This window comes from Pempheris klunzingeri, chromosome 23 (genome assembly GCF_042242105.1).
Source record: "Pempheris klunzingeri isolate RE-2024b chromosome 23, fPemKlu1.hap1, whole genome shotgun sequence".
In the NCBI taxonomy this organism is placed as follows: domain Eukaryota; kingdom Metazoa; phylum Chordata; class Actinopteri; order Acropomatiformes; family Pempheridae; genus Pempheris; species Pempheris klunzingeri.
The window spans coordinates 4,579,315-4,719,109 of NC_092034.1; the positions used below are offsets into that span (position 1 = coordinate 4,579,315).

General features: G+C 41.4%; 11 protein-coding genes across 17 annotated transcripts in view; 10 read left to right on the top strand and 1 right to left on the bottom strand.

Annotated features, from left to right (window-relative positions):
• The first annotated feature begins 2,636 nt into the window (after positions 1-2,636).
• On the top strand, positions 2,637-7,251 carry LOC139222670 (E3 ubiquitin-protein ligase TRIM39-like). Its single transcript, XM_070854512.1, has 10 exons — positions 2,637-2,694; positions 2,861-3,095; positions 3,208-3,583; positions 3,883-3,978; positions 4,310-4,543; positions 4,692-4,839; positions 4,953-4,979; positions 5,123-5,187; positions 5,761-5,883; positions 6,067-7,251. Exons 2-10 carry the CDS (start codon positions 2,869-2,871, stop codon positions 6,439-6,441), a joined length of 1,671 nt encoding a protein of 556 aa, XP_070710613.1. The 5' UTR covers positions 2,637-2,694; positions 2,861-2,868; the 3' UTR covers positions 6,442-7,251.
• A 2,061-nt stretch (positions 7,252-9,312) lies between these two features.
• On the top strand, positions 9,313-12,844 carry LOC139222675 (E3 ubiquitin-protein ligase TRIM39-like). The gene is made up of 10 exons (XM_070854517.1): positions 9,313-9,333; positions 9,753-9,987; positions 10,089-10,446; positions 10,656-10,751; positions 10,852-11,085; positions 11,174-11,321; positions 11,418-11,444; positions 11,561-11,625; positions 12,039-12,161; positions 12,431-12,844. The coding sequence occupies exons 2-10, from the start codon at positions 9,761-9,763 to the stop codon at positions 12,788-12,790; spliced, it is 1,638 nt and encodes a 545-aa protein (XP_070710618.1). The 5' UTR covers positions 9,313-9,333; positions 9,753-9,760; the 3' UTR covers positions 12,791-12,844.
• Positions 12,845-16,255: 3,411 nt separating this feature from the next.
• LOC139222680 (cerebellin-1) lies at positions 16,256-18,050 on the top strand. Its single transcript, XM_070854523.1, has 3 exons — positions 16,256-16,561; positions 16,977-17,096; positions 17,853-18,050. Exons 1-3 carry the CDS (start codon positions 16,256-16,258, stop codon positions 18,048-18,050), a joined length of 624 nt encoding a protein of 207 aa, XP_070710624.1.
• Positions 18,051-20,239: 2,189 nt separating this feature from the next.
• Positions 20,240-28,492, bottom strand: ripk3 (receptor-interacting serine-threonine kinase 3). Its single transcript, XM_070854518.1, has 13 exons — positions 28,413-28,492; positions 27,406-27,569; positions 27,154-27,322; positions 26,402-26,557; positions 25,712-25,860; positions 25,005-25,054; positions 24,737-24,898; positions 24,252-24,334; positions 24,079-24,118; positions 23,629-23,693; positions 22,492-22,543; positions 22,166-22,362; positions 20,240-21,392 (listed from the first exon to the last, which is right to left on the bottom strand). The coding sequence occupies exons 2-13, from the start codon at positions 27,561-27,563 to the stop codon at positions 21,210-21,212; spliced, it is 1,464 nt and encodes a 487-aa protein (XP_070710619.1). The 5' UTR covers positions 27,564-27,569; positions 28,413-28,492; the 3' UTR covers positions 20,240-21,209.
• Positions 28,493-31,693: 3,201 nt separating this feature from the next.
• On the top strand, positions 31,694-43,407 carry khnyn (KH and NYN domain containing). The gene is made up of 9 exons (XM_070854506.1): positions 31,694-31,773; positions 33,399-33,654; positions 35,315-35,449; positions 37,210-39,026; positions 39,332-39,462; positions 40,001-40,097; positions 40,360-40,467; positions 41,219-41,320; positions 41,397-43,407. The coding sequence occupies exons 2-9, from the start codon at positions 33,436-33,438 to the stop codon at positions 41,749-41,751; spliced, it is 2,964 nt and encodes a 987-aa protein (XP_070710607.1). The 5' UTR covers positions 31,694-31,773; positions 33,399-33,435; the 3' UTR covers positions 41,752-43,407.
• A 4,722-nt stretch (positions 43,408-48,129) lies between these two features.
• On the top strand, positions 48,130-64,899 carry LOC139222684 (adenylate cyclase type 4-like). Its single transcript, XM_070854527.1, has 25 exons — positions 48,130-49,413; positions 50,892-51,089; positions 51,196-51,357; positions 52,058-52,207; positions 52,958-53,112; positions 54,477-54,588; positions 54,712-54,839; positions 55,340-55,498; positions 56,038-56,197; positions 56,492-56,668; positions 56,929-56,960; positions 57,220-57,273; positions 57,481-57,544; positions 57,667-57,764; positions 57,919-58,003; positions 58,165-58,302; positions 58,393-58,470; positions 59,022-59,197; positions 60,523-60,607; positions 60,759-60,917; positions 62,015-62,161; positions 62,252-62,359; positions 62,490-62,604; positions 62,932-63,056; positions 63,646-64,899. Exons 1-25 carry the CDS (start codon positions 48,481-48,483, stop codon positions 63,778-63,780), a joined length of 3,933 nt encoding a protein of 1,310 aa, XP_070710628.1. The 5' UTR covers positions 48,130-48,480; the 3' UTR covers positions 63,781-64,899.
• A 207-nt stretch (positions 64,900-65,106) lies between these two features.
• cyld3 (cylindromatosis (turban tumor syndrome) 3) lies at positions 65,107-74,548 on the top strand. Its single transcript, XM_070854507.1, has 17 exons — positions 65,107-65,172; positions 65,395-65,620; positions 66,461-66,578; positions 67,115-67,272; positions 68,056-68,565; positions 68,814-68,919; positions 69,337-69,773; positions 70,475-70,640; positions 70,741-70,882; positions 71,094-71,216; positions 71,338-71,429; positions 71,559-71,622; positions 71,918-72,128; positions 72,231-72,339; positions 72,510-72,628; positions 73,040-73,247; positions 73,344-74,548. The coding sequence occupies exons 2-17, from the start codon at positions 65,450-65,452 to the stop codon at positions 73,526-73,528; spliced, it is 2,919 nt and encodes a 972-aa protein (XP_070710608.1). The 5' UTR covers positions 65,107-65,172; positions 65,395-65,449; the 3' UTR covers positions 73,529-74,548.
• A 516-nt stretch (positions 74,549-75,064) lies between these two features.
• Positions 75,065-78,679, top strand: emc4 (ER membrane protein complex subunit 4). The gene is made up of 6 exons (XM_070854524.1): positions 75,065-75,183; positions 75,764-75,908; positions 76,441-76,555; positions 77,069-77,222; positions 77,314-77,474; positions 77,988-78,679. Exons 2-6 carry the CDS (start codon positions 75,805-75,807, stop codon positions 78,021-78,023), a joined length of 570 nt encoding a protein of 189 aa, XP_070710625.1. The 5' UTR covers positions 75,065-75,183; positions 75,764-75,804; the 3' UTR covers positions 78,024-78,679.
• A 2,733-nt stretch (positions 78,680-81,412) lies between these two features.
• On the top strand, positions 81,413-90,682 carry lpcat4 (lysophosphatidylcholine acyltransferase 4). Its single transcript, XM_070854516.1, has 13 exons — positions 81,413-81,525; positions 82,238-82,601; positions 83,749-83,861; positions 84,248-84,308; positions 84,493-84,551; positions 85,830-85,864; positions 86,828-86,882; positions 87,126-87,208; positions 87,487-87,612; positions 87,725-87,881; positions 88,538-88,630; positions 88,784-88,919; positions 90,083-90,682. The coding sequence occupies exons 1-13, from the start codon at positions 81,436-81,438 to the stop codon at positions 90,250-90,252; spliced, it is 1,542 nt and encodes a 513-aa protein (XP_070710617.1). The 5' UTR covers positions 81,413-81,435; the 3' UTR covers positions 90,253-90,682.
• A 9,229-nt stretch (positions 90,683-99,911) lies between these two features.
• LOC139222664 (solute carrier family 12 member 6-like) lies at positions 99,912-128,367 on the top strand. 4 transcript variants are annotated; one of them, XM_070854500.1, is made up of 27 exons: positions 99,912-100,035; positions 102,701-103,469; positions 108,622-108,716; positions 109,411-109,539; positions 110,937-111,083; positions 111,178-111,232; positions 115,295-115,425; positions 115,884-116,125; positions 116,215-116,336; positions 116,414-116,599; positions 116,695-116,859; positions 117,705-117,803; positions 118,077-118,134; positions 118,266-118,440; positions 118,870-118,988; positions 119,099-119,197; positions 119,346-119,465; positions 119,701-119,805; positions 120,161-120,329; positions 120,464-120,659; positions 120,802-120,971; positions 121,080-121,211; positions 122,221-122,328; positions 122,582-122,638; positions 124,728-125,002; positions 125,098-125,231; positions 126,010-128,367. In XM_070854500.1, exons 2-27 carry the CDS (start codon positions 103,247-103,249, stop codon positions 126,099-126,101), a joined length of 3,603 nt encoding a protein of 1,200 aa, XP_070710601.1. In that variant the 5' UTR covers positions 99,912-100,035; positions 102,701-103,246; the 3' UTR covers positions 126,102-128,367. The 4 variants fall into 4 exon arrangements, with proteins under 4 accessions (XP_070710601.1, XP_070710602.1, XP_070710603.1 ...); XM_070854501.1 differs by having other exon boundaries at positions 102,704-103,469; XM_070854502.1 differs by lacking the exon at positions 122,582-122,638.
• A 910-nt stretch (positions 128,368-129,277) lies between these two features.
• Positions 129,278-139,795, top strand: part of tox4b (TOX high mobility group box family member 4 b) — a 13,834-nt gene continuing 3,316 nt past the window's right edge. Inside the window, exons 1-8 of one of the 4 annotated variants that reach the window (XM_070854510.1) lie at positions 129,278-129,378; positions 132,497-132,565; positions 133,952-134,002; positions 136,720-137,007; positions 137,088-137,348; positions 138,137-138,457; positions 138,966-139,046; positions 139,637-139,795. The exon at positions 139,637-139,795 is cut by the window's right edge and continues 477 nt beyond it. In XM_070854510.1, the coding sequence (XP_070710611.1) occupies positions 129,373-129,378; positions 132,497-132,565; positions 133,952-134,002; positions 136,720-137,007; positions 137,088-137,348; positions 138,137-138,457; positions 138,966-139,046; positions 139,637-139,795 (1,236 nt within the window). In that variant the 5' untranslated portion in view covers positions 129,278-129,372. Of the gene's footprint in view, positions 129,379-132,054; positions 132,263-132,496; positions 132,566-133,951; positions 134,003-136,719; positions 137,008-137,087; positions 137,349-138,136; positions 138,458-138,965; positions 139,047-139,636 lie in introns of those variants that run through there. The other 3 variants (XM_070854508.1, XM_070854511.1, XM_070854509.1) reach the window with 3 other exon arrangements.

The following is a 139,795-nucleotide window of genomic DNA, read 5'->3' on the forward strand; positions in this document are numbered from 1 at the left end:
GGGGTGGAACTATTTACAGTGGATCCTGAGACTCTGAGGTTAGTGAGAGTTCATCAGGGTGACGGCCTGGGGGAAGAAACTGTCTCTGTGAGGGGTCTGCAGAGATGTTACCTGCCCTCCTCCAGACCCTGGACAGGTAGAGGTTATCAAAGGTTTAAAATATATTTATAAGCTATCTTGCTATTCAATAAGCTTTTAAGGTTTGAATAATAATCAGTATAAACTAAACAGAAATAATAGTAGTATATATCAGATTTACAGGACTTATTTGATTTAACCTCACCAATATGGCTTTTAGATATTAAAGTCTCTGTTGTACACGTGCCTTGGTTGTTAAATATCATTTTAAAGTCAAATCTATGTGTCTGTGTCAGGGTGTCTCAACAGTTTTTACTGGAGGTATTCAAATCCCTTTTCTGAGGGCGACTATTTATTCATGAGGCTGTTTTAAGATCATAGTTAATGTCAGTTAAATAAAAAATAACTCTCAGATGTCACTGATTACCGTTCTGTAATGACTTATCATATTTGACAGTTTCCTGATGAAATTCAAAACATGTTGTGAAATATTCTGAATAAGCCTGGTCTGACGATGTTGCTCAGTTTAAGCATTTGAATTCACAGCACATTAATTTTTAATTTGTGCATAATCTATAATACATAGAAATTATATAGGACGCCACAATTACATGTACAAACTTGGAGTGATACATTACAACCTGCAAGTGCACATTTTATATGTAAGAATAATAACACAAGTCATTTAGAACCACAGGGGATCTTTAATGGCATTTTATTTGGTGGTCTGATGGTATAGAAAGCATTTCCTGCAATGTCCTGACTGCTCCACTCGGTGGCATTAAGGTATAAGGGAGGCAGCTGCCTGTCAACATAAAAACCCAAAGTTTATACGTTAGTTGAAAAGGGACACCAGAAACCACACAGCAGTGACTAACATCCTCTAAACAGATTTGTTTTTTTTGTTTTTCATTGTGTTCTGCTTCACCACTTATCTTAAGTAAACGTGATAATGTACAGCGGCGCAGCATAGTGGTGGCGACTCTCACAGCAAGATTGTAAAAAGGTGCAGCTTTAGTGTTGCACAAAAAGATGGACAAAGCACACGCTCTTACAACAAATACTTACTAATAGATACATGACCACACTCAAACAACTCTAATCACATCTCACTGTGTCAGATTAAAAAGTTGATCGTAGCAGTTTAGAAGCAGCCTGGTTGATAGTGGGATGTTTCCTCCATCGTTACATTTTCCCTTTCTTGTGTGAGTGACTAGATGACCTTCTGCTACCTATTTTTCTTCTGCATGAGCTGGAAAGTTAGTTCCAGGTTCAGCACAGGGTGTGGCACTGTAGAGACCTGCAGGCTGCCAATCTGCAAGCTGTCTGTTGAAGGTGTTAATGTTATTATAAGAGAGTGGCACTGGGGTGTGTTTGGACTGATGTGCCAACATCTAATTCACTGCTATCAACTGTCTCACTGTCTCAAGTGTTTCAAACACCCCGTACACTCATTGGGCTGGTGGACATTCCTCCATATTCCCAGCTGTCCGCAGCACATTATATGACCCCCCGTGGTTCAGAGTACCTGTGCTCAGCCGTCCGTTTGTTGATTTATGAGAAGCGTGACTCGTCTGTGTTTCTGAGACTGATAACAGACAAAGACAAAGAGGAGAACCAGAATTACCTGTTAAACAAATGTGAGTGTGGGAGGACCTTTTTAAACGAAGTGTTCTGACATATGTTCTGACTCTGTTTTGATCACGTTCATACAAGTGCTGTCAAGACATCTGTCAAGGAGTATCTGTCTGTCAACCCACACAGGTAAGATATATTATTTATACTAGTCTTATTTATGTATTAGTGATAAAAACAATGGATGGCACAAAAATGGAAAACCAACATGCAACAGTGCTGTGTCAAGTACATTAATTGGCATCAACATGAGCCAGCTGCACGAGTAAGACAGTCCGACTCTTCGTCAATTTGTTCTTATTTAACAGAGGATCTTCTTCTCTGTTTGCACCTGTGCAGCAACATTATTTCACTTTACAACAGATCGTAGCTCAATAGATTAAATGTTAATATCAAATGTTGTGCTGGATCCTGACCGACCATTTAAAACACCAAAATCACTCAATAGCACAAACAAACTAAGTGACTGAGACAGTGACAGAGCAGCAACTCACAATAGTACAAAGCCAAGACTCAAAAGGAGAAATCAAGAAATATCAGTAACACCATCGCTGTGTCTTTCGTTCCTACAGGGCTGATGTGAGGATAGTACCACAGAAATAACATCAAGTTACTGGAACACGTTGGACAGCGTGAGTTACAGTGAGTAATACATGTTCTAATTCCTTTTATAAGAGCAGTACCTGTTGTTCTCGTCCAAAGATCAGTCACTGTTTGAGTGAAGGACTTACTCATCTTAAGGGTGTCCAAATATTTTTATGATGACCATAAATGTTGCTAATTAATGTATATATGTATCAGTATGACTAAGACTCACATTGTTTACTTACAAACGGATGAGGATGAAGCCTGGCTTTGTACAAATTTGTTGTTTTAAGCCAACTTTAACTTTGTCAAGGGAGGGTTGGATTTGATCCTTTTTTCGCTGCTGTATTACACTGGATAGTACAACCCTGGTGAAGTCTCAACAATTAAGCAAATGTAAGTTATATATTCATTTATATGCTCAAAAGTTATATGTTCAAATCCGACAAAAGCAAGGAGTTGAGTAAATTCTTCTCAAGGGCATTTTTACATTATAATATGTAAAAGAAATCCACAACACGTTTGCATATGCATGTATAAGTAAAACAATTGTGTTTTTCAGTTAGAAACATGGCGTCTGCATTATCTGAGGATCAGTTTCAGTGCAGCATCTGTCTGGACATCTTCAACAACCCTGTGTCCACCCCATGTGGGCACAATTTCTGCCAGGGATGCATCAAAGGTTTCTGGGATACAAAAGATAAGTACGAGTGTCCGCTCTGTAAAGATGCCTTCAAACCCCGTCCAGAACTCAGGATCAACGTTGGCCTGAGAGACATCACTGAGCAATTTAGGCGGTCAGTTGATATTGTAATTTTTCCGTGCATACACACAAACAATATCCTACAAAATCAAGTTATTTGGTTGTATGTTTGACTTAAATTAACCTGATCTACATTAAATCGGAAGGTCTATGAAGAGCAAGCAGCCATACAAGCCGATCCCAAAGAGACGTTCCTTAAAACAACCTTCTAAGTCTGATAACGTTCCCTGTGCCATCTGCCAGCTGCCAGACAAGTTAACAGCGGTCAAGTCGTGCCTCGTCTGCCAAAGGTCTTACTGTGAAACTCATCTGATGCCTCATCTGGAGGATCCAGTGATGAGGCAGCACAGGCTAACAGATCCAGACACGTTCGCCACCAGTCACATCTGCAGAGATCACAACAAGCCCCTGGAGATGTTTTGCAAGAGAGACCGGGCACCCGTTTGTACTGAATGCACAGAGAGGGACCACAAACATCATGATATCGTCCGGATGGAGAAGATGGGGACGATGAAGACTAAGGTGAGGAAGAGAGGTGTATTTAATCTATGTTCAGTCATTTTATGTTTATTTTATCATATAATACCACTGAAAATGCACAATGATACACAATTTCTGCCTGCTTGACTCAATACAGTTTGGGAACCACAATGGAAAACAAATCATGATTTTCTTTTATTTTGTTACTGTAATGGGTGCATTGTGGTCTTTATTATGCACAATTTCATTCTTAACTATATAAAACAATGCATTGCTTCTCTTATAAAGCATATCTAAGTGATTCAAATTGAAGTGAATGTCTTCACCTTCAAACTTTACAGGCTCAAATGAAGAAAACTGAAGCAGAGTTCCAACAGATGATCCATGTCAGACTCAGAAAGATTGAGGAGATCAAAGACTCTGTGGAGATGAGCAAAGTAAGATTTATATCTCCCTGCTTTCCGACTATAAGTATTATTTAAAAAAAAAGATAAAAGTATATGTGACTGAAACTTGGAGTGATTTTCCTGGAAGCTGCTCGGCCAAATTGCTCGCTGCTGAAGGGAACAAACTGTCCTGTCTTTCCTCTTTAATCCTCCATTTACATTATTTGTGTTATACCTGGACAACAAATTTCCTAAATTGTGGTTCTATTTGTGCAAGGATCCTAAATACGAGTAGTCCTCTTGTGTTTTGAAAGAAGGAGTAGGACAACTTTGTAATTATGATCCAGGACAAAAACTAGATTTTTCATATGGATATCTGCAGATGAATAAAAACAGACAGATACAAACGAGCAGCCAGGTCTTCTCCACGTTGGTGAGCGTCATTGAGAGAAACCGGGCTCTGCTCGTCGAGGAGATCGAGCAGAAGCAGGAAGCAGCTGAGAGGAGAGCAGAGGAGCTTCTCAAAGAGCTCGAGCAGGAAGTCGCTGAACTGCAGAGGAGACAGAGTGAGCTGCAGCACCTGCAGCACACCGAAGACACTCTTTATCTCCTACAGGTTAGAGAGTCCTGTACATACCAAAATCCCTCTTAATATCTTCTTCCACACTCTATTATTCATGCCAAAGATTTCTTACACAATTTTACTGGGTAAGTACAAGCATCCCTGAAGAAATATGTGTCGCTGTCGTCTTGTTTTACTGTAGGGTTTCCCCTCTCTTAGTGCTCCACTGGCCACCAGGAGCTGGTCCAATGTCAACATCGACTCAGACAACCACATAGGGACAGTGAGGAGAGCTTTCTCCAAGCTGCTGGACATCTGCCATGAACTTGAAAAAAAATTGTCTACAGGAGGTCAGTAACTTCTGTCTTGATAATATTGTTGTCACCATTTTATTACCTGTACCTGTAGGATTAGTACCAAGACTTAATAGAAACAAAATTAACATTTTTCTTTTGTTTTGTAGAAGTGAGCAAGCTCAGTCAATATGCAGGTATGTATATGGATATAAACATAAAACTCTTGTGTGTTTTGAGTGATAAAAGGGCAGAGAGACTGCAGTATTTCATTTTGGATGGATTACTCCTCAAAATATGTGAATTCATTCACATATTCACTTATTCTTTTCCTCTCCAGTGAGCGTCACTCTGGATCCTGCGACTGCTGCAGGCTGGCTGGTTCTGTCCCCAGACGGAAAAAAGGTAAAGTAGCTCTGGTCATAGTACAATAACTACTGAGATTTGATGATTCTGCTTACAGCTGGTTCAAATCATATAAACGGATGGTTCAAAGGCCGAAAATGGTTAATAAACATGTCTCTCAATGGTCAATATTAGGCCCACCTCACTGTAATATCCATTTTTATGCTGATGATGCCATCTTGTACGCCAATGTTCATTTCATGTTCCCAAACCTATCCAGGCTCTAAAAAAGAGATCCATTATGGAGATATTCTGTATGCTCATGCTGCTGCCACTGCCACTTAAACCACTGAGTGCTTTCTACAAGCTATCACGCTCACCACTGTCATATACCATATACCATATACCAACTCTGAACTGGGGAAGATTTATTTTTCGTATCAGGCACCTTGCCATTCGAAGAAACGACAACACAGTTTGAAAATAGAGCCGTCCAGGTGGTGTGGTGAACAAACAAGCAAAAAAAACTGATTATGAAGTGGCTGACTGATGATGACACGACTTCTTCTGTGACATGTTCTCTGTACTGATAATGTCCATATTGTTGTTGACGGCAATGGTGATGATCCACAGGTGAGTGTTGGCTGCCAGCAGAGGAAACTCTCTCTCCCTGATGACCCCCGCAGGTTCGACTCCTGCCTCTCCCTTCTTGGAAAACAAAGCTTTCAATCTGGAAGACACTTCTGGATGGTTCAGGTAAGAAATCAGACCTATTCCTGAACTCTATGGCCGCTGGTCCATCCTCACAAACTTGTGCTGTGCTTTACACGCATTATTGAAACCTTAAAAAGTCAGGAAAATGAAAAAATTCTCAAAGAGATCCAAAATGTCATACTGAATCACAAGCAATATTACTTTGCTCTGTGCGCTGAGTTTCAGGTTGGAGACAAAACAGACTGGGATCTTGGCATAGCTAGAGAGTCCATCAACAGGAAGGGAGCCATCACAGTGCGGCCTGACAGCGGTTACTGGGCGATCTGCCGGCGGAAAGGCGGCAGCCTGAGCGCCTGCGCCGGCCCCTCCGTCACCCTCCACCTCCAGGACACCCCCAAGAAAGTTGGTGTCTTCCTGGACTATGAGGAAGGGTCGGTGACCTTCTACAACACAGCAGCAAAGACTCACATCTATACTTACAGTGGATGTACCTTCACAGAGCCTCTATATCCGTACTTCAACCCCTGTCTTCATGATAATGGGAGGAACACTGCCCCGTTGATTATCTGCCCTGTTGAGTTCACAGAAGAAACTACATAACTTTGAATTTGGGACACTCATTTTGTTATCTGTTATGAGAAAGTTTACTAATAGATTCAGCCTACAGCCAGTCTCTACAGTGACAGTGGCAGAATATTGGTAATGCAGCTGTGTCTAAGTGTCACTCAAGTACCTTCCTACTCTGATTACCTTTAAACAGGAGTGCCCTGTTTTCTTCATTTGCTTGTTCTTTGTTCACTTTGCATGTGTTTACTCAAGCTGCTTTAAAGAAACACAAGAGGGGCACAAGAGGGTGCTGTAACATAATCTAGGAGAGTAGTTCTAACAAGATTTTTAATACCTGTTTGTATATCTTAATGCTAATATATGTCGTGTTTATAGTTGTTTACACTGTAAGAGGGTTAGGGTTTTTAATTTTAATGCACTATAAATGTTTGCCATGAGTTTTTATCATTTTGCTCACTGTTTTTTTTTTTCTTTTTGACCAAACGCATCTGGAGGTTTGAGATGCTTTCGATGCTGTTAGTCGTCCGCTTTTACAGCTGACAAACGTTGCTAAATAGCCGCCATCTTAACATAAAACAGCTGATTGTTTGTCTTTGTGGTAAAGTTATTTACTTAAGTTAATATCCATGAGGTGTTTTTGCCAACCCCTCGTGTATGAAAATGTGTGAATGTGTACTGTGTGGGTCTATTTATTATTTGAAGGTACTGCTTTGTAGAGTCAGGATATCTCTTGTTTTTTAGTTGTTTTATTTTCTGAAAATTTTTTTTTTCTTATCTCAAGTGTACTAAATTGATTTATGTTTGCTTACATTTGTGAAGAATCAATAAATTACCACAAGATTATGTCTTTTTCTGAGGATGAATGCTTTAAATATACAAAACAATGATATAATTTTGATTGAATGATATAATGATATAATTATTAATTTTAAATTATTTAGTTTTACTGGCTCATAGAGCTCTGGGCTGCAGGTCTTGGTGGCTGTGGTGTTGTCCTAGATGATGCTGTAGACATTGTAGGAGCAGTAGACACACTGGCACCTTCATTAACAGCAGCTTCCCTTGCTTGTCTTTCCTCCTCTAACTGAATTAATGGTGAACAGTACACACATGCCTGTGCAGGTTGTTTGTGGAGCCTGATGTGAAATTTTAATTTTGCAAAGTCTGCACTCTGCCCTCGAACTATCAATTATATTAAAATTTGTCCAAATTTTGCTACGTTTTCTGTTGCTCATGTTTCTCACCTGTCCTGCCTGCAGTCTGACTATGTAGCAGTGCTCTCTCACTCTCTTGTCTCTCCATCTCCACACACATGGAGACAAACAAATCGGCTCCCGTCGTTCACTTCACAGAGCCGGCTATAAGAACCGGATCGTTCGCAACCGACACATCACTACTAATCAGGCAATCACACGAGGGCAGGAAGTGAAGTATCTGAGAGGAGAGGAGAAGAGAGTAAGTCAAAGTAAAACAGACAAAAGAATGAAAGAAGCAATGACAAACACTGCTGTGTCACCATGACAGGATCAAATTGCACAATAGTGAATATGATATATTTCGAGATGTGACAACAACTAAAGGTCATTTCTCTACCAGTTTACTTTTTCAAGTTTTTTCTGAAGATGTTGTTGCCCTATTGACAAATATGGTCAGATTAGCTAAGAACAACCAGAAGGAGGTTTCTGGTTCTTTTAAAAGCAACAAAAAAGGATCTGAAAGTCTGTTTAAAGGATCTGCAGATTGTTCCATATTTTTCCAAAACCCCAAGAGTCAATCTCAACAACAACACGTCACAAAAAAGCCATGAATCTCAGATCTTTTGAAATCCTGTAAATCCTGTAGATTTAAAATTAAATCCCACTGTTTATTTTTACAGGCACGTGTGTTTATGATGATACATAGGACTATTTCCAACTGGATGTGTGCAGATACGCTTCAACTGAGATGAGATCAAGGAAGATGTACTGAGTGATTTAATGTTATCATTTAAATAATAACTCATTTGCTTGAGTATTTCCACTTTATGATGCTTTCTACAGTATTTACTTAGACATTGATGTGTCCTCTAATATATCATAGTGTAACACTCACAGGTGTCTGAAAAACAATTACTTTTACTTTTTATGCTTTCTGTACATTTTTATAATATTTCTAACTTGAATGTCATTTCCAATCCACAACCTCTACTTTGAATTTAGTGTTTTTATATAGTAGTATTGCTGCTTTTGCTTAAATAAAGGATCTAAGTACTTCCACTACTAGAGAGTCAGCTGAGAGCAACATGTTTCTAATACAAACAGGTATCTGTGCCGTGTGACTGTTCTTCGTGTGAGGTGTTTTTCTGTTTATTCTTCTGAGAGAAAAGGTGGAACTTTGCAAAACAGGTTTGTCTTGGAAAGAGTCCAGATACACAGAGCTAATAGTCTTCTGCAGGGAAAATGTACATTTAAATCTTATCTGTTAACATCGCTCTTAATAAAGCAGTCCACACCAAATTTGCTCCTGAATACCAAGAAGGAGACGTATTCTGCTCATTTTCAGGTTCATACATATTTGTATATGTTTACATGCTCATACTACTGTGCATACTATATATACTGTGCAAACTTGGATGAGTTAAGAGTTCATCTTCCACAAAATGGCAAAAAGCTGAAATATTCCTGTGTACAGATGATGGAAAATGTCAAACTCTGCATGAGTTCAACTGCGTGGCGTCAGGCTAAAAAGACAGCAGTCAGAGCTGAAAGACCAGAAATACCAGAATGACTGATGGGTGATGTGGAGAAATTAATCTAACCCCTTCAGGGAGGAGCCAAACAGGAACGAGACAGAGCGACCGATCCCGGAGTGTGAACCAGGAGGGACTGCGAGGAGTATTGAAACTATTCTGCACAATTAGGACACTCGACGTGACAACCAAAACAGGTAAGAGGGTTTTGATAGTACTACTGCAGCAACAAAACAAACTGTGAGGTCAAGGCAGCTTCTCAGGCGACTTTAACTAACACAGTTTGGGATATTTGACACATTTAGAACAGATTTCATGAATGAAAGAAAACTTTGATTTAGAAAAAATGTCCTAAAATGAATCCTACTACAGTAGTTTACCTATAATTCATTACATTAATGGTACTGATTAGAAATAATTGATTGAATTTATGACATTAGCACGACTGGCAATTAAATATGAGTACAGTGTTTAGTCTATATTTTGGGAATTTTGTTAGACACCAAGATTTAAAAATCTGATTATGACAATTATATGGTTTTTTTTTTATTGATGTTTGGTGTTTTATGTGTGCAAGAATATGTGTGTTTTACTAATTTAATGTGCTTTTTTCCAGCCAGAAACATGGCCTCAGTGCCATCTGACACACAGTTCAGGTGCTGCATCTGTCTGGACACCTACACCGACCCCGTCTCCACCCCTTGCGGACACAACTTTTGCCTGGACTGCATCGAAGGCTTTTGGGATACGAAGGACAAGTCGGAGTGTCCCTTATGCAAAGAGACATTCAGAAAGCGTCCAGAACTCAGGATTAACCGAGATTTTGCAGAAATCATTGAATTCTTTAAAAGGTTTGTTTTGAATAGTCTTTCATGTGACCGCAAACCATATTTGAAAGAGCAACATATTTGAATTTGTTTGAGATTTAACAGGATTTAATTCAAATCAAAAGGTCTCTGCCACCCACACCTGGAAGCAGGAATCAGTCCCAAAACCCACGTGTTAAGGCTGACGAAGTTCCCTGTGATGTCTGCCACGGAGACAAGTCCCCGTCTGTCAAGTCATGCCTCATGTGCCAGACGTCTTACTGTGAACTACACCTCACACCACACGGGAGGGATCCGGCGCTGCAGAGACACCGGCTGACAGATCCGGCCACCTTTGCCACCAGTCACCTCTGCAGAAACCACAACAGGCCGCTGACGATGTTCTGCAAGTCGGACCAGATGCCCGTGTGTGTCAAATGTACAGAGAAGGACCACAAACACCATGAGTCCATCGTAATAGAGAAGGAAAGCAAGAGGACCAAGGTGGGGAAATGTTTACTTTGTTGATCAACTTCCTTTAAACTCGCTCTGTTGTGCAAATATAGAAATGTATTAATGTATTTTCCATTTCTTAAGTAAGCCAATGAACCCAATCAATCAGTCAACATCCTTAATTATTAAACATTTTCTCTCAGTTCCTGCTTTTTGGGGCATTTTCCAGCAAGCTGTATTGAAAATGTGCTCTTTTTCAGGCTCAGTTGAGGAGCATAAAGGCCGACATTCAGCAGATGATCCAGGCCAGACTGAGAAAAATGGAGCAGATAAAAAATTCAGTGGATCTGAGCAAAGTAAGTAGTTGGTAAGCACTGTTGTATGGATGCATGTTCAAATAGAGTCAACTGGACTGTTTTTGTTTTCTCTAAATTGACATTTTCTGTGGTCTTTCAGAAAATCACAGAGAGAGAGATACAAAGCAGCGCTCAGGTCTGCAGCATGCTGTTAGCCGCCGTTGAGAGACAGCAGGCCCGGCTGGTCGAGGAGTTCCAGGAGAGGCAACAAGACGCTGAGACGAGAGCCGAGGAGCTGCTGGACGAGCTGGAGCAGGAAATCAACGAGCTGCAGACGAGGAGCAGCGAGCTGCAGCACCTGGAGCTCACTCAGAGCGCTCTTCACCTCCTACAGGTTAGACACCTCAACTGCATTTCAACAGTTCTGGGCCGTCTCAACATTTCAAGAGCTGTGCTCATGAAAAAAATCTTCCTTGTTTCAGAGTTTCCCGTCTCTAAGTAAACTCCCATCCACTAAAGAGTGGTCTGAGGTTGCGGTCCACTCAGATCACTGCATGGGGACTGTGAGGAGAGCCGTCTCTGAGCTTGTGGACGTCTGCCAGGAACTTGCAGACAAACTGTCTGCAGAAGGTCAGTAATTCTTTGGCAGATAAATGACCAAAGATTCAATAGATTATTGTGAAAATCAGTGCATGAAAATAACCTTTATCTTCTCCTTTTTTGCAGAAGCAGACCAGATGGAACAATATGCAGGTATGTTCACAATCCCACATCCAGTGCTTATTTCAGTAACAGTTTAATCGTAATCTCCAATCTCTCTGCTCCTTTTTATTACCTGACTCACTGTTTTCCTTCTTTTTTTCATACAGTTGATGTGACTTTGGATCCTGCGACTGCTTCAGGCTGGCTCGTCCTGTCTCCAGACAGAAAGAAGGTGTCGTCCGATCGTATGAACATTGACTTAAATGTATGGGGAGCACAGTCTTCCTAGGCAACTATAAGTTATCCAAAGTGGTTAGAGCTTCTCACATTTAAAATTGTGAAGACAGTGACAAGGACGTGTGAAGCAGGAGCTAAAATTGGTTGAACTTTTGTGATAGAATGTGACCTGCTGTGGTGCATTTCACTGTGGAAGTAATGTGTCATATTCTCACATGAAAACTGAGGAGAGTTTGTGTGAGAATTAGGTGCTGGGCTGAAAATAAAGAGCCAGCTGCTTTTATTTTGAAGAGGATAAAGCTATTAATTACTACCAATGACAACAGCAGTGATGCTAATCGGGCTCATGTTTAATGTGATGAAGACGAAGATGATGTTAATAACAACAATCGCACGCTTGATCCACAGGTTGGCGTTAGTGGCCAGATGAAGGAGGCCTCACTCCCAGACAATCCTCAGCGATTTGACTCCTGCGTCTGCGTTTTAGGGAAACAAAGCTTCACATCTGGAAGATGTTGCTGGGTCGTTCAGGTAGGAGCTCAGAAACAAGAAAATGTGCTTCAGGCCAGCAGAAGACTTAAACAAATGAAATTTAATGTATCAGATAAGGCTGTCAAGCTACAGCAGCAGCTTTAGACACCATACTTAACATGATAGCATCATAATTCTATCAACCTAATTGTGATGCTTGAAAAGTGAATCTGGAAGTATTGATTAGTTTAAAGGGCAGATGCAAGTCTTTTCTTTTTCTCTCATTGTGTCGTTGTCTGTTTAACTCTCTGCTGTGTGCTGAGTTTCAGGTTGGAGATAAATCAGACTGGGATCTTGGCATAGCCAGAGAGTCCATCAACAGGAAGGGGCCCATCACAGTGCGGCCTGACAGCGGTTTCTGGGCGATCTGCCGGCGGAAAGGCGGCAGCCTGAGCGCCTGCGCCGGCCCTTCCGTCCGCCTCAAACTCCAGGAAACCCCCCAGAAAGTTGGTGTATTCCTGGACTATGACGAAGGGTCGGTGACCTTCTACAATGCAGAAGCAAAGACTCACATCTACACTTACAGCGGGTGTACCTTCACTGAGCCGATCCACCCGTTCTTTAATCCCTGTGGTCATGATAACGGGAGGAACACGGCCCCGATGATTATCTGTGCTCTGGAGGGATGAGTCAGGGAAGCACAGGACATCATCCCTGAGTCAGATGTGTGATGTGTCAAAAGAACAGATGATGTGAAAAACATTTTTGAGCCTATTTTGGTTTAAAGACATCTATTGTACTGTAATAGTATTTGTTCAACACTGGCCTGCAACAGGCTGAAATTCATTTATTATTTCTGTTTCTACCTAGAAGATTGCAGTAAGGTTTTCATGAACTCCAGTTTTATTGTTCAAATTCGTCAGAATGATACCAGACTACAATCATCTACTGTATGTAAATGCATATAAAGTGCTTTAAATGTAGCTGCAGGCAGTGTGCAACTTTATTCTGTAGCCTAAATGGGTTAAAAAGATGCAAATTGTGATACAAATAAATAAAATTCATGTTTTAAAACCCATTAAGCCATTTTCAGTGAAATTCATACATAGCTTTTGCATGTATTTAAATGTGTCCATGAATATGAATTCTGCTTAAACATTGTTTGCATGAGCTGCACCACACGCACCAAGCAGACATATTACACATCAAGGGCTGTTTTTTCTCTTTAACTTTGACCTTATGGTTTAAACACTGCACAAGAGGAAAGAGAAAGTTTACCCTTATCATAACTGTATGTAAGTATTTTATCTCAACCTTGAATCCATGAAGGCAGGAATGAAAACTAAAGGTACACATAAGTCAAAGGGCTTTTGTAAGGCATGAAATAAACATTTCCAAGTGTTCTTTCAGGACGTACAAAATGGACTAATTGGTCATGAGGATCCTGATGTTACAGTTGTATGTAACAACAGTTAGTGGTGCTTGTGCCGTGCCCTGACCTTCATCAGATTAACCCTTTAACATTTAACAACACACCTTTGTGCTTTTTAGGTCAAACAATTAAACAAAGCACACAACTGAAGACTCACCTATTAGGTATTACCCACCAAACCTGAGAGCGTTGTCAGGCCGGCTAAACCTGCTGAACAAACTAAACTGTCGCAATGAAGTAAAAGTTAAATCAACAATTACCATAAACAAAATTGCCATTGCCAACGCTTGCCTCTCGTTGCAAAAAGTTTTTCCCCCACGGAAACGATGAAAAGCAGTTTGTGAGGGTGCCTTTCAGATCTGCCGTCCGTTGTGTGATATCTGAGGTGAAAGAGATGGAGGTGGAGGGAGGGGAAACAGGTCCAGTAGGGGGGCGAGGAGCCGTGGGAACAGAAGGGCCGCAATGCTCGTGATGTGATTAAACGTCTGCTTGAACACAGGGGTTCCCTGGAACAGAGAGATGGTTAGAGAGAGATGGGGAAAAGAGAGGGAGAGGAGCAGAGATAAAGCTGAAGGTAACGGGGGAACTGGGCTCTTGGGATGCTCCAAATTTACTGAGGGTGGCTGGTTTCTGTGTGTCACTGTAGATCCAACGCTTACTGTGAGAGGTGGGTGTTTTTCCAACACTATTTTTGAAGAAAACATCATTTGTGTATGTGTTTGTGAAAATGCTTGTACTTTTCATGGTTGGGTGTGTTGTTTAGGCTCTAATTATTTGCATTCATCTAAATTTCTTTAATAATTTCTACTTAACTCCTCTTATTTCACTGTAAGAAATGTGTTTTTTGCATATATGTAATGTTTTCCTACTGAGCATGAAGAGTCTGCTGTGTGAGTTGTGGTCATTTTTGTGTTCACCGATCTGCCACTGACATAATGCCTGAGCAAATATCTGTACTTGTAGTGTGTGTTCATGTGTGTCCGTGTGAAGGAATGTAAGTGCAGACACAGGGATTCAATTGGAAACGTGCAGGGGGAGAAAAAGTGGGAGTGTTTACCCACAGATGGCCTCTCAGTGGTGGGACTGTGATAGTGCACTGCCCCCCCTCCTGAGTGCACCTGGCATTGCTCACGCAGGACTCCTCTTAGCCAAAACATTACCTCATCTCTTCGTCTTCTACTTATTTCCCTCTTCAACATAATCATTTTCCTCTTAATATTCATTTATTCATTTTCATTCCCTCTCTCATCTTGGACCCAACAATGTTTAACCAAATACATTGTTGTGATATAGTGTTAGAATATACAGACAGGTTAATAAAAGGTAAAATTGTGATGCAGGTTGCCGCAGAAATACTGTTTGTCCTTTCGCATGCAATTTGATCGATGGACCGTCTACTTGTATGTGGGTGCAAACAGATAGGTATGGATATGGGAGAGGTTGCTGAATGGATTTCGGAATCTGCAGACATTGTGAACTTATAGCTTATTTTAACTTTAACTTATTTTATTATTATCATTTTTCAGGTTTAAGTGCCAAAAGTACTTTAGGAAAAGATCATAGTTTGGCTTAAAGTAATAAGTCAAGCACAAATATAACAGATCAGGTACATTAAACACAAAATAAATTCTTTCCAACACACACCTGGGTATAAAGAGCCATATTGGCTGTGCAAACAGAATCTGCCTTTCATCAAACACAGTGGAGGACTGAGATAAAAGATCTAGCTCAGATTTTTATTTTAAAAAATTGGGCTCTTGTGTGACTTTGATGTTTTAAAATGTGAGTTGGGATCCAACACATTATTTATACAACACTCAATAAGACCTAGACAAGCCACTCTGGTGTTGTGGTATAAGGTATGATTACTGTTTTTGTCAATGGAGTCTGGTTAGTTTGAATAGCACAATACAACGGCTGTTTCTGGTTAAACAAAGATGATCTTGACTGGGTGCATTTGCTGGATTTCTGGAGCCATTACAACCTGTTCACCTCCCGTTGTTGGCTGTCAGCTCAGGAGATCTACAGGACCGATTACACAAAGTACTCACCAGTCACGTCGAACACAAAATATAGAAAAAAATATGGCCCCGGTCTAAAAATACATGTATAGCATATGTATAATATAAAGGAGTTATCCTTTAAAGTAGCCATGCTTCAATCATGTCATTGATTTCATAAACAGAAAATATAGAGGTTTTATGCATTTTTTTCATTTGCAGTGTATTTTATATACATTTGCATACATCTTGCATATATTTTGTTCTGTGGTCTATTTTTTCACACAGGCCTGACACCTTGACTGCCTCCAAACCAGTTTGGATTTGTGTGTCAGCACCCAGCTGGCTGATAGCCATTCTGGCTATGGTGTGAGGAACTGGATAACCTCCACCAATACTGTCCGTATAAGGACTTCCTGTCTGCTGTTATAGGAAGCCGCCATCTTGGTGCCAACTATTACTCCTTCTCCTCTCCAGAGAAACTCCATCTCCACTCAGTGCTGGAAGAAGTGTTAGTTAAGGATTACCTGAAACATTTAATGTCCCAGGGGATGCAACAAAACCTCAGTTGAAGTATTCTGTGCGGGTGAAATTATGATCCTTTTGCTAAAGTGAGAAGACACCTTCCCGCTGAAGATTTGTTGTGGCAATCCTGTCACTGTGCTGGGAGTAAAAACACCACCAAAGCCCAAAACCACTCTTGTTTGCTCTCATTTGGAACTATGCCCTCTGCATCTCCTCCCACTTTGCCCTTCCTTGTTCCCCGCTCAGTCTTTTTCGTTGGACTGTTGCTTCTGGTCCTTTTGGGGCCGAAAGGGGTCAGTTGCCAGAATGACACAGAGCCAATCGTGTTGGAGGGAAAGTGTCTGGTGGTGTGCGACTCCACCCCATCTGCGGAGCCATCGGGTAACGCTCTGGGCATGTCGGTGAGGTCGGGAACCGGACGCGTGGCGTTTTCAGCAATCCGCAACACCAACCACGAACCCTCGGAGATGAGCAACCGCACCATGACCATCTACTTCGACCAGGTGGGTTTCAGGAGCACATGTGTGTGGATGACTCCAAACTTGGTCACACAACCATTTAAGAAGCAAAAAGCACCAGATGGTTTGTTACACAGGATCATCTGGGAAGTCACATGTAGAAGTTGTTTGTAAATGTGCAGGCAGTCGATTGGATGAACCAACTATCTATCACCATTTAACACAGGCTAACTTGGCTGCACACTAAACAGCTGAGGCTGAATTCATCCTGTCTGGTTTGTGGCCTGCAGTTTGCCAGCTATATATTATATCAAATGACCTTCCAGGACACTTAGTTCACACCTTCTTTGTCCCATTTTTTTTTTCTAAAAAAGAGTCTCAGATCATAATTAGTCAAAAATGAGTATATTGATTGTATGGGGCAATTCAGTCTCTCTCTTCATCCATGTTTTCCTCTTAGATCTTGGTAAACGTTGGAAGTCATTTTGATCCAGCGAGGAGTATCTTCGTGGCACCTAGAAAAGGAGTCTACAGTTTCAGCTTTCATGTTGTCAAAGTTTACAACCGGCAGACGATACAAGTAAGAGCAACAGCACTTTGGGAACATTTTGGGAAATATTCTTATTCGCTTTCTTTGCCGAAAGTTAGTCAGAGCATCAATACCAATAAACAAGATATAACTTGTTGATTACTGAGTTGCTGCTAGCTGGATTTTGTTACAGAGGTAGGCCAGCTGTTCCCTAGTCTGTGTCTAGCCTTTATGCTAAGCTAAGCTAAAAAGAAGCCCACAGTAGCTTCATATACTGCTCAGACATGAGCATGGAATCGATCTTCTATTCTAGCTATTAAACATATCTCTCAAAATGTCAGACTATTACTTTAAAAAGGAGTTTGACTAACTTGGCATGTGTTGAAAGTTAAATTTTGCTGATTTTCAACTGAGAGTGTTGAGCTGTCTGTGTAGGCAACATGGAGGGATGTTAAACAATTGGTAAAGTATCCCTTTAACTGTAGTTGCTTACTAACCCACAAAGCTGTAATGCAGCTGCTTGACATTAATTGTTACCATTGATTGAATGAATCCATTGTGTGTTAAAACAAAATCTCCAGCAAACATGCAAACAAAACCTTTCAACAACTACAGTTATGTAGATAAACTAAAATATACCTGGTTGTCAAGCTGAAAACTTCCTGAAAAGATGACATTTTTTGGAAAATCAAGGCTTTTACCAGCAATAATATTGATATAATTCACATCCTCTGGCCATCATTTCCTTGCAAATGTCCTCTTAAATTTCACTCTACCTTCCTCTACCCTCTCACCCATCGTTCCCAGGTGAGTTTGGTTCTCAACGGCTGGCCGGTGATTTCAGCCTTCGCAGGTGATCAGGACGTGACCAGGGAAGCTGCCACCAACGCCGGGCTGGTGATGATGGAGAGAGGGGACAAGGCATACCTCAAACTGGAGAGGGGGAACCTGATGGGAGGGTGGAAGTACTCCACTTTCTCTGGGTTTCTGGTGTTCCCCCTCTAGATTAGGATGAGGTACGGTGGGAGATCATGTTCTTGTCATAGTCAAGGGTGTGGAGGGTGTAAGGAAGCATCAGTGGATACACTTTGAAATCCACTGAGAAATTGGGAACCGCATTAAACTGCGTTGGTGAACAGATGAATGGGTGAATTCACTCACTAATACTGAATGTAATTTCCATTTCCATTGCATATTTTTGCGTTACTGTTGTCTGACTACTGTAATGTGTCGTCTATGCTCGATTGCTGTCAGAGGTCAGTGATTTTCCTTTACTGCATGAAATAGAGAACCAAATCTTTGTGTCAATAAAGAAAATTATTGTGTCTATTTTCTTTCTCCTACTAAATCTCTATCTATCTATCTATCTATCTATCTATCTATCTATCTATCTATCTATCTTAAAATTATGAAACTACATTTCCCATAATTCAAAGGCACAGAAAGGGAAGCTGAACTTGTTAAGCATACGTCATTTAGTTTACATTTTGGCAAAATGCCTCCATTTAAAGTTTGCCAAATTAGCTATTTGCTGTTCCTGTTTACAGTGCACCCACTGATGAGCAGTTAAATGTCACTGGATTACATTAATACCTAAGATATCTTAAAAAGATTATATTCTTAGGCAAGTTCTGTTTTACAATTTCTCTCACAGTCTTGCACCTTTAGCTCTCAAGGACATGCACCACATGTTCTTGGTTAACGCTGACTCTATCATGGCCTTGAAGCCACCTCTAATACACTTTACATGCACTCTATAAATCACTTTATATGCAGACAGACGGCTGTTCTGAAAATAATGTGCATCCCTGCTGTGTGTCCCAGGAACTGTATTACAGAAAGATTTTGCCCAAAAACATGTCCGCACTCCACTGCTCACACCTTCCTCCCATACGTGACGTTACCAGCATCATATGCAAACATCAGTAAAGCATCAGATTTGTTGCTTTATTGTAAAAACCTTAAACTTAAACTAAACAGCGACCATGCATCTCTCTGCAGTGGATCAGGTGGCAGATGGAGGATTGGCAGTAAACGAAGGGATCCGGTGCCAGAAGCATGCCGAGTTCACACTGGACCGTCACAACCGATTAGTCTCAACGCCCCAGTGCACAGCAGAGGCTTGTGTTAGCACTTCGGAGATTTGTGTCTGGAGTACAAAACAATGTGAAGACTTTGGTTCCATACTACTTAAACCATGCAACAGATTTGGCTCTTTGAAGTCAAAATTAGTGACAGGAAATATCAAACACAACAGAGTGAGTGAAGTTCAGTCATAATCTGTGACATTTTTCATCTAAATTAATGTATATTTTGTTCTGTTTTTGCTGCGATACATAAGATGATACATTAACTACATTTTTACAACCCAACACAAACAAAGTTAACGCCCACTCTGACTTAATTTCACGTTCCATTCAATCTCTAACCATTTTGTTATGTATTGAATTCATCACGTGAACAATAAAATGCAGTGAAAGCAGTGAAAAATGCTTTTAATTGCATAGTTTTGTTTGACCAAGTGTCTAAAGACATTCAGGAAACAAAGATTTTAAAACAGAGAAAAATGTTGCTGATTGATATTTGATTGAATAATTAGTCGATGTATTGTTGCAGCGCTGGGATTTTTACCAGATGAAATATGAAAACTGAGCTATGACGCTAAGAGGAGAGAGAGAGAGAGAGAGAGTGTGGCTGAGCAGGCATGAATTAGCATCAGAGTGGCTTTTAATGGTTGGCAGGACAACGACAAAATAAAAGGGAAGAGAAACGTCAAGCTGACCTTTGTGCTTCCTCCCTTCCAAGAGGCTTCTTCCTGAAGAAGCCTCAGTCATATTTGTGTAAAATCCTCTACTCCACTCTCTTGCTGCACCCCGTCTTCGGTTTCTTCGGTGCTGGACCTCTTCTTTGCTGGTGGGAAATGCGAGTGGGAAATTTTGTTGAAAGACCAATCATTTGTGCGTCAAAAACTTGCTGCTCTAAGTACTTATCAGAGCACCAAATGTGTGTTAATTCACTGCTGAGAATACTCCCCAAAAATGCACAATTTACGAAGATTACAGTGCCCGACCGTTTTAGGAACTCTTCCCTGTATATTTTCCAATATTCATGCCTTCAGTAGGAACCAATGGCCTGAGGAGTGAGAGTCACAGACAAGGAAAACTGAAACCATTGAGAGACGGACCAACACAGTGTTGATTTTAGGAGTTTTTATGGGATTTACTGACAATAATAATAATATAGATCAATGCCAGAGTCATCCAATAAAATAAAGCAATTATTTTTGTATTATACAAAACATTATCACATAAATATTCCATACATGTTCATTCCAACTCTTCACTGAAGCTACATAATGCTTCTACTGAGTGACGTACACCAACTTTTTATGGCATTTAATACGTATGTCTGTTAAAATTCCATCTTATTTTCAAAAAAAACAATTAAAAAAGTATAAAAAATTTATAAAAAGAATAAAAGAAACTGAGTTAATGAAATAAGTACAAAAAACACGTGCATTTGTATTCAAATGTATATGTATGTATATATGTATTTACAGTATACTTTGATGATCCAATTCGATATTTCAGTTAAGTGAAGGTAGACAAGCCCGGATCAAAACAACACTTGCAAATAATTCTTTGTGCGTGCTTTGACCTCTATGACATACCAAACTATAAAGAGTATATATCTGTTTTGATTAATAGTCAATCTGTTGTTTAGCCCCTGATGGTGAGCTGGCACTACAACTGTGGATATGTGTTGACCACAGTTGGTGGAAAAGCAAAACCATATGACCAGATTTGGCTCGTATTTATACTGCTGACAAGGCAAAAGGGAGGTGTGAAGCTTTGCTCACTGGTATAAAATGTTCTAATAAAAGAGGCACAATAAATAAAGACTGTTAAAAAATACCAAAACATCATTTTAAAAGCCTGAATTCTACTGAAACGACATCTGAATCCCGTTCAGACTTGAAAAGCAAACAAAAAAGATTCAAATAGTGCAGCTACCATTTCAGACAGGAAGCTTCTCTTACAGATTATGACCTGCCTGTTGTGCAAGAAGGGATAAACCAAGCGTAGAGAGATGTAAAATAAAATTAGAGAACTTAATGAGAACTCAGCCGACGACTCCTGTCTTGTCTTTCCAGCTTCCTCATTGTCATGGACGGAGGTTGACGTTTGGAGCTGTTGGGTGCCGTTTCCTGTCTGAGGGGTTTGCGGCGTAGATGTGCATGGTGTTGTTGTCGCCGCACTGCAATCCAGTCACATTGCTGAGGACGATGTTGACATCCCCTTGAGGAGGTGGAGGATGGCTGCAGAAGTCAGGGCTGGAAAGCCAACGCTGCAGATACAAAAACAGAGAAGGAGAATGTATGTCTGTTCGTCTTCTTTTATGACAACAAAGTTAACGATAAATGCTGTGTTGATGTGGACTGATTATCTAAGACATTAAGTACTACATTGTTCTGCATAAATTCTTCATTCTTTTGAAAAATAGTGCTTCAATTTAGATGAATATGCAGTAATTATGCAACAAATGCAGCTTTTGCATCAGCAATACTTTGCAGAATGGTTCGCCAATACATAGTAAAAATCATTACAATATGTTTTTCCAAATATCTCTCATTTATACTGTATTCTAAAGAAAAATTCAGGTATTTTTCATGGTTCTTGGGCATCAGTAAGCTCAAACTGCTTTCACAAACTCTCTTTAATTAAGCTGTTCTTCTAATTACCCTTCTTACCCTTGTTATCCGTGCCCAGCACCATGAATGTCTTGCATGTCAGCCGTAAACGTGTCCTGTCCTAATTTTATAAATTAGTCATCCCAAAGAAGATACAAAGTTTAGACAGCCAGCAAGTTGGCTAAGAAATAGATTCCTATCCTCACTTTTTTGGCTAGACCAGAGTTTGAAATAATTTTTGTAAAATGTAAAAGTTTGTTTATAAAGCTTGTGCCGTTTGTCCCTGCTTTGTCTGAGTAACGTTTCCTGAATCACTACAGCAGAGGTGGCAAGTGCAACATTTACATGACCCCAGTTAGAGTGGAAATAATTATGAAAATGACTCCTAGGTTGGAAAGAACAATCCTGAAGCAGAGCAGTAAACACCCACGTGGAACTGTGGACACAGGTTTCGCATAAAGGCCTGCTGGGAAGTTTGTGGTGTTTTGCCTTGAGGTGACTTCCTGGTCGACGGAGGCGGTGGTGACGGTTGAATGGGGCAAACAGAGGACATGTTCAGTTTATAGTCCACCGATGAGCAGCCTAGGTCCACGTTACACACATTTGCAGGTCGAGGTAAAGGCGGATCTGAAATGGACAACATTAATCTAAAGAAATTCAGCCATGATAGATATTTTGTTTCACTGATTTGTGATCTGAAACAAATGATTGAACACTGCTTTAGTGGTTTCTATGCAACTAAAGCACCTAAAGCACCTTCGACTCTTTCTTTATCTCGTTGATTTGCAGTCGCACCACCAGCCATTTCCTGCAACAAAAAGGAAATTCAGTCTGTTGGTTGCTTGTGACATATCGGTGACCTAGATGATATGAGAACCCTCACTGGTGTGGGTTTTAACCTCTAAATCAAAGATAACAGACACTTCATCACTTATGTGAGGAGTGTTTCATGTCCATATTGTAGATGATCCACACTCTCGTGACACAATAAAAACATTCATTTTGCTCATTTGCTTTTTAGCCAAGAGTTAGTAGACTGATACTAAATGACACTAGTGAAAGTAAAGTAAAACTTAGTAAAACTGGAAACAGGAATTGCTCAATCCCTGTTCAAACGGCCCGTTATTCTGAAACCTCAATAGTCCAAAACATCCCATCCCAGTGGACCTTTCTATACATTGCTCCTCAGCTGACTGCTTGGTAGTGAGACTGAAACACCCAAGCTGTCCTACAAGAGATGGGGTCTCCATGTTGACTCTCTTTGCCCTTTGCAGTGTTTCTGTCCACTGGCATTCAGATGGGTTTCGCATCAATGGGACATTTTTCAGACTTTTGGAGTTTCGGAATAATGGGCACTCTGAGCAATAACATGGTACCCTGGAAACAGAGGGAAACCGCTGTCCCACTTCAGCTCTGCTCTCTAAGTGACCCCCCAAGCGCAGCGTACGCTGTTACGTAATACCAAGTGAATGAGAGGAAGTGGAGCTACTAATGAAACACAGCCTTTAAAAAAACCTGAACAGTAGATTTTTGGGGAAATTGCTTTTCCAGTATCAGAAATGTGCATAATTTCATTGTGTACAACACAGTTTCCTGTGAAAATTCCCCCAGGGTGGCAAAAAATGACGAATTTCATAATTCACTGCAACAGCAAAAAAAGTAACATCACAGTATTGAGCAATTTGTGTCTCACAGACCACATTGTGAGCTGATGTTCCTCTTACCTTAAAAGAATAGTTTGATGATATATTGATATAATATATATTATAATTTTCATCAACATTGTGCTTGAATGATAGAGGATGATGAACCCGGAGTTTTAAAGACAAGAGGTGAATGATTCTATAATAGTCACAGCAGGGTGCAGCACCATCCAAATCACCTAAATCTCACCTGAACTGGCAGCCGTCCTGTTGGCACATCATTGCATCTGCACATGTTTTCAATTCTTCTGCCCCCTGCAGCCAAAAAACAACAACAACAACTCTTAAAACTATTGCTGTATAATCACATTTATGCTGTTTTGTAACAGAAATTTCTAACCTGGCTCAACCAAACTTTTCCAATTCATAATAGTGTTATCTCAAGACGCTTTACATAAAGAGAGTGGCAGGAAAAACTCGAAACCTCGAACAGACCCAGGCTCAGATCCTGGTTCCTGTTAATAGTTCATGAAAAGCGTGAGATGCACTGTGAAAATGATGATTAGCTGTTTATTCTCTTTTTTTCTCAACTTAACACAAAACATATAACAAACACCACACAAATAAATAAAAGGGAGTTAAAGCAAATAACTGAGTTACCATCAAAAAATATTGTTTTTGATACATTAAAAAAAGAGACCTGAAGCCTGCTGTATTAATTCTTCTTCTTCCTTTTGGTCCTGGAAAGAGGAAGAGAAAGAGCGAATCAGGTAGTGACACACAAAAAATAGGAATAGCCATTTGCTGTGTCATGTCAAACTTTTACAGCATCTCAGAATGACTCGAGCGTTAACGAGGAGATTTGTTCCTTACCAGTTTCGTCAGCACTTGATAAACAGCATCAGTAACAGCATGTTTGTGTATCTTATACAGCTCTTCTGTCTCGATCGTGCACTCTGAGAACGATGGAAAGATGTAACATTAAGACCGAGCGTCACAAAATATTAAAGGAGTTTTAGCTTGACTGTTCTCAGCTGCGATCCATGTCGTCAGTGACAAAAGATGGCAGTCAGATTTCAGTTCAGCAGCAAATGTCTATCCAATGGTTGCTTAGACACAAAAAAACAAAAATATTAACATCATTGTGGTGCTAGAAGAAAAGTCAGTAGGGTTCATCCTGTGGGAGCCAGGAATGTCTGTACAACATTTCACAACAATAGATATTTACATTTAAGGTATTTCTAACTGGAGTAAAGTGCCAAAAGCACCAGCCCATAATTATCAAGTTATTCTATTCTACGTTTAACAACTCAGTTCCAGCATGGGGAATTTCGTGGTAAATGAAGGAGTTTTCTCACCAAAAGAGGAGGGCCTTTGGCAGCGTTTTGCCTCCCAGCATCTCTTCATGAGCTCCATCAGTCCCGTCAGACCTGCAATCCCGGCATCCTGGTCCCTGATCTCATCCAGAGATGGACGGTCTCCCTGCGGGATGCGAAAGCGCACCATGCTGGGCATGGCATCTACAGTAGAGGAAGGATCAAAAAGGGCATCAGAGTGGCACCGAATAGCAAACAAAACTCTGCGAGTAGCTAGCAAATATAGCAAAAAGACACAATAGTCACTTACGTGCATATGGTTGTTTCCCTGTGACTATGGACCATAAGAGTATACCATAACTGAAAGAGAGAACGAGAGAGTTGTTTGTCAGGTTTACTAATTATGTCTTGTTTTTGTAGGCCAACACCAAAGTTAACATCGCTGTGGTTCCCTCAACAAAAAGCCAATGGGGTTTTTTCATTGGATTTTGGATTATCTTAAAGTTTGGAAGTTTGCGGTAGAATAGTTTGCAACAATAAACACAACTAGAGGCTGTAAACACGGACTAGTGAGTAGATGAGTTTCCATGTTTGGCATAACGTCCTTGACAACCTGTGTAGTCTCATTTAGATACACAAAAGCTTCAAAACGTGAAAATCCCCTAAGCTTTTGGTAACCACAGATCAAAAACCTGCTCAAAAGACCCACGGACTTCAAGACTTCAAGACAAATGGAGTCTGATGGGAGTGATTAAATCACTTCCAGACTATCTGGAGTTCACAGGAAGGCGCTGAGAGGTGTGTTGGGTACAGTTTGTCGGATGAGAAAGTCACCTGGAAGTTTGATTGATTAAGTGTCCTATCTTTATTTTCCCTATGAGTCAAGTCTTTAAGAAACGTCAAAATGTCATCAGGGTTTTCATATAAAGCTTGTCACTCTAAAATTAGATGTCATTATTCTGTATTATATGACCCATAAATCATTACTATCTAAGGGCTGGTTCAGTGCTCTTGTACCTGTAGATATCAGAGGCCTTGGTAGGGCTGTACGATAAGTCAAACGCCTCTGGTGGCATGTAGCTGATCGTTCCCCCCTCCCCCTCGCTGTCTTTCTTGGAAACCTGCGTGATGCTGTGGTAAAACCGAGCGAGGCCAAAGTCTGTAAGCTGGAGATAAAGGGGAAGAAAATGAGCACAAAGAGGAAGGAAGCGGAGAGCACACAGGACAGTGATGCCACAGAACAACAAATGTGTTTTACGATGATCCCAAATGCATAACAAAACAAAATCTACACAAATGGAAATATTTATTCATATGTGCAAGATATGTATAGATCATATATAGATCATGAATATTTTTTAGGCTTAGGGTAGAGTAATGGAGCTGTTAAGTTAGTTAGTAGAGCTGAAATCATAGTCAGTTACAGAAAAATATCCATTTGATAATTTATTATCAACAACTGAGGCAAAAATATCAAATATTCTCTGGTTCCAGCTTCTCAGATATGAGTAATAGTAAAGTGTATCTCTAACAAAACAAGACAAATGAAGCTTATATGAAGCTTATTATCATGTTACAACATTTACATATGCACCCATGTCTGTGTATTTTGGGCTTACTGAGACTGAGCCACAGAGTGTGAACGTCTGTATAAGAGGAGCGTGCAGCAGGCTGAGGCCTGGCTTCCCCTGACAGACTGGGACTCACCTTGACAGTGAGACAGGAGTCCAGCAGCACGTTGCTGGGCTTCAGGTCGAGGTGGAGCAGGGGGGGCGACAGACTGTGGAGGAAGTTAATACCCAGAGCCACTTGGTGAGCCAGTCTGAAGACCAGCGGCCAGGGTGGAACTCCACGTAAGGTGTCCTGATAGAGAAATGTATGTCTGTTACAGATGCACGTATAGTGGTGATCGTGCTGGTGTGTATATAGAGAGAAGTACTATACTTATGTACAGTTGAATATGAATACTGGATATTTCCATTTTGTGCTGCTTTATCCCTCTACTAATTTCAGAGGATAATTATTGTCATTGTTGTTGTCGACTTTGCACATTATAATTTTACCATCATTTTACAGAGATCAAGATAAAAACAGTGTATAAACAGCTGGTTTAAGTAAAAGTAGCAACAGCACAGTGTGGAAATACTGTTACAATTAAATGTCCTGCAATATACTCAAGGTACTAAAAGTAAAATCATTTATTATGCAGAATGGCCAATAAATAAAATGATATCACTGGATAAAATAAAATAAAACTAAGAGAGAAATAAATGTAGTTGAGTTAAAAAGTACATTTCCCTCAGAGACAAGAACTTTGATATAACAACATTTTTCAAGCAAGTTCATAGACTTTTGATACTTTAACTTCATTTTGCTGATGATACATTTTGCTGATGATACTCTTCTGTTCTTTCACACGAATGAGAAATATGAGTACTTCTTCCACCTCTGGTTATTACCTGCAGGGCGGACAGTGACCCTCTCTCCATGAGCTCCATGACCAGACCAAGCTGTGTGGACAGGCTGCAGGAGGGCACTCGACCCTTGAAGACCCCGAGGACCTGAATAACATACGGGCTGCTTCCTTGACGCATCATGTCGATCTCACGCAGTAAAGATCCACTGGTCCTGTGTGAGGTTGTTTTGCGTTATGAGCAGTCCTCATTTTGTTTTTTTATTACAGTAGACAGAAACTCTTTGTAACCACTCACCCATCGTCATGGTGGAGCAGTTTGATGGCCACATCGCAGGCCAGCTGACGATGCCTGGCTTTGTAGATTTGTCCAAATCCCCCCGAGCCAATCACCTCCCATTTCTCCAGACTGGAGTCTAGAATCAACTTTGTAGCTTGAAAGCTGGACAGCGCCATAGTTCACTGCAGGAGGAAGTATTTATGACAATTAAGCCGTTACAGGTCTACGGACTTTGTTCCTCAGAAACAAAGAGGATCTTACCAGTGACATTGCTATCAAAAAGATTCCTATTTCATTTTAATGTTGCGCTTTGTGCTCATTCAGGTTAAACATGATGTTTTTAAGGCTAACTGATATTTTGTGACTAAACATCTTCAAGTTTGGCATTTGGCCACAAGGAGGCAACAGAAAGATTAATTCAAATTCAAATACAATCAAAGCATTTCGTGTTTCTTGACCTAGAATTACATCCTGGCATTTAAGGAGACAAATTTACGTCAGTCTGTGTGACAGCGTCTTTGCACGTTACTGCTACTTTTGTGACAAATAACGTTCTGGGTTAATTCTGATTCAGTTTTGTAAAATAAAGATAAAAAATGATGAGTTGTTTTAGTTTACAGTCATAACTATATTGCTTGCTTTTATTCCTGAAGGAGTGGTAATGTAAAATCCTAACAAGTCACAGTCATAAAAATGCATCTGTATAGTTTTTATATCAAGTTATATGTATATGTACTATAATTTATATTCATTCTTTAAAAAACATTTCTGATTTTAGTTTTTTGTGTTAAATTAAGAGTGCCTTGATACAGGAAATCCATTGTACAGAGCCATGGTTCCTGTACAAATAACAATTAACTTACCGAACCTGAAATCTATCGATTATTTTTTCAATAAATCAGTTATTTGGTAAGAAAGTGATGAAAATGCCTTTGGTAATGTCTTCGAATTGCTAATTTTGTGACCAACATTAAAAAAAAGAACAAGATATTCCCTTTATGTACAGTAAAACAGCAAATACTCACATTCTTTGCCTTCCTTCTTCAACTTAAAGTTTAAAAATCCTTTCTTCGGCCTCTCCCCTCTTAGATTTGATGCTATCTCTCTTTCTATCTTGCCAAACAGGAAGTAAATAAAAAGCATAAGTTATTAGTGGCAGGGTCTGCTGTAATATATAATATAATATTACAATATAATATGATATTTTCCCTGCCTTTTCTGGCTCTTAACTCATCAAAGAAAAGGGAAAAAGCCTTCTGAGGCGCTAGAGCTTCTTTTCTGAGGTCAGTGTCACATTACAAACTTTTAAAGGCCCCTCATCTCGCACACACACCTGCCCACTCAACAGGAAACCACACTTCTTGGTGTTCAGGCTACCTAGCATGTGTCAGAAAGCCAACAGGGTGAACAAACACCTGTGAAAGGCAATACTTCAACAGTCCTACTATTGCTGCTGATGCTTATACTGTTTCATTGTATGTTAATTTAACTGCCTGGTTCTTTGTGTTATTGTATCAGACTGCATTATACTGTAAAGTACTGGCTACCTGCTGGTAAATTCGTCCCATTTTTGTTTTACAGCCAAAAACATACTGTCTAAATCTACTGTAGTTGAACCTAAAACAGCTTAACACAACAGATGCTCACTGCTTAAGCATATCAGGCCCGTATGAATCAAAAGATAACACAAGCTAAAAGGGAAAAACCACTACAAGATCAATAATTTCAAGACAAACTCACTACTAGAATATGCAGCTGCATTTTTTCAAAATGGGGAAACCACTCACCCTGAGGGACATACTCTTCTTCCTCATCATCCAGCCATACCGACAGAGGTAAAGGGTGTAAAAAAAAAACCCTGCGCTCATTCAGTGACTTTCTACCCGAAGCAGCAGTTCTTGTTCTATCTTAACAGGCAAAAGCAGAAGTGAAACTGCATCCCATACATCACTGGTCTACTTCTGCTTCTGGACTACTCAGCAACCAGGCAAGTATGTAGTATAACGGGTTTTTGTTTTCTCTTTCACCCAACTGCTTTTGTGTGTTTTTGTTAGTGGTGTGATTTAATTTGTATAAAGTTCTTCACTGTAACAATTCCATGGCTGATTTTCTTGTTTTGTTGTGATTAAGTCATTTCTATAATGATATTTAATGTCCTTATATGATAGTCGTGAAGCAGACACACGGTCTGATATGGAGGAAAAGAAACACAGGGGTTAAAAGGTACTTGTCTTAGACTAGTAGGCCACTAGGACACCCAGGTAAGTACTTATTTTAAATCAAATGTTCATACCAAAAAGGATTTAGAAGGACTGTTTTAGTTTTGCCAGCAGAGGGAGTAGTCTGCACAATGACTTACAGTAAACGGTGGCTTTCATGAAATCACTTACTAAAACCATAATGTCATAATGTCGGCTTTTATGGTGCCTCTAATTTTCAGTTTTTGTTGACACTGTCATAGAGCTAGTAAAGGGGAAACCCATATTTCAAATGTGAGGTGGTTCCTTAATTTCTAGCTAATCCTGGGGCTCTGTCTTGTGTCAAAATCTAGTTTTAATACATTTTCAATACCTTAAAGCCTTTGTGTTAAATGATAGAATTAGTACTAATACAGTAAATCAGAGTGGGGAAACCATCACGCCATTGTTTACTGGTTTGTGGTCCAATGAGTGACATGATGGGAGATCAGAGGGTGTTTACATTACACACATTACATCACCAATGTAACTCCAGAATCAGGTTAAAGGGAAATTCCACCTATTTTACAAAAAGTCTGTTTAAAAGCCTACTATAAATATTTGTATGAAGCCTTTTTGTGGATCCAGAAGGAGCTCCGCGATGTCTGATAAATTACCTCAAGTGATGTCACATGAGTCAGCGTCAGTTGGGGTTGAAGACTCCGAGTTTGACAGTGACAAAAACCTGGAGGTGAAGTGAGCAGACATCTGTCACAGCAGCATAACACAGCCTAAACTGTGGGCAGTCGAGATGCATTGTGGGTAATGTAGGCCCTAGGTAGGTCTTGACAAGGACAACGAGCCGTGTGGAATAAAAAATACATTGTCTCTGGTTCTGCTGCTTTTTTCCCATTGGAAACGTTAAATCAGTGGAATACTCTTTCATACAGTCACACACACATCTGTTTACCTTCAGTCAATAAAAACAACTCTGATGGATATGGCTGCTTTAATCTATATTCATGTTATTGTCCACCAAAAATCAATAATGTTTTGGTCTGTAGCTCACTATTTTCTCACTTCCCTGCTTTGTCTGTGGCCCCAAATTCCCACAGACATACATTTCTATTGAATTTATTGGGGACTATTTTTCAGTTGAATATATCCTGGTGAAAAGGCAAATAAGGGTCCAAGTTTATATCTTTGTGACTCATAAATGCTTGTTTTTAATAGTTTTTGACCATAATTGGCCACAATCACATGTTTTTGTTGTGGACAAGAAGAAAAATACAGAATATTTCCCTACTTAATCCTCTAAATGTCATGTTTCGGATCCAGATCACCTTTTATCCCCTGCATGTTACATTTCACCAGCACAGGATGTTGTGTAGGAGGCAACATTTCTCCTCCTGTCTGACACAGACAGACTCTTTGTTTATTGGGGGCGGAGATTTGAAACCACTTTGGAAACAGATAAAGGCATTTTGAATCTATTTCTACCGGGCCAGGAGTTATGGGGACACAAACCAAGCCTCCAGTCCCCTCTGCAAAGCCTGTCTGCCATTGGCTGGAGTCAACCAGAAGTAAAAAAAAAAAAGAGAGAGAAAAACCCCGCTTCTGACGTCAGTGGAAATCCCCTTTATCTCAAGTCAAAACAACATTTTTAAAAATATACCCTAAAACACAGACTATAAATGCACTCTTTTTAGCTTTATTACAGCTGATTATTAGCTATAATAATCCTAATAAATTAACAACATCATAAATAGCTGCTAAAAGCTTTCATTAAAGGCACTTGTGTGTGATAAAAGAGTCCAAACGCGCATTTTGTGCGTAAAGGCGCATTTACATAGAGATTGTCAGGGTGTTGTCAGCCATACCGTGACTGTCATACCCAGCCAGAAATATCCGCCCAGCGTTTCAGATAAGCTGTGAACGCTTTTCGTTTAGTTTCGCTTTTGTGTTCGGGGTTTCCACCGGTGGTGTGATGTCCACGTCCAGCCCAGGCTCCTTCCTCACCCTCAGACGCAGACGCAGACGCGCAGGATCGGCTGTTCGTACCCTGTTAGGAGCGACCACTGACTGACTTTTGCCTCATGTGCTGAACTTTGGACGACGTGCTTTGTGATTTGCGGAAGCCTGAAGCGAGGCTGCGCTGCCTCCGGTAGCTGGAAACGAAACTCTGAAGGCGCAGAGCGATCGACCTCACGTAAGGAGAAACATGAGGTTTTTTAACGTTTTTATTGGTTTTTAAAAACACCTAAACTGTCTCTGCTTCTGCCTCCTGGCCTGCCTTTGCTAAAAAAACGCGTCGATTTACATAAAAAATACATGTTTCACAATACTGAGACAGCTGCCAAGTGATCCGGCAACAGGCCATAGTTTGTACGCTGTTCATATCATTTCTTTATAGACGCTCTCAACCTACATTTTTATTACAGACTGAAGTAACTGTGAGAGGCAGAGAGAGGAAGGGGTGTTGAATAAAAGCGAAAGTTGCAAGTGATATGTCAGTGTATTAATAACAGGCTGAAAACGGAGAGACGCTGCAGCCTTCTTTACATGTTGGAGTTTGCAAAGGTATGCACATCAGGTGCAAAGTGGTGGAGTGCTAGTACCTTATCGGAATATTTCCATATACTTCCACTATGCTACACTTAATGGGGAAATGTACTTTTTTTCAATTTGACAATTACTTTTCAGGTTAAAATGGTGCATTAAAAACATGTGATAAACTCGTAAAGTACTAAGCATATCAAAGGTTAAACCACTGGTGTGTTGTGTATCAGCCACCGAAGGAGTCTCTGGTGGCTTTGCATGGACTCATGTCCCTGTGGTCCATTTTCAAACAAAATAAATAAAGTCAGCAAAGTTTGCACGCACACTTCATGCAGTGAACAGCAGAGTCCCATCAGTTAACAGTGCAGTTCGTCTAAACATCACTGCAAAGCAATTAAAAACAAATCCCATTTTATTGATTTATTTCTTTCCCCATCTTTTTTTTATCTTGTGGACCCTTCAGGCGTCTAGTTTGGGCAACATGAACCTCCACCTCTGTCAGCTACAACAGTAAAATGCAGCGTTACACATTGCTGCATCAGTATTTGCCATCTTATAATGTTCTTTTTCAATCTTTTTTTTTAATAAGTACATGTTTTTAAATTGTTGTATCAGTTCTTTTACTCTAGTAGAGGATCTTTGTTCTTCCACCACTGTCAGGTGCAAAGTGTGAGATGCTTTTGCACATTTGTATGGTGATAGCTTGTAGTCTGGTAGGAAATATATAGTAATATGACTACAGTATGTACAGGAATACATAGAGTGCATTTGCATGGCGGGAGCTAAGCTGCATTGTATTTATAGGCTCTATAAAAGAAGGAAGTAATTATTAATTTGTTCTCCTCTAAAGCACAAATGGATTCTGTATGTACCTTTGTATGTAATGTACCTTTAATACCTTCAGTATGTCAATTGATCATGTCAACATGATGCATATCCTTTGAGAAATGTGTGTGTATATGTATCAAAACATCATGGCGCACACACACATCGTAAGGAGAGTTCATTATCACAGCCTCACAGCTTTAATCATCGTTATGAACCTGATGTTTCAATATTCTGATCATTTCTGAAGCTGCACGGAAAAATAACATAATTTTCTAGCTTTGTAACTGATGAGAATGGATCATCAGCACAGTAATTAAAGCAGAAACACATTAAAACATGTTACAGCTTAAACATTATTTCATTGATTTAAAAAAAAAATGATGGCTGGCTGTTTGTTTTCCCACATAAGTGTTAACATTTGTTGTTATGTAAATGTGTTCTTCGCAGGATGTTCAGCTCTTTGACATTGGTGTAAGAACAAGGCATGGACGGTGAGAGAAGTGATGGAGGCGGCGAAGCGGAGGTGGAGGATGAGTTTGCGTGCGCTGGAGAGCTGCGGGGATCTCTGGCCTCCCTGCACAGCACCGTGGAGCGGATATTCAGGGTGTCATTTGGGATCGGGGCCGATGATTTGTCCAACAGCAACAATGGGCAGATATGGCTGAAACTACAAGGGCAGAGGAACAATGTGAAAGCAGCCAAAGTAAGGCACGGTTTCCTTATTTTGTCGTACATCAGTCAGCTTGTGAAGGCACCACACCGGTTAAGCTGTTACTGCCATTTCCAGTGCAGTTAGGTTACAATGTGCTTAGTTAAAAGGCATTGTTCCCGGGAAATGACTCACTGAGTCGAGTTTCGGTCCAAATATGTGGTGACACATGATGAAAATGAATTCTGTTAACTCATAAAAGCACCTCGGTGACTTACAAAGGGACTGCCACTGTTTGGTCGCTGAACCAGCACAGAAGCTCTGCTGAGCAACTTGTGGCCAAAACAATAAAAACTAGTAACGACATGACTGTAATGGACATTTACGAGCATGTATATGCAAGCCGCTGCTCAGAGCTCAGCTTGCCGAGTTAATATTTTTTATTTTAACATACTTTCTCTGTCAACTTTCTACTTCCTGCCCAGCCAGAAGACTTTCCAAAAAAACAAACTGACATATTTATATGTAACTCTTCTTTATAGTATCCCAGTCCTGCTCCCAAGTATGAACGAACAAATATGAAGAAGAAGAACGGTACAAGACTGCAAGAAACAAAAAATAATTATTATTTTGAGAGCAGAAAAGCCACTCATTTAAGGGCATTCGTTCTCTCAAGTCAAAACAATAGTCAGGTATCCACTGAAACAGGATGCGCTTGCTGTAATCCTTCCTGCTGTTCATACTGGCTGTTAAAAGATCCCGATCCCTTCATGCATTTTTGATACAGTAGAAATACTGTTTATCTGAAGCTAACTGAAGCTTAAGTGTTTCAAATCTCTGTGTCTCCATGTACGTGTCCTTTTTGAGCCACAGAGGAGGAATAATAACACAAAGAGGGAAACTCCTGAAAAGATGTCCACTTGGTTAGTCAAGCTTGGACAGCTGCAGCCTCATGTGAGCTACAGGCAAACTTTTCAGTACATGTTTGCCTGAAAGTAGGACTGTAATTAGGAAAGGATCTTTTAATGGTCAGTATGAACAGGAACGATTAATGTCAGCAAAGCCTGTTCCCAGTGTTCATATGTGTGCCTGACTATTGTTTTTATTAAGACAGACTTCCTTCAAAGTATGAAAGAAATCACATTTTCACATTGCACTAGTTGCTGCGACACGTCAACATTGCCGCCATTTTGGACCGGGCCTGGAAAAACAAAAGTAAACGGGGAGCTGCGTTTTTTCTGGACAAAAACCACCATAAAGTTTACATTTCCCAACATAGTCGTCTTGATATTGAAGGGTTTATAATCTTCATGGAGTAGTAAAGAAATAGTTTTCAATCTTAAAACCCTTGAATGTCAAAAGGACTAATTGAAATTGGTTGAGGAATGTAAACGTCATAGCGCTCATTGAGAAAAGCTTCCAAAGTATACTTGAATGTGGTCACAGGCCAGATTTGTCTGGTCCAAGATGGCGGCGATGTTGACATAGGAGGCAGTGGCCAGTGCGTGTCTATGTGTGTAATGAAATCCATGTCATATGGTTGAAAGCTCCAGAACGGATCAAGCATTATTTTACTGATGTTAAATGGCGAACTGGTACGATTGTTTTCTCAGACTGGACGCATAATGTTTAGATTATGTCTATTACTGCAGTATTTTCACCATGACGACATTATAACAGGACAATAATGACTCAAAATATTTCTGTCTTGTAGTTATTTGTCAAAGGACTAGTGAACCAGGAGCAGCAGCAGGAGGTTTCCTATCCTGGGGTTCTTCACTGCGTCTTCTGCGGAGCCAGAGGGCTGTTCATGGACTGCCTGATAAAAAGCACCTCAGCACATATAGTGGTGAGTGTTGCATTGGGAGTCTTCATTAAGGCAGCATTCAAAGATCACAAGCTAAAGATCTGAGAATTGAAACGCTTGAACGAGCCAAGATAATAATTTCTAAGTTGTCACATCCTTTCCGTGACGTCCGCTGTATATGCAGCACTCTCACTTCTCTCGCTGCACACATCCTCCACCAGCACCATCAGATCAGTGCCTCATTCTTAGTGTACTTAATGATATTGACTAATAATGTGTTATCTTGGTATTGAACGAAAAATTTCAGTATTTGTCAATATCAATGTTGCGTCATCAGCCAAAAATGTGTCACACCCTCACTGTAACATGTGGTGCTGTCACTGGGATTTTTTTCACCTATTGTGAACATTGTTAGAAAGAAAATATACAATTGGGAAATAAATGGGAAATTTCATTACTTCTGACAACTTTCACTTCTAGTTTGTACAGATTCCTTGGAAATAATAATAATAATGTGTCAGTTTTAAGTCAGAAGGGACTGGTCGCAAGCTTAATTTTCAGTTTCATTTTATGTGGACTGGCTGAACTGGCATATGTCATAAGTAAGTCACCCACATCAGTAACCTGTGCCAAAGGTGTCATAAGCAATGTGATGTGATTCACATGATATTATATTCGTTTAAGCTATAAACGTGTCGAAGTAAAGTTGCTGAGCTTTGTTTTTAGCAGGTTGTGTGAACACAGTGTCTAAAGTCCAGTCCAATAAGAACGGAGCATTTTCCCCAAAAACTAAACTAGCAGACTGTTAGGAAATAGAAAATGTGCAGGCACGCTTATGTTAATACATTTTTATGTTAGTACATTTATGCTTTATTATCATGAAGTTTTAGCCTGATGCAGGACTGTGTGATAGTTGCTGTGACCTTTATACAGACCAAAGAGATGTGTGTTGGTGTAGGATTTATCAGACTGTCCTTGCATTCTTGAGATAAAGAAGAGTTCGAGAAGGCCTTGAACAGTGAGACACAGACTGGAGACACGGAGCTCTGTCCGAGGTTTTATCATTACCTCAGGGGCCTTGTCACCTGACTGGACTAGACACTGCGTGTATACACCTGGCGCTAATGTTAGCCCTGTTTGCCTCCAAATGTAAATACTTACATCAGCTGGGAAGACCAAGCCCCAGGAGCCTAACTCCTAGTTGTTCTGATTGTGGTGCTGCGACACCCTCATGGGCTCTCACACATTCCACATGGGAGCTTTTTTACATGTGACATCTAATGGAGATATTCTGTAATACTGCTCCAGTCACGTCTTGGGTTTAATATCAAACTTGAGTTTTTTCCTTGCTCAAAGGTTCAAACGAGTCCTTTTAGGGCCGGTACAACCAGTACTGTTGCCTCCTGGGACACTTTCTTGCTGACTTTAACCCTGCATGAACAATCGCCTGTGTGTAAAAGCAGCATGGGTGGAGCGTCACATGCAGGCGAGCACACCTTCCTGATAGATTACTTTGTTTGTTGTTTTTGTAATGTGAACAAACTGCCTTTCTGTCATATGCCAAAGCACTTGGAACCGCCTTGTTGCTAAAGGTTTCTGTACAGATAAACTTGCCTTGCCTTACATCACAATCAATCACAATTTTACATTTGTAAAATTTGTGAAAAACCTTAAGCATCAAAACAGCTGCTTGCATTGTTTAAAAGCATTGTTTTCAGACTGAACGTCCACTTAAATTTTTAATTTGCAATCATTAAGAACATCAGGATTAATGTCATTCTGCTTTCGTCTCATCAACCCAGGTTGGCTCTACAGGATTCCTGCTTATATCAGGTCTTATAGAGCCGGTGGTGAGAGCCTACTCCCTTATTACAGATCTGGTGGAGAGGTATGAAGGCACGCAGTCCAGACGTCCTGAGACTGGGGAGAGAGCTCCTGGCGAGTCTCTGGATTCACGCCGGGCCTTCAAAGCTCTAGTGGAAAAATGGGAGGACAGGCACATCCTGGATCTCCTGGTACTGCCGGGGTCAGTGAAGGAAATCCTGCTGGATTTGGTGAAAGAATCGGGGGCCCAGTCAAGTCCCAACCTGGCTCTGCCAGATGAAGGGGCAACATCACATGGGGCTTCAGAGGGTAGATTGGACAAACCCTCTGCCATCACGTACACACTCCCTCAGACTTCTGACACTGCTGATCAGTGGGTTGAAGGGATGTCTGCAGGTTCAGGGAAAGACTCTGCAGCCAAGGACTCCTTCTTCCAGTCTGCAGCTACCCAAAGGAGGGCAGAGGGTGCGGAAGAAAAACTCATGCATGCTCCACAGGAGGTGGGAGAAGAGGAGCAGCTGGAGCAAGTGGCCATGTTAGACATTATGCTGAAAGAGGGACATGGGGAGGAGGAAGAACAGGAGGTACACTTGTCAGTGGGAAACAAAGAGTTTTGGCTTCTTTTGAAGTTCTTCACAGCCATGGGGTACACAGAGGATGTCGTGAAACGAGTCCTTGCACGAACTGGCCCTAAAGAGGCCTCACAGATACTGGACTTGGTTCAACAGGAGCAGGATCGCAGTGACCGGGAGCAGACAGGTCAGCGTGGCCAAAACCAGAAAAACCAAGGCGTTGTTGCCTTGACTCAAAGCGAGAGGAACCGACCTTGCGAGACAGAGCACAGAAAAGATGACGAAATGGCAGCAGGAGGAGATACGGTGATAAGCAGTAATGGAGAGGTGGGAGAAGTTGCAGAGGGACAGGGGGACGGGGCAATAGGAAGCACAAGACACTTTGATGGAGAGGTTGGTGAAAAGGAGGATGGACACGAGGAAGACTTTGTCCTGGGTGTGTTGAAGAAAGCTGCAGCCAGCTGCGGGTACATGGAGCAGAAAGTAGCCAACGTTTACAAAATGTTGCCTGATCGATCGACTCGCCAACTGCTGCTGGAGCTGCAGAGAGGGGGAGTCAAAGAGGCAGACGCCTTCAGAGAAGGACCGAGAGAGATGGACGACGTGGTGCTGGAGAAAGAGGGACCGAAACTTGGACCAGCAGAAGATGAAGCAAGAGGAGAAATGGAGCTTTTCATACCTGCAGAAAGGAGAGAATTCAATCATAAAGGATGGGTAGAAGTGCCAACCCTTCCTGTTCCTGCTGCAGAGCCAGATTTTTTTACTTATTATAAGCCCCAGCAGCCAAAGCAACACCAGCCTTCCAAGTCACAAACTCCACACCAAATCATCCTTCCTGAAGTCAAAGGACCACCCATGTCTACTTATACCTCATCCTTAGACCCTCCACAAACCAATTTCCATTCCAACAAACAATTTAGCCAAACCATGCACTGGCCTGATTCATCCACATCAAAACAAAATCCCCCAACCCAAGACACCATATTAAACCCAAAGTCCGACGCGCTCCAAGCTCCTCAACCCCCCATTTTCACAAGGAACGACTCGTCTCCCACCAGAATGTGGGAAAGACGAAGCTTCATGGCCTCTTCTTCAGTGGTGGTGACGGGGGAGCAGCGTTTCCTGGAAGGCCTGCAGACGCCCTTTGACCTTCAGCTGACAGACAAGCCTGGAGACCCAAAACTGAGGGCAGTCATCATCGATGGGAGCAATGTGGCCATGAGGTGGGTATTGCAGAAATAGTGGGAAAAATTCTCTAAAGTATGTATTTTATAGTATTATAGTATTACATTATTTATTTTATTTGGGATACTATGGGATGGAAATTTAGGTTGTGTGTTTTAACCATTTGCTGTTTGAGGAAAGATGTAAATGTAAAGGATTGTATATATATAAATATAAAAGCATATTACGTCTAGCTGTGAGCTTCAACATGAAGTGCTACAAGGATCTTTTTCATCATGTTCTTGTCAGGGTAGGTCCCATCATCAATAACAACTCTTCATATACTATCCCATGTCTGCCACAGCCACGGGTTGGGTCACTTCTTCTCCTGTCGAGGAATCGCTCTGGCCATCCAGCACTTTTGGGACCGAGGCCATCGTCACATCATTGCACTCCTGCCGCAGTGGAGACAGAAGAGCGACCCCAAGATCAAAGGTAACACTTCCTCGTGTTTACTTACCCATATAATCCCAATATTTGAGAGGCTAGAACAATGTGATCTTTGGCATTTTTGCCTAAAAAAACACATTATTTACATTACTGTTTTATCCCATTTACTACATGGGATGGTTCATTCACATTAGATATTTGTAAAATGTATTTACACTGTATTGATTACAAGTTTTTATAGAAAATAAGTGTAACATGCAAACCTTAGAAAGAAAAGTGTCCTCTCCATTCCATAATACCTATTTGGTTCCTCTTTCAGGAATATTAGTAGTGGAACTAATATCTCCATCTTGATCTCCTCCATTCTGAATGCCAAGAACAGTTTCCCGTATAGTTTTTGGTTCACAGTTTGAATGCATAGTGTGGTTTTAAAATGACAAACTCATGTGCACTGCTTTTGATTTGACTCTGAGTCACATGCATCGGGAAAACAAATCAGAAATGGGCAAACATGTGAGTGTGTGGGCGTGTGTTTTCCAGACTGTGCAGACTAAACATAGCGTTGTTTGTTCCTGTCTCTCAGAGCAGCACTACCTGACTGTGCTGCAGAAGCTGGGCCTTCTCTCCTACACCCCCTCCAGAGAGGTCCAGGGAAAGAGGATCAGCTCGTACGACGACAGGTAGGCAGACGTGTCATTGTACTGCTGCTGAAAATAGACTTATGTTAGGCATAAGTGGCATCAGAGAAGGACATTTATTAACATAAAGTTAGTGGTTTCACTAACCGGCAGCTGTGAAAGTGAATGAGAAACACCCTCACCGCCCTCAGCTCCTCAGTGTTTGAAGCCGCCACTGTGGGGCGCCAAAGACTTTTGAAAGACTTCAGCTCATTTTCCAGGTTGCTTTAAAGTGTTTGATTCCTCTTTTTCCCCGTTTCTACAGATTTATGCTGCAGCATGCACAGAAGACAGACGGAGTGATTGTAACTAACGACAATCTGAGAGACCTTTCAGATGAGACCGCTGCCTGGAGGGACATCATCAAAAAGAGGTATAAACACTCCACACATCACTCCAATGAAGTCTTCCTGTAAGGTGAATCAAGATTATGTTATATCAACCGGCAAAGTAATGTTTTTAACTCTAAAAGCGGTAATTTTACTTCAATTTAAGTATAGTTTGTATATGTGATGTGTCAAATACAGTTGGATATGCAAGAGTCCATTCACCTTTTAATAATGTACTGGTTTAGACTGTTGGCCGGACAAAAAAAGCATTATGAAGGTGCCACTTTGGGCTCTGGGTCATTGTGATGGCACGCCTCAGTATCTTTTTTAGTTTTTATAAATCAGACATCAGTCGATTAATAAATTGAGAAAATAATCAGCAGGTGAATCAACTGTACAAAACAGTTAAACCATAGCTCTACCCCAACCAGCAACAAAAGAAAAACCTGCGTATGCATCAATTCATGAGTGATAATAATCTAATTATAATATGGAATAATATAACAGTCACAGGGGACACTTCTCTGCATTGAGTATACCTACTTTAAGTGCCACATTTTTCTGATTATATTCACATACTTATATTTAAGAAGCACTTTTACTTGTAACAGTATTTTTGCAGTATATTATTAATTAGAGTGAAAGATCTCTGCAGTGTATGACTGTTACTGCTGTAAAAGTAACATCTTCCACGTCATTTCTCTCAATCAACAAACAAATACAATAGTTTAGAGAGCTGAAGGCTAAAGGACTAGTCTGCTAATTAAATGGTGTGATCTCATGTTTATTCCTCAGACTTCTTCAGTACACGTTTGTTGGGGATCACTTCATGGTGCCGGACGACCCTCTGGGCAGAGGAGGGCCTCACCTGGATGACTTCCTGCGCTCGGACCACAGGTATAAACAACCACACACACAGATTCAGGATATCATGAGAAAATATTTTTCTCATGTTCTCTTTGTTTCCTCTCAGGACTCCCAATCCAGGGAACCACTCTTTTGCCGGCGTCGCCACCACTTTCCCTCCCTTCAAACCTCCGCGCTCCCAAACCGAGGTCCTGAACTTCCGCGACCGGACGCTGGGTGGAGCTCTGGATGCGACACGTGCAGGGAGCAGGGGGAGAGGGAGGGGACACGGAAAGGGATCGGACTTGGGACACCAGCAGAGGCAGCACAGGAGCCCGGAGGAAACAGCCAACCTGAGAGAGCAGCTCTGTCAGGTGTTCACAGGCCAGGACAACATGGTGGCGCTGGTGCTGCAGTGCCACCAGGCAGAGACGGACATCAACGTGCTGTCGGATCTGATCTTGGAGCAGCAGAAGGACTAGGCATATTTCATTCTTTGGGCCTTCAGTAAATTCAGACTTTTCTAATGCAGAATTTTGCCCTGGTTTAAGGGAAATACTTGTGTCTCCCAACAAAGCAGACAATCACACTGGCTAATCTGGTATTTCCAAAAATACCAGATTAAAAGACAAATGGTGGGACTTTATGTTGGCAGTCCTGCATACATACAATTTAACTACGAACAAGGTCCCTTACCATATGTATTGCAGTTGCTCTCCAACATCAACAAATAACTTGTACAAGTGAAGATTACAGTCCACTTTACCTGTAGATGAGAAATATTCTGTACAGACTTTTATATCCAAAGTGAAAAATACCCTTATGTAATTTATTACAACTAGATTTTAGACCTATCAAGCAGGATTGGACTAGTTTTCCCTACAGCGAGAGTCCAGATACAGTTCCAAACATGAGTGACAGCTCCTGTTCCACCATGTTCCCTAACCAAAGCAACCTTGCCTCCCCCTCATCCGTCAGCGGCCTCGACTCATCTTCCTCCAAGTGCCTCACCTCCATCTTCTCTGCCTGCATCCCTCTCCTCCCCCTCCGTGTCATATGTCGATCCTATTCAGGACCAGAGTGGAAAATGAATTAAGCTACATAATAAAGGGTTGTCAGCTACAGTCACTAGGATCACAGCACTGATCAGAGAATCAACACTTAAATCAACAAATAAAGGATTTTTTGTCCCACATTATGGACTCAGCAGGGTTTTAGCCATGCTAGTGGTGTGGTAATGTCAGCCCTCTGGGTCAGTCAGCGTGTCCCAGACTTTGATCCAAACTGAAATATCTCCACAACTATCTCATGAGTTCCTGTGACATTTTGCACAGGCATTCATGGTCCCCAGAGGATGAATCTTACCGACTTTGATGATCCTCTGACTTTTCCGCTGCTGCCGTCATCATGTTCACATTTGTGGTTTTGTGCGAAATGTCCCAAAATCAGCACAGTAGTAAATCAAAGCTTTGATTTATGACTAAATACCAGCAAAGCCAATGACATTCCCATCAGCCTCAGCTGTACTGAAATGGCTAATTAGCACGTGTGAGATTGAGCTGCTAGCATGGCTGTCTAGTCTTAGTCTTGTTTACTGTATTTTTATATGATTAAAAACACGACCAGCGCTTAATTACGCCCATCAAACACCTTCCTCAGGGTTGTTTGAACAGTTATGAGGTCACTGGTCCGCTCTGCAGCCGATATGTACATATGCTGATTGTGTTTTTCGTCATGCAGCCACGTTAACGGGGTTATTCATTCTCTCTCTTGTCTTTTACTATTGTTAGCACCAACAGCTCCTTTCTTGTCGGAATTAAAAATGCTGTGTGCGTACAATGTTTGAGAACAGTTCTTTTTTGTAGAAAATGAGCAATATTAAAACTATTTTTGTGTTGTATTTCTGAAGTTATAGTAACCTGCTAAACTATATTTTTTTTAGTTGTTAAAATGTGATGTGAGTAATACTGAGTATATTTGTGGAGATTTGTATAAGATGGTTTGATTTGGTTCAATTTGTCTGTGCATTAGCACCACCACAATGCAGGAATATAGATAGAATAGAGATAGAATAATCTTATTTGCCTTGTTTATATATGTACATTTATTAAAGACCTTGATACCGAACGCTGACCAAGTTTCTGTATTAAAGGTTTCCTCGAATCAAGAGATAAAAAAAGTAAAGGTACTGTGTTTGCATGGTACTCTAGTCCTCTCTGAAGGTCTCCGTTTTGCTTATTTCAGTCGTCTCTGTCCACTTATTCATAATAATTATAATATCAGGGTTGTATCGGAGTGAAATTCCTTTGATAAAAGTTTCTGTGCTTTCTAAACTAATCAACAAAAACAGATCAAATCAGATACGATAAGATGAAATTGATAAGATGGCACCACGAGTGATTTGCAGAGGACTCTTCAGTTTCCTCCATCATGGCAGAAAGGTGAAAGCAGAGGAGGATACAGCAGCAACCACGTCTGCGAAATGTTGAGAATGTCGTTCTGTTTGTTGTACTTTTTATGGCACGCCTTTCTGTCTTCCTCATGCTATTGTGACTTTTTGGTTTTGTTTATCCACAGCATAAAAATGATTACATAATACATATTTTTGTATTTACACAGGAAGTTGAAATAGAGCCTTAATGTCGGATGAGTTTTTATGAGGTTTTTTTTTTTGGACTTCACAGAGGAGGATTGAGTCGCCTCGTTCCCAGAACACATGTGTATTAAACCAGTCAGGTGAGTTGTAAACAATAGTGAAAATAGACTGTACATCTATTTTGGGAACATCCTGAGCAAGAGGAGAAGTACAGTGTATGATATTCAGCAGACGTAAAGGCGACTGAGTTTAAATTAACCTGAGATAGCGGCTGTAGGTTTAAGCCATTTGCATACTGTAAAATAATGGAGAAGTACAGGCAGGTAACATTGAGTGCAGCAAGAAGGTAAATATCACAAGACAGGACACAGAGCTGCATTTTTATTAATATTTTTATGTTATTTATCAGGCACAGATGGCCCTAAATTTCACTGAATGAGGTCCAAAGGTTAGAAAGTTATAAATTAGAAATAATGAAGCATGCTAGGAGAGTGTACAATGTCCAATGTTGCATAGTGTCATATCTAACGTCAGTTTTATGTCCGTTTGGTCTTGCATTTGCTGTACTTTTCTTAAATAAATACTCACTGGGGTGTGTGGGGCCATGATGTTGGTTAAAGGAAGGTTTCAGGGCTTAAATACTCACTGATACTTTATCTATTTTAGTTACAAGTTGATGGGAGAGAGAGAGAGAAAGAGGAGAAGAGAAAGTGAATGTAGAAGCCAACCTCCGCATACATTCCTGCAGATTTGCTGGTCAGTGAATGTTACACGTAGTTGGTCTCCTCAGTGTTTGTTTACTTGCTGGCTTTCCTGTTGAAATTATACTGTCTAAACAGCTGGAAATCTGTATCTTGGGTTATCTTCAGATTCCCTTTGTGTTGCAACTCTCGATGATTATTTAACTAGCATCAATGAGGTGAAAAATAGCAGACAGGCACAACATACAGTCAGGGGACAGTGAATTAAAAGTATAAGCTTCAAAATACGGTTCTACATTAAAAAATGTACTGTCACATGTACGTAGTGAATTAAAAAGCATATTTTCTCATTAAAACTCTCCCAGAATGATAATACTTACCGCACAAAGGGTGCACATACTTCCAAATCGCAGTATACTTGAGTAGGTGCACTTGCATCATGCAGAAGCTCATTCGGAAAAGGTTTTTTTCAGGGAGTGATTTTTAGTGAAATCACAGCTATCCCTGCGAAAATGTAGCACAACTACAGCAAGCACTGTCACAATTCATGCAGGCTCGCAGTATATGATTATACCTGGCGTCCATCTGGCGCTAAAACCTGCAGCTGCACCATCTTCACAGCAGTGTAAGTGTGTTTGCTGATGTTGTAAAATTGCTTGTTTGGCAATATAAGGAAATATTACTGCACCAATAAACATGTTTGATTGGAAAAAACAAATAACATAGGGTAGGCTGGTTTTATGGTGATGCTCTTTTGTTTTTATGATAGTATATTGAATTATATATCGTCATAAAATAAGGCATGCTTCCCTATCACAGGTGGCACAAGTACGCCCGTTCTTTACTCAGTAGTACAGAAGTACTTTGGTTCTTGTAGTATTTAGGCTGAAATGGGTTTTGGTGTGGAGAAGGTGCAAAATTATGCAAAAATTAAAAAAATAAAGATGAATAATTCCCCTCAAATGCATTAAAAGTAACATAATGAGCCTGTTTTGAAAAGATAAGGAGTAGAAAGCACAGATGTGTGTTAAAATGTAAGGAGTACAAGTAATATGTCATAAAAACATATACTCCTGCAAATTATACACACAGTAACACAGTATTTGTACTTTGTTGCTTCACACCTACTTTCCCTAGATAACATTTCATGGCTTCTCTGTTTCTTAATGCTGATGTACAAAGAAATGATCTTCTTTTTGTGAGTATTTCTCTTGCTCTAAGAGTTTCCAGTGAGAAGTATTTGTAACGCAGTATTTGGTACTTTTACCTGGAGTGAAGTGTCCGATCACTTCCTGCATCACCACCCCTGCAGCCTGACCTTTGACCTGCCCCTCTTCCTCCCTGTTTACCTCATCTTCATCCTATTTGCATAGCTGGACCACAGCGCGCGCGCTCGCCTGCGCACGCCCCCGCGCTCACCTGGCACGCGCCTGTCACGCTCGCAGCAGAGGCAGACGCGGACTTTTCCAAACTGCGGATTTTGAGCAGAAAAGCGGATGTTTTTGACTTTTTTACACGCCTTCAACGCTGAAAAGTGTTTGCTGGCGGTGTGTTATGATATTAAAATGATGGCGGAGGATTTTGAGGCGTAAAGACGAAGAGAAAAATTAACCGTGAGCTGATTAACACGGTTAACGTCAAAGGAAGAGACGTTAAAGCTAATAAACAATGAGGTAAGGTTATTTTTTTTAATCTTTACAAACATTACTTTTCTTTACATTACATCAAATGCTTCAACAGCCACGTTAAACACACACATCCCATTGTTTCTCTGTCCTTTTATTCAATTAATTCGTCCCCTTGAACTTTTTTAAAATAACCTTAGATATCAGTTAATATAAGAGAATTAGCTTAAGAATTAAGCTAGCAGTTAGCTATGCTATGTGACTAATAAATGGGGTTTTTCATAATAAGAGACGACTGCATGCTTTTATGTTTGGCTACCTGATGGTGAAGTGGTTTTTATCAAGGTTTACACCTGCTGCTATCATCCGCCACCCACAGATGAACCTTGTTAGATGTTAAAGATAGCTTTGTGAGCACACTGCTTCATTTTTTTATTTACCACTGGTGACTACAGATTTGTGCCATAACTAAAGTTGGAGCTGTGGCTATGCATTTGCTTTATTTATTAACCTAAATTGGAGGAAAATACATTCATGTCGCAGGAATAACTGAAGAAATTAGACCATATCTTCACTATAAACAAATAGAGCTAAAACAACTAGTAGGTTTAATTACTTTTTCAAGCAAAAATGTCAATTGTTTGCTGGTTGCACCCTCCCAGATAAAAGCATTAGCTGCTGTTTTCTCTCCTATAAATTAACCAAATATTTTTCACTTGTTTCTGACATTTAAACAACTAGGCTAATGGATTAATATAGAAAATAATGGACAGATAACTCTATAATAAAAAGAAAGTTAAGTGAGGAGATATCAGTCAGTATCTGCACTTATTATGATTGGTTGATTTTACTGATACACTCATTTAAAAGTGACTGAAAAGTCAAATTAACTGGCCCCACCTTTATGTTAATTTGGGAAACACTGAATAAACTAGATCATCTAACTAAAATTTAAAAACTAAACACATATAAAATAACATAACATGTTCCTGGCTTCATTTTGAATCAAAGGGGCTCAGTTAGTTTTGGAAAATCCCTCTTCTTTTTCTGAAGAGCTTTACAGACGAGCAGAACAGAGTAGTGAAACCGGCAGACAGGAAAAAGGACACCAGTGGAACAGCAGTTCACATAAGTAAGAACAATAAATGTACTGTCATTAGCACATAGTGTCACACAGACGCACAGCAGCCTACCTCCTTTTTTAAAAGTGTACAAAAGAAACCAGATGGATGTTGTTTCATGTAAAAGGAAACAGCGTAAGGTTGGTCTGCTACACTGGCCAGGTCAAGTTAGGTGAATGGATGAATCAGATGAATTACTATTTAATCCCCCCATGATTTTGCTATTAAATCAGATGTGCACCTGTGGCAGACGAGACGGATTAAAGGGAGTTTTTTTAATCCTGGAATTAATCGTGCTATTGAGGTATGAGGAAAATAGTTGGTCCTGGATTGAGTACAGTCTGTACAGCACTGTGACATACAGTTGTGATCAGATGGCAGAAGCGAAAAGAGGATAGCAACACAGAGGCAGAAAAAATGTTCTCAACGTGCACTGGACTGGGTGCGTCTCTGACATTTCATTCCAGTACACACCTGAACAGTCTGTATGTGTGTTGTGCATGAGTGTGTGTCATGGGGGAAAGAGCCTGCAGCTAGACTAACAAGTTTTCTGCATAATGGGGAAATGACTACAAGAGGTTTGTCGCTAAAATGGCATTAAAACCACACGTCGGTATGACTTCAGTGCAGTTTGTGTTGGACTTTGCTTGTGGCACAGACATAAGTGAATATACATGTTTATTGTGTGCTGATTGTGTTCTAACTTCATGTTTTTTTGGCAGTTAGAGTCTTCTTCCATCCAGTATGGATCAGCACTCATCAACAGAGATTATGCTGTGGTTTAAGAATCGTTACCAGTGATCCTTGGAACCTTAACGGATCTATGAAACCTCAGAAAGAACGTATATCTTCATCTTGATCATCTATTTTGATGATATCTTCTCAGCTGGAGGAGAGTATTCAAAACAGAAGAGCAGGACTCCTGCTGGAATAGTCCTAAAATTGTCAAGAGTCTGTTTTAATTGATTTAATCTGGCACAGAGACGTAGGTGGAAGTTTTCCCTGCTGCACAGACAGCTGATACTTGCCAAAGAAAAAGATAAAGAAGTAGACACTATTCGAGAGTGTGTTTATCATGTAGGTAAGTGAAAAGAAGAGACAGACAGACAGATAACACAAAGTGACAAGTTGATAGACGGTGAGATCTCGCACACTCACACAGGTCACAATGCCAGACGAGTCACAGGGTTTACAGGGAAAGGGGAGGCCTGGAGACGAAGCATCACAGGTGTCTTTAGTGCCAGACTTTAAGGTCGTCTCCAATGATGATGGGGAGGGCAAAATCACTGGAGGTAATATCGTGGAGCTCGACGACTTCAATCAAACGACGGGCGGTGAAAAACAACCTGGACAAAGCAGTGACACTAACATTTCGCCATCAGGGCTCAGTGAATCCCAAGTTTCTGTAGAGGTGGGTGTGGCGAAAACAGCGCAAGCTCCTGAACCTTTCAAGGCCAATTCGTTGTTGAGGGGAACAGGTGTGACCCTGCAGGCTACGGGTCACGATGCCCCGATCAACGCTTCCTCTGATAGGCCACAAACTGACAACAGTACCTCATTGCAAACCAACGGCTGCAGCGACTCTGACTACAGCAGCACAAAATCCAGCCCTGGTTACGCTTGCACTAGTTTCAGCACTGACCTCTGTGATGAGGAGTTACGTGAGCTCGATGGAAGCTCCTTTGAAAAGATGAACACTATCTCTCCAGTCAATTTGTCTGGACCCAGTTTAGATGCTTCTTCCAACAAAAACACCAAAAATAGTCCTGATGATGATCGAGGAGATTCCAAAACAGACTTGAGTGTTAAACCAAAAGTTGAAAACTCACTCAGTAGCACTTCGCCCACATTCCCTGATGCTTCATCAGTCAACCAAACAAGGGACAGCTTTGATGTCCGGTCATTTGAGGAGGACAGAGACGAGGACAGGCGGAGCACGACGTCCAGGCGGTCTGTGAAAGACGGGATGTGTTGCTGCTATCAGGCGTTCCACAGGGCTTTTCTGCAATGTGTGGAGGAGACCCCGGCCATGCTGTCTGGACTGGTGCTGTCTCTGGCCTTCTGTGTGGCCATCATTGTCCTCATTCCCACCACAGGAAGGGTGAGGCATAGAGAGAGTGTGTGTGTTTGTGTGTGTGTGAGAGAGTGAGGGTATGTTATGTACTGTATGTACCTACTTTATTGATGAATTGTTTCGGTAGTCAAAAATAGTGAAAATTGGCCATCACAATGTCCCAAAGCCCAAGGTAACCTCTTGAAATGTCTTGTTTTGTCTGATCAAATGGTCAAAACCAAAAGGTATTCAGTTTACTGTGATATATGATGAAGAAAAGCAAGTCCTCACACTGGAGATTTTTTTTTTTTATATTTTAGCTTAAAAAATGACTGAAAAGATGAGTGCATTAGTTGCTCCCCTATGTATGTAAGGAAAACTAATCCCAGAATTGATATGGAATGAGGAAGGCACAGTAGTGATGATGTTTTGACAGATAAGGAAGAAATAAGAGGACATTAAAGATGGCCAACACTATCACTTTGCTGAAAAGGGTTTTACAACCAACTTCATCGGGATCCTAAGAAATACAGCATTAAACGTGCTGACGTTCTTGTGCTTCAGTCGGTCCACAAGACTTCTCATTCCCACAAAACACTAGCACACATTACAGGTCGTCTGTATCAATGTGCAGTCAAAAAGACAGTCGAAACACAACAAGTTACTGTTTAATGTCTCCCCTGTTTTTGAACTTACAATAATGCTTAGGTATTACAGTAAACTAAGTTGTCAGTGGGCCTCATTGATCTATGGACACTTTTTCTTGTGGAGCTCTTCTGTTCCACATTATCTGCAAAAACTCTAAAGCGCTGTGTGCTTTTTTTTCCTTAGGTAACTCGAAGAGGATGTGAAAAAGCTTTTAGCTGAACTTGAGACTATTGAGATCTGTGGTGTTACGACTATTATACGGGGAAAAATGAAGCGAAATTGTATTTTTTAACAGGAACTGGTGCTTTTTTCTTCATGATGAACAGAAATGATAGAAGCACGGGGATTATGGTCCATCATATTAAATATCTGTTATGTTTTAAATGTATGTAATGACTCAGCTGTTTCTTCCACAATTTATGAATGAATTTGTAAATAGGCTGGTGTCCATTAACAAATGAAAAAGCATGTTAGCAGCAATAACTGTTTATTCCCTGAAAAAAGAGCAAAGTATCACACATCATGTTACCTTGCGAAGATGAAAATACCTTTACTTCACATGGCCGGAGTAGATTAAAAGCATTGCTAGCTGTTTAACGCTGTTTAAAGCTCTGATGAATAAAGGCATTCTGATTTTAGTCCGTAGTATAAAGCAGACTGGTGCTTTTTGTATATAGTAAACAGCTGAGTCAAAATAGGTCAATGCTAAGTAGGTCTTTGCAAATGCATATTGATATGAAGTGCTCCCATTCCTCTGTTTGTGTCTGTTAATGAAACTACACAGCATCTATCTACCTTTGAGGATATAATTGCCCTTTTGCAGGTTTAACTTTAAGACACTTGAGACTCATTTGCTGTTTTCACTCGTCTCTTCACAGAACAGCGATGACCATGAAGGTGCTCTGTCGGTGGTGTGTGTGGTTCTCTGTCTGAGTGCCATCCTGCTCGTCTGCCTGCCCTGGCTGGCCACAGTGAGGCGCTGTGGAGGAGCGCTTGCCCTCTTCGTCTGGGGGACGCTATACATCACTGCCATAGTTTTCATCTTCACGGAAGAACTTATCTCTACATGGGAACAGGTTAGAGGGCACAAAAAGAGAAAATTGATGAGTGCTGTTCTTAAACTTTTATTGACCTCAATCTTTTTTTTTCACATTTCTGCTTCCTCTCCTCCGCTCTTCTCAGGTAGCGTTCTTCCTCTTCCTCTCTCTGAGTGTGTACACAGTGCTGCCTCTCTCTATGGCCTGGGCCCTAATGGTTGGGATATGGACCAGTGTTTCGCACATAATCATCATCAGTGTCTACGTCCCTGTCACAAGGCCAGAGACACCAGACCTGGCTGTGCAGGTAAAGACTTGTTGTGTTCGCATACATTTAACTAAGTAGTTTGACATTTTGTGAAATTTTCTCATTCAATTTCTTTCAGAGAATTAGACGAAACAATGTCAGTGAGATAGATTAAGCTAGAGCAATGAGTGGGGTTGCTTTGCTTGGCAGGAATACTGGAAAACAGCTCAAAGTTACAAAGAAATCCTCCTATCTACCTTCTGAAGCTCGCTAATGATTAACATAATGTTTTAGATACTGAAGGTTTCCCATTTTATTTTCAGTATTAACTTCTTGCTGCTTATCAAACAGTATCTCTCCCATAATGTGTCCATGCGAGTGCATATTAAAGTATTGTTGGAGAAATGATTTGCTTCAGATGTAAATATATACAAAAATGTGCTAATGACGTTCACTTCCAAATAGATGTGACCAAATTCAAATATTGTGTTAGGCTTGTGCCTACACAGTATCGTTTACAAGCAGGTTTAACAGTTAACTAGAAAAAATGCAAATGATCTGCATCACTCCTAAACCAGTTTGAGGTCTTCAGTTAGTAATAAAATGCATTAAAATTCACAGTAATCATGTCCAGATTTATAAATATCAGCTTTTTCTGTCGCTGACAATACAATAGTGGCTCTTCTACTTTGCTCTTTTTGTACTGGCAATACAATAATCTCATTTTCTCCCCTCTTCGACTTTGACTTCCTTGACTCAGCTGGTGGCGAACGCAGTGCTGTTTGTGTGTGTGAACTGCATCGGGATTTTCCACTTGTGGATGACCGAGCATGATCTCAGGATATCCAATCAGAAGAGAGAAGAGTTCAGCGCCATACGCTCCCAGAAGGAAATATGGAAATATCAGCAGGTTAAAACAGTGCCTTCAACTCATTCAACAGTACAGCTGTATTTCAAATTCAAAATAGCCTCTTTGCATGAATTTATTTTCATATAATTTCTTCATTGACTCTGCTTGTCTTCATTTATTGTCGTCCAAATCCCATCTCCCATTAAAAAAAACCATCCTGAATCAGCTCAGCCTTTACTGACTTCACCTATAGTGATTCAGTTGTGATTAGTTTCATTGACTAATTCATGTATTAAATCAAGTGAATATTGATACTCCAGTTGCTACAATTACTTGCAGAAACACAATTGACAAACAATTTAAATTCTCATGTATTTTCTAGGTCTCTTCTGTGCAGCTTTGTTTTAAATACTCTGAATTTAAAATCGTTACGTGTAATAGCTCTCATTAAAGGGCTCTTTACCTGGACAGCCTGGCTTTTGGTTACTGTATGCTCTTCTGGCTGTTAGGTCAATACATTAATCATTCACTTGTCTGAAGCCCAGCAGAAATAGAATAGGCAAACCTAAATGGAGACCATTCACAGCAGGTAAACAAATAGATGAAACATGATCCACTAAGTAAACAGGCATTGCTTCAAAGAGGCTATGATGGTCGCCTATTTCTTTTACAGCTTTTGTGAACACATTGTCAACCTCTGTAAGACAGAAATCCAATGACCCAGTGTAAAAGGTTTCAAAACTCATCACCCACCTTCCCCACACCAATATTTACCCCCGCCTCATCCAATCTCTCTGTCCTTTGCAACAGGAGCAGCTTCTCCTGTCGGTGTTGCCACGATACATTGCCATGGAGCTGAAAACTGAGGTGATAAAGAGGCTTTTCAAACCCAAGGGCGATAAGAAGAATGAACCCAACTTCCACAACTTTCATAGCCTCTATATACGGCAGCACAAAGACGTCAGGTGATGATCATACCGTTACTTTGTTAAGGAATATGTGAGCTTTTCAGAATATTACAGACCGATTTGCTCTCGCGGTGCACATGGTTGCTTTTATGGAATAACTTGTATTCAACTCTCGCGGTGGTAGTAGGCTAAGCAAGATATTTCAGACGTCCTCTCCAGCAATGCTTTCCAGCTCCTCCAGGCAAATCCTGAGGTGTAAAAGGACGGATGTGGTATATAATCTCTCCAACATGTTCTGGGTTAGAACATGCCCAAATGCCCAAACCACCTCAATTGGCTCCCTGGTATCGGCGATCTCGTTCTTTCAGGCACTACTCAATGCTCATGATCATAGATCGACAGGAAAATCGACTCTGACTCAGCTCCCTCTTCACCACAGCGGTACAGTACAGCACCCACATTACTGCTGACGTCAGTCCATTTGTCCATTTTACTCGTACTTGTGAACAAGACCCAGAGATACTTGAACTCCTTCACTTTGGGTAGCAGCTCACTGGAAGAAATTCATCGCTTTCTGGCAAAGAACCATGGCCTCATACTTGGAGGTGCTGACTTTAATCCTGACCACTGCTGGAGGTCACAGTGTGAAGTCAACAGAACTACATCATCTGCAAAAAGCAGAGATGCAATTCCCCAAATGGACTCACACTGGAGGAGTCCTACACCCACTGAGAATGCATTTGACTTGCTGAGAATACAGACACAGCTCTCACTTTGGTTATACAGGGACAGGATGGCACGTAGCAGGGGCCCCAGTTCCTCATACCCCCTAAATACCCCCACAGGATTCCCTGACAATCATGTTAACAAGCCTTCTCCAAATTCACAAAGCACATGTAGAGTGGATGGGCAAACTCCCATAATACCCAGCAACCCTGTCGGGGTAAAGAGGTTGTTCACTGTTCCACAGCCAGAATGCAACCCACATTTCTGCTCCTGAATCTGAGGTTCAACAATCAATTGGAGCCCCATTTACCAACCTCCTTTCAAAGACCGCATGTGAATCTCCACCAAATGAGCTGCAGCATCTCGCCCCAAAGAGGGAAACTGGGGCCCCCCTCTGGGTCCAGACCTTGGAGGGGAGCTTTTGTTAAATCTGTATTTGTTTACATTTTGGAAAATTGGCTCAAAAGTAAGCTGAATAAGCAACTGTTGGCAGTGTACCCATGGATGTGCAGACAACTATGATTCTCAGACTAATTCTGTAATTATAAGAGGTTTATGGACATTTATCATATCCATCGGAGATGATGATATCCTCTTTGTATTGTGTGTGTTCAGAATTGAGAGTTATCACCTCTTATCATCATATAGAGAAACTATGTGTCTGATATTTTATGTCTGTCTCTGGGTTTGTGTAGCATCCTGTATGCAGACATTGTGGGCTTCACAAAGCTGGCCAGTTCCTGCTCACCAGAAGAGCTGGTCGCTGTGCTCAACAAGCTCTTTGGCAGATTTGATGACATCGCCAAGGTGAAACTAGCAGCACACCCAGCTCAAAATAAAACTTCTTATTTCTTCACAAAGAGCAGTTTTGTGTTATGAACCATTTAATTCTGTGTCTGACTGTCTGTCTCCGTTTCTTTCTGTCCGTAGAAGAATGGGTGTCTTCGCATTAAGATATTGGGTGACTGCTACTACTGTGTATCTGGTCTACCTGACCCCATTCCCACCCACGCCAGGAACTGTGTTCAGATGGGGCTGGACATGTGCTCTGCCATTAGGTCGAGTTAACAAACGTTTTTTGTCCCACAGCACTATTTAATGTGTTTTTCCAGACACAGGAATAAAAGTTATTCAGTGCTCTTAATTTGCATTTGATGTAATCTGTGCTCAATGCAGCTTCCTCATCGTTCTCATGACATGGTTATTTCAATACTTTCCTCTACAAGTAAAACCACTTTTTATATTATAGCTCAAAGCACATTGTGACAGAGTGTGGAAGCACCATACACTTTCAGGCAAAATACGAGGAGATGAAAGAGAAACATATTTCATACATAAATCCTTAATCCCTATGTCTTTGTCACACAAAGATCTGCACTATATTTCTTGCCATCTTTTTTTTTTGTCTTTTTAGTACTATGCATACAACCCAGAAAAAAAATATTGAATAAAAATTCATTTCAAACGGCTTGACACCACAATTTGTGCCAGAAGTTAGCAGGACTGAATGTTTTTGCTCTGTTAATCTGATTTTACTGATGCTTTTATCTCCATGTAGTAATCTGCGAGAAGCGACAGGGGTTGAGATCAGCATGCGTGTTGGTGTTCACACTGGCAACGTGCTCTGTGGTGTGATCGGCTTGCAGAAGTGGCAATACGACGTGTGGTCACATGACGTTACGTTAGCCAACCACATGGAGTCTGGAGGTCTTCCTGGGTGAGGAAATCTTAAAATCTGCTCAGAGACAATAAAATTCTGAGTAGGTGTAGATGATAAACGAGCCAGTCTCGAAGCACAGACTCCAGTCTGTATCTGTATCCAAGAACTGTCTCTGTAAATTGTACTTTTCATGTGTATTATTTGTATTTTGTAAAAGATATCAGCGCTACACAATCATCCACTTTCTCCACTACAAGCAGCAATGTTTTCTTTTGTTGTCGTTTTTTTTTTTCAAACTTTAATTACACAAGCAAAGAGAATATGGACCAGTAAAGTCAGTTGTTTGTGAGCGGTAAGCTAGTGGTTAATATTCTGTGGCCAATCAAAGAAGGGTTGACAGTGGGGAAAAAAGAAAGTAGAACATAATAGTTAAAAGCTTGACTAAGCTTAACAAATAGACCTTTGTTCTATTGGACATTTTCTGTGGGGACCTTTGAAAGTTCTACTGGAGTATATCTGTGACAGGATACATTTGAGGTTTGTTGCCTCCCTATATTGTTTTATATAATAATTTTCTTATTTATTATTGTTAATAGGCGAGTCCACATTACAGAGGAGACACTGCAGCACTTGAATGGAGCGTATCAAGTGGAGGAGGGGAACGGGGGCAGTCGGGATCCTCTTCTTACTGGAAGAAAAACTTACCTGGTGATTGACCCCCACAAATCGGACAGCATTTCCAGGAAACCTAAATTAGTAGGTCTAACTTTTGTCTAACTTTTTTGTGTATCATCACTCCTCATAGTAGTTTAAGAGCAAAGACGGTCTTTGTTTTATCTCTGAAAACAAGTAGACTGCAGATTATCGTTCTCTGTATTAAATGGGCTTTTCTATGGTGCTCGCAAACCTTGCAGACGTGCTCATGATTGAGGCCCTGACCTCTAAACTGCTTTGATCTAATTTCAGGGAGTGATATACAAACAAGAAAATTACAGTTCAAGAGGGGTAAAAACATCAAGTAAAATAAAGTATCCTCGTCCTTAATTTCAGGCAAACACTCTTGTATTAGGAGAGACCAGGCAGCGGGCGTCGGTCCGGATGTCTCAGTACCTGCAGTCCTGGCGGACTATCCACCCCTTCGCAGACCTAAGCAACCCTGATAACGCGCCCTCCAAGAAGCCAGTCATCCCCTCCAGTGCTGTGACGAACCAGTCACAGCTGTCTGCGGTATGTATTTGTGCTGCTCCCCTCCTTGTGACTGAGTTTCTCTCCCATATTGGGGGACGCACAGTAGACACACACATGTATACAGAAATCACATAAATCATGTTGTTTTCTACTTGCAATCACACATAGCTTTTCCAGAAACACTTGATCTTAGTAGGCACCTCTGAGTCTTTGTCTTTTTCTCAGTGTTTGATCATAACATTTGTATTGTGTACTTGAGTAAAGTGACATTAGGTATGATACGTGTGTGTTTGCTTCAGGAAAGACCACCTTGCCAGAACAACCCCAACTGGTAAGTTCTCAGATGTACAAAAACAGAAATAAGCTAAATTAACTTAAGTAGAATAGGAATAAAGGATGCAGCTCTTTGTGTTGAAGCACTAATGAAGTCATTCAAGGTGAATGTGAGTGTTTTTGTAAATTAGATTCTTTGTAAATGTAGGTTCTGGAGGATTGTCTTGCTCTCTACTATCCCACTATTTGAATCAAGAATACAGTAAAGTATTTTAATAGTTAAAACTGTTGCTAATGTGATATCTGTTTTTTCTCAGTTTGGTTGTGGATAATGGTGTTAGGGGATCACTGGACACGCTGGACACTGCAAGGTAAGTTTTCAATGCCATAAGAAGTTAACACAGAAGTTATGAAAATTAGGCCTTATTGATCTTTGTAAAAACAGATCATTGTATTGATTTCTTCCTTATTATGTACTTTTGTGATACATTCTCCAGTCTGTACTCCTTATTTTGGGGTCGAACCTGCCAGTTTCTTGTCCATCCCTCATTTGATTCTTATTCTAATTTGTCACGAAGGTGGAGATTAAAGAAGCTCAACTGTTTGACCCTGCTGTTCAATGACCTGAGCCTGGAGAGACAGGTAACTGTCCCTGTAATGTCATGCACCATACATACCAATTTGGTGTTATGCTTAGTGTGATCTCATCACAAGATAGATATCAGTCAAATAGAGTAGAAATAAGAGACTGTGTTTGGTTCCAGTTTCGCCTGTCGGAGGTAAAGGGTTTACACCAGTCAATGACCTGCATAGCTTTGATCTTCGTTACCCTTTTCACTGTCCAGATGCTTGTCTCTAAGAAGTGAGTAGCACTCACACATGCAACCACATTTAATAACATCCCCTCTCACTAATTATTTTGTTATTTCAAGCTTGTCCAGTCACATACAGTCATATCTACTCCGTCTTGAATGAGGGACAAACAGTGACAACTATTTGTTTCCACCCTCTCCCAGTAACTTTGAGATGGCAGTGTCCTACGGTGCGACCTTCCCTGTGTTGGTGCTGCTTCTGTCCATCGCTTTCACTGGATACTTGGAGGTAAATGAACACTTGTGGTGTGTTTGTAACAACAGAGTATGAATATTGTATTGGTAAGAGGAAGAAATTCAACAAGTCACCAATAAGTAATTGCTTTGTGACACTAAATGAGCATGCAGTGACCCTCTGTGTTAAATGTTTGGATGTATGTTTGTTTTCAGAAGTGGCGTTCCAAGATGCCTTTAAGCGTTCAGTGGATATCGGGGCTGTCCCGTGGCGTCTCCACCAGGGCGGTGTTGCGACTGTTTGTGGTCACTCTCTGTGTGCTCATCACCCTACTTATGGCCATCCTCAACTTTGTGAGTCCCTCATCTGCCTCCCTTTGCTTTTTGTCTAGTATTTCCTTTCATCCATACATGAATTTGTTGTCCTCCTGTTTTTGTCTTTAGTTCTTTCTCCCAGGAAACAACTGCACATCCATTGCCAACAGGACAGAGCTTGAGGGTCTCAAACTCTACACTATGCCTGTAAATACCCACAAATGTCACCATGATATTTATCCATGTTCCATCTTAACTACATGTCTTAATGGGAATCTAACAGTGATGCTCTCTTATGTTATGTTGTGTTTTTTCTGTTTTTCTGAACTTTACTGATAAATCAGGCCTACACCTGATTCTTAATGAGCTTTAGATGGCACAGCACGTCTTAAAAACTACACATTGTCATCTTTTGCTAATATAACAGCAGACCTTGCCAACAAATGCATAAAGTTATCACATTATTATGAAGCCTGTCACCTTTTCTACACATTTTACTTGTTCAGTTATGTTTTAAAAGCCCAGGACGCACAAAGACACACACACACACACACACACACACACACACACACACACAAAACCCTTATAGATTCTTAATTTGTCATACAAAAAAGCATGGTGTGTCCACATATTTTTTTGAATGTCTATAGAAGAATACCTCAGCTTTTCCGCAGCCATGCAACTTTGGAATATCACACATAACTTGTCATGACCCATATTCTTTCTACTCCCGCTGGTCTCTTCCTTCAAACATCCAGTACTACCTGTACTGCTGCTTGCTGGCCATGCTGGGAGTGATCGTGTTCGTCAAAACGTGCTTGTCTGTAAAGGCGCTGCTGCTCACCCTGGCTGTGGTGGTTTACCTGGCCCTCTTCCTCCATGTTTACGCCAAAAGATCCTACTGCCTCATCGAGCTGCTTTACAACGGCACTAAGTGAGTGACACTGTAAATGCACTTACAAGAGGCAGAGGCAGCAGAGAAGCTCCGCTTTTTGGTGATGTTAATTTTATTCTATTTTCTTTTGGTGTTGAAATAATAAATTTTTTTTTTTTTTTTTTTGACATGGCTCAACATGGTTCCAGATCGTCAAAACTGAGGACTAAATACCTTTGAGTTCTTTAGTTTTGCAACTTTTATTTTTATCACTTTTATCTAAAAGTTGATCACAGTCAATCAGTGAGAAGGAAAATTATTTTACAGATTAATCACCGAATCACATGAAAATAGTTGATAATTGCATCCCCACAGGTTCTATCTATCTAGAGAAAAGCTTGATTAGATTAGTTAAAACATTCACTAACAGCACTGAAACCTAGAATGAGTAGGATTTTCTTAAAAACAATCTATAGACCCAAATACAAAAATAATCCCTGTCAGTGAGCACTCATGACCCACTAGAGTTGTGAAGCTGTGTATATTGTCTTATTGGTGGTAGCCCCCAGCCAGCAGCAACCAGGTGCCAGTTTGTGTGCACACATGCATGAGGAAGCTATGAAAATGATGGATTCAGGGCTGAAAAAAAAAAAAAAATGCAAATACAGTGAGGTGAAATACCAAGAGGCCAATTTTGCATGATGCGTTTACACACCACAACCAACAAATATTATTTCTTCTACCTTTAACGTGTAATCTGAGCTCCTCTGTCCTCTGTTTTGGTCGTCAGGATGGTTTCATTGAGCTAACCCGTACCACACAGAAAACGATCCGCAAAACGAGTCAGAGCTTTTGGTCTGAGATGCTGAGATCCTGTATACAGAACCTTTTAAAAGAAAAAATAATGAATTAAGAAAAGCCAATTGTTATTTCAGTAAGACTTAACAGCTTTAAGTACCATTGCTCAGTTGTTTGAAGCATGTTTTAAGACTTTAACCACTTGGTCATTCTGCTACAGTCAGTCATCAGTCAGTTCAGTCTCTCTCACAGACCTTCTTTAATCCTGCTAAAGCTCACTTTCCATTCGTCCACATTCATTCACCGCTATCTGTAGTCATCATACTGTCTGTGTTGCTCAGCCAAGGTGTTAAGTTTCCTGCCTTTTGTCAGCCACAGTCACAGATTGTGACTCGTTGTCTGGAGTTTCACATCAGCATCAATTATTGAAGAGCTTTCTACAGCAAGAGGCCTGTCTGAGGGAACAGACCCCATTGACTGTGAGATAGAAGACACTGTTGTGTGGGGAGGGAAAAAGAGTGACTGTAGTTTTAGTGATCCAGATTATTATAGTATGGTTCTAATTTGTTTTTGTTTTTTTCAAACAGGCCGGGAGTGCTGAAGGACCCTCAAATCATGTCTGGTGTTTGGCTGGTCATCTTTTACATCGTATCCCTGATACTGGCCAGACAGGTATGTGTGTGTGTTTACAGATGTTTATACAGTTTGTCTTTTCTGTCATTTAAAGTAGTGTGTGTGTGTGTGTGTGTGTGTGTGTCTGTATTGTCTAAATCTAACATCCAGATTAGTTCCTACATATTTACACTCCTCCTTTCTTTCTCAGGATGAGCTGAGCTGCCGCGTAGACTTCCTGTTGGAGCGCTGTTTCCAGGCGGAGAGAGAGGAGATGGAGACCATGGAGAACGTCAACAAGCTCCTCCTTCAGAACGTCCTGCCACTCCATGTCACCCGTTTCTTCATGGGCAAAACTGTTCGCAACCAGGTAAATAAAACACAGCAGAGACGTACAGTAGATTTTCAATTACCTATTCACATCCTGTTTTGTTCTATCAAATCAATTCAATTCAATATCAAACAGATATTAGCTGCTAGTCTACTTGAAAAAGCAGGCTGAATTAGTTTAAATGATGAGACTTGTCTTAAAAAAAAACCCCGACATTTTCAGAACATAGATTAACACCAAAATATTGATTTTGTGGCTTTTTGGTTCCTGTATACATGAGAATATGTTCTAATACTATCACAATCATTAAAGGGATAGTTCAAATTATTTGAAGTGGGGTTGCATGAGGTACTTATCCGTAGTCGGTGCATCACTTACAGTAGATTGCGGTCAGCACAACCCCAGTTTTGAGAATCAGGCAGGAGTCCTGACACAGACGCGAAGCAATGTACTCCTGTGGATGGGGGCAGCAGAAAAACACCTACAAAAAAAAGGCTCACCTAAGAAAAAGAATCAACATCAGCCTAGGTGTATGCTTTATTTAGAATACTTTCACCACTTTACATTCCCATCAGAGAGCCCTTTCAGCAAGGAACTGAAGTCGCTTCAAAGCCACCAGACTCCATTCACAAAAACCTCAAGGTCATTTGACCTTTCTGAAAATGGGAATTACTAGTGTACTGCTGCTTTGATCAGTTAGTTTGCTTGTGTCATTGTGTGACTTTTGTGTGAACTAACATTGTGGTTTATTGATGGAGGCCACAGCAGCACAGCAAACTTCCATGTTCTGCAAGGTAAAATTACTTTTTTTTTCAATGGAGTCCTGTGGCTCTGAAGCAATTAAAGAGAAAGAGAGGCTTCAGTTCCTTCTCAAACGAGCTGTCTGACAGTGATGTAAAGCGGTGAAAGTATTCTAAATATAGTGTGCAGTTAAACTAGTGTTGATTCATTACTACCCCAACGAACCCTGCTTCAAATAATACGAACTGTCATTTAGAAAAAGATGTACATGGTGATTGATGGTCTCAGGTCACAGAGGAAGCCATAGAACATATGTGTACATAAAGAATAATTTATTCTGTAATCTTTTATATATGAGGAATTAAGTGCTTCCCTTTTTAATAACTGTGTTTCAGGACCTGTACAGTCAGTCATATGACTGCGTGTGTGTGATGTTCGCCTCAGTGCCTCAGTTCAAAGAGTTTTACAGTGAGAGTAGCGCCAACAGGGACGGTCTGGAGTGTTTGCGCTTCCTCAACGAAATCATATCAGACTTTGATGAGGTATGAGGAAGAGGATGTTATTATATTCAGCCAGTGTCACATTTCAGCTGTGTCACTAATTGTACTCTCTTTTTCTTTCCTCTCATGCAGCTCCTCTCTAAACCCAAATTCTCTTCAGTGGTGAAGATTAAGACTATCGGCAGCACGTATATGGCTGCTGCAGGGCTGACACACTCGCCTCTAGGGGACGAAAGAAAGGTTTGTTTGTTCCTCAAAGCTTCTTCATCTATTTTTTATTTAATTCCCCTGATGTTTTGTAAATGCTTGTCCAGTACTCTACTTTAGATGCCCTGCTCTGCATTAACATGACCTCTGGCTCCCCCTACAGAAAGTTGAGATGTCCTACAGTCACGTGCGCTCGATGGTGGAGTTTGCCATCGCTCTCATGAGTAAACTGGAGCTTATCAACACGCACTCTTTTAACAGCTTCAAACTCAGGATCGGTGAGTCTGTTCTAGATGAATATTAGAAAGGATGATTTCCGATATATGTTAAATTCCTTGTGCTTGTTTCTGTTTCTTTGTCCCCAAATCTCAGTCTGCCTTTTTAAGGTAAAAACTACTTTGAATGACTAAAAATAATGTAATCTACAGTGACTGACAAACTCATAACAATTCTTAAACTGGATTTCTTCAGGACTGCCTCAGCTGCTAGTCTAATATTTTCTGTTGCATGCAAGACTGTATTTTGATTAGGACATGTTAGCAAAGAGTAATGTTTGCTTTATGTTTATGAATATTCAGCTATCCCTTCCTGTTGTGTACGTGCAGGAATAAACCACGGTCCAGTGATTGCAGGAGTGATTGGAGCCCATAAACCGCAGTATGACATCTGGGGGAACTCTGTTAATGTGGCCAGCAGGATGGACAGCACAGGAGTGTTGGACAAGATACAGGTCAGAGAAAAAGGGTGGAGGTGGTAGAGTAGAGGTGGCTCACATGGTAAAACACATCCTACATCCTATATATAATGCTGGTGTTTTTAAATATCTGCCCTATTTTCACATATTATCAGTTACAATACAGAAACCGTAGTAAGATAGGGCCCAGGTACTTGCTTCAAAGGTTAGGTACACAACTTTTCAAGTCTGTCTTAATGAACATTTGAATTGTTTTCTTGCTGTAATCATTCTGCATTGCTCATACTTGTCATTAAAAGATCCCTCCCTAATGCACTTTCACATTAAGTGATGACAACGAAATCCAGAGTCCTCATTTTGTGCAAAACTGTATTCCAAAGTTTAGTTAATTTAAGGCTTTGACTGTATTAGTGAGACTATTTAAGCGGAAATCTTACAAAGTTAGTCTTTTTAGTATAGAATTCCCACTTTGTGTGTCTCTGGTGTTTCAGGGCTGAGCTGCAGTAGAGGAAAAGTAACCAAAAGAGGGGAAGTTGTTGGGAAATTGACGGATTAATGGGGGGATAACTGGTGACAGAGAAAACCCCACACATTCCCTCTGTAATTCTTTTATCTCTGCTCCCAGGTGACAGAGGAGACGGCCCAGATGGTTGAGAGCGTGGGATACAGCGTGACTCTCAGAGGAGTGATCACCGTCAAAGGCAAAGGGGAACTCACCACCTACTTCATTAACACCGACCAATCGGCTCCTCAGTTCTGACCCCACAGTCGGAGGGTGAACAGACTTACACTCATCATCAGACCCAGGACCAAACGTTACCTGCTAATGCTCATTGGTGTTTGTTATAAGGGTGTATCGGATGCTTTGTCATCTATTGCAGCTAACCTGTGACAAGAATCAAAAATCATATGTTTACCCAGGCCTGCAAACGCCACAAATACCTGCACTGACTCTGTGCTGAAACGGAGAAGTGGCAATGCAGAGGATCACCTGTAAATCTGCTGCCTTTGTCTTTTCGGATGAGACACTAAATACAATCCTGTCCAATTAAATGAAGACTACAACTGGCAACAGAAATGGACCATTTAATGGCAAACCAATGTTGCTTACTGCACGTGTATCTGCACTGTATCTGGGTTATCATGTGAAAGTCCGCATCGCACACTTCTCACTGTTATTCTGAAAAGATATAAACTGAGTTATGCTTTTTTTTGGTACACTCAACATGGCTGAATCAGACGCAGTGATCATGTACGACTAATTTATTGGTAAGAAATAAAGTATTTGTTTTAGATGTACTAAATATTACTGTTTGATGAAGGATATTGTATAAAAGTAGTGTTTTTTATTTAGTTAGTTTCTTATTTGAGGGTTTTGGTACAGAACATAATTCTTTAATTGTAAAAACAAATGGGGTGGATACTTTGTGTACCTGAAACAGATCTGAGATACTGATTGATCTTAAACACTGGATCCTAACGCACAGAGAGTGCCAAGATGAAACTGAGGATGTCATGAGATGATTCACAGCATAAGAAAGCACAAGATTTGTACTGCACTGTTGTTTTTTTCCTTAAGCTGTGGTTCAAATGAAACAACATGAGGGGAAACCCACTCATATCCCCTCTCACACCCCATGAACATGTACAAGTAGTTAGGGCTTTATTTAAGGTGTCGCCTTCACTGCAGCCCAGATATGATGACGTGTTATGCCATGAAAAGTCAGATAACACATTTGACATTGCACTTTCTAAAATGTTGTAGTTTTTCAAGGGAGTTCTGCATTACAATCTAATGCTCTTATATATGAGGGATGCTGTGAATGTGAAAAAAGATGTTCTGTATAGGGAAATATTTTTGTATTGTATTTATAAACTAATAAAAAATATGTGCGTGCGTGTTTGCCTGCTTCCTATGTACATATAAAATGTGTACTTTGCCTATCAAGAAGCGTGGAATTTCCCCCCCGTCTCGGCAACGCCCACTTCCGCGCTGATTGGCTAAAACAACTCCCACTGAACACATCTCACTTGCTATTGGCTGCCACTGATGTCAATCACCGCACTTCCGTGTTCACGGTGCGGTTTGTTATTGAAACGCAGCTCCTTTAAATGCGAGGGGAAATGTTGACGGTCCGATCTGATGAAGTTGGTGAGTGTTTGGGAAACGCCTACAGTTCTAGTAAAAGTTGATTATGTGGTTTATTTATCGAAATTATGCCTGAAATGTAGCTCGAACTCTTTTAATGTACTTTAGAAACGTAATTCTGTGAAAATATGGTTGAAGAAAGTTGACGTTACCGAGGTAAATGGACACCCGTCGCTTCTCTTCTCGTTTGCCTCTAAGTAATTAATTAATTTCTTAATTTTACAGGAAAATGTGCGGTTTGATTCCTCTGAAATAATTAAGATATAAACCCAAACGTAAGATGTCAGGAGCACATGAGCAAAAAAGGAAGCGTCGTCCCCCCAAAATGTTCTTGATCTCGTCCGACCTGAAGATCCAGGACCAGCTGGACGGAACCATTCGGCTGCGGCGGGGGTTCATCTGCCAGGAGCAAGATCTGGACCGGAGCAAAGGCGACTCTCTTTGGGTCAAGGTATTACCACACATGGACTTAGGGTAGTCTGTAAATTACAGTAATATAGTTTGTTACTAACTCAAGAGATTATCCACCGTGAAAGGCTGCACAATTTATTTTAAAGACGAATTAATTAGCAGTTATATTGATAATCAACTAGTTTTAGTCATTTCATAAAAAAATCATGCAAATTTACCAAATTATTCAGTTATACATGTCACCTTGGGCTCTTGGAAAATATAATGTGCTTTTTTTTCACTATGTGCTGGCACTTTATAGACAAATCCGTTTCTTGATTTATTAATAAACAACAATTTGCATGTTAACTGATATTGAAAATAATCATTACTTCCTCTAAACTATAGTAGAAATCATCTTGCAACCAGGTGAAGAAAAGAAAACACAAGAATCTGTCAAAATAAATGAGTAAACCTACCAGGAAAGCTCACCTAAATCAGTAACAGTATAACAGAAAAAGCTGTAGTGCATCCAGCCAAAATCATCCAACCATGGATGGTTTATTTCAAAGACTCCTCATCATCTGACTCATCATGAGTATTAAACACTTTTATCGCATAACAGATAAGCTAATTTATTTCTTTGGTAGTCAGGCAGATTCATTAGTTGCAGTTTATTTTAATGACTTTTAGTTATTTGATTATATATCTAGAACGTGCCCCCTGTCTTGTCACTGGTTTGGATGAGAAATCCACCACATCCTTCCTTTTCAAACAATGGACATACTTTAGACAAACTTTTCTCCCTCTGAATGTCGCACTCTGCGTTGTGTGTATCTTACTTTATTTCCTCTTCTCTCCCACATTTTTGTCTCTCTGCCTACCTCCTGCTTTCCCGCAGGTGTTAGACAATGGCGGCATGGTAAAACTAGAGAGGAAGTTCCTGCATGAAATCCCAGCTGACCTCAATGGCCTGTTGGAGCCTGTAGCTGATCCGGAGGCCCGTCTAAAACTTCTAAGTAATGCTTCTGAAAGTTTAGTAGAAGTGGTTTTTACAGCTACACGTGTGTGTTAGCAGAAGTGATGATGGTGATTATTGGGTTGGTTGTTGTAGAGATAATGGTATCAAATTATAGTGATGGATGATATTGACAATATATGAATATATCAATAGACATAGGAACAGGAGCAATAATGATAAATTACTAGTGGTAGTAATTTCAGAGGTAGTACAAACATGGGAGTAGTAATCATCCTACATTTTAGCATGATTATTACTATTTTTTTTGACATGTAGTCTACATCAGCAGTTTTGAGGGAATTTTTTTTTTTTTTAAACATGGTCTTTATGACTTTAAGTCTCCAGGTTTTAATTTTTAAAGCAAAAATGAGACTTCAAGCCAGATCACATATTTTTTTTATGTCCTCACTAACTATTTAATTCCAAATCTGGCTAATTTTCAGTGCTCACGGAGCATGTGCACACTGTTTATCACTATAATAGCAGATAAGATTGAGCAGATAAGATGCAGTAAGATTTTCACTGTTTTTTCAGACAATCCCGGGAAGCTGCAGCATTTTGCTTCTCTGCCTGTCGATACTCCGTTGTGGGTCCAGTTGGGACAGCAGGACGAGCTGGCAGAGGCAGAGCTTAAATTCATCGGGCCGCTGACCAGAGGGAGCAGCGCTGTGTTCTTTGGGGTACAGCTGAAGGTAAACTGGAGGATATCATGAAAGTGCAAACTTCTTAACATCCCACACAGGTTTGAGGATTTAAGTTAAATACACTATTGACATCTAAGTTGTAACCCTGAAGATTTCTGGGTTTGATTACTTTGATAAATTGCCATCTTAAGTGAACTACTGAGGAGACTGTGTTGTGAGTTGATCTTTATTTCTAAATGAGCGAGTGTGACGTCTTCTGTTCAGATGTTCATGGTTGATTAAAGTAAAATTAAAGGGAGAGCAAAAGATCTAAGAAAAGCTTGATTAAATCATGACCTGGTGCAATTTCCTGAGAGATGTTTGTGTCATTACGTGCTTTTATATTTTACATGAGGAACATTTTATGTACCTAATTGTTTTTTGAATGCTGGACTAAATATGATCTCCCTGATAAAAATAGAATAAAAAAAATTAAATACAATAAAAACAATAAGGCAGGATATCCTGTGAATTTCTCCTGCAAAGTTAGACAATTTAAATCCAGCTCAGCCACCAACATTAACAAATCACAATACAGAGATGAATTGACAGAATGTAAATACGTTGACTGGCCAAAAATAGTAACAAAAATGTGGTTTGATTCAATAAAAAGCTTAATGATCAGAACTTAAGTAAAACAAAACTGGACTTAATGCCAGAAAACCTTTATACCTACATAGAAAATACAGTTTCTTCGCCCACTCCCACCATGCTTGACACAGACACCTGTGATTGGTCAGACAGTTTACCTGTAAATACCGTGTTCTTCTTCTCTCTCCGTCTCCTCGGCAGGGTTCAGCAGTAGGTAAAGGTCTGAGCAACGGCTCCTATAAAGGCCACCGGCTCTTCACGTGTCCCGAAGCCTGCGCCCTCTTCCTCCCTGTCAGCCACATCAGGATCCGCCACTGGTCTCGCGGCAATGGCTCCGACGCACATGAGCGAGACCGCGAGCGAGACCACCGCCGCAGCAGCGGCAACAATCACCCCAGCAATGAGTACCATAGCAACGGCGACCGCTCAAACCATCAGCAGCAGAACAGTCGTCACATTAGTTTCCACCAGCAGCGTCCCAGCAGCCCTCCTCAGCCACCCGCTTTCAGCATCCTCCCTCGCACAGCGGAGTCACTGGCCATCACAGCTCAAAACCAGGTCCAGGTCCGCGGCCCTGCCTCGATTCCACCGTTCCACGTTGGCCAGCGGGTGTGTTTCCCCCTACAGGACAGTGTCTGTTTGGGGGAGGTGCGCTTCTGTGGTTTCCTGCCCGGCTGGTCCTCGTCAGGGATGCACGTCGGTGTCCTGCTGGTCAGTACGACACGAGATAAAACTGTGGTTATACAAAAGGTCGGATCCAACGACTTTTATTCTTATTTATCATCTTAAACACTGACATCTATTTGTACACAAGCACAAAATTGAGGCGATGAAACACATTGTCAAAAATCCAGTTTTACCATTAAATTCAGATGTTGTAGATGGTCCTGCAACATAAACTTTGTCTTTATGAGCAGTTCTGTCTGCGGCGTTGTGTTTTACCGTGTTTTACGCTGCAGGACATTCCTGTCGGTAACTGGAACGGGCATTTCAAGGGAGAGAAGCTCTGCCACATTCCTTCCCCCGTCTACGGATTACTACTGCCGATCAACAAGGTTTCCTCAGGTATGGCAGCTTATTCACTCACTCCCTCCTCAGACACTCGCAGTACATGTTCAGCATTAGCTGACAGTGTCATTCAGTCACCAGCGAAGAGTTAAGTGTTGTTCTTATGGATACTTCTACAGAATATAGGGCTGTTTATTAACCAGTCTTTGAAATCAAGATGGATAGAAATCTGGATAGATCACTCTGACTAAGAATACAGTATTATGCTCCAGTAAGCATTCAAAGTACAGTTTTCTCCAATCTTCCAGGGTTTTAAAACCTACATCAGGATGGAGAGAATTGAGACAAAAGGCTAATAAGTATCTATGAAATAAACCTCATAATGGGGTGATGGTGCTTTGTGAAGCTAGAAAGGAAAAAAGCAAATGGAAACTTGACTCCGATGTGTAACTATAACTGGAACTGTTTCCCCAGAGCCAAAATCCCACCGTCACAACCCTCCTCACCAAAACCCCAAGTCCATCCTGAAGCCCGTGCCGCCGCCCCTCCCTAAGCCTACGTCACCGACCACCTCCGCTCCCAAGGTCGCCCTGATGCCCCCCACCAAACAAGCGCTTAAATCTCCTCCGCTGCCGCCACCGAAACCCACCCACAAACAGCCACCCCCTCTCCCTCCTCCCAAACCCCACAGCCCAACGTCGCAGACCGCCACCAACGGCGCACACGGCCCTCCGTCGCCGCTGAGGTCGCTAGACAACGGCGAGGCTGAAGGGGAGAACGGAGAGGCGGGAGCGGAGGGCGAGCTAGAGGTGGACTCGATGGTTGAAGTGAACGACCCGCCGCTCTTTGGGGTTATTCGCTGGATCGGGTCGATCAGTGGGATTTCAGAGCCGGTGGCTGGAATTGAGTTGGTGAGGTGACACTTTAGTTTTATAGTCTCAGTTTCAGGTAAATTCAAATCCAAATATCCAAATAATGAGCGAAAGGGGTAACCTTAGCACCCAGCAAACGTAGCACAAGTAACCACTAAATTAAAAGTTATTATTGTTTTCTGATGCTGTTAAAACTTTGTTTACATCATTGATGTGTGTAAACCATTATATTCAGCTAGTTTAAAGTGGCAAACAAATGTTAATTTTACACCTCAATTCTGTATATGAGTGCAGCTCTAAAGCTAAGATCTATTTTAGTCCAGGTTTATTCTCATTTTTGTCCCATTGTAGAAAAACATAGAGTTTTATATTTTGGAAATGTAACACAGGTGTTTACTCGTCCATGTCTTTAATAACCAAGAAGTTGAATGGTTTAGTTCAACACTAATTTACTCCCTGTCGCTGCTTATGTCTCTGCCACTTTGTTTTTCTTAAGGAAGGTGATGAATTTTGATTTCTTGTTGCAGCTTGTGTCTCAAGAGTTAAGTCGTAGTTGTTTCATGTTGTTGTGAAGTACATTAATGTTGCTTTCTATTTCCTGACTTAGTTCTTACATTTGTGAATGTAATTTACATTCAGCGCTTTCTTATGGATGATTTCAGTTGTCAGACGCATTGTGCAGCATTTAGAGATCCACACTAAACCCTGTGTGTGTGTGTGTGTGTGTGTGTGTGTGTCAGGACCAGGAGCTGTCTGCAGGAACAGACGGCAGTTACCTCGGTGAGCGTCACTTCCGTTGCCCGCCCAACAAGGGGCTGTTCGTCAAGCTTCGCAACTGTAGACGGGACTCCAGGTTTCCCGCCCCTGAGACACCTGTCAATCAAGTGGAGCGGTGCAACTCCATAGGTAGGAGAGCACGGCCGTAGTGTCGGACATCGCCTGTCGTGATGCTTAACTGTGCAGTTTTAATGAGCGATGCCGTCTCCTGCGTCCGTGTGGCTCTCAGCCTTCGCAGAGTGGGGCAGCGAGCGCGTGGAGGACCACACTCCTCCTGTGGACGGGGACGAGGCCAGAGAGCTCTACCAGGGCTGGAAGAGAGGCATCCAGGGTCACCTCAACTCCTGCTACCTGGACGCTACGCTGTTCAGGTACAATCTGACGCTGCTCGCATTCTTTTTAGTAACAGGAACTATTAAAGAATGTTAGATATATCATGAAAAGGAGGAAACATGTAGAACTTCTTTACTGGCTGAAAAACAAATCATCCATTCCCACAGCCACCAGTGGCACATGATGCTGCTTTGATCCATGACAAATCCAAGTATGGCTACTTATTGTGTTTGCTCTGTCTCTCTGCAGTCTGTTCTCCTGCTGCAGTTCAGCAGACTGGGTTTTGTTTTGGCCCTCTGACCCTGAAACGGGCCAAAACTCCAGTCAGGCTCAGGACCTGCTGCGCTGTGAGATAGTCAACCCCCTGCGAAAGTGTGTAAACGTGCCCAGGACACTTCTTTTTTGCTACACTGCTATTTTAGTCTGCTTTTAGTTTAACCCATCCCATCCCTGGTTAGCACGTTAATTTTTGTGCCCTGGTTTTGTTTCCAAGGTATGGCTACGTGTGTGCCAGTAAGACCATGGCCTTGAGACGTCTGCTGGAGGCCGCGAACAGCAACACAGGCTTCACCAACCAGGAGAAAGGTATGTATGAAAGCACACGCGTAGCGCTCTGCAGGTGTGTCCGCCGTGAACAGTGCTTGTGTGTGTGTGTGTGTGTGTGACCCGCCTGAGGAATGCTGCCACGCCGCTGTTTTTTGTCCCATCATTCAGATCCTGAAGAGTTCCTCAACAAGCTTTTCCAGCTCCTCCGAGTGGAGCCGCTCCTCAAGATCAGGTAGCGTCGCTTATTTCTCCTTATGTTAAAGCGGTCCCTGTCCCTGGCAGCGTAGCACACGGCGTCTCATGAGAGAATTCACCGTCACAATATTGTGTTCATTTTCTTTCAGACTTTCCTCTAGTCCTAGTCAAGCCAGCTGAGATACACAACTGTTGGGAAGAGCCTTGTTTTTGTCACTTAATTAACATCCCCTCCATGTTTTAAGACATAAAAACACTCTTGTTGTTATTCAGATAATAATGATGTCAATCACCAACACAAACTCCTCATTTTATCTCTCTTTCGTCTCCAGATCGATGACTCAGCAGCCTCAGGAGTGTCACCTCTACCAGCTCTTCCCACCCACCCTTCCTCCCTCTCCCTCCCCCTCCTCGCCCGCAACCCTCTCCCCAGTCGATTCCCCCATCCCTTTCTCCTCACCGTCACCCGGTCGGATGAGGGTCGCCAGCGTCCAGGCACTGCTGGAGTCCTCCTTCCTCCACGGCGGCCTCAAGTTCGCAGAGGTAACAGGAATGAGGTCCGAGAGTTCACGTCGTTTTGTAGCAAAGCTCGGGTTGTTAGAACAGCATTAACTCCCAGATCGTGTGTCGTTATCACCCCTCCAGGCTCCCTCCTCCCTCCTACTGCTAATGCCCAGGTTTGGAAAGGACTTCAAAATGTTTGACGCCATCTTGCCCACCCTGAGCCTGGACATCACAGACCTGCTGGACGACAGTGAGAACAATTATATCATTGTTTTGGTTTTCTGTATTTTTAGGGCCCAGTTTAAGTTAAACCCAAATCAGGTGTATGTTTTAGTTTACTTCAGATTTATTAAAGCTCACATAAGATCTACCTGTGTTTTGTGTAAGGTGTAGCTTTTGTCTCTCTTTGTGTCTCTCTAGCCCTGAGACAGTGCAGCATTTGTCAGGCTGTAGCCGAGTGGGAGTGTCCCCAGTGTTATGAAGACCCAGACATCACTCCCGGCCGTCTCAAACAGTACTGTCACACCTGCAACACACAGGTAGCCTCATCTTACGTCGGACCTGAGACTGACTGCTGCGAACACACTGCCTACCTGAGCAGAGTGTGTGTGTGTGTCGCAGAACCAGGTGCAGCTCACACGTGGCTCAGCTGCTGCTCATCTAGAGAGTTGGACTCTCACCTATTTCACCTATTTTTACACAAGCGCGGCTCTAATAGACAGTAAAATGATCTGTGACCATCATATTGACATCATAGCTGCACTGTTATACTTCCTTCACTACGGAACCAAAACAAAACAGTTTTCATGTCGGCTCCATCAGAAGAAATCAAAAGTCTTTGTATGCGGCCTGTTGATTCATTGCTCCAGGTTTAAATGGCTGTGACGTAATGATGACGCCCTCTGACACGCATTTTCTGTATCTGTTCTTCTTCTTCTATTGATCATCAGGTCCACAGTCACAGGAAGCGGGCGTCCCACGGCCCGGTGAAGGTTTCCGTCCCTGACGGGCAGTGGACCGGCCCGCTGCAGTGCACCCGCCAGCGCATGTCTCTCTTTGCCGTAACGTGCATCGAGACCAGCCATTACGTGAGCTTTGTCAAGCACGGGCCCCTCCCCACCGACTGGCTCTTCTTTGACAGCATGGCGGACCGGGAAGGTGAGAGGACAGAGGCTCAGGAGCCACAGGATTAAAACCCCCAAAAACAAAACAATGTTGAAGCGTTGCCATATCTCTGTGTGTGCTCCCACCCAGGTGGCGAGAACGGCTTCAACATCCCGCAGGTGAAGGCGTGTCCGGAGGTGGGCCGCTACCTCAGCCTGTCAGAGGAGGAGCTGAGCAGGGTTGACCCCACGTCCTCATGGGAGCCCGCCCGCCGCCTGCTCTGTGACTCCTACATGTGTCTGTACCACAGCCCAGAGCTCAGTCTGTACAAGTGACCTGTTTAGATTAAAGAAGCTTCTCGGGCCCTGTTCCCACTTGGCAGTGAAATGCATCTTGGGTGATCTTAGCCTCAGTTTGTGCTTCTCATGTTTCAGGTAATTCAGTTTCGTAATCCAAGTAAAACTGTGTCAGGAAACAACACTTCTACGTGCTCACATTTGAGTACAATATAAAGCAAACTTTCAGAGTTTTACTATCACCTGTTTTTGCTTATATTAATATTACTCTGTATTATTTTGTCTTTCTGCATTTTTGTCTTGTTTTGAACAAAAAGAGCAAGGAGATGTGTCATTTTTGGCTTCTTGGACAACAAACAGAATTTTAACTTGTGAAACGGGATACAAATGATTTTGTGTGGCGCAACAAATAGAATATTTTTCCATCCAAAGAGTTTCTGAGAATTGTGGTTGTTAATTGTACACAAGGGGCACAAACAGGGTACCAATCACCTCTAATCAAAGGTTTGGCTGCTACACTGAGATTTTATTCCTTAAGCCATATTCAGTGTTCTGAGAATACAAGCTAGAGCCTGACCTAGTTTATCACAGATAATGTGTATGAATTTACAGTTTTTTTTTTCTTTGTTGCAGCTTTTGCAGTTTCCCTACAGATATAAATGAACGTGTTCAAATTCTGATCACATTCAAGATGCATTTTAGACCTTTACAGGTGTGTTGATGTAGGCCGTATCTGGTTATGCTGTCTGAACAAAATGTGATGCCTATGTGAGGAACTAATGAACAAAAATGCTGTGTGTTTGGTAAATTAGTCTGAGTGGTGGCGGCACCGGTCTGTACACCAGAGTGCCTTAATCCCACTGTGCCAGTAACATATAACAAGTACACTTTACAAAACAATTTGCACTTCTTCATTTACCTGTGTATGTAAATATAATATTGTTGCCTTAAACTGACTGCACTCAGATGTTTAATTTTTTTGTATTGCTTACACGTTGTTTGAAATAAGACACAATGGGGATGATGTCCCCACTAATAAATGTTTTTGATACTTCTCTAGTTTGTTTATATTTCTCTGTGTGCCTTTTAAATTTATTTCTCTTTTTTATTTAAGTGTATCCACAAACATGCATGTCAACATAAGGTACATTATTGAGCATTCAAACATCACTCAAAATTACTTATTTATATTGAAAATAAATACCTAAATATATAATATAAAAACATTTACCAAATAATAGTAAGTACAAGCACTTAAATACATGTATTAGAGGATATTATTATATTACAGTTACATTATATTATATATGTACCAATTAAATTATCTAATTTTTGCAATAAACTTAATTAAAACCGGCACGACAAGCAAAAAAAAACCATGCAGCTTGTATATACAACTTATATTAAAATAGTTCAGTGTTTCTTTCTTCCGGCCAATCAGAGAGCGCCTCACTTTCGGCCAATCAGAGTGTTTCTTTCTTTTGGCCAATCAGGAAGCCCGTCACTTACAGCTCCCGGATGTGCCGCTCTGCTCCCTATCGTCAGCGTAACTGCGTCATCAGAACGAGCCCCGGAAACAGCGAGCGACGAGGGGTCGATTGGTTCCTCGGCGCAGCAAGCTAGCTTTAGCTTATTTCATCAAACAAAATAACAATAAATAAACCAAATAGCGGACGTTTGGATGTTCTTGTGAGGTAAGACGATTGTTAACTAATAGCACGTGGGGTTATTTGGATATTACGTCGTGTCTGAGATATTTAGATCCAGCTTTTCATCGTGCATGGTCGTTTTAATGTTAAGGCTTTATGTTTAAATTGTGCTGGCGTCGCTTTTACTTGTACAGGAGAAAGCGTGCGATGTTTCACTGTTCAGTAATGTTTGCTTATGACAGCGTCCTTCTGACGTTTTATGTCGAGATTCCCATAAACCTTAAATCAGGGGAAACCGTTACACATGGCTTAAACACATTTATGTACATTAACAGGTCGTATTTATTGAAAAGCGCACACCAATATGATGTAGTGGAGCCGGTCACATAGAGTCCTGATTGCACGTACTAAACAGAACAGGGTGTAAAAACGGAGTTTGAATGACATTCAGTGTAAAAAGACATAATCTTGTGTACACTAAAAGTGTTTATGGCAAATTAATAAGCTGTGCACTGCTTGTAAAGAAATATAATTGCTTGGAGGCTGTCTGCCAAACACTGCACTTATAGAGAGCTGAAGAATAAAGGAACAACTTCCCATCTGATTTGTGTTTTTATCTCTGTAGGTGCTTTCTGTCTCTGAGGTCCAGCAGTGCAGCCGGTTGCCATGGCGTCTCCAGGGGGACAAGGAGGAGGAGCACTGTCGACGAGAGGAGGCGGCGGGGCCAGGAGGATGAAGTGGGCTCTGGAGCTCAGCTTGGGCAACACCAGGTAAACACAATGCATCAAAACACTTGCAACAATCTGTCAGATGGCAGGACAAACCTCTGCATACACTTAAGTGTCAACATGGAAATATAAAGTCACGGAAAGCTCATCCCTGAGGTGATGATAAAGGGTTTGAGAGTCTAGGAAGTTTTACTTTAGGTACCTTAAAGTGCCTAAAAAGTGCTTACATTTTACAACTGCACAAACCCTCTTAATACGAGATAAGCAGTACAAAGAAGAAAAAAACACCCACAGAGTTTCATTAAATCACTGGAATATTTCTTGCTTTTCTGACAGAAATACAAACACATATACCATTTGTGTGTTTGTTGAATGAAAAGACATCACGCAGAAACAAATCTACATAGTTAAGGTGTCTGTGGCAGTGTGCTGTATATTAATAAAAGTGACAGAAAAAACCTACAGCCTGATATTTGACACAATTTTATATTTATATTCTAAAAGCATATAATAGAGTCATCATCGATCATGGGGAATGAAGGATTAAACTGATTGTGTTGCTTCTGTGCTGCAGGAGTCGCAGTGACCGACAGGGTGGTCAGGGAGACGTCGTGTACCCCATCGGCTACTCTGAGAAACCCGTCCCTGACACCAGCATCCAGGAGACAGACAAGAACCTGGTGGAGAAGGTGTGTGTGTGTGTGTGTGTGTGTGTGTGTGTGTGTGTGTGTGTGTGTGTGTGTGTGTGTGTGTGGGGGGGGGGGGGGGGGGGGGGGGGGGGGGGGGGGGGGACACTTTACTTTTATTTCTCTTTTTAAATGCTAAATGGGTCTGGACTTGTATAGTGCCTTTTTAGTGTTTTCAACCGCTCAAAGCGCTGTAACCTTTCAAACACATGGTGCCAACCTGCTCATTGGGTGAGTAACAGGTGCCAGTAGTAGTACACAGAAAGGACAACACTCAAAGATACATGTAAGCTGAACATAACTAGAAGAAACGTAAATGAAATACCACAAAAGTCGTCATGGTTAAACTTATTACACAATAAGCACAATTTGTTTTAATTTTAGGTGTGATACTCTCAAAGGAAGCAGTTTGAGATGATCATTCAGTCAGTAACAGATATGAGAGAAGACAAAATGTTGGACCAGAAATAAATAAAGCTGAGTTTGTACCTCCTCTGTCTCCTCCCTCTCCTACAGCGCTGCTGGGACGTGGCTCTCGGGCCCCTGAAACAGATCCCCATGAACCTGTTCATCATGTACATGTCTGGCAACACCATCTCCATCTTCCCCATCATGATGGTCTGCATGATGGCGTGGAGGCCCATACAGGCGCTCATGTCCATGTCTGCCAGTGAGTACCCAGCATTCACCTTGCTTTTACCTTACGCTGTATTAGACGGACAGGACAGGAGACTCACTGCTTTCGTTCTCTTCTGTCTCAGCCTTCAAGCTGTTGGAGAGCTCCAGCCAGCAGTGGCTTCAGGGCCTCGTCTACCTGGTGGGGAACCTCCTGGGCTCGGCGCTGGCCATCTACAAGTGTCAGTCGATGGGGCTGCTCCCGACACACTCGTCTGATTGGCTGGCTTTCATAGAACCGCCTCAGGTAAACCCAGAAGATTTAAAAAATGGTATTCATGGTCTCCTTCAATACCAGATGATCTTTTTAGAGTTGCAGGGTGGTCCCTTTAGTGCTTAGCCCCTAAATCAACTTATTTTGTCTGTTAATTGTGATCCAGCTCCTCCTGAATGCATCAAACTTTGCATTGAGTTTTTGGGTTTTGACTTGTCTGTGGTCTCTGATCCTGGTAACATACCATGTGCTCGTTCCCTTTTGGACCAGTAGAGGGCAGAATATACCCATTAACAGTCTTCAATATAAAGAAACACTTTATGGTGATCTTTGAACAAATCTAATGTCTGGTAACTGATTTATAACAGAGCAAATGTTTGTCAGATTACTTTATAACACAGGTTTGGGAGAAAAAAGGAAATTAGAAGAGAAAATAAGAATGTACATAATGAAAAGGCTAAACTTGGCCCTTTGGGTGTATGTGGATTATATTTGATTTACTCCTAACAAAACTAATTTTTTTTTTTTGTTTTTGCTTCTTAACAGAGGATGGAGATCATGGGTGGAGGGATGGTGTTGTGAAGAGGACGGAGCGTGCACAAAGCAGATTCACATATTTCCAGAGGTTATATACTGTACAGCCCGGCTGCCTGTTAAAGCTCCTGTCAGCGACACGCTCGGCCTCCCCAGCAGCGGTTACAGCAGGCAAGACGTTGGTTAAATCAGCAGCAGGGTGTGTGCGGCAGCTTTTCTCCGCCACACACACACTCGTTTTGTTTGCCTTCCTATACGTTCAGCCTTTGTTCTGCTCTGCTTCATGACCTCCGTTGTTCCCCACTTCATTTTTTGCTTTCTAACACAACAGGAGTTTATTTTTGAGGTTATTTTACAGAATAAAGAATTATGCCCAGTTTTTACAGGGGTCCAACATCAATAAATGAGAATTTTATCTATATATAACTCTTAAAAATGGATTTACCAGCCTGTAAAGTGTTAAAATGACGATAGAGAAGGGTGTATTATTATTATTAGGTTGTATTTCAGTAGTGTAATGTCTCCATTCATTGGTTCCTCAGTTTGTAGTGAAACTTCATTTTGTTAACAGCTTATGGTAATACTTTGAGCATGCAAGCAGCAACATTTACTAACCTGTTTAATTTATACTGATTTGCTCTATGAAGATGTTCTATGAAATAAAATCTTATTGGCTGAATTAAACTGTTTTCAACTGTCAATAAATGTTGGATGAAAAAAGGTGATTTTTTTTTTTTGTTGTAAAGCTTGTAAGCAATTGTATAAACGTTAGAGGCCTTCAGCGTTCTAGAAAAACACGGACACGACATACGCGGCATGATCAGTAAAGACAGTGCTGCCTTTTTGTTATGTACATTTGTCATATTTGTTGAAAAAAAAAAAACACACAGGCTGCTTGTTTTTTTTTTTCAAAAGTGGGTGTGGAGAACAGCAAACCAAATAACTTTTAGCAAAATTGGACAATCTTTAGTGTAAACATACTATGAGACAAAGTCAGTTTACAATAGAAGCTCTTCACCAACGCTGATGGAGGAATGATATTTGTTTTGTGTATGTTACGTATGTCACTTTACAAAACATACATCTTTTGGTAAAACTTATGCAAAGACAAACAAAATTATTATTATAAAGTGACAAATGATTTTCCAGAAAAACACTGTGTGATGATGCATATTGAAAAATATAGGATTAAATCTATCTCTAGTTGTAGCCATCTTTTTTATTTTCCAAATTTTAAGATAAGAGACTTTATTTACACTGGAAATTGCAGAAATAAAGTGTCTGTGAAAGAATTAGTGCAAAAACAGGATATAACAAAATGTAAAAATAAATGCAAATATAAAAATGAGAGAAAAAATATATATACAATATATAAATGTATGCATTGCACAAGATATTACGAGTGTCTGGCAGTAGTAAGAACCTAATTTATGGAAAAGTAGAACAAAAGTCATCAAAAGAGCACTACACAATTGTGTGTCTTGAGAAAATAAGATTTAAAAAAAAGCCGTAGTCAAACAACGCCGCTCTGGGCTTCCATACATACAAGTCCTACAATAGGACTTACTTTTTACTACCAACTAAAAATGTCACAACTTGGCAACTCTTGAGTTGTACGTTGCGGCAACATTATATGATAATTCTGTTCAATCCAACCAGAAATAAAAAGCAGTTTAAACCTCTCAAAATAATCTCTCTCTTTTACTTTTTTTTTTTTTACTCTTCATTTCACAATGTTCTGCTTTGTGGGTGTGTGTGTGTGTGTGTGTGTGTGTTTGGCATCGGTATCAGCAGCAACACCCTGGAGGCAGAACAAAAGCAGTCAGGTGGGGCTGAGGGAAAACTTGAGAGGCGAGTAGTAGAAAGTTTGTACGGCTTTTGTTCTTGTCATGGATGAATAGGTGTGAAAGGTGGACACTAACACAGAACTTGATTTCATATGGACTAGTTGCATATTTACAATGTGCAGCCTAAATGTTCAGTACTGTATGCAGGGTATGTAATGATGATTGGTGCATATTCCCTCTGTCCCTGCAGGTCTGGACAGCTATAAAAAGCTTTCATGTATACACTGGATTAGTGTTACAAAGATCAGTAGTCCAGATAATCTAATTGATGGGATTACGTTTGCAAGTGTCTTTCTTTTATTTACTCTACTTTTGTCTTTTTTTCTGCCATAAATGTCTTGCAAACAAAAATACAATACTCTCTCTTTACTCGCTCCTATTATGTTCCTAATTGGGATCATCCTGATGTTCCCATTATTAGTTTTTGATATATTTTAATAGCTACATTTATGTGTTTAGAAGCTTTAAGAGGCTTTCAACGTATTCAGTCAAAATTATGGACACCAAGACAATATTTTGACATTTAAAGCCAACATATGAGATTGAAAGATTATGAGAAAGATATTGACTGTAACTAAGTACATTTACTCAATATTTCATTAAGTAAACAACCTGTATGATTTGTCTACCACTGGTAAATCACAATTTGTATTTTATCTATTTCACCTCCATTTTCACTTTTTTTGTGACTTACTTCTTGGTGTGGCTATATCACAGTGGTGGAATGTAACTAAGTACATTTACTCAATACTTTCTATGTTTTTTACTTGGATATTTCCATTTTTATATACTTTTACACTTCTACTGCAGTGATTTTGGAGACCATTTTGCAAAACAACACTTTTGTACACCTAGCTGGGTAAGACTTTAAATGCAAGACTACTAGGACTTTGATTTTAAACTGTGTTTTTACTATTTTCACACATGTAAATGATCTGAATAATTGGACCACACCAGTATTATAATTCTGACTTAATGCTAGACTTTGACAGTGCATATTTTGTCTAGTATAACTGTAATTTAACTCATATTTTCATCTCCATTTTCACTCTTTTGATATACTCATAGATACATTTATTACTGTACTTTAACTTTTAATGACTGGACGTCCATGCAGACATGTAACAATAATAATAATAAAAAAAAAAACACACACAGTTTGGTTTCAGGGACCGGTCTGACTCGCCGGACCCGCCCCGGAGTCACTGTGGGCCGGACTGTCAGGCTGCGGAGGGGCGGGACAGGTGAGTGGAGAGTACAAGACAGAAAAGGATGAGAGTTCATCGGTCAGCGTGTGAGATTCAGAGCAGAGAAGTTTGTTTTTAGCGAGTTTATCGACGTCTGGTGCCGTTTTTTTTTTTTGTTTTAGCTGGAGGAACGCTAGCTTAATGCTAACTCCTCCTCGGTTTAAGCTAACGTTCTATTTTCAAACTTTGACGGTTTTTCCAAAAAATGTATGTTGAGCTGTCAACATACAGGAATAACTAAATTTTTCCAGCATTTCATTTTTAATTTTCTTCCTCTTCAGCCGACAAAAAGTGTGAAATTATCTTTTATTTTATTATTTTATTTTATTTAAAAAAAAAAAATTCTATCAGGTTAGCTCCGTCGCCATGGAGAAGCACGACTGTCACTCAGCAACGCCAGAGTATCCACATCCGTTCATTCACGAGGTGAAGCTGACCAGCGCGCAGAGGATCAGGGTAACGGTCAAACATGGCCCCCATGTTTGTTTGTTTGTTTATTTATTTCTTTATTTATGTAGTCATATTTCATGGCTCCCACATGGCTGTTTTATTAATAGCGACAGACGTCAGATAAGATACGTCAGCTTTGGTTTCTCGAAGTTCTTCACTCACCTGAAACTAATCAGGAAACTAATTTGACTGAGTTTGTCCTCAAAACAGACTCCTGACTCCTGAACCTATATTTGCTCTATAAGTCAAACGCTCAATGTCTGTCAAGACGAAAGAAAATCTCCTCTAAGGTCATTATTTTTATGCCTTATTTTTTTTTCTCCATGTAATTTCAGGGAAGTGCCATGTGAGAACAAAGAGTCTTTCACAGTCCTGTTTTTGCCTAAGCAAAACAGACAAGTGTTGCATCAACAGGCTGGATAGATAAAAGTACCTCATACTTGCATAATGATCAGCAGGGCTTGGCCACATATGGCTGACATCATGATGATGATAAGAATATTTTGGTACTTAGTCCTACATAGCTTTGATATGGCAGGTCTATAAAAAGTCCAAAAACTGTTCCACTGTAAGTATAAGGTCAGACTTGCGTGTTAACATGTGTAAAACACAATCAAACTGAATTAATGTATATAGAAGTGTCTCAGAGTTCTAACATCAGCCATGTTGGGTTTACACATGGTGTTTTAAATGCACGTTTTTCTCCTCTGCTCCCTAGGGTATCATCCTGGGCAGCATCCTCGCCCCTCTCCGCATCACCCTGGCGGCTCTTTTATTTCTCATCATTTGGCCTCTTGCCCAGCTGCGATTGGTCGGCCTGTCCGAGGAGGAACGCTCTCGGCCCGTCGAGGGCTGGCGTCGTCGGTTCTTCCATCGGATCATCTGGCTGCTGAGCCGAGGTGTCTTCTTCTGCCTGGGCTTCCTGTGGGTGAAGGTCAAGGGTCGCAGGGCGGACCTGAAGGAGGCGCCCGTGCTGGTGGTGGCGCCTCACAGCAGCTTTCTGGACATGTTGGTTCTGTGTCCTGCCGAGCTGGCGACCGTGGTGTCCCGGTCGGAGAACACCAGCCTGCCGGTCATAGGAGGTGAGGGGCTGTTACAGCTTCTAAAACTGCATTTGGATCACCTAACCAGTGCTGACATGATTGGTTACTTATCAGGAAATTAAAATTTTGGTGGCGAGATAGTCATGTGTCAAGCAGAAATACAAAACTTTGTGTTGTTTCTCTGTTGTCTATCATTGTAAAATTAATAGTTTGGGGTTTATTCTGTTGATTTTACAAAATGGACAACATGAAAGTGTCACCTTGGGTTCTGGGAACAAACATTATTCACATTTTTATAGACTAAATGACCAATCAAAAGAATAATCTAGAGGAAAAATAGATGATCCAAATATTTGCTGGTCTTCTTAATTTTATGTTGGTATTATAAATTGAATATATATTTTAACCTGCTGTTTTCAGGCACTCCTGAAGTCTCCTCTTGTAGAGTAGGACAGGTGTAGATGACATTAAACGTTGTGACATGCTGTGTGCTGTGTTAGATGTGAGATGTGTTCGACTGTTCCCACGAACAGAAAAGCACTGATTTTTAGCTTCTATGAAATGTTACGTAGCCATAACTCTGCCCTTTAGCTCCTCCTTTTCCTTGTAGCTGCATAATTTCCTGGTAGGAGATGGGACACTGTGAAAATTCTGAGGGATAATGTTGGAAAAAGAAATGGAAAATCACTTTGGGGTGCTGTGATCAAAGGTGAATGTGCTACTTTGGCGAGTGAGCAGTAGAAGATAATGAGTATTCACCCTGCCAGAAACCACTAGGGTGCTGCCAGCTCCGATCAGGCAGGAGTTAGTCATTTGTTCACGTCACATTTGTAACTTTCAAAGAGCCTGGATGACGTAACGTTTGACCAAATATCGTTTTTAATCTCGGTTGTGCAGTGCAGTGTGCTCCATAGATGGGAAATCTCACCCCGGGTTGCCTTGCTATTACATAAACAACCACGGGCAATATTTGGAATATAGGAGCCACATGGAAAATAAAAGTATGTGAGGAAGTCCAAAGATAAACAAGTGACTCACTCCTCTGGCTTCTAATCTGCTCTCCCTACTTTGCCACTTCCTGTCTCGCTTTCTTGGCCGTCTTGCTCGGGACTCCTCCCTCGGTTCTGGTTCTGGGTTTTTGTTCTTGTGTGACCGTTTTTGTTTTGTCTCTGTGGGTGTGTTTCAGCTCTGCTGGAGTTCAACCAGTCTGTGCTGGTGAGCAGGAAGGATCCAGAGTCGAGGAAAAAGGCCGTGGCCCAGGTCACAGAGAGGCTGACCTCCGACGGCTACTGGCCTCAGGTGAGATGTCTCCACTGCTACCATCTTGGCTGTAGTCTTGTTTACCAAAATGGTATTTACTACCAAACTGTCACTAACTCTTGAAAACTAGACAGAAACGTTAAAAAAAAAAAAAAAAATTAATGCAAGTGTGTGGGATGCAAAGAGGGGAACAGCACGCTTCGCTCCCTCCAGGGAATGGAGTTCTTATAGCATCTCTAATCTGAGTCATGATAAAAATGGCCTGCAGTACCATAACCACTAACCTAAAGACACATTGTGAGATGAAGGTTGTTCCTTAAGGCCATTAATGTTGTCATCAAGTGTGTGAATTCACCTGCTGGAAGTGCACAGAGCTGCAGCCGCATGTCTTCACTTGTAAATCACGTTTCTTAATTCTTGGCTAGATGCTGATGTTTCCTGAGGGAACAACAACTAACGGCAGCGCTCTCATCAAATTCAAACCTGGTGAGTCCCATCTCGTGCATATGTGTGTTTATTTTTTTTTTACCTGTGCGTTGCTGTTTGCACACATGACGTAGGAATGAGTGGCATGAGAGTTAAAGGCCGTAGCAGCTGAATTTTTCTAAGGGATGATTCACTCCTGTCTTCCACTGCATTACTCCTTCTCATTCCAGTCTCTCTGTTTTAGGTGCGTTCCTTGCCGGAGTCCCGGTCCAACCTGTTCTGTTGCATTACCCCAACCAACTGGTGAGTAAAATCGGGTTGATGTGCTAGTTTGAAAGCACTGGATTTCACCTCATAACTTTATTTTAAAGGTGTTTTTTTTTTTTTTACACTTTAAACTTAGGCCATGATTTTACATTATCAGAATAAGAAAACAGTCAACTGAACTCTAGCGAGGTCTCTTTAAATGTGGTTTGTGGATGTAAACAAACAAAAGGCATTTATTTAATGGTGGAGAAAACCTTTTTTGCAGTTATTCATTCAGTGATTTAGAGAAGCTAACAAAAGCTGTGCACTCCAGATAAAATAAAACAAGCATCTGTGTAATAAATATGAGGTGTATGGTTACTAAATAATCAGTCCCCTCATTGAAAAATTGCATTTGAGCCTCATGTGTCCATCTTTTTGTTTTTATAGATGGTCTGCTTGGCTTCTTACAGCTCAAAACGACACATGCTGTTGGTTACATCACTAATATCACCCCCAAATCAACAGATGCTATGGTTCAATTCCAACAAACCAGTTTTTTTATTTAAGAAATGTATGAGTTAATATCATAATATCTGATGGAGATGTTGGGAGTCACAAACATGGGAAAAAAGGAATGTGCTAATGTGTTGCAGACCTTTTTTATATTTACTTTTTAATATACAAAACGATATACAACAGTACTATAGACTCGTATATGTGAATTTAAATTACTTTGTACAGAATTTAAAAGTATTGACTATAGTGCCTTAGAGAGACATTTAAAATATAATTAGAATGAAAATAAATGGGTAAACAACCCTAGCAGACTAGATAAAAACATTTTTATTATATAGCAACCTGCAGTGCATAACTATGTCCACACAATAGATACCTTGTTCTGTTACTGCTGTTTAGTTTGACACATGGCTCTTGCTCATTTGTCTTCATGGTCACTTCCCTGCTCACAGATCAATGTGTTCAACACACCATCCTATGTTTTATCAGGCTGTAGCTCTGTTTTATGAACTTATGGTAATATTTGTCCAGGCCAGGTTGTTTGCATACTGGTTCCTGTCAGGTTTGTTTCTGGGTGGAGAGAGTTTCTTATAAACGTGTAATTCTAGTCAGGCAATAGGCCTTTTTCACACCAGACAGTTTGACTTGTCAAAGCTGGAAAAGCACAGCTGGGATTAATAACCTCAGTAATGGCTGAATTCCATTAAGATGAGCCAGCTCCACAGCTCTGCTACTGTGCATGCTCACTCACTAAGGATGGACCATTTTGTATTGTGTCCAATATTTGATCAGTCTATCTTTATGGCTCTTCCTCAGGATACTGTTCGCTGGACATACAAAGGAACAACCTGGTGAGTTCCTCCCTCAGTCATCTCCAGTCTGTCTGTGTGGTTAATGGGACTGTGTTGGGTTCATTTCTTGTGACCTTTTGGTAACAGACGTCTGGGTAAAAAGCTCTGGATTTCTATGTAGGTGGGAAGCTGAGTAAGCCGGGAACATTATTTTATTTTCAAGGATTTTAAATGTTTTGAAATGCACAGTAATTATAAATGCTCATTCTGCTCAGTAACTTGATTTTTCACTCTGTGAGATCAGGATTCAAAATGTACTCCATTGCTGGTGGATATAACCAAAGTGATTCATTCGACTGCACTGGTTTTAGCTAGGTGTAGTTAATGATAAACTGAGTACATAATGGAAGGTCAGCGTTATAATTTCTGACCATCAGCCTTGGTGAATAAACAAATTGGGAGGATCAAGGTATATTGTAAATGTCTTGTGCCCTCTAGCTAGAGTTGGGTGATAACGACAATGTAACGTATATGTCAGAATAAATTCCTCAAGTCTTTTTTTAAAATAAATATATAGAAATATTGCAAATCACTAATAATAAAATGATAAAAAAACAGTGTCACCATATATCAGTCTTGCTCAAAGAACCATGATTAGTAGTTTTTGCTTCATTGCATATTGTTGTATGTTACCGTGGCAAAGAAAGACGTGTTGCTGTACAACCAACTAATCATTTCCACCAAGTTTATGCTGAAGACAAACCAAAAAATAGATGTAACTGGCTGGTAATTTTAAAGGATACACAAGCGAATGTACTTTATCATTAGTTGGAGCTCTAGCTGCCGATATAAATACTTTTTGAGGATTATCATTCCAAAAATGGTTCCTAATGTATTCGCTGCACCTGCCAGGATTTCACAAACTCATGATCCTTTCTTAGCAGCTACTCAAAGTGACAGTATTGATATATAGTTTTTTTTTTTTTCTACATGAAATGTTTTATTGTCTCTTTGTTCTTCCAGGATTCAAGCACTGTGGCACACTACTTCACAGCTCTACACCAACATGACTATTGAGGTAAGACAGATCATTCACTTCACTCACAAATTGAGTCATGATAACAAAGTCTTGTGTCACACTTGGTGTGGAGTATTTGACTTCAGGATGAAATAATGCTGGACAGATCAGTGCTTTGGTGTAAAGTGACCTTTTCAATATATGAAAATATTAATATCAAACGTGTGCTTTGCTGTTAAGAACTTCACCTGCCGCTGACTAAAACTGAAAAGAGGATAATGGTTATGTTTTATTGTGCTGCAGTTCCTGCCAGTTTACAAGCCCTCTGAGGAGGAGAAGAATGACCCCAACCTGTATGCAGACAACGTTCAGAGACTCATGGCCAAGTAAGTAGCAGAAAATGCAGTTGTTATGATTCATGCATAAAGAAGAAAGACTGTCAGGAAGACAGACGAGCCTCTCAGGCTTGATTGTTAGATTGTAGATGCTGTTGTGGTTTCCCACAGGAGCCACAAGATCTTAATAAAGAGCCATATTTATTTAATAGATGGCACCTTTTTTATTCCTATAGTCTCTTTCTGTATGTTTTATGTCCCCTGTGTTGATAATGTGCTTCATGCCTGACGTGCTCACTCCTATAATGCTCTTCTCTGCTGTGCTTCAGGGCCCTCGGAGTCCCAGCTACAGATTACGTGATGGACGGCCGAATTCCTGTCAGAAAGCTGGGTGGCCTCTCTCTCCCCCTGGACTCACCTGCCAGGAAAACGCTCTCGCTGTTGCACAGAAACGGGTATGAAAAGATCATTGAAAACTGTGTTTGACTTTATGTCCTACTCCTGCTTTTTTCCTCACCATATTTCTCTCTCTCTCTCTCTCTTTCTCTCTCTCTCTCTCTCTCTCAGTCAAGGAGCCCATGAAGTGGAAGCAGTGCTGAAGAGAATGATTGACAGGTGTCAGTCAGGAGCTCAGGGCTCACAGGCCAGTGCAGAGGAGCTCACCTCTATTCTCGGGCTGACGGATACACAGACAGCCGTCACTATCTGTGGCCTCTACTTCAGGGTAAGGCCAGGATTTCCTGTGTATGTTAGGCTACTAAGATTATCTGCTTGAGACTGACATTTTTTCACTGATGTTTATCTGCGTTTTTGAAGATGACTAACAGTAAAGAATTAAATGTCCTCCGGAAACTGCAATATTGAAATTCCTCGCTATTGACAAGCCAACCACAGGGCATGGCAGCAACCTGGGTGGTGATGATGATGATGATGATGATAGCCTAGCAATAAGTCTTATTTATATAGCACTAAAATCAGGATAAATGGAGTAGCCTAATTTGTGAAAACAGGGCTAATGGCGCTATTGAGCCACGGTCATTTACATCACAGCAACAGCCCCAGACTGCTATGAGAGTACGAGCTGTTGGATGTTCACATTTAATGTGGTTCAGGTAACACAACAGATAAAATCAGGCCCGATAACTCTCACTGACACTGCTTCAGCTTTTCTGCTACCAGTAACCGCAGAAGATGTAAAGGATGCTGCTTTATAGACACACACACTTATAGACAACTCATAACTGAGTGAGCAAACCCCTGCATCACCCAGTGACTCCTCAGATGTCTGTAATGATATAGAATAATACGGACATTCAGTTGTGACTTACAGCAAAACTGTGTCCAAAAACATGTGTTTCTATTTTGTTTTTGTGTTTTCAGGAGGAAGCTGTGGACCTCAGACAGCTCTACTTGAGTGTTGCCGCTCTGTCAGGATTTGTCAGCGTTAAGTCTCTACTTCACACTGCTTTTACTGTGAGTCCTCTCGGTTTATTTATGTCATTTGCTTTCTGTTTATTTTCTGACTGGAGATTAAAAACACACCGATGTGTCACACCGTCGCATTAAAGAGCTTTTTTACTAAGTGCTGTCTTTTTTTCTTTTCTAAATGCTCTGCCTGTCTTTCAGCTGTTTGACAGAGAGGGCAGAGGCAGCCTGAGTGCAGAGGAGCTTTCTGACCTCATGGGGGCGCTGCTGGGTGTTCCTCAGCGAGACACTGCTGAGCTTTTCACTCAGGCCTGCAATCAAGGCCAGCTTACTGAAGGTGAGTGTCTCTAAATAAGGACTTCAGGAGCAACTGTGTAACACTAGTGAGATAACAGGCATCTTAAAAACATCTGCTGCTACTTTGGGCACCAAATATGACGGTATGTGAGCGTTCTGTGTGTGAGATAAGGTGGACAAGTGATGCACCAGGCCCCATCATACTTGTGTTTGATTTAAGGTCACAGAACTGTCACCTCGTTACAGTGGGATTACCTGTAATGAACTGTGCTGTATAAGTAGTACTGCCTTGCCCTTTTTAAGGTTTCGGTTTATTTAGCTTTACTTATAATGGTTCCTAAGAGGCCTATAAGAGGCCTGTGTCAAAACAACCTGAAGTAAGCAGTGTCCCATTTCTGTCTATTCAGTGTTGGATCAGTGTGTCTGTACTGTAACAAATAGACAGAATGCATCTACAAGTTGAATCTAGGAAAATAACTCTGTGATACCAGAATATTGGTTGCATATAAGGTCTGTTTTTTTCTGCTAAATGGCTAATGAATGAGTCTGAGTTCTGTTTCTCTTTTATGGATCTATTTCTGTCTTTTAAAGGCAGTTTTATTTGGATGGCCCAGTGTTGGTATTGTCCCTGCTGTGAGAGGAGAGTCGTACCACAGTGTGAAAAGTTTAGACAAATGTTAATATTAACAGAAGGCTTAAAGGATAACTCTGGTTAAACCTGGTCTCTATTTTTGCATATTTTGGTTTCAAAATGGTTTTGCAGTTGCTCCACTAGTTTGCCTCAGCTGGCTAACGTGGGGGCTATCCTTTGGGGCAACTGGGCCGTCAGAGTATATCCACTGAGTGTCTGACAACATTATGAAAAGGATCCCTACAGAGATGGACCCTGTAAGACTCTCTTTGTTTAACCAGACACATCTGTTGTATCATTCTATTCAAAAATCAAATTTTACCTCACAGTCGGTGGAGACTGGCTGCTTTGAGCCGAGCGATATTACGGCTGTTTCTCGTTTAAACAAATCATACAGGTCTATCTCTGTAGGGATTCTTTCTGAAATGTGGCCAGACACGGGTTTAAAGATACCACAGTTATCCTTTTTAACTCCGACCTCAGGTGGTTTAGTTATTTGATGAAGCAAAACGTGACGGCCTGGTGATTTGGTGTGAGAACACACTCCTTTACATCTTCCTCCTTTTCCACAGAAAGTCTCCTGCGAGTGCTGACGACCCACCCGACCTACCAGAGAGTGGTGAACGAGTACATGCAGCCCGAGGCGGCGGGCTCTCCTCTGCCATTCACCCCGCTGGCCAATGGGGAGGCCGTGAATAACAACAGCAACGGATACCTCCACCACAACAAGAAGTTTGACTGAGGATTTACATTAAGTGGAAGCCACACTCCTCTTTTTACAGGATGCTCAGTCAACCAAACGGCATAAATTGAACCAGAATAATCGACAACGAGAGGATTGTATTTTTTTTATGTTTGTTATGTGTGTGTTTGGATATAAGAATGTATTTTTAAATCTTTATTACTGACTACAATATGTCACACTGTAGTCAACCACCATTATAAAACCAAAGAATGACTTAAATGATGTATAGATTATATTGACCACAGTGGCTGTACAGTGGTGTTTGTGTGAGCTGAAGTTGTGTTCATGTTTACCTTTTTTTAATTACACTCAAATCACTTTCCAGATGCTATAAAACGACTCAGTTACTGTTTGTGGTCATAAAATGTCCCTCTTATGTATATTGAATTGTTTTCTTGTTTTGTTTTTAAAGGGGCCGTGGTATGTGCAAAAGACAAAGTTAACACTCTAAATCAAAGTTTATTAGTTTTTTATGTAAATAAATGTTTCTTACATTGTTGCGCAAATGTTATTTATATTAATGACAATAAACTGTGAATTATTTTAAGGAGGTTTTATTTGTTTTTTATATACTTGGCAATTTAAAAAAAATAATAATAATTTTAATGGCAGAGTTTTAATTAAAGGGCACAAATATACATTCATTATCCAAATATCTTCCCACTTCTTAGAGTCCTCCCTCTTCCTGTCCTTCCTTTCTCCTCAACCAGCTGTCGTTCATGTGTTTTTGTTCTGCACAAGGTGAAGTCTTTGTCCTGACAGGTTCCCTCAGGACTTGATCTGGTTTCTATCGCGCTCATTTTGTCGCCTCCAAACGTTTCTCGCCCAGCTGATGAATTTGATGCCTTTTCTCCCTCGGCCTCTGCCTTCTCATTCAACGCTAACCTTTGCCCTCCGTCTCTCGCCTCCGCCCTGCTCCTCCACCTCCTTCTCTTCGTCTGGCTCGAGCGGATCATTTCTGCCGTCTCATTCACCTTCACCTCCCTCTCTTCAGAAGCTCTGCGTCCGTGCCGGTATCTTTTCATCGGGCTCGGACGTCCTGCCTCTTCGTTTATTCCTTTATCTTCCCTTTTCACGCCTGCTGTCTGGTCAGGACTTGGTTTTGGGTTAGATGGTTGATGCATTTCCTCAGTATTCTCTTGAATCCTTGTCCTGTTTACTGTCCTTTTCAGTGATTTTAAGCTGTAAGAGCCCAAAGTCTCTGTGACTGCATGCTGACGTGCCTCTCCTCCTCCTGCTCGTCTGCGTCCACCTCCGTATACTAAAGCTGCAGTTTTGCTTAGTTTCTGAGCCCCTGCACAAAGAGAGGCGGGTAAATCTGGATTTTTCTCACAGGTTTTCACAGAAGGTGGCTCAGTTATTTCATCCCCTGGTGACTTTCCTGTTGAATGAGCGTCTGTCTGAGCTTGCAGACTCTGCAGAGAAGATTCAGGTGTCGTGACGGGACTGCAGATTCTAGACACCTTGTCTTTGTTGGTCCTCTCCCCGCTCTCCTCTTCATCTCTCCTGCCTCTGCTTCTTCTTTTCATCGGACTTGAAACCAGCAGAGTCTGTGGTTCTGTTGCGTTTTCCTGTTTGTTGTCGATCTGAGTCTCTCTCTCAGGAGAGGACTTAAGCTCACGTCTCTCCATCTCGGAGTGTCTGATTCTCCCTCCAGCTCTAGGGGCAGGAAGAGGAGGAGTTGCCGGCACTTTTCCCTCTGCTGTTGTGCTTGCTGTTCTTCTCCTTACAGAACTGGACATTTCGATCCCCTCCTCTTTCCTCGTTACCTTCCCCTCACTCAACTCTTTCTCCTCTTGTGGATGTTTGGTGAAAAGATTTTCTGCTCCAGTTTCAGTGCTCACTTTGCAGTTATCGGCGTGACCCTGTCCCTCTCTTTGCATCCCCACCGCAAGAATTTGCTGTTGTTCCTTTCCTCCCGTCTCTGAAAACTCCTCGGCTGTGTTTTCTGTTTTTGTGTCTCGGCTCGGCTCTTCAAAATGACTCTCCTCTGTTTTACATAACTGCCTTTCTGCAGAGGAATGTCTCTCCTGTTTCTCATAAATGACTCCATCCCTCTCCTCTGCTCCCTCTGTTATGGTTTTGCTGCTTAGTCTTGCTTTTTCTTCTTCAGTTTGACCTGACTGCGTCTCACTGTGTCTGATGCTTGTCCTTCCTATAACTTTGGTCTTGTTCTCCTCGTCCTCTTCCTTCCTTTCTAAAATCTTTGTAGTCATCCCTTCTTCTCTTTGCTCCTGTGTCACTGTTGTTCGCAGGTTTATCTCACTTTTTTCTCCCCTCTCTTCTGCCCTGATTTCAGAGGAAACATCAGTCTGTTTTTCAGGCACCAACTCCATCATCTTATCTAAATTACCGGCAACTACTGGATCACAAGGCTTTTTGGAATCTACCATGACAGACGAACTAGCTGGCACAGGCACATAATCCTCAACACAAGAGGGGTTTGTGTTTGTGTTTTTTAGGCTACTTTGCTCCTCAGGCTCCCTTATCTGAACTGAAAGTGTTTTCTGAGCCAGAACACTCAGAGCTGGAGGGCTGAAAGTGAGTGCAGGATCCTCAGCTGACCCTGAAACACTGGTGGTAGAGGGGGCGTCTGAGGCAGGAGGATCCCCAGGTAGAGGTCCTCCTTGGAGCTTTTGGGACGTCTGAGCCGACTGTGTGTCTGCACTGTTTGAGAGGGACACTGAGGCCTCTTCTGACTTTAACAATGTGGCTGCAGGTTCACCTACGAATGCATCATCGTCTCCTGCCTCCAACTCAGAGGTAGGACTCAGAAGGTTACAGTGTTGTGGTGAGACGTCGGTGGACTGTGGCTCTTCTGGAAGGAGATCCTTCGATCCTACGTCCCCCACACTCTGAGGTGCAGTTTGTTCATCCAGGTATCGATTAGAGTCCAACTGTGGTTGAGCTCTCTGCAGCGGTGCCTCCGCGCGTGAAGTCGTCGGAGATGTTTCTTCAGTTACAGGATCGCTGCTGAAGTCTGCAGAAAGTGCAAGTGACTCCTGCAGGATCAGCTCCAAAGGCTGTAGACCAAGAGAAAAATACAAAAGGAAGATTAAAGATGACTTAGCTGGCCTTTTTACAGTAGCATTTTTCAAATAAACTGGCAACTCGGTGTACTTGTCATTGGAAAATTATTCTGTCTTTTGTTGGTGAAAGTAAAAAAAAACTGTTCTTAGTACAACATCCAACCTTTTTCTAGTAACATTATGATTTAAAGATTCAGTCCAGACGAGGCAACAAATTCCAGCCGCAAAACTATTTTCTTGTATTACTTTACCTCTTGCTTAAGTTCCTTCAGTGGAAGAAAGTCAATGGGATCTGGATGTGAAGAAAAGGGATCCAGGTTGTGCATATTCGACCCCACCTGAGAGAAAGAGATGGGGGGGAGGAATTAAAGGGCTACTCCGGCAAATTAGTAGTGCACTTCCATAAGACCAACATCCTGTACTCAAACTTTACAGTACTTGTTGTCATGTTACCTCTTGGTCTTGTTTTTCCAAAGCAAGAAGGTCAATGGAGTCTAGATCTGAAGAAAGGAGGGAATCCAGATACTCCATATTCAGCTTCAACTCCACCTGAGAGGAAGTGTGATGAGCACAAGATCAAAGAAATAAAATCTGAACAGCAGGCTGCAACCAAAGGAATGATGGGATGTTTCAACTGTTGCCAGCGTTGTTATTTACATACTCTGATGCCAGCGGTGTCTCACCTCTCTGATCAAGTCCTCATTGTTGCACAGTTCATCCAGATACTCTAGTAAAAAGAAGTTTCCTGTCTCCAGTTTCTCCCTCTTTTCATCCTCGCCTGCCTCATTTTCATTCTCATTGGCCTTCACGCCACCTTGGATCTGAGTGGAGTTAACCAAGTGATGGAAACACGTCAGTTTTTTGTAACTACAAAAACATTTAGTAGATAAAATCATCATAGCTACCCCTACACTAATATTTAAAAAAAAAAAAAAACAAGCTTGTGGTGTGAAATCCCTGTATGTGTGCATAATTGGTACAGTTTCCTAGATCTTGTGACATATATTAGGAGACCTTGGGACTGAGGGAGTCCACAGCCGTCATGGCTCGTTCTCCCAGCCATTCTTCATCCAAAGAGCGTAAAGATCCTGAAGGAACCTTGAACTTATCCGTTTGATCGTCCGTGTTCTTTGCTGGTGGATTGTTCCTGTCAGGTGTGATATATTTCTGCTGTTCCTCTGTGAGGAAAGACAAGTGACAGAACTTAGGAAAAGGAGAGAGAATAGGCACTGAATTGTTTTAGCTTCCTGTACACGTCTTTTTTCCCCGAAGAACTCAAAATAGAGCCAATAAAAAAATGACGCTATAGGAAATGTCAGGGGGTCACCAAAGTCATGAGGAGTCATCATCTGGGGACCATGAATGTCTGCACAAAATAAAACAGTTGATGAGGTATCTCAGTCTGGACCAAACGATAAACCGACATTGGCTAACGTGGCTAAAAACTGTCACCACGTCGCCCTTTATGATATGAATCTTTGACCTCAGACCTTCTGCCTCTGCCTGCTCTTCACTCTGCTCTTCACCTGACTCTGCAGACTCTGGCACCACGTTGAACTGCTCGCCAACCTGCTGAGCCGCTCCTCTGGAGACCCTGAATTCAGATTAAGAATCACAATCAGGATTCAGATATGAAACCTCCGGTGCTTATTAATCTGCTCTTACGGTATCTTCTGTGTGTCCCTTACAGGTGTGGACCGCAGGGCTGATGGACCTGCACTGCCTGTGGACACAAGCACCAGCTGGGATGAACCTCAGCCTGGAGGAGGAGAGAACTAGGAGGCAAATGATGGCCGAACCAGATCTCTGTCGGGCTGCTGATGGGGATCGACATGAAGGAGCTGAAACCAAACTGGGAGCAAGGCGTGGAGGCGTTGGGGCTCATGTTCACCCAGCAGGAGTCATGAGGCGAACAGGGGGTGAAGATGAGCCCTGGAAAAGTTGCCGTCAATACAGGCTGGAGGTGGAGTGGAGGGGGGCAACCCTGGACAGCTTGTATCTGAGGTTGGAGGAGGTTCAAGCTTGGATTCAGGTGCTGGTTTGGGTCCCTTAGTGTCACAGACAGTGTGTCTGCAATTTGGCCAGAATTAGCGACTCTCCTGTGCATTTCTGCAGCCGCGGAAGCACTCAGTGATGCCGGCACCTCGTCCATCACAAGACGAGGTTCTGACGGACAACAAGGTCCGTGGTTTATCTGAAGTGACGGGCCAGGCTCGCAGACGGCCTGTTCTTCTTGAGAAGCCGACCTATCAGCAGGAAACATTTGGCAAAAATGTGGGGAGACGTTAGAAAAGGCCAGAATGTGACAAGGCTCTTCTCTGTCATTCAGGGTGATCTTGGGCAGTGAAAACAGCTTTGGGTCCATCTTTTATTGCTGCTCGTCCGTGGCTGTCAGAGGAAAGTGGAAATATGAGAGCAGTCAGTTGCAATTTGGTTATTTCCAACAACAAAGATACCATTACATGTTAATTTAAAATGTCTCCACAGGTCTGGCAGTATTTCTGTGTATTTCCTAATTCTTTCCCTATCTATCTATTTATGTTTCGGCCTTTTGGTTTTATTATCTCTTACATGCACTCTTAATGTTTTCTCTGTCTTACATTTAATGTGTTTTTATGTCCCTCTGAAGCACTTTGAATGGCCGTGTGTCTGAATGGTGCTGTACAGATAAACTTGCTTAATAAATACCAGCATTCCCACTGAATAGGCTGTTAGAACACAGTATTTTTTAAATTACATATTTGCATGTATGTTCACTGTGTGCAGCATGAGGGGACTACGACTTAACTAATGCTACAAGACAAATAAATGGACCTTTATACATTTATATTCATTCAGTTGTCTGTCTGTTAAGTGTACCCACACTGCTGCAGCACTTTGGTCAATATTACACCACTCTTTTATGTGGAATTATTCATTCCTAATTGGATAAACCTTTAGTCCTTATTCACCCATTTAAACATGTCTGTAAACACTCAGTGATGAATTAGTAAGTTCTGCGGTTAAGTGGTAATGTAAACTAAAAAACTACGTATGTAGATCAAATAAAGCTCATCCAGCCTACCTTTCCTGTGAGAGATGACTCTTCTTCAACCACCACCGTCAGTCTGCAGCTCCTGTTTTGATATTTTTAAAAATAAACTTCATTTTGTTTTCTTCTGATTGATGGTTCTATGCATATCAAATTCCAAACTTCACTGACTCTCATTAAAGAGAGAGAGAGAGAGATTAAAGAATTACTGTTTTATTTATTCTATAGTTTTATTTTTTTTACTGTATAGCCAACATATCTTATAGCTCGTATTGCTTGATTAATTTTTTTTATTGTGGAGCTTATTTGCAGCTGCACAATAAAACAGCAAACAATTCATGTCAAACTCAGAACATTATTTTTCAGTATTGATCACAGGCAGTAGTTAAGCCAGAAAGTTGTGTTTGAATATGGTTTATATGAATTAACACAAAATGCTCAGTTGGTTGCAATAATTAAATAAATGTCTATGAGCCAGTTGATCAGCATTTTATTTGGTACATTTCTGACTGTTTTGTCAGATGGTCATTTTAATCATGTGATTTAAATGATAACACTGAGTTGTTTTTCATTAATATTATATATAAAAATCTCTATACTTGCTAACTCTGCTAATCTCCATGACAACATGGCAGGTCATGTGACTGAAAGCTCCGGAAAAGGAGCTTTCCGCTATTTCGAATCTCCAAAACATTTGAACAAATCAATTAACGTTGCGAAAAATTGTTTAATGAGAAAACTCCATTTCCCAGGATGCTGTGCGCCCTGAGGTTTAAACCGGATATCCGCTCTACAACCGGAGCGGGGAGAAGCTTCGCCACACGTGGAATTGAGAAGAGAAAACGTGTGTTAGCTGCAACTTTTGGGGTTTTTTCGAACTAAAACAACATCCCCGAATTACTTTTGAAGCTTTAAAAGAAGTTATCGTCGAGATGTTTCTACAGTATTACTTAACTGAAAGCGGAGACAGAGTCTACACTCTGAAGGTAACGTTAACGTTATGTTTACATCCTTCATATCCAACATTATTCTGAATAAATCTTATCTTCGTCTTTATTAACCCAGCGTCTCTCTCGTCTACCCATGCTATGGCTTATTTAAAGAAGTTTAAATCACTCTTTAAACTTAAAATCAACGTTGATACTCGTTATTTTGAAATTAGCAGCTAGCTAGCAGCTAGGAGTGCTAAACTAAATGATCTTTAACTTTTCATGTTAAGTTTAAGGGAGAAACAAAGCTTGTCAAAGCCATTCAAACATGTAAATATTAAGGTGATCAGCAACTAAAACTGGGACTACAACCGCAAGTTACTTTAATAATCAATCGATAATCAATCCTGTTTCATATGTTTAGGTTTTCTTATCCAAAACAGCAGAGGACCCATCAGTGGTTACCAGGTTATCTTAGTTTGCCCTCCTAAAAAAACAGCACGCAAATTGCAGAATCTAAAACAAATCTATGCAAAGAAAAGTATAAACTCTGTCTACACATATTTAATATGAACAGCATGTAGCACAAACAAGGTGTTGTAGAAAAATAAGCTCGAAATAGGATTAAGTTTTCCACAGTGCTCTTCCCCCCATTATAGACTTAAAATGGAAGTCATCACATTCAGAGTTGGTTATTAAAATCATTATACAACATACAAGAGCTAGAATGATTTGTCCATTGACTTAAAGTAATCTGTGACGATGTATTTGATTTCATGATTTAACCCCATCTGTTCTTGTCTTTGTTTCATGTCAATTTAAATGAACTATCTTTGACTTTTGTAGCAATTCAAGAGTTTGGTAGATGTGGTGATATATTATCTAAAAATGCTTCTTTTAATGTCTCCCAGCACTGAAATCAACCGAGCTGTTTCTCTCTCTTCCTTTCTTTGTCACCAACAGAAGGTTCGTCCTGACGGGCAGCCCACCAGCTCGGCCCACCCGGCCCGCTTCTCCCCGGACGACAAGTTCTCGCGACACCGCGTGATGTTGAAGAAACGCTTCGGCCTTCTTCTCACCCAGCAGCCCCGACCTGTTCTGTGAGCGGGCGATGGAGAGAAAGAGGCGAGACACGGAGGGAAGAATGGCCAAGACGGGACTGGGAAGCAAAAAAAAACAACCACACATTAAACTTATAAAAGTGCAGCTGGAACTTTTGCTCAGTTTCCTGGTTCACATTCAGCTTGCTGTTCATGTGTTGGATACCAACTGAGGTTGATGTTGAGAACCTTTATTTTATGTACCCTAATTTGTTGACATTCATACAAAGTTAATGTTATACTTTTTTTCATGCTCAATAAATGTATTTTTGATGGTTTGTAGTTGGTTGTCTGTGTGTGTAAAATCCAGACGGGTAATAAAACCTGAATAATAAATGGAGAGAAAACACAAATGCAGAGGCTTCAATGGTTTGTATGAGAAGGAAAATGTTATCATATGCCTCTTGTGGCCTTCATGGTCACCAGATCTCAATCCAAAATGGGCACCAGTACACATTGGTGTGTAAATGTGTTTTTGTCTCCTTATAAAACCTATAAATAACAGGACAACCCCAAAAACTGAAGGAAAATACTATTTATAAACTACAATATCAGGCCTATTCCAAGTTGTGTAGGAGGACACACTTGTCTGTGTCAAGTCAAAATAAGACTTTTTAAGATAAATGCAGGAAAGTTAGCTGTTAAAATATATAAAAATGAATATTTTCAATGAATGGTGTCTTCTCAGGAATCACCCCGATCCAACAACATCATGAAATGAGTCTTTTAATAGTAGTCGTAGGATTTAAGGAAGTTCTTGCAGCTAAAAAATACATTTCATTTCAATATGACATCCTAAAGTTACAAGATGAACCATGCAGCCAAAACTGGAGTACTTGAATATTTTTTCTGCAGTGAACAAACTCTGCAAACCAGTGTTGCTTAAGAACCTGCTAGAGGAAACACACACACACAATATGGTAGGTAACCTTTATGTACACTTGGCTGGGTTCTGTGGAAGAAGGTTCTGTGTGCTGAAATGCTTTACTTAAGTGAAAGTACCAATACAACAATGTGAAGATTCTCCATTACAAGGGAAAGTCCTTCATTCAAAAATGCAGCTTAGATAAAACTACAGAAGTCTAATCAAAATACGCTTATAGTCAGTGGTGTAAAGTAAAGTACATCTACTCAGGAACCACATGTTTGCACAATAAATAAAAACAATAACTAATAACTACAAGTGTCAGATGCATGTGATGTGTAAATAGTAAGTGAGTTAAATAAGTAAATACTCAAGTTTGCCACATCAAAAATGTGTCACAGGTAGAGACACTCAATATTTTGTACAATTAATTCACTATAACTTCATATTTCATTATGAAATTAATTATTAAAATCAGTTTTTATCTCTTCATTTTAAATGTATTTGTAGATTTAGTGATAAAGTTGAAGCAGGTAGCATTTAAAACAGATGATTTAAGAACATATCAGAGCTTATAGCTGTCTGATCTTTATGGACTACACTTCCCAGACAGCGTCGACCGCCCGTTCGTCATCACGCAAGTGCATGCAAATATTACGACGGCAAGAGAAATAGGACCAACCGGGCGCCCTCGCGTGTTTTTTGTTGGGTCGGTTGGACAAAAAAAAAAGTGCCGAGAAAACCTGGAAGATGAGCCAAAATCTTCTCAGGTGTACCTGAAAACAGCCATATGGTGGACGCTTTCATGAAAGGAAACTTGAGCCAGGTATGCGCTTTATGTGACTAATTAGCAGCGGCTGATATTTCCAGTGGGTATTTATCGCTGTCAGTGAGGCAGCCGGAGCTCCGCGGATCCTGTGGCTAACGTTAGCTTCGGTTAGCTGCGCCGACTGTCGCGACCACCTCACCCGACACTGCCCACGGTGTGTACCCACAGCCACGCAAGTGATGGCTCGCTGCCTCACACGCTCTTTACATTACACGGCGATTACTCTAAAACACCACCGTGTCAGATACCAGACTAATTACTGCGCCAGTTTATCCTCCCAAAAACAAAACAGCGCGCCTTTCTGATTTTAGCCGGTTTCAAACGCGTTTATTTAAACCCTGAAACCGCAGCTTCGGGCAGATGCCGCACTCCTTTTGTCATAAACATGCTGCCTAATGTCCACCCCGAATTAAACATCTGCTCTTAATTTCTCCACAACGCCAGGCTGTGTGTGTGTATTAATATCGGGAGGTGTTTACTGACCGGTTCAAGCCAGAATTATTATGGCTAGCTTAATTGGCTTAGAATGGGAAGTGAGTGGTGGTTAGCAAGCGAGCATCAGCAGCCACTGTGGGCTTCCCTTAAGTTGCTGGTTGGGACTAATTAGAGGATGTTTATCCTAATTGATAAAGGCGTGTTTGGCTATATGCCTGTCCCTGGATGGGACTGATTACGGCTGGATCAACATGACAGCTGGGAAAGGGAGCAGGACGACACTGTCTCCTTATTGTGCCTTAATACTTATGTAGTCATAATAATTTCAACAGTGTTTAGGACATTAGTCAGGCTGCTTTGTTCCTGTAGTTCACATTAAGGTCTGGTGATTCCTCTTTTATGGCTATGCTGACAATTTGTTAACCTAATCTTAAACGACAGGGATCATAACAGAAAATTATACACTATAAACATCATTAATAAAGCCAGGTGATATCAGTTTATGATGTTTGAACTCCGCATTTGGCCATTTAGTTCTGAGAATTGGAGCTCTGTAATTCATCAATAGATGTTAATTGCTTGTGAGCATGTTATTTGTGAAGCTAAACAGAAAAACAATCCTCTGAGATGCAAAAATACATAAAAAAAATAGTAGGTTAAATGGGCAAAAACCAGAGCTGGATAGCTACAAAGGAGAACAAAATGTCCTGCACCTTTATTATGCTGTAATATTACTGCTTCGACTGAAAGTGGACAGAAAGTGGAAACTTGGGGTTTTATAGTGAAAATCTGCTGCAGCAGCACATAACTAGAGTAAGGGAGCAAACGCCTGCAGTGAAAGAAAAAAGGAAACACCCTCTCCTCTGTATCACAAGCGAACATACTGCGATGCCAGTGCCAGCGCATTGATAAGATACTATGTGCCAAGAATACATTTGTTGAATATTTTTGGTTACAGAACTTATTCTGGGTTTGCTCTGGGGTCCTTGCTCAGTCCAAAGACATGCCTTTGAGTTGTATTTGACAGTCCTTATTGTCTATAGGTGTTAAAATATTTGTCTGGACTAATAACCTCTCCTGGGTCTTCCCCAGCCTTTTTGCACAGTGCATGCTGGGATAGGCCTCAGCTCCCCCACCGAGTCGGCCAAACGTAGCTGGAAGTTTGTGAAAATAAACTCGCCCCCCTCTTCCCGGGGAGATGCTTTTGTAATTGGACATGAAAGACGAGTATTAAGGCTCTCCGTCCTCCGTCCATCTCTGGATGTGGACTCCGGTCCATGATGTGAGGCAGGCAGCATTGCAAAAACAGGAAAATGTGCCGTGTCTCTGCATGCAGAGTGAGAGGAAACAGCCAGCAGCTACTGGCACAACCGGTTGGAACCGCTCTCCTTTTAATAATTAAATTATGAAAAGAGGCTAAAACAACAGTTCAGCTATGTCCACCTGTCTTGTCACTTTTTCTTGTCTTGTCAAGATGAGGAAGTGAATTGCATAGTTGACTTTGCACCAGCAAGGTTGCACGAGCCAACAGATGATTCATGCTAATTATTGTTTCACACTTCCTAGTTCCTAATTTAGAGGGATGTTGTGTGTTTGCGGAGGGATAAAATGTTTTCCTACAGTTAGTTTGGCTTGGTTTATTCTCTATAAAACTATTACACTTTAATGCCCCATAAAGGGAACAATTAATGTTTGGACAAATGAGTGGATGAAGCTAGGGTGTGATATTCAGTGTAGTGACTTTTCAGTGATCTTTTCTATGTAGAACGGCATGTTGAAGCCTGCATTTGTTGATTTTATGGCACAGGGGTGGATGTACAGACAAACCTTGCACCTACAGACTGCGCCTTCTTCAGTTTTCTAACCGTGCATTTACAGTATTTTATGATCTAACAAAGCAAACCTTGTAAAACTGTGTTAAATGATTATCTTTACAAGATCTCATAATATTTGGTGAAAATCTGAAAAGCAGGCTCCATATTGAAGATGTAATTATATGGAGATTAATGCTGCTTTTCTGACTTTAATTCACCGTACATTTCTCTTACATACATTATAAAATGTTATGATGATACTGTATTCCCTTTTCACAAGTTTTTGCTGCATAAACTAATTTCTGCATTATTTTTTTCCACTCTCTTTCAATCATTTCTCTCCCACTTCTCTCTTTCACTTCACCTATGACTTATCTTCCCATCGGGCAAATACCCCTGATGGGTGTCATCAGTAGAAAGACTTTTCTGCATGTCAGACAAGTTTAAGTCGTGCTTACTTGAGAAATAGCAGGGAGAAAGAGGAGTTTAGCAAGCTGTGTGACTGCTATCCTGAGCCATAGTCCTCATCCATAGGAATCAAGACATAGTGTAGGTAGAAAAGATCCTGCAGAAACAAATATTTAACTGCAGTTTGCATCCTTAACTTTTTGTGAATGTGTACTTATCATCTCTGCTTGAAACTGGTATATTATAAGTTTATGAATCCACTACGTTTTGAATAGAATCAGAAAGATTATTGACACTTGTAGGCACAGAGAGAGGCTTGTTGTAGATTTTCTTTCACATGCCTGGTGGCAGCCAACCACTTTGCTCCAATGGAGAGCTGCAGCAGCAAAAGAACAAGTTGTAGAGGCCGCCGTTACCTCAGCATCACCTGAGAGATAGCCGAGCTCAGGTCAGCGCAGCCCCGCTAGCTAGTCCGTGACCCCTCCCCAGCCCCACCCTTCTCCTCCTGCATCCCACACAACACCCCCTCTGCTGTTCCCAAGTGAGTTGCCATGGCATCGGTGCGCTTCACGGTGACGCCCACCAAGGCGGAGGACCTCCCGGGACTGTCCGACATGTCGCCTGACATCAGCTCGCGCTCCGGTGCCCGCGTCCGCTTCGGCTCCAGGGAGAGCGTCAATCGAAGTGACCCGCTCAGCGAGGCTTCGGGAGGCTTGACGACTACTGTAGGAGGAGGAGGGGCCGACACGCCGGAGCACAGCAGTGTGGAGCAAGGTGAAGAACACATCCACATAAACACAACGTGCCATAAGATTTAACATGTTTAAAATATGCCTCATAAAGCACGTTCACAGTTTTTATGGCCGACAACAGGGACCGACTGAAATGCTTCTTGTGTGGAGAAATGAGAAGCAGATCACGCACCTCGTCTGCATACCAACCTGTCACTCTGTCGCATCTAATCCCAGGACTTAGATTACTACAGGCACTGGTTAATCTATACGTTTATGCCTCTTCTCCATCATGACGCATTGGCTTAGAGAAAAGCATGCAATGTCACACCTTCCTGAACAGCTGAGCCTGTCTTAACTTTTGGAAGTCCCTTTTACAGACTGGCTGCATACTGAGTGCCGTGCCGTCATTCGATTTCCACTAAACTCTGTGTGGAGAAGGCAGCGGCAGTTGGGGGAAAAATGGCTGAAAAAACGGCAGTAAGAATACGCTGTTGGATCTGTTTGTAGATCTTTTGGTTCCCTTGTCAGTCAGAGGTTCCTTTTGGTAGAAATGATGGTGTACTATGTTTAAGTTGCTGCAGAAACTCACACCATTAAATATCAGCAAAGTGGACTCCTATGGTTAATAAACGGGAATTATCATATTTATGGTATAAAGGTGGTGATATCAATCCAGAATTAGGGTTAACATTTAGAGATTTCTGCAGTCTAAGAATACTGACAGTGTAATAATTATCGGTTAGTTATGACTGAAAAATGTAATCAGTTTTTGCTCATCCCAGTGTGCAGAGCTCATTAGCCTCACTGTTGATGTGGTAGTCATGATCTGCCAGTTTCAAAGAAGACACATTTTAACACTATGAATTTCGCTAAGTTTTTATTTAAGAGTATGTTTGTTTTCTGTGTAATTATGTCCATGCATGGAGGGAGTGACGTTTTGTGGGGCAGATGCATGCTAGTGTTTCAAAAGCGACAGGAAGTTGGTTTTTGTAGCAGCAGCAGTTGGTGTGACACGCAGCTCATGGACGCTGTCATTGGAAATCATTAGAACTGTGGAACTTCCTCGAGAAACCTCGAGGGTTTTGCGTTTTCTTCTCTATCAAAGTAACCCAGTGATAGTTGGCCGTACCTCTGAGGGTCCACTGCAAGCAGGAACTGCTCACAGCTAATTTGGCTTATTTGAATGAAGTTCATTTGCCAAAAGAAAAACAGTTATATCCCACAGTGTAAGTCACTGAATTCCTAGAATTGAGGTTTTCAGAATTTCACACATTTGCTGCCGTTTGGACATGGATGTATTATAAGACCTGGAAACAGCGCCGCTGCTCAGCTGTGCTTCTAATTTTTCCCAGTAGCCACTCACCGTGCAACAAAAAAAATCCAGGGGCCATCGGCGCTGAAATTATTTTCCCCCTTGACCACCAGTGTAAAAGAAATGCCTGTAAAACTGTTGACAGGACACCTGCAGCTATAAGCCTGGTGAAGTATTACTCTTTGTATCATTCTTTTTAAAGCCATGTGGGTTTAATCTGTGTAAAACGTTTCCAAAGCACAGAAAAGTCATTATTTCTGAATGAACTCACCGCTGTGGTACGAGCTATTCACCAGCTGTGCTGGGCCAGAGGCATGATGGGATGAACACTACTGGATATATTTAGTCGGCCGCATACAACCGGAAGTAACCCAGAAGCTAGAAACCTTTTTGGCGTCTGTGCCAGGTGAGCAGTTCTCATTGGACTGAGTAGGCGCCATTTTCGACCCTGTATCTAGGTCTCATAATACATCCGTGGATTTGTCTAGTGGAGCTTTAACTCACTTGCATACCTGTCCATTTTAGTGTAAACACATTTTAGACACATACACAGTTAATTAGTTCTAGGACAGACGGCACACCGTCACAGTACACTGGCTATGCTGGCTTATGGTTTTCTAGTACGGTAAAGTATATTATCATGTCAAGGATTCAGACAGCTCTGTGTTCAAAATGTCGGTTTTACATGAAGTAAAACGAGCGCTATTTTTAGATGAGTGTCAAGTTTAACAATGTGTTTTTTTTTTAAATGTGTTTTATGGCTCTGAGGGTCATAAAGCTCTCCATTTATTTTCTAAGGGAGGCGCTCCCTTAAGCGGTGCACAGCAAAATGAGCAACAGTTGAACCGCACTCAGCCGACGGTGAAAACAACAAGAGGACTGTAATGTAAACCTTTTGTGATCATAGTGAAGGTTTCTCCTCCCCCTGCCGCTGCTATCAGCCCACCTACAGAGTACATACAGTCATTCAGCTCTTTCTCTCATGATCGCTGACAGCAGAAACCTTTTCACGTGGACTCAGTTCTAACAGGTACAGACGTACAGCTAGTAATTCCAGTTTGATGTGAAATCATGTGAGTAAACGGTGGAAAACGGTAAACAGTTTTCCTCTGTGGTGATCCTGCAGTTGTCACATAGAGTGCAGTAATTCACTTTCCAGAAGTGTTTAAGAATAGCTGCACTGATTCACAGGCTCACCGTGGGGGTTATAACTGTGGAGAGATGTAACTGTATTAGCTACACTGATCCACTTAAGCAGTTGCAAAGTAGTAAGGATGCCCCACGTTGTTTAATAAGCTTCCATAAATAGAAATCGAGCCGGTTAATCCGATTGAGCTTCGATCAGGCTGTGTGATGCTGCAGTTGTTCATACAGAGAAACAAAGGGGGAGATCGCCGGAGTCACAACCGCACATTCTCTGTCTCAGCCGAAATAGAAAACCAGGGTGCTGACGAGAAAAAAAAAAAAGAAAAGCGGTTGTTGAAGTGAATGAGTCAGGATCCCGAAAGGCGACGAAGGGGAAACGAGGCAGCAGGAGGGGACGGTTATTTTCAGAAAGGTCAAATGCTCTGTGATCCATTATTTTTTGACACCCATAATGTTAAAGTTCAATAAAGGAGTTGATGTGCGTACAGCTCGCGGTCCACTGAGACACACAGAAAGGCTTCACAGTCCGATGTGGTAATCTCAGGTGAAGGACTCCTCTTGGGGATCACACACACAAATAGACAGCTGCGTTCCCCTGTGTGTCGCTGAGTGTGGATGCTGCAGTGCAACAGCTCAGGCATTTACAGAGTAGTAACTCAAAGGTGACTCCAGATGGTTTTTATTGGTGATTTTATTTCTAGTCGTCCATTGTTTAAAATGAATCCTGCAGCAAATAGTCCGTTTAGTAGTATCACAATTAACTGACAAGTGTTCGGTGGAAAATGGTGAAACATTTTTAATCACAGCTACTCAAAGGTGCAGTTTTTGGGAGGGAAGAACGTCAGACAATGTTTAGCACAAAGTGACGTCTTCAAATATGGTTTTGTCTGATCAGCAGTCCAACACGTATTCACTCAACAGTCATAGAAAGCAGAAAAAAACTGTAAATGGTCATGAATGAAAAATTTGACTTTTCAGAGGCAAAGGCATGTTTTCATTTTCATGTGTTGTTTTGCTGGACTACGTCACATCACCAAAATTTGAGATGCCAGTGCATCAACTCTGTGGCACCAATGTGATTGGACTGTGTGGTGAGGAAGCCTGTGTTCAGGCAGCAGTCCGACCAGACGGGCTGAGCAGAGGCAGTTTTGAGCAGTTACAACTTGTTGACGTCCCCAAGATGCTGTCGTCGTCTCTCTGCTTCTCGACAGTCCTGATCAACAGGTTAGGGAGTGACAATACCAGACGGACCGTGTGTGTGTGTATGTGGATACTAAAAAAGGAAATACACGTAGCACGTGCACGTAGGTGCACAAAGAATGCTGTTTTTAAGCATTATTAGACCATGTGTAAGAATAAATCAGCAAAAGTCTTGTTGGTTAATCTCTTCCGACCACGCTAGCGTGCTTCAGCCACTGAATATTAACAGGCAAGTTGTTTTTGCTGGTGTGCAGTCAGTTTCACACTCACTATCTTTGGCCAAATGAAGGACTGCGAACAGGATGGGAAGTTGACACCCACAAGCCAAATGTTACCTTTTTTTTCCTTTTCATGGCTATTGACTATTTCTAACTGTGTAACCAGCTGATGTCCACTGCTGAGAAAGTGAAATGTGCTGATAAATCTTGGGATTTACCAGCTAGTGTGACATGCAGCTTTCTGTCTGGATCCAGAAAATGTATAAGAAAAAGTTCACTCGGACCACACAGGAATTTACAGATTAATTAATCAATTAATCATCTTTCCTCCATAAAATATTAAACAAATGTTGAAAAATCATAATTTTGCAGAGCCAAAGGCATTCCTTTGTATGTCTTGTTCTGTCCAGCCAGCTAACGTTTAACTGTTACGTCAAATCACCAAAATTAAAGATGTCTGTGCATCAACGCTCCAGAAAATAACCAAAACATCACTGTTAAGATGATGTGGTGAGGAAGTCGGGGTTGAAACCCTCCTCAGGCCAGAGGAGGTTAAATTATCCAGAAATTGTCAAGAAAAAGGCAAAAATGTTTTTTTTTTTTTCCTGTTTGTTTACCCTAAATATTTATTATCTTGAAAGCCCACATATTCATCAGATTTCTCACCCTGGAAACTACTGAAATGTAGACAGGAAAGTGTTTCGCTCAGTTAGCATTGTGTCTGCTGCATCAACGCATGACAGCAGGATTTTCCCTTTTAATAGTCAGTAGCTCAAACTGTCAAAAGATGGGAACAACTTCAGAAAGATGGGACAGCAAAGCAGCAAAGGGTTTTATTTGAACACAAGATTACATGAATGTTTTGTCAACTAAACAAACACAACGCCTAGTTTTTAACTTATTTATTCACACCTTTTTCGGGCGTCTCGAGTCAGGGCGCGTAGAAGTGGTCTTCTGCACGTGGCCGTTGGCTGCCGTTAGCGTGACTGTGGCGGAGCAGGGAGGGAAGTGGTGTTGCTGACTCAGGTGCTGCTGATGCAGTGGTCCGTGCTGACTGAGGCGGAAATGAAATGGCAACATGGTGGCCGTTGCATCAAGCTGTGTGTGTGTGTGTGTGTGTGTGTGTGTGTGTGTGTGGGAGAGAGAGTTGGAATTAACTCGACCACTCCAAGCTATGGTGGTAAATATTGCATTAAAGGACTATTAAAAGATTGTCAGGTGTGCTTATGAGCTTTGAAACGGGTCCTTTTTAAAGATGGTTTCCTGCTCTCTGTTTAACCAGTATGGTCTCTCATAATCTCTCTCTTTGTGTTTAGGTGACGGAAATTCCAAAATCTCCAGTGTGTACATCAACAACACTCATGGGGTGGACGACGATGACTTCTATGACAGAAACTTGGCCTTATTTGAGGTTCGAAATACAAAACTGATAGAGCTGTTATCCTATGAAAGAACTTTACAGTCATGTTATAAATGCCCTGTAAACTTTGGTTTGTACACTTGTTCTTGTGGCCATATTTGCTGCTTAAATTGTCCACTTGTCACATTGTATTGTACAGTATGTGGATAAAAACAGAACTTCCAAATGGTGGTCGTCTGTTTGCCAAAGTGTCTGCTAAATCAGAGCCAAAAATAAGCCAGCGTTTGGCTGGTGGGTGCTCATAATTTCACTTTAGTTTTACAGATTTTTAAGGCTCCCTGGAAACAGCTCTGTCTTCTGTGTCCCGCTGCTTTAACAAGTCACTCAATATGCCTCTCTCTCTCCTCCATTTCCTGTTCTCTGGCGTCTAATCTGCTGCTTTTGCCTGTGCCTGTCATCCCGTGTTTCCTCCATCTTTCTTCTTCTTTGTCCCACTTATCCGCCCTTCTTTATTCCCTCCCTACTTCCTTGTCCTTTCTACACCCTGTCTCCTTTCTTCCCTTCCCCTGTTTCTCTCTCTCATTCTCCCTTCTTATTTTTACCCCGGGCTATCTCATTCCTCCCCTCTCCTCTGCTTTCCTTCGCCTACTGTCCATCATTACTCTCTTTCCACCCTATTTCTCCCTCCACCACCTCCTCTTCTGACCTCCCCCCTTTCTCCCCCTCCCCTCTTTTCACGCCACAGGAGGAGATGGACACTCGGCCGAAGGTGTCCTCTCTGCTCAGTCGCCTGGCCAATTACACCAACCTGACGCAGGGGGCCAAGGAGCACGAGGAGGCCGAGAACATCGGCGAGAAGAAGAAACCCTACAAGGTACACCGGACTCTGTGTCCCTGAGTCACTTTTTCAACGGATAAGAGACTTTTAAACCCATAAAGGGATTTTTGGTGTGCAGTAAAAACTGCCAGTAGAAATAAAAGCACAGTTAAGCACACAACAAACAGAGCTGCACCCACAGGGTTTATTATATAAGCATCCAACTCCCAAAAATTGATATTCACAAATGCGGCTATTTTCTATTAAGATGTAGTGTAGTAGTGTAGTGAAGTGGTCTACACACTCATACATGGCACATGATGCAGCATGTACTTTGTCTTGCTTTACAATCGACTTATACTACAGCAATCGCAACCAAGATATTGATTATGGATACAATGGTGGCGTAACAGGTACGAAGTTGAGATTACCGTGGCCACAGCAAGACGTGTCCTTAAGTAACTTTTGCAAGGTTACCAGTTTTACCTTGGTAACTAAAATAATACAGAGGAATAAAAGAAGAAATTAGCACTTTTGTTCATCATCAGTCCTTTTCACATATGATCTTTGAGTAGCTGTCCCAGACAAATGATATCCTCTCTGGAAGTGAAAGTACAGTAGGATGTGACCCTGATCTGCACTGTAATCCTTGCTGATAAGGAACCGGCTGGCCTAGATAAGACGGTCTGTTGTGCTTGTTCAGAGTAATTTACTGTTTCCACCCTGTTCTGATTGCACATTAGCAGGATTGGACACATTTTCCAACAGACGGCTGCAGAAAGTTCAACCAGAATATTTTTAATCCCCCCCCCCCCCTTCTGGCCACGCAGCGTGCTCAGTATAAGCATTAACATAAGTCTGGTGCACCAGGGTGGTGTAGTGCAGTGAGTCCCGACCGGAGCTATGCGTACCCCAGAGGGTTCCTCTGCAGGCACCAGAGGACGTGTGGAAAAATGTTTTAAGAGACATTTCCACATCTGTGTGCTAAGGAATAAAAACAAAACAGTCAAATAGGATAACAAATTAGTGCAATGTGGATATTAAATAAATTAATTGCTGCAATCCTCATTAAACTAGCAGCCACAACAGGCAAACAGCACAATTCACACCTGAACACCATGTGTGATGTTAGCGGGGAAGTCTGAATATTTAGCAAAAAAGTGGTGGATATATGATGAATAATGTAATGAATAAAATGCTGCTATAGGTGCTTAAAACTAATAAACAACTGAAACGCAGCAGACAGCTCAAAGTTTTGAATAATGATTTGAATAAAGATGTGTGGGAGATATGGCTGACATATGCTGTGCTTCTCTCTGCTCACCTGGAAGTGAAAGTAGAAAGAAAAGGAGAACGTCTTAAAAACAAAAACATGATGTAAAGTGTTCGGGCTTTGTTGCTGATAATCGGTTAAACCTGACGTTCGCTGTCTCTCTGCTGCGTCTTCCCTCCAGTCGCCACAGATGGGGACGTTCATGGGTGTTTACCTGCCTTGCCTCCAGAACATCTTCGGTGTGATCCTGTTCCTGCGGCTCACCTGGGTGGTGGGGTCCGCTGGGGTGCTGCAGGGCCTCTGCATTGTCTTCACTTGCTGCTGCTGTGTGAGTACAGCATCAACTGTCCAGCTGTGGTAGCAGATGATGAGACAAAAAGTCTCTAAATTCACTAAAAATCTGTCTGTCTGTTTCCCTGCAGACGATGTTGACTGCGATATCGATGAGTGCAATCGCCACTAACGGAGTTGTACCAGGTATCCCTCCACCTTTCACTCTTTACCTTTCATTCTTTCCATACGGGTGGATTAAAGGCACGGGTGTGATGTGGTAATCTCTTACACTTAACCTAAACCCAGCATTCGCCTCAAAATACTGTACATTAGATGGTGAACATTGCTGTAAAAGGCACTTAAAGGAGTTTTGGTTGCAAATGTCTGCCAAAAAGCAGAAGTTTATATTGTTATTGCAAAATAAGTAATTAATTGGAAAAGAATTTTGACTATTTACTTTTTAAACAGATGTAAAAATGACACAGTGGTGGTGCTTCTCTTTTCTTCATGACATCATAAGTTGATATTTTATACTTTATCTAATTATTTATTTAGGTTGCTGATCATACTTGTCATTATGCTTTGTGGTGGCATTTATCATTATTTTTGATGACCCAAATCCCAAAATGTGTTTGAGGCAATTAAGATACACCTTTGCACTTTTGCATAGTTTGTTTTCAACTGTGAAATACCCCACTCAGTACATATCGTGCTTACAGCTCTTCGATAAATAAATTGCAGGGATTTTTATGAAAAAAATATATTTTGTTATAAGAAATAATGAATATTAGCTGATGTATTATTATTATTATTAGGTTGGAGCAGAAAACATTAGTACTGATGAGTAACACGAGGCATTCATTAAACTGGGATTCAAATCCCAGGACGACCAGTGATTCCGCTGATAAACAGCATGCTGTAATTATGTGCTCCGGACGGGATTTAAGTCACTGACCAGTGCAGGTACAGTGGAACCTGCTAATAGTGATCATGGTTACTGTGATGAACAGCTTATATGGATCCTGTACAAATGCTGTTTAAATTATTTACTTACAGTTAAGTAGTTCACTTATGGAGTTCATTTTGGTTCTTTTCATACATGACGACATACAAAAAACCTTTAGACCCTCCGTAAATTTTTGGTTTTACTCCAATGATGCTTTGCCTTGGGGAAAAGTAATTTTCTGTCAGTGAAAAACTTAATCAAACCGCAAATACAAGACAATATCATGGCAGCAGTGAAACGTCCTCAGGCTGCTTCTTTCAGACGCGCCCTAACTAGGCTGCCAAAGGAGCACACATCCGGCTGTGTGTCAGGGCACCACGCACACACAGCTCCAGGTCCAATTTAACCTCTGTGCACCATAAGGAAAGCACCTGTGGTTGCTTGCTATGATAAAGGAAGCAATAAAATCGTTTTCACATCAGTAAAATCATTTAAACGTTGATATTTTCTATCGAATGATTGATTTGTTTGGTAAGAAGCCATGCAATTAGCAGGATAATGTACAGCGAGCGGCCACCCTGTTGGGGTTTGTTGGACAATAATGACCGGCTTGCTGTACATCATCCCTTACTTCTTAGATACACAGATTAGATGGCAATCTGCAGGAGAAATAGTTTAATAATTAAAAACGTGTGTATCAGTCGCACCATTACTTTAAATTACTCTAATTATGTGCTTTCCTGAAAATGAGGCAGCCATCTTATTTCCATTATTATTTTTAAGCTTATTTCCAGGATAATCAAACTTTCTATGGTGGCCATTATTGAGTTTACTCAGCCCAGGTGACCTCTGCAGATGCAGATTTGAATTTTCCAGGTTTGCCTCCCTTAGTTTTCCTGCTCTTCTTCCAGCTACGGCGGTACCGATGAAGTACATGTGTTTTTCTAATGAGTGCTATCTCTGTTTGTCCCGTCTCTCCCTATGTCTGCCTCTCCCTCTCTGTCTGTACACACATTAAAAACCCAGGCTGTTTATCCGCCATTGACTTAACCTTTCACTGGAACGCCTCTAGACGAATATCCAAAATGTCAAAGTAGTGTGATATTTCCACTAGCATGTGACATTTCGATTACTGAACGTAGAACGGAAACCATCGGTAACATAGAGAATAAATCTAACATGTCTTGTTTAGCATCAGACATTTCATCCCATGCTCTCTTTTCCTCACCTGAACAGCTTCTCGCTCTCTCACCATCTAGTCTCAGATGGTAGTTGATGCTGTATGTATGTAGTTTACTGTGCTTAATGTAAAGGAGTGTTTGGCTTCTTAAATACAGCTCGGCACTAAAGACGGGAGGTGGTTTGTCGTTGCACTCCTGCACGAAGCTTTTTAAAGTTTTCACGCTCAAGAGCTTCTCAGCTGCAGCTCATTCATCCAGCTAACATTTATTTAAACCTACGTCACATTCGCACTCCCAGTTTTTGTTAACATCAGCTTTGTTGTGTTTGTCTAACGCACAGGAACTATGTGAGTCCCCTTTTTGTTCCAACAGTTGCATTTTAGAAACCAAACACTGAGCTCACTGTCAGTAGTGAATTTGAATGAAAGTAGTTTCTCTTACTGTATGACTCCCTCATGTGCTCGGTTTTTTTAAATAATTGGTTCAAATTGTATCAGCAAAATATGTTTGTTTGAGCTCACTTGGAGTACCAGCAGTGTGCACCAGAAGGTTCGGCTCAATTCGGACTGTTTTTAAAAGACATTTTACTATATTTTTTATATACCAGCGTCAGTAGTTGGATTTGTTAGTTAGGAGGATTCATAAGTAAAAAGTTAGAAAGTTCTCTAATGTCTTCATAAGAGCAGCCTAATGTCTCGGGGGGGATAGAGCATATAGCATGCATGTAACTTAGATGGGACATCATCTTTAAAACTACATTTTGTGGTGTTTGGAAAATTGCTTTTGGGCACTCGTTGGTGAATGTCTATTAAATGTTAGATTTGCGTGTTTTACATAAAAAATAATAATGACAAACTACAATTGAAAATAAATGATAAGCTAATTGTTAAAAAAATCACTTGACTGTCTAAAATGTGTTTTAAGTGAATGAATTTAGAGGCTTAACTTAATATATAAGAACATAATAATATAATATAAGAACTTTATTCATGAATATCAAATCTTAGCTTTAAGAAGAAAGCAGCACTTCAGAATTTCTTTTTTTTTTTCTTAACCTGCTTCTTGTCCACGTCCTCTGTTTGTCCAGTGTTTTAAACTAGTTTGGTGTGTCACCCGCTGATTTCCGTGCTCCCAGTTATGACACCCAGTTGATCAGTCCGATCCTATTTAGCTGGATTAAGAACGGGCACGTCATCTTCCTACATTCATACAAAACAGCGAGTGAAAAATGACAGCAAGCGTTGAAGTGATTATCGCAGGTGTACAGGTTCAATCGCAGCTCTTAAATCAACACATTTCTTTTTATAAATGTGCAAATATATTAAGCTAACTTCTTCTAACAACAACAGTGCTGCCTGAAACTGTCCCTCCCTCAAGATAACACCACCTCCCAGCAAGACGTTTGGACCAACAATGTCGGGCTGAATGAATAAAAAGAGTATAGTACAGTCCTAAAACTTTAAACGTTGTCTAAACACAAGCAGCTTCAGCAGAACTTTGACTGAATAAAGAAGCTTAAAAAATGACAGAAGTTTGATATGAATCATTAGCTGTGAGTAAGTAAACACATTTATGGATCCGACCAGCTTTGGTTACCTTGTGCTTCGGTATGGCCGCAGACGTTATTTAGGCTTCAGGGAGGTCGACCCACGCTTGTACTTCGAGTGAGGCAAAAAACATGAATTTGCAGATACTATGTGACCAAAGATCTTCTCTGTCTTCTTACTCCAATGTGTCATGTAGAGCATTATGCTTATTTCCTCAAGCATAGGATGACTTCTCTCATCAAGCTGTCCTCTTTTCTCTCTCTCTTTACCTCCTAACATCATAATGTTACTAACATCCATCCCTTTCTCTCTCTCTCTCTCTCTCTCTCTCTATGTCCCATATCCTCTTCTTGTCCATCACCTCTATCTTTCTCTCCTTCTCCTTACTCTCCACCTCTTCTCTTTACAATCTATCTTTAATTTCCCTCATTTCTTATTCATCTACCATCCTACCTTCCCTCTTCTCTCTCTCTCTCTCTCTCTCTCTCTCATTTCTACTTCTTCCAACCCTGATGTACAACCTGCCCCCCCACCCCTGTCTCTCTCCCTCTCTTCCTCCTTCTCTCCCTTCTCCCCCCCTCACCCCGTCCAGCGGGAGGCTCCTACTTCATGATCAGTCGCTCTCTGGGTCCAGAGTTTGGGGGTGCAGTGGGCCTGTGTTTCTACCTGGGCACCACCTTCGCCGGAGCCATGTACATCCTGGGAGCCATCGAGATCCTTCTGGTGGGTTTTGGCTTCATCATCATCATCATCATTACTATTTTCACTGCTTTCTTCAAGGTTTCATCTGTAGCTGTAACTTTATGTAGCAGTGATACTTAAACACAGATTCCTCAACTATTTATTGCTTTCGCTGTAGTTTTCCCAGTTTTAAAATACTTATTTTATATATTTTGATATCAATATACAGGATGTTGCAGATGTTCATGCTAAGATTATTATGGCGAGAGCAGTATATGGATCGTTTTAGTAAAAGTAGTAATGCCTCACTGTAGAAATACTCTAAAGTAAAGACAGAGCTCCTTGATTTATTTCTACATATTTTATATATAAAGCCATATTGATATAATATCATGATTTCTTTATATTATATTATTTTTGTGCCTCTGCTAATGATGCAAAAACCAAATAAAAACAGTCACACTCCTCTCCCTCTCTCCCTCCCTCCCTCCCTCCTCCAGATGTACATAGCGCCTAAGGTGGCCATTTTTGAGTCAAAGAACCCTGAAGGCGAGGGGGCAGCCATGTTGAACAACATGCGGGTCTACGGCTCCATCTGTCTCCTCCTGATGTCCCTGCTTGTGTTTGTGGGCGTGAAGTACGTCAACAAACTGGCCTCCATCTTCTTGGCCTGCGTCATCGTCTCCATCGTGTCCATCTACGTCGGAGCGCTGGTCTCCGCCTTCAAGCCGCCACGTTTCCCGTAAGTGTTCTGATTTTCAACGCATTTCCAGCGTTGACCGATACTTCAACTCGCACGGTTCTTACCGACCAATGGGCTTCTGTTCTTAGCGTGTGCATGCTGGGAAACCGAACTATCAGCGGCCATGAAATTGTGGACAACCAGTGTGCGAGAACGTTCCTGCAGATCAAAGAGCAAGAGACGGTTGACGCCAACTTCACAAATATTAATGGTAGGGCTGCATCCTAGTCACACTTGCCTTCTCCATCACACCCGTTCAGTTTTGACGTGCTGTATTCCTCCGGTTAGATAACACCACTGTGGCCCCGACCTTTGAACCGAGCCTTGCTCCTGCTCTGGTGGAGAAGACCACATATCTTTGGAAGCAGTTTTGCCAGGGCCCAGACCTCTACGCCTCCTGTGACAAATACTTCATCTCCAATGAATTTACCGAGATCGAAGGGATCCCCGGTCTGGCCAGTGGTATCATTTCAGGTAGAGTGTGTGCGACGCTCATGCATGTGAAGCATTTCAAAACAAGTAAATGCATCATTTCGCTAATGAGTGTGTGTTGCGTCTCCTCCTCGTAGAGAACCTGTGGAGCTCCTACCTCAGCAAAGGGGACGTGGTGGAGAAAAGCTCCCTTAACTCCTCTCATTTTGCACACCCAGCGTCCACTCAGCAGCCCTACGTGTTCGCTGACATCACCACCTCCTTCACACTGTTGGTGGGCATCTTCTTCCCCTCTGTCACAGGTACGGACAAATGCTGAACCAGTAAAGTGCTGACGTGCACTGAACCGGTCATTGTTGCAAAATGAACTTGACAGAGTGATGCAGGACTTGAATCACCCTGAAGGCGTTTTGCAGTAATGACGGTTACTTGCTGTATATTATACCACTTATTACACTGCTTCATACTAAAGAAGTCAATAATTTAACATAAAATATTGATTAAAAAATGTATTTATTGATTCTGCCTGTAACCAGCTGTATTAAGGAGTATTTTAGAAACGGTAACATAACATAGATCTTCTTTACTTTTATCGTAAACCACTTTATAAGTTTGTTTTTGAAAGGTGCTCTATAAATAAAGCTGAAAAAAGCCTGAAATTAAAGCAGGAATTCATGCGTGAGAATGATTCTCATGGTACAGCTGCTGTTTCAGGATCAAGTTCATTATATCATCACCGTTGTTCTGTCTGGCATCTACTCTCGGGTTTTGGTTTAACTCGAAATGAAACTCGATTCGGGTTGATGTTCATATTTTGACTTGAAATATAAAACCGTTCAGACCAGATGAATTCTCCTACATGACTTGCAGAATGATTATTTGATCAACTGGAAACTAATCAGCAACTAGTTTGATAAAAATTTGATAAAAATTCCCCAAATTTTGTTTGCTCCAGGGTCTCAAATGTGACAGTTTGCTGCTTTTCTTGGTTTTGTATTCTAATATGTAACAAAAATAATCGTTAGATGCAGCCCGACTCTCAATTAGATACATATCAAACGATCATGGTATTCAAGCTAACAATCCCACTAAGTCACACTCCTAGTAACGCTCCTATAAGTGGAAATGATTTGCTTCTCTTCCTCAGGAATCATGGCTGGTTCCAACCGGTCGGGGGACCTGAAAGACGCCCAGCGCTCCATCCCCATTGGAACCATTCTCGCCATCGTCACCACCTCCATCGTCTGTATCCTTTCATGATTTTCTACATTTCAGCTAAGTGGCACTCAAATACAAAATCTACTCGAAGCACCATTCACATATTTCTGTCCCAAGAGGTTTACAATCACAACATAGCACAACACAGTAGTGCACTGTGGTGGTTTTCCAGCGAATTTGTGTTAAAAACACTTCACTTCAGCTAAATTGATTGCTTGTTTTATGGCACTAAAAGGTACTTAAGATACATTTGATTTGATTCGACTGCTGAGTGTTGTTTTCCTGAGTGCTGTCCGTCCAGACCTGAGCAGCGTTGTTTTGTTTGGAGCCTGCATCGACGGGGTCGTCCTCAGAGACAAGTCAGTGCATCTGCTCTCGCATCTGTACAGAGCATGTGTGTGTTGTGTGTTTTTATTGTTCGCGCTCTGTTGAGAAAGAGCAGCTTTATACCATTAAAGCTCTAAATACTTGTGTGCATTTTGACCTGCAGGTTTGGAGACTCGGTGAAAGGGAATCTTGTGGTGGGGACTCTGGCTTGGCCAAGTCCATGGGTCATTGTGATTGGCTCTTTCTTCTCAACATGTGGCGCAGGCCTCCAGTCGCTGACCGGTGCTCCCCGACTCCTACAGGCCATCGCCAAGGACAACATCATCCCCTTCCTCCGGGTTAGAGCTGCAAACATTCATTTTAATTACAGCGACCCAAACTTTGTAATTACAAACTGTTTTCTTTATTCAGGTTTCTGTATAATGTGCTGAGAACTGCTGTCTCTTTCTTTTTGCTATATGAGTGTTAATTGCAACAGTCCAGAGTGCAGCGAAACCAGTGAATTTAAGGAGAAAAAGCTAACTGTGTGGTCTGTTTATTATCATTTTCATTGAAAAAAACTTGTTGCTATTATATTTTTCTTTGGCACTTTGAGTGCCTGAAACCAGAAGCTGCTGAGAGCATTTTACTGCAGTGAGCTACAGCCCAAATTTGTTGTTCTGCAACTATAAGAAAAAAGATTTATTGTGTTTCTGGGTAAACTGTCCCATTTTCAGTATTATTTACTTGGTGCACCTGTAAACATGTTCTTTTGTTTTCTCTGGCAGGTGTTCGGCCATGGGAAGTCTAATGGGGAGCCCACCTGGGCCCTGCTGCTGACGGCCCTGATAGCAGAACTGGGGATTCTCATCGCCTCGCTGGACCTGGTGGCTCCCATCCTTACAATGTGAGACTCACGCTGCATGTCTGTCTGTCTGTCTGTCTGTCTTTGTGTGTCTGAACTTGGATCTTTCTCCTTCAGGGGCTTCAGTTTGAATTTTTTTCCCTTTTATTTAGGTTCTTCCTGATGTGTTATCTGTTTGTGAACCTGGCCTGTGCCCTCCAGACCCTCCTGAGGACGCCCAACTGGAGGCCGCGCTTCTCTTATTACCACTGGTACCACCACACACCCGCAAACACACACACTTTCACACACACACACACACACACACACACACACACACACACACACACACACACACACACACACACACACACACGTAAACATCTAAACACACACTGATCTGTGCTCTGGTGTATCTAGGACCCTATCATTTTTGGGGATGACTATCTGCCTGGCACTCATGTTCATATCCTCTTGGTACTACGCAATCGTTGCCATGGTGATCGCCGGCATGATCTACAAGTACATTGAGTACCACGGGTATGTTGCCATGGAGATGTATTCTCCCTACATGTACATGTACAGCATGGTCAAGAATGGTGTGTTGGCGTTTTTGTGTATATTTACAGTGTGAATCATCTGTGTTTTTGGGGTGTGTGTGTGTGTGTGTGTGTGTGTGTGTGTGTGTGTGTGTTAGGGGAGTTCACATGTCACAGTATATATATATATATATCCTCATACTGTTTATTCCATGTATTCCATGTGTGTGTATCAGAGCGGAGAAAGAGTGGGGGGATGGGATCCGTGGACTCTCGCTCAGTGCTGCCCGTTATGCCCTCCTGAGGTTGGAGGAGGGGCCACCACACACCAAAAACTGGAGGTACAGTAGTGAAGCTTTAATCACCTGTATCATAAACCTCATCATACCATTTACAGTTTGAGCTGCCAGTGGCCCTCAAGTGATTCAAGTGACTGTTTTAATTAAACAAATGGTGGATAGTGAACCAAATGTGGTCAATATATTCATAAATGCACGTAAGATTAAAGATAGTCAAACATCTAACATCACAAATTTAAGACGGGATACCAGACTCCTAAAACTACACTACTGATACTGATACAGCCTTTTGCATGTACACAATCATTTCTTCATTGATTGTGGAGGAGACGGTGCTGTAATTGATTTTTCCACATCCACTGACCACACACTGCTCCTCTCGCTGGTTTTTCTCCAGACCCCAGGTGTTGGTCTTACTAAAACTGGACGAGGACGCCCACGTCAAGTCTCCTCGTCTGCTCACGTTCGCCAGCCAGCTGAAGGCGGGAAAGGGCCTGACCATCGTCGGCACAGTCGTTCTTGGCAACTTCCTACAAAGCTACGGAGAGGCCCTCGCTGCTGAACAGGTAGGATCTTGGAGGAGTTTGTGTTTCAAATGAAGCCGTGCCAGTCAGGAGACGGAGTTACCTTCAGGTTATTCCTTGAGAATTCATGGAGATAATAGAAGGAAACCCTTTATAAGCCGTTTCTCTTCTTTCAGACTCTAAAACACCTGATGGATAAGGAGCGTGTGAAGGGTTTCTGTCAGTGTATTGTGGCGCAGAAGCCACGGGAAGGTATCAGCCACATGATCCAGTCCAGCGGCCTGGGGGGAATGAAACCCAACACAGTGGTGATGGGGTGGCCTCATGCCTGGAGGCAAAGCGAAGACCCACAGGCCTGGAAGACCTTCATCAGTGAGTCAAAGAGGAGGGAAATAATCCCAAACTGTCACATTTTATCAGAGACAAGAGAGGAAACGTTCAGAGGGTCCTTTTTTCCCCTCGTCTCATATGTTCAGAGATGGCAGGCTAACGGCGCCCCCTCTCTTCCTTCCAGACACAGTGCGGGTGACCACAGCAGCCCACTTGGCCCTGCTGGTGCCCAAAAACATCTCTCTGTTTCCCAGCAACAGTGAGCCCTGCTCAGAAGGCTACATCGACGTCTGGTGGATCGTACACGACGGGGGGATGCTAATGCTGCTGCCCTTCCTGCTGCGCCAACACAAAGTAGGAGCATGTTCACCTGTGGTTCAGCACACGTTTAAATGCCTCTCGTACCGTGAGAAAATTGCTGCACCTCTAACTGGCTTTGTTTGTGTATTGTCTCGTCCACAGGTGTGGCGGAAGTGTGGGATGCGAATCTTCACAGTGGCTCAGATGGAGGATAACTCCATCCAGATGAAGAAGGATCTGGCAACCTTCCTCTATCACCTGCGTATTGAGGCTGAGGTGGAAGTAGTTGAGATGGTGCGTTTCTTACCTATCAGGATATTTCCATATGTTTGAATCCTTTCAAAAATGTCTTTTAAAAGTCATTAAACGTCTAAAATCCAATAATTTGAATTCTAGGGCTGTTTAAAATTTTGCCTGATAAAAATTGATTAGATTATGAAATCAATGTTACCTAAAGTTGCATCAGCTTCAGTCTCACTTTTAAATGTGTGTTTGGAGAAAAACACGATCACGCTGTAACAAAACTACAAAGCAAAACCAATAATCACTAATGCAAACTGTGCACCCGGTGTGCAGTGATGTGGTGTGTGGGATAATGTTAATTTAATCTAATATGGGTAAGTGCAAGTAATGAGATCTGGCCTGACAACAGGGCATTTGTTAGCTGCATCTTGTGCCAGAAAACACTGAAATGAAGAGGCACTAGAGTTGCATAAAGCCGCCATAAAAAGCCACCAACAAACGCCTGCCGTCACCCAATATTGTTCTTTATTCAGGAAGGGAGTCTGGCCGGCGTGTGGGCCCAGTCTACACTAACAGTGTTAACTCCTGCAGCTCCACTAAGCGACCTCCAGAACACAACCTGATTGAAACATCTTATTTCTAGGCCTTATTTGTGCAGGTTGTGGAGAAGGAATAATTAAAGAACTGCAGTACTTTAACACTGTCCTCATCACGCAAGTGGCTGGTGCTCATATTGTGTAACACAGACGGTTAGCGGCTGTCGTTATTCACTTTTTGTTAGGTTTTCTTTTACAGAACAAACAAAACTGATCATCTTTGTTACTTTTTGACTGCAAAAACCTTTTTCTGCATGTTGATGCAATTACATTTGTGCTAAAAGAAAAATTCACCCTTACTGCAAACCTTCAACAAATCTTATAGTGTAACAATTCTCATCTCTGTTATTAATTTTGTTGTCTCTCTCTCTCTCTCTCTCTCTCTCTCTCTCTCTCTCTCTCTCTCTCTCTCTCTCTCTCTCTCTCTCTCTCTCTCTCTCTCTCTCTCTCGTGTCTCCTCTCAGCATGACAGCGATATCAGTGCGTACACCTACGAAAGGACCCTGATGATGGAGCAGAGGTCTCAGATGCTCAGACAGATGCGGCTGTCTAAATCAGACCGGGAAAGAGAGGTGAGACTGTTGTGCAGGCGAACATACTTTGTGTCGCGTGTGTGTGTGAAGGGAGGGTGTAAAATAGTCAAGACAGAAACAAGGGATTGAACCAGTAGTGTTAACAACCTCAAAGCACATTGGTTAAAGTTTTATTAAACAATTTGTTTGTTTGGTTTGAGGTCATTATTAGCATGAACATCAGTTGTATGCAAGATCGGCCATGACTTACTCGTCTGATTTGTCTTTGATTGTCGTGCATCATTTTCGTCAGGGAAATCCTGGTAGCCGCAGCAGTAGGCCAGAGGCAGGTGGAGCTACAAGGGCTCAGGTGAGGTCAGTGGTTATGGCCAGCTGTGAGTTCATGAGTTTTACTGTAAAATGTAGAGGATGTTGTTGTTGTTGTTGTTGAGGCCCTTTTTTAAAGATAGTTTCATAGAAAGAAAGTTCCATGTTTTCATATGTGGGCTAAAACGAAAGCACACAATCCCTTTTTCTGAACTATTTTACGAAACGATAAACTATGTTATAGAAATCTTATTGCTGTCTCTGATTTGATTACAAAAATGATACGTTAATTGTGTTGAGTGTCATTTTGCAAACTAAAATGGAAAATTTGAACACCCTGAAAAAGTTTCCTCTATGATTTCAGGTGCAAGAGAGACTTAAATAAAAAGTACTTCTCTTTTTATATGAGAGAAGGATATATTAGACACATACCATATAAAGAGGGTCATAATTCAGCTCACAGACACAAAAATGTATTTTTGTTTCATTACATTTCTAATGAAAAACAATGGGAACAGCATCTTCAGTCCTGCTTTATTATTGAAGTTTGTTTGATTTGTGTTTTGCCACCGGTTCCCTCAGCGGGTACGCTGGAGCTTTGATGACGTAAGTTCACTGGTTATGTGAAAAGCATCGGCAGTCTGATGTAGAGCAGCTTAGACGTAGTGGTCGTTCTGGACACATTTTTAAAAGCAAACCTGTTTCCTTAATCGCAGTGTTTTAAATCGGTGAATACTTTTGAATCCTTCAGAAAAAGGCAAAAACCGGGTCTTTGCTAAGTCACCTTTAAATCACTTACTTAAATGTTAAATTAAATCTTTGATTAAATTTTATATATAGATGGTAGTAGGACAGATAGAAAAACAGCTTAACACACAAACACTTGATTTCCAAAAGCTATGGACTTAAAATTATAGTCAGATTAAAGTTACATTTCTTAAACTGGTTGTAATGGATGAGAAACCTGAGGGAACACACTTGTGTGTACTTGAGTTTCTCTGAGCATTCAGCAAAGTTTACCCAAAGGCAGAGAGCAATATCTGCATTTTGTAGGTATTTTTAGGAATCTACCTGAAAATGTTTTTGTTTACTTCACCGTGTCCTCTTGAGTTCCTGCTCTGCCTTTTGAAGGGCAGAATAAGATCAGATTTCACTTGTTATTACAGTCACACTTTAAAATATTGAGATTTTAAATCATTTGAAATTCTCAGTTCTTGAACGGTTCTTTATCTGAAGGATTCAATTAAAGGATAACGCTGGTATTTTTAAACCTGGGCCTTGTTTTACATATTTTGGGTTTGAAATGACTGGGTTACACAAATATTCTGTATTATAATATTGTGAACTAACTGTTAAAAACACTAAAGTCACACAATAACGCAAACAAACTAACCAATTGAGGCAGCAATACGCCACAAACTCCCATGTTCTGCTAGGTAAAATTGCTGTTTTTGTCAATGGAGTCTGGTGGCTTTGAACCGAAAACAGATCTTGCAGGTCTGTCTCTGTAAGGATCCTTCATGTAATGATGTCAGACACTTAAAATAACTATCTTAGCCTAGTCAGTGGCAAAAACAAGCACTTTTAGCGGATGTGCGGCGGCTCAGGTTTAAAATGACAGGAGTTCTCCATTGGGACTTTTTCCAATGATAAAGTTAATATATGCCGATCTGGGTCAAATTTGCTTCTGTATTATTAAACCGCCTTTCTCTAAATTGGCTGAAAAAAAGAGCAGTAAAGAAAATTCATCCCCCTTCTTGTCCTTTCATGGCGCTCTTGTGTCTCAGCTACCATTTGACTCGGGTCCTTTCAGGAAACGATGTCGTCGTGTCCCTGTAGTTATCCTCCAGCGCTTCTGCTTCAGTAGATGGAGCCTGTGTTTTTGTATTAGCAGGTTAGGTGACCTTGTGTTGTCTGTAGGTGTATCTTTCCCCCAGGTACAGGAGTACTGGATTCCCCGCCTCAAACAACTCCAAAGGAAACAGTGACAGACAGGTACAAAGAGGCAGAGAGAGTCGAGAGAAAGGAGTTTGGGAAGGGAGAGCAGTGGTGTAGACGAGGGAGGCATCGAATAAGGTAGAAAAAAGGTTGAAATGTCGACGACCTGTTTGTGTGTTTTTGAACCAAACCAGGCACAGCTGGTGAAAGACCGTAACTCCATGCTGCGGCTGACGAGCATCGGATCAGATGATGACGATGACACAGATGGCGGGGAGCGGGACCGGGCGGCGAGCAGCGGCGGGGGTGGCGGCGGCGGCGGCGGCGGTGGTGGTGGCGGCGGCGGCAGCTCCGAGCATCATCGGCGAGTTCAGATGACCTGGACCAAAGAGAAGACCTCGCAGTACAGAGCCACACACTCTGGCTGCTCCACCCCCGAGGGCTTCAGAGACATGCTCAGCATCAGGCCGTGAGCGGAAAAACGTCACATTCCCACGGAGGTGCAGCTCCTCGCCCATCGTAGTTGATTTAACAGGCTGTTGAATGTATCTTGTCTTCCTCCAGGGACCACTCCAACGTCAGGCGGATGCACACCGCCGTCAAGCTCAACGAGGTCATAGTCAACAAATCCCACGATGCCCGGCTTGTCCTGCTCAACATGCCCGGACCCCCCAGGAACACGGAGGGAGACGAGAACTGTATCCTTAACGCCAACAGTCGCACTTAATCACTTCAAATGAGATTTTTAAGCTGCCAGTTGTTTTGAATGCGAAAAGTGTCTGAGTCAGGGAAGTTAAGGTTACGCTCCTCATGTTCTAACTTGAATTTTGGAAGTTGTGTAAGTTACCTTGAAGGTGTTGTTGAGTAGTTTCGACATCTCCACTTTTGCATTTTTGGGCTTCAGAAAAGCAAAGAATACGACGAGGATATCTGCTGTCGGACTTCTACTTTCCATGTGCACATTTTTAGGCATTTTTCCCTTGTTGTGAAAGCTTTCAGCACCAAATGGTTGATGGTCTGTACTTGTTTAGCACCTTTCTCGTCCTTTTGACCCACTGAAAGGGCTTTTACACCACATTCACATTTACACTTTCACACATCATTCATAGGGGGAGAACCTAAGCTGGAGGAGGCTTGTCACACACATTCACACACCGAAGGAGCCATTAAGGCTTCAGTGGGTTCAGGTTGACAACCTAGTTACGGTTGCTAAGGTAGGGTTGGATAGTGGCTGTTTTAGGGAGGGGCTTATACAAATTCGTGGTACCCTAAAGCATTATGCTCATCTCACAGGTGACCACACAACACAAGCTACACAGTGCAAGAACGGGCGTTTTGGGGCACAGAGTGGGAGTGAAAGAGGCACCATTCTGTAATTTTTAGGTAAAATAGTTGCATGATGTTGCCTTAAGTAGTCCTGATTTTGTCACGTGGCCACGATACACGTGCAGAAACGCTCCTCAACCTGATGACCAGACATGGAGTTCCTCGAGGTCCTAACAGAAGGATTGGAGCGCGTCCTGCTGGTCAGAGGAGGAGGAAGCGAAGTCATCACCATCTACTCCTGATCGGACGAACAGAGGAAGCCGGCGCTAAAGAGGCGGCCAATCGAGCAGGAGTGAGCGAGGGGTAGACGGTGGGGCCTGTGAGCTCTGGGTGGCGTGGGCCCAAAAAGAGAGACTGTCATTGGCTGCAGCGTCAGCCGTCACGCCCAACACCCCCCTTCAGCCCTTTTCCTCTCATTCTTACACTTTTTCTGTCACGACAAGAGTTTCCATTCACACTTACGTCAAGCTACAGAAATGCCAACACAATTCCATGGACTAGCAAAAAAAATGGAGTGATAAATAGTGTGTGTGTGTGTGTGTGTGTGTGTGTCTGTGAAAATCATCCACCCGGTGGGAGGTTTGGTTTGTCGGAGAAGGTACCAGCGTTGTGTTAGGTGCGTTTAGGGGGTTGGACCAGCGAATGGGAAGAAATATCAAATGTAGAGCGCGCGAAGGGCCCCAGAAACGAAGCAGTCGGTCCACTGACGAGACTCAGGGTTGCTTTTTGTACAGAATGTATTTTGGAAGAAGATGTGAGTGTTTTGAGTGTAGGCCGAATGAGCGATTTGTGTTGTTTTTACTCCTTGAAGACAGTTAAGTTTATTTCAAACCTACATAATAACTGGAAGAGTAAAGCTGCATCAAAGGGAGTGTGGAGCTTCTAGTTTTAAACCTGCTCAGTGGGTCACTTACAGAAAATCAGTGTGCCGCCTCCTTACTTGAAAGTGTAACTTTGTTAAGGAGATGGAAGGAAAAATGGTTGTCATTTAATCGCATATCAAAAACTGTTTTCCTTTCTTACCTCAGAATTCGTTGTTTCCACAGTTAAGTTCAAAGTCGAGTAGCGCTGAAATATTTTCTAATTCTCGTATGTTTGTCTGAACTTGCTTCCTGCATGGAGGCCCATTTTCTCCAGGAAAACTAAAAAAGGTTCACAAAAAAATGCTGTTTTTTATTTAATTTGTCATAAATTTGAAAGTCAACATCCACGTGTGAGATAATAAGTCAAATTTATCAAATAAAACTGAAACATTAGGATAAAAAGTCAAACTGATGGCTTCATATGACAAGAATTAGTTTGAAAATTAAAAATGTTGACTTACTAAGGCAAAATGATGTCATGCTACATCAAAATTATTAGCTAACAATTTTATTTATTTTTTAAGTGCTTTTAAGTACTGAGTCATAATTTATGAAAAATATTTCATCACCTGATTAAAAATTATGACTTAGTAAGGTGAAATAATAAGATAGTGAATCAAAATTATTACATAAAAAGACAAAATTATGACTAACTCAGTCATAATTATGTGAAAAAAATCAGAATTTTGGGGATAAAAAGTCAAATTTTAGAGATAAGAAGTCAAATTTTTGAGATAAAATAAAAATCTAAATTAGGAGATATTAAGAATGACTTGTACGTCAGTCTGTTTGTCTCCCTCAGCTTCCACAATCCTGTTTCTCCACAATCTGATGAAAGAAAATGACAGAGATGATTCAATTTCACCAAACGACGCATATCTTCATGCGCAAACGCCAGCAGTGTGTCCTGCCGCTACCTGGTGTCAGGATTTATGATGTCAGCCTTGATCCCTGCAAAACCAAAATTTACCCGACGACGAGGGGAATTATCGGAGTTCTTTGTCGTGCCATAAAGTGGCCTGCGTGTCAGGATGTTGTGTGACGGCGTCTGAAACGCTGAGGTGGGGCTGAGAACGGCAACAATGTGAGAATCAGTATTGTTGACACACTGGAGCATCATGGAGAGGGCCGCCGCACTGCATGCTGTCAAAACGTCACCGTCACTTGGAGAGAAGTGTGTGTGTGTGTGTGTGAATGATACATGTGTTCATTTGACACATCAGTGTTTTCCATTCCTTCTAATGAGAATATTTGGCTGTGCTGTGTAGTATGAGCTTATCCCCTTAAACTCCTCACGTCACCAAACACCTGAACTAAACCTGCTGACATCCTGCTGTGTGTGTGTGTGTGTCTGTAAGAGTGTGTGTGTGTGTGTGTGTGTGTGTGTGAGTGAGAGCCCGTGAGCTTGTTGCTTAAGTAAGGAGCTGTAAACTAGAGGTGTTTGATTCCACTCTAATGCTTTTGTTCTTTTTTCTTTCTTTCTTTTTTTACAGTGTTATTGTGCAGGGATTCTTTTATGTTCATTGTTATTTCCTAAACATTGTTTTCTTGCTTGTACATAAAGACAAAAATGATCCCAAGTTTTATCTTTTTTTAATTACATTAATATAAAAAAAGGAATCATAAAAACTTTGCTTGAAAAAAATACGGGAATAAATAAAGCAATTTTGAAAAAAACGTTTCAAGACTTGTGATCCTTTTGTTTTATCACATTATAATGACAAAGCATGTCCGTTTTTATTGGCTGATAATGGTACTACAATTAATTATCATGATACTTGGTTGTTGGGGATGTGCCTTTTAGTCAGAACAACAATTTCCATACGAACTAATCAATCAAGTCATACATCACGTTAAAAATACCAAACAGCTTCTCAAATGTGACAATTTGACAGTTTTTTATATATATATAGAAAAATATGATTTGAAAGCTTCACCTTGGGTTCTGGAAAAGTGTAATGGATATTTTTCTTACTACATCTGAAGAATCAATACTTTTGACAGACTTTTTAGTTTGAGAGAACTGAATAGATCTTGGAGCGCTTATAATTGATATATTTGTGTATTATTTCATGATAAGTGTTCATAATGTCAGAAAAATGCCAACTGCCACTTTCCAGAGCACAAGGTGACAACTTCATATTATACCTGATTTGTCCAATCAACAGCCAAAAACTCGAAAATATTAAATTAATACAACAAATCCTCACATTTACGAAGCTGAACCAAGTGTTTTATATATTATATCTATATTGCAAATGAACTATGAATTTGGGTATCAACATTTTTGGCAATTAAATTTTGGTTGATGGACAGATATCAGTGAATTAAAACAAAAGAGACAATTACTGCCAACATTTTAAGATAACAAAGGATAAGAGAACAGAGGGACGGAGTTATTATTTAACTCATCTTGAAAAACTTCACATTCATAAACATAAAATTGGTCATAACGAAAGAAATACTATATAACTGTCTTTTATTCTGAAACATCAACGTCCCACTTTTGCGTGATGAGGTCACTTCCACCTGTACGTACAATCCGGAAGCCGAAGCCTTGTTGTGATATTTGAGGAAATCAATTCTGGGCGAAGTTCACTTGCAAAAGTGGGATAAAAAACAAAATATTAATCAGATTTCGGGGGTGAGCATGGAGGTAAGAATAGCTGGTATTAGAAACTTTTGATATAATAAAAAAGATGTGATAATTAATTGATTACAAGACACGATATTTGGTCGAGCGGATCAGTCGGTTGTCTCCTCTTTATTGAACCGGTTAATTTAACTTAAACTCATCTATAATGCAACACACCTTTGTTTTCAGTCGCTCCTGGTGTTATTTAACACTCATACGCTAATGTAAAGTGTTTAAAGCGACCACTCGGCACCGAAACAACGTGTGTGGACGTTAAATACCCATCCAGAAGTTGTAAAAGTGATACTTAAAAATAATGTTCCTCCGTGTCTTGATGAGGGATTACACTGGACTGAACCATTAGAGAGAACAGGGGGGTGCATTAAAAAACAGCGATAAAAAGCTACATTTACTAACATTTATTGATGTAAAACATAATTAATACTCTGTTTGACGACATGGTTTGTGTCTTTCGCGGCTGCACTTAATGTCAGACTTGTAAATGTTTTGTGAAAACTACAATAATCCTTTGTCCGGTTGGAATAATGTCGGGAGCATAAAGACAGACGGCTTCCTGTCGTGGCTTTCAAAATAAAATTAGGAAACATTAAAATCTGTCTAATGTCAAACCTGACCAAAACTAAATTTTGATATAGATATCTTACATTTGGGGTAATTAAAGAGGCATGACAAAGTACAAAGTCAGCTTATAAAACTAAAGAAAACAAGCAAAACAGAACTTATAATATGAATACTGACCTGAACAAAATAATGTGTGGTATGAATAAGTCTATATTAACAAGCTTGCTGATTTTAGTCCTGTAAAAGACAAACTTTAATGACACTGTTTCTATATGACCTCAACCATATTAGCAGTTCTGTAGCCCAGCTCACCTTGTCATTACTAATTGGTCAACATGTGTACCAATATTTATGACCAATAAAGTCAACCCTGTTGATGTATTAGTCAGGCTTTAGTTATGATCAATAATAATAGTAATAATACTGTATTTGTATGGGACTTTTTAAAGCACACAGTTACAAAGTGCCTCACTTGAGGGACATACAAACACAGATGCAAAAACATAACACATAGACAGTTAGTAATCCAACGCTGGGTTACCAACTGGTCAAAGTTCGCACCTGCCACAAGGGCCCCACAAACCCCAGTTGTAGTTTAGTACTTTGATTGCAAACGTTCTGGAAATTTGCTTTACTTTTAACGGTAGCAATGCTTCTGCATAATTCACTGCTTTAAATAACTAAAGATATTGGTAATGCTATAGCTATAATTTTTGGTGTTGACTAATTTATCTGGCTAATGTTATAAAACCTATTTTGTCTCTTTGATTTAGTTTTTTAGTATTGCCAGAGATGGAAACAAATTTGGATTACAAATACCTGCTCATCAATCGTATCAAAATAAAATACAAAATACAGGTATGAGAAATAGTTTTTAATTAAAATACATGATATTTGTAATTTTAAAAGCTAATACTTTTCACATTTTAGGCATTTGAAAAGGTCGATATATGGGTCTGACCTTAAATCCCCTACATTGAAAAGATGTGGTCTGTTAATTTCCCACAACATAGATCTGAAGTCGCCAATCAGGACATTTTGTTGTTGCGAAGCGCTTTTCTACTGTTGTATTTTAGTTCACAATAAGTGATCTGTGTGACTCTGTGTAGATGGTGACGCTGGTAAACAATCATTTGCGAAATTCTGGCCAGATGTGGGTTAGGGTTTTAGGGGTAGGTTATGGTCAGGGTAAGTGTTAGAGGTACGAGATGACACGAACAAATCTTGCAGTTATGATTTAGACACGACCAACAATGATGTGATTTCTCTACAGTTTAAACGTGGGCATAAAGATGTGTTTTGTTTGAGATTAAAACGGCATATTAATTAATGTATCTGGTGCATTTCAAATACACAAATACAAACTCTTAAAGTATTTTCTTACAAGTTACATCTTGTTTTTTCCATCCAGCAAATTACAAATTACATAAAAGCTCAAAAAGTGATTCACTCTCAATTGAAATACGGCGATTTTCTTGATTATTCTAACACTTTTAAATATGTTGGTGTTTATTTTTTATTTTTTTTAATGCAGTTAACTATCTGATTTTATTTTGAAGTCAGCTTCGCTCAACATCCGGTTCCGTCCTCGTTGAACTTGACTCTTTCCGTGTGTCCCATCCGTGATCCGTGGCTCTGGATCCATTGAGCAGCCTGGCCCGGGCCAACACGAAGCCAGAAACGTTGACTCGGTCTGCCTCCCTCACCCCGTCAGAAAACCGTGAAACGATCATTGTCGGTCTCCCGGAGCTCTCGAGCAGCGTTATCATCCCGTTAAACGTCCGCCAGCTGCCGCCATTGATTGAATGTCGCGTTTGAGGACCCGACAGACAAACGGGCGCCAGACTGGAGTGCTGCAGCCTTGCGTCAAAGCCAGCTAAAGCTAAACCGTGGTAGGACAAGTCAGCAATACAGACCGGTACCGGCCACGTTACCTCGGTAGCTAGCCAGCCAGCACTCGGGTTATTTTTGGCACGGTTGCTGGCGCACACATGCTCCGTTTAAGGCGTGCATCCGTGCAAAAGCTGTCAGTTTTTGGCTCGGTATTGGCTCGGTGTTTGGGGCTGCTGCTCCCACTCCTCTGCTATCTGAACCCACTTTAACCACACACACGTTTTCAAGCTCTGGTGAAATATAGGAGATCTGATTTCAGTGCGTTAACACCTTGAATTGAAGAGGGGCCTCATAGCCAACATATGAGGCCCAGCTGAAAAAGATGGACCTGAATTTTTATTCGGATTTAACGGACGGTACCGGGCAGCACGACGGTGATCCAGAGTTCCTGGATCCGCAGTCTTTCAATGGATTTGACTCTGACAGCAAGGTGACTCTATTGTATGAATGGGGCACACGCTTTTACGCCTTTGAGCCAACTAAAGCCTGTCAGTAAACGCATCACAGTGTGAATATCCCCTTACTGTCGCCTCATTGTTGCTTGAACATGGGGGAAAATATCACACACACACACACACACACACACACACACACACACACACACACAAAAACCCTTCTAAATCAATAATCTTTTCCCTAACTTGTGCACCTTTTAATGATTCAGTTCCCTGGAGGCAGTGACAACTACTTGACGATTTCTGGGTCCAGCCATCCCTTCCTCTCCTCCTCAGAGGTAGGCCTTTACACCTTGAATTAAATGGCATTGAGTTTCTCCCTGACAGGTTTTAGTTAAACGCTGCGTGGAGCCTCCTCCTAGAATCACACAACATCTTCCAATGCATCGGAGTCATAGAGCCTAATGCCTCTTTGTCATATTAGAGCTGCTGCACTCACAAGTTTTGGGTTTAACGTGGATGTGAACGCCCCTCGGCTCGGTCCATCAGTCAAACCCAAACATCAGTGTCAGCGCAGTGCATTTTAATCCTCACACGACCAACTCTGTGATCAAATGGCTGTCCTGATGGCACGAAAATGTGTTTATCTGAATCTTTAAGAGGAAAACACACACACACACACACACACACACTGCTGTTGTGCATTGAGTCCTTAAAGACTGGTCCGACCATCTGGGTGATAAAAATATTCCATTTACTGCATAATTCAACTATTTCAAATAGTATATCAGGGTTTTATCAGCTTTATTGACATGAAACAATCTTCTAGATAAAAAATTAAAACACAGTCTTATCGTTATTAAATAAGGCTTTTGAATAAGCACTGGTGGTAAACCATTTTAGCTCGAGGCACCTTAAAACAAAGCTGTTTCTACTTGTTTCACCATTTTGTCCGTCCTCTTTTGACCCCTCAGATTTGTGTTATGGCCCCTTTGGAGGGTCTAGACTATAAATGCACCACAAGATAAAATGAGTGAGGATCCCAGCGGCATGCCTCACCGCTCAATTTGTTTAATTTGGAACCCAAATTTTAGTTTTGCTATTAGCTATAGTTTTCAACATTAACTTTACATTTCATAATTTTATAATTTCACACACTACAATTGTTCATGTTTTGCACAAAACAAGCGAGGAGAGGCCACATTTCCGGCCACCTCGATTAGGAAATAACGGTGCAGATTGAATATTTATTCATCCAGATGGTTAAAAGAGTCTCTGACGATTCTGGAAATACCTTTTTTAAAACAGCGTCAAGTGTTTAATGATGAGTTTTTAAGCATCAGGTGTTTTCGCTTTCATTAAAATGGATGCTTGGCTCTGTGACTTGAATTTAATAGTTAAACATTAGAGGCACATTCAGGCTCGTGCAGCACAGTGTGAAATCAGCATTAACCACCGCTGCCTAAACTCAGCCGTCTCTAACGTAATATCTAGCAGTTTTGGCTGATTATGTTGTCTAGCTTTTCAACCTTGTTCATGTTATTCTTTTCAGCTTTGATGGATTCTTTGTAATGTGAGTTAAACAAAATGAGGGTTTTTGTTCTGTATGTATGAACCATTTACTGTCAGTGTCATGAGTACATATAAAAACGGTTTTACTGCCACAAATATGACATTTGTAATCTACTTCAACGTGAACTTACTGACATACTCACATTTTTTAGTGCACCACTAAACCCATTGACCTCTTCAACCTCGCTGGATCTGCTGGTGGAGTATGAATTATTTATAAATACTTTATATTTCACACCCCCTCCTACTTAAATTCACCCTTTTTTATTAATGCTTTCACTTAGGAAACTAGTTTTTTTTTTTTTTTTTCTACCACAGGGAGTGAATCATCAAAACACCACGGCTGAATACAGACCTAAAAAACTGACTCATCTAAAGAGTTTGTCAAACTGTGGGACGGCGGGGGGGTTTTACCGTGACGCAGCTGCAGACACATGATGCACATGACGAGTTTGATGCCATCATGTTGCATGATAAAAGTTTTTTAATCTCTTCGGTGCTGTTTTACTGTCAGAATAGACCAAATGATAGAATATTATAGATGGAGGAACAAACTTCAGCACTTCAAGCAGTGGAGTAGATCAGAAAAACTGCTTTTATATTAATTATTGAAATAAATACGGAAATATTTGAACTAACATACAGTTACAATAAATTAAGCACAGTTTTGTCGATATTAAACAGTGTGCCATCTCGTAGTCCGTGACAACAGCACGAAATTACCTCTCAGTTCTCTAGTTTGGAAACAATAAGAATTAAATACAAATAGTACAACAAAATAAAATGAATTACAAATTTAAGGTGTATGGAGGCCCTAAAGTCCCAACTGTGATTTTAATGTTGTCCATGCAAGATCATTTATTAGAAAGTCATATATGCAGTACGTTCCAATTATTGGTGGTGTTGCACAATTTTACGTGACATTTCCGTTTTTTTGTTTTCGTTGCGTTTGTGAGCCGCATTTTAATGTGGCTGCTGAGGCGGAGCTCATTTTAACCGGCTTATATGCTCGCACAGATCACACCGGCGGCACAGCGACTGCCGCCCACCCCGATGTGCGCGAAGGTCCGATCGTCGCTTCTTGCAGCTTAACTGAAGTTTCTCCCCTGTTTTTGGAGCTACCTCCTCCACCGTGGAGCTGGTAGCGAAGTTGGTTACACTTTCAGCCATGCTGGTTATCGCTCTATTGCCAATATCACAATATTAATCATGCTAAAAATATCCGTATCATCGTGAACAATATGATACAGCACACCAATAATCTACGCGCTTGATAAGATTTGAGAGCAGTGTCACATTACTTAAACATTCAAACCATTTCATACTTTAGTTCTAACCTGTCTAAAACAGTCCAAACTTGCAGTGGTAGATTTGTGCACATATTTTTAGGTCACCAGCATTCTCACTATGTGCTGCCTATGATTCACCCTTCAGCACATGGTGCAGCTGAGGGTGGTCACACGCTGCGACAGTTTCGAGCTTGAATGGCCGTCTGCACCAAGAAAGATAAGTGTGATGACAACTAGAAATGTATCGTTTCAAAAGTCACGTCGAGTGGACAGCGGAGTCCACACCACCATTATGACGCCGAATGATATCGTCGGGATCACTTTCAGAAAGATTTGATGAATGAGAGAAACGCTGACAGCCAATCACAGTCCGTTGTCCTAAGCTGCCGACAGAGCCGGAGCCAGACATATGGACGATGTGCAGCGTACACCGTTCCCCACACATGAGCTGGCGTGAAATGATGAGGTGGACATGAAATGAAAGGTCAGATATCAGCACGATGATGGGTGACAGATTAGTGTTATAGCTGCTGGAAATTGCAATGGTCGCGCATAATGAAAGCTGCTCTGGTGCCGTGGGGGAACCCTCGCAGATGGACAAACGAGTGGTTAAATTGCACTTCTGCGTTCTTCTCACTGACCGGTCTAATGAGTGTGCAGTGGACACAGGTATCAGTATGCTAACAGCTAATTTAAGGCGTTGTTATGCTCATTTGTGGTGAACTGTGGGAGGTGAAATGAGGCTTGTGCATATGCGTCTGGCTCCACATTGAGATTTATAAAACAGAATCATGCGTACACGCAGCTGCAAAAAGCATGTGTCTGCACATTTCTATCTTTGTGGTGTGGCATACGGCCAGTTTTAGTTGTGAATCTACACAGTTTTATGCCTTTGTCCCCTGCAGTGTCCCCTTACAGAGCGTAATCATTCATCAGGGTAGATGCTCCTAACGTTATTTTTCTTGGCGAGGGCGGCCCTTGAATTTTGTTTTTGTTTTTGGGTGCACGACCAGGGGCCTGAATCGCAAAGCAAGCGGAGCGTTGTCCTGCTTCACTTAGTCATCTGTGATCCTGGATAACAAGGCAAATTATCAATTAACTCAGGAGTTTCCAATCCAGCTTTGAGCTGAAAATGACCCGGTGAGAAAGAAAGGGTTGCGCTGGGTTTCTAACACAAGACAGAATGAGAGCGTCCTTGCAAAACAATGCGGCACAATAATCATTTTATCTTGCTTTTATGATAATTGGAAGCCAAAATTGTGATTGAAAATAAAACTTCCAGAAGACCTGAGTTAAACCCAAAGCTTGCGAGAAGACCCGCTAATGTTGTGCTGTGACAAAGGCTCCTGAACACCAAAAGAAACTTTCCACGCGTGACTCGATCCCTCCTGAGTATTTTAGAGATATTTCCAAAATACTTCTTCTGCGTTTAAGGAAATTTTGACTTTAATCCTCTCCCAACTTAATTGTGGCTCTCTTGCCTTCCTTTCCAAATAGTTTTTTACTCTTCTCACATTTCTCACAAATGTGTTTTCTCTTCTCCTCCTCCATCTTTGCTTTTCTCTCCACTCTTCTTTTATTTCCATCGTCTTCTCTTTCCACTTTTGCCTCCGGCTCCATCCGCCCTCCAGACGTTCCACACTCCCAGCCTCGGCGATGAGGAGTTTGAGATTCCTCCCATCTCCTTGGATCCAGACTCGGCCCTCACCGTGTCCGATGTGGTTTCCCATTTCGGGGAGCTGTCCGACACGGGGCCCTCCGACAGCGTGGTGGTGCCCGGGAACGCCGTGGTCGAAGGGGACGACCCCTCGTTCGCCTCCACTTTCGTCAACGCCCCCTCACAGGGATTGGAGCACCTGAGTCTGGGAGTCATCAACCAGTCGGGAGGAAGTGCTTTGCTGGGATCGTCTCTGGGAATGGTGAGGAGTCCGGGACCTTTCCGACGCTTATCTCAGCATCAAACACTAGTTTAGTTCACTCATCTTCTCTCCACCCCCAGGATCTCGGTCACCCCATCGGCTCTCAGTTCAGCAGCTCGTCCCCAGTGACCATCGACGTCCCGCTGGGTGACATGAGCCAGGGCCTGCTGGGGTCCAACCAGTTGACCACTATTGACCAGTCAGAGCTCAGCGCTCAGCTGGGGCTCGGCTTGGGCGGCGGGAACATGTTGCAACGCCCCGAGTCGCCTGAAAATCCACTGTCGGCCACGGCATCGCCCACCAGCTCGCTGCAGGATGACGACATGGACGACTTTAGGAGGGTAAGTCTTGAAAACTATTGTTGTTATTCATTTTTTTGATTAATGAGGTCCTACATGAACAGAATTCAACAAAAGGGGAAACAGAATTGATAATAATTAGCCAACCACACAGCTCTAAAGACATTTTTTAGTTAAACTCATGACCTAATGAGAGAGAGGTTTTATTTTTATCTGTATATTTGATTAGTTTAGGATTTGTTGTAGCTTCTCTGTACTGATGATGAAAGGAAACGTCCGCTGACAACGACTTTTTGCATAAAAATAGGTTTATTACAAAAAGATCAGTTGTCTAACAGGCGCCACGGTTGCCTGGAAAAACGTAAAGCCAATTCTATGTCTCGTACAGACAGCGTAACCCCTGGTCGAATTTGCGTCTTCCCCGAGCTATTCTTCCGATCACCTTTTTATACCGTTATGAAAGCTTATCTCACCATATGGTTTCCACCAGTATCAAGACCCCCCCTTTGTCCAAATACAGAGGAATGCATAGTTAATGTCATGTAATGGGAATTCATCCAACAGCACCATGTCCTTATATGTTAAGGTCTCTCTTGGGAATTCATCCAACAGTACCATGTCCTTATATGTTAAGGTCTCTTGGGAATTCATCCAACAGTACCATGTCCTTATATCAACACATACCTCTCTTACATAAACATCCACAGAGAGGACACACACATATAACATATAAGATACACATAACATATCAGATACCACAAGTTCCTTGTTATTGAAGCAGGATTTACATTTACATTCTAACATGCATCTTTCCCATCCCCTCCAATCAGAGCGTCCTGGTTGAATCTCCGGTCTCCCTAGCAGTCTCTCCCGGGGTCATCTCCCTTGATCCCTCCCTGTCCGAGTCCCCGCTCTCTGCCCCCGCCTCCAGCGTCTCTCCAGCTATCAGACGGAAAGGAGGAGCGGGACGAGTGAAGAAGGAGAAGATCAGGAAAGACCCCAACAAGCCTCAGAAACCTGTGTCAGCCTACGCGTTGTTCTTCAGGGACACGCAGGCCGCTATTAAGGGGCAAAATCCCAACGCAACATTTGGGGAAGTGTCGAAGATTGTGGCCTCCATGTGGGACAGCCTGGGGGAGGAGCAGAAACAGGTGAGGGGAAAACAGAGGAAACTCTTGGCTCGATTCCCCAAGTTTTAAATGTTCTTATGCTTATTCATTTATCATTCAGGTGTTTTTAGTGTGGGAACTGTTCAGATGCTTATTGAGTTCCACATTAAGGAAATATGACATAATTGCAGAAATGTTTTTATATTTGAAATCCTACAGAAGTGATAACCATAACAGCTGATATACTGTAAAAACAAAAGACTCCGTACGATACTCTTTGCACAATGAATATTTTACACATTTCTGCACAAACTATCCAGATTTCAGTTAAAAAAATGTATTTTGTTTTTATATTTTTTTTCATATTCTTATTGTATTTCTATTTCATATTTGTGTTTCTTGACTTGCAGTACTTGTTTTTCACTTCTCTGTGATTTTATTGCATGCACCTATACAAAAAAAGCAAATCCCTTGTATTGTGAAAACATACTTGGTACCAAATTTGATCCTGAAACACTAATGACAGAGGACAACTGACCCTTTTTTTCAGGTTTACAAGAGGAAAAATGAAGCGGCAAAGAAGGATTACTTTAAGGCGTTGGCGGAGTACAGAGATGGTCATCATTCTCAGGTGAGCTCCTCTGATTGGTCCGTTTGACTCTACTGGCTGAATGTGTGGAAGTCTATGAGAAAATGACCCAACTTCTCTTGATTTATTACTTTCTAATTCACTTACGGTCTCAATCAGTAGTTTGAAGTCTTCTTCAATACAGCTTGGTGTTCATGTTGTAAATTATGGTCCCATTTAGAGTAAAATAGACAATAAAGCAGGTGCTGATTTTAGGGCAGGCCTGCCCTGTGACTAGCCAATCAGAGGTGGGAATGCCTAGATGTAACCAATCAGAGACAGGATCTTGTGGAAGATGCAGAATGAACGTCACTTGTGGCTCCAAAACCAAGATGACGACGCCCATGAAGCCAAACTGGAGGCTTCAAAGCGGCAGTGCACAGACCAAACGTCCTGTTCTTATTCTCAGTCTATGTAATAAACCACAGAAACCAGTAAAACTGACTCAGTAAAACACAGTTGTTTCAGGCAAACCTCCACATTTGATGAAAACATCATGAAGTGTTTAATTATCTTCTGTATATAATAGCAGATGACACATTCTAACATGACTTCTTGTGCGTCTTTATTGTTTTCATCCATCCTCTCTTCAGGCTCCTATTGAAGTCATGGACACGGCCCCATCGCCTCCGCCTCCAGTCCCGTCTCCCTCCGTCACAGCCACGCCTGTCAACACCTTAGCCGCTCGCTCCACCAGGTCACAGCACTACAACCCCGAGGAGAACACCATCACCAACATCTGTACCTCCAAC

Bases quoted from the DNA above. Each gene is read 5' to 3' on its own strand.
- LOC139222670 (XM_070854512.1), top strand. From the start codon at position 2,869: ATGGCGTCTGCATTATCTGAGGATCAGTTTCAGTGCAGCATCTGTCTG. The intron at 3,584-3,882 runs GTGAGGAAGAGA...CAAACTTTACAG, and splicing joins TGGGGACGATGAAGACTAAG to GCTCAAATGAAGAAAACTGA. The intron at 4,980-5,122 runs GTATGTATATGG...TTTCCTCTCCAG, and splicing joins CAAGCTCAGTCAATATGCAG to TGAGCGTCACTCTGGATCCT.
- LOC139222675 (XM_070854517.1), top strand. From the start codon at position 9,761: ATGGCCTCAGTGCCATCTGACACACAGTTCAGGTGCTGCATCTGTCTG. The intron at 9,988-10,088 runs GTTTGTTTTGAA...TCAAATCAAAAG, and splicing joins ATCATTGAATTCTTTAAAAG to GTCTCTGCCACCCACACCTG. The intron at 11,626-12,038 runs GTGTCGTCCGAT...CTTGATCCACAG, and splicing joins TGTCTCCAGACAGAAAGAAG to GTTGGCGTTAGTGGCCAGAT.
- LOC139222680 (XM_070854523.1), top strand. From the start codon at position 16,256: ATGCCCTCTGCATCTCCTCCCACTTTGCCCTTCCTTGTTCCCCGCTCA. The intron at 16,562-16,976 runs GTGGGTTTCAGG...TTTTCCTCTTAG, and splicing joins TGACCATCTACTTCGACCAG to ATCTTGGTAAACGTTGGAAG. The intron at 17,097-17,852 runs GTAAGAGCAACA...CATCGTTCCCAG, and splicing joins ACAACCGGCAGACGATACAA to GTGAGTTTGGTTCTCAACGG.
- ripk3 (XM_070854518.1), bottom strand. From the start codon at position 27,563: ATGGCGCTGTCCAGCTTTCAAGCTACAAAGTTGATTCTAGACTCCAGT. The intron at 24,335-24,736 runs GTGAGAAAACTC...CATCGTTCTCAG, and splicing joins CCAAAGGCCCTCCTCTTTTG to AGTGCACGATCGAGACAGAA. The intron at 22,363-22,491 runs GTGCTTTAGGTG...TGTCCATTTCAG, and splicing joins AGATAAAGAAAGAGTCGAAG to ATCCGCCTTTACCTCGACCT.
- khnyn (XM_070854506.1), top strand. From the start codon at position 33,436: ATGGACGGTGAGAGAAGTGATGGAGGCGGCGAAGCGGAGGTGGAGGAT. The intron at 33,655-35,314 runs GTAAGGCACGGT...TCTGTCTTGTAG, and splicing joins ACAATGTGAAAGCAGCCAAA to TTATTTGTCAAAGGACTAGT. The intron at 35,450-37,209 runs GTGAGTGTTGCA...TCATCAACCCAG, and splicing joins GCACCTCAGCACATATAGTG to GTTGGCTCTACAGGATTCCT.
- LOC139222684 (XM_070854527.1), top strand. From the start codon at position 48,481: ATGCCAGACGAGTCACAGGGTTTACAGGGAAAGGGGAGGCCTGGAGAC. The intron at 54,589-54,711 runs GTGAAACTAGCA...TTCTGTCCGTAG, and splicing joins GATTTGATGACATCGCCAAG to AAGAATGGGTGTCTTCGCAT. The intron at 56,961-57,219 runs GTAAGTTCTCAG...GTTTTTTCTCAG, and splicing joins TGCCAGAACAACCCCAACTG to TTTGGTTGTGGATAATGGTG.
- cyld3 (XM_070854507.1), top strand. From the start codon at position 65,450: ATGTCAGGAGCACATGAGCAAAAAAGGAAGCGTCGTCCCCCCAAAATG. The intron at 72,340-72,509 runs GTGAGAACAATT...GTGTCTCTCTAG, and splicing joins CACAGACCTGCTGGACGACA to CCCTGAGACAGTGCAGCATT. The intron at 73,248-73,343 runs GTGAGAGGACAG...GCTCCCACCCAG, and splicing joins CAGCATGGCGGACCGGGAAG to GTGGCGAGAACGGCTTCAAC.
- emc4 (XM_070854524.1), top strand. From the start codon at position 75,805: ATGGCGTCTCCAGGGGGACAAGGAGGAGGAGCACTGTCGACGAGAGGA. The intron at 76,556-77,068 runs GTGTGTGTGTGT...CCTCTCCTACAG, and splicing joins ACAAGAACCTGGTGGAGAAG to CGCTGCTGGGACGTGGCTCT. The intron at 77,223-77,313 runs GTGAGTACCCAG...CTTCTGTCTCAG, and splicing joins GCTCATGTCCATGTCTGCCA to CCTTCAAGCTGTTGGAGAGC.
- lpcat4 (XM_070854516.1), top strand. From the start codon at position 81,436: ATGGAGAAGCACGACTGTCACTCAGCAACGCCAGAGTATCCACATCCG. The intron at 84,552-85,829 runs GTGAGTAAAATC...GCTCTTCCTCAG, and splicing joins TGCATTACCCCAACCAACTG to GATACTGTTCGCTGGACATA. The intron at 87,613-87,724 runs GTATGAAAAGAT...TCTCTCTCTCAG, and splicing joins TCGCTGTTGCACAGAAACGG to TCAAGGAGCCCATGAAGTGG.
- LOC139222664 (XM_070854500.1), top strand. From the start codon at position 103,247: ATGGCATCGGTGCGCTTCACGGTGACGCCCACCAAGGCGGAGGACCTC. The intron at 119,198-119,345 runs GTACCACCACAC...TGGTGTATCTAG, and splicing joins CGCTTCTCTTATTACCACTG to GACCCTATCATTTTTGGGGA. The intron at 121,212-122,220 runs GTGCGTTTCTTA...GTCTCCTCTCAG, and splicing joins AGGTGGAAGTAGTTGAGATG to CATGACAGCGATATCAGTGC.